We start from the raw sequence: 130,338 nt of genomic DNA, 5'->3' as shown, positions 1-130,338 counted from the left end.
GGGCTGCCTTCCCAACCAGGTTTCTGGAATGATTCAGCTCAGGGAATAAACAAAATGGAGTTTCCTCCCTGGGGAGAGGCATGAGCAGCAGGTGAGCAGTGAGAATACCAGCAACCTGCTGTCACAACCCAAGACTGTCATTACCTCACACCACATGTAATTAAAGCCACAAATCAGTCACACTGAATTCGTCTGTTCAGTCCTCATTCACTTGCTTTTAGTGGAGGGGAGTAATTGGAAAGCAGCTGAAATCATGGCATTGGGTCACCTAACTACACATGGGTTTCAGCTGTGAAGTTTGATTTCAGCTTTGTATTCTTCAAACTTAAAATCAAAAACCTCTGTCAGACCCTTTCCAGTTTTTTGTGCCTATTTCTTCTGTTGCAAAGACTTGTTTGAAATTACTGATAAATCAGGAAATGTTTGAGTATCTGAGCAGAACAGAAATCCAGGTGAATTTTGTGTATATATACATTTCTAAATGTTCCATTAAAGTCATTAATATTGCTGTACTAAATGCAATAGTTTTGAGAATCCAGAGATTCACTTCATGTAAAAAGATTGAACAAGCCTGGGACTGATGATGAAAGTGCTGATGGAACTAATGCACTCTTAAAAAGATAAACCTTGCCTTCTGTATTAATTTGATCTGAGCTGTTGTAGAGCAATCACAGCTCTCAGATTGCTTTATACTCCAGTAAGTTAGACTTAAGTGCTTTGTGAGAGAATTAAGAGATATGAAAAGCATCATTCAAAATTTCTAAGAGCTGTTAGGAGTGGAAATCAGCTACAGAAAGTACTGTCATTTTATTGCACATATATACACATGTGCATGTAGAACTACTTATTTACTCATTAATTAATGAGATTTTTGTATCTCCCATCCATTGTAGCTCTTTTGCTGTAATCCCCTAATCCAAAATTAGGGTGGCTATACATCCCATTTCAAACATTAACAGGACGTGGGCATTATGTTCTAATTCTTCGTATTTCAAATGTTCATAAATTATTAAAATAGGAGATTTAACTGACTATGCTGTAGAGAAATCATATTTTATCTAAGCTCAGACTGGCTTTTTTTTAGCAATACTGTTTATTTCAATACCTGATAAATCCAAATACCTTGCCAATGAACACATAATAAAAAGCTATTTTTTCTGTTGAAAATTTAATTGAAGGTTATCCCAAGTAATAATGAGAGCCCATAGTAGCACTGGCATTACATCAAACAGTGCTGGTGCATTACAAAGGCACGTCTGTACTGCTCACGATCAGAGTAAAGATTAAGTGATACAAAGAACAGGCTGGGGCTTTTAATAAATTCTGGCAACAAGGTTACAACTCTGGACAGGGGCCAGGAATGCAGTTTTCATGTGCAATCAAGGGTATAGCTTAAAACAGAGAAGGAATCAAATCCTCCTTTGGAGCCAGGGCTGGAGAGGGGACAAGCCAGCAGGTGGCCACAGTGGAACCCAGGAGCCAGGACTGGGACAGTTGCACACCATACTCCAATTAATTTTCATATATATTTTAATGCTAGTGATTAAAAGCACAGCTGTCCTCTGCACTGCCCAAAGACAGCTGGGTTTGCCTTCCCAGATTAAGTAAAGCCAGTCAGTGTCCAGAGCCCACTGAGAGCACTGCCCATTGATGTCAGTGCCTGGCTCAGCCCCGCTCCCACAGCACCCACTGGGAGCAGCGGGACTCCAGTGGGACACCAGCATGGCAAGGGCAATCCAGAGCCTTTGTCAGGCAGCCCGGGCTGGGGAGGCTGTGCCTGACCTCTCACCACAGGGCACAGCTCTCCCGTTGTGTAGGTGGGTCAGGAGTGGCAGCAAGCTGAGCAGGAGCTGTGAATGGAGCAGAACACATCGTACCCAACGTGGCCTTTGAGGAGCACCTGCAATCTCAGCACACAGCTAAAAGGATGCCCTCGCACAAATAATGCTCTACCTTAAGCAAAGAAGTTGTGTTTATATCAGAAAGGGTCACAGGGGTCTTGCAATATGAATCTTCATTGGAAGCGATGTCAGATGTTTCTGATGCAACTGTGTAAAAACTGTAAGGGCATGAGATTAGCAATTTCACAGGGAAAGAACCAATTTCATGCTCTTCTCTATATTTTCTAGCTCTTACCATCCTGCACGGTGAAACCCTAGACAGTAAACAGCAATACAGTTGAGCAATATTAGAATATCCTTCCAACACTGAAAAGGGTATGTCACATATGTTAGCAAAATGTGTAATAATGCCATACAAATATCAAGCACGTCAACATTATTAATCAGCTGCCACCATAAGACCAATAGTGTAATAAACAGTTCTAGAACTGGTAATTTCCATGCAGGTATCCAAACCAGTTAGGTTTTTCCCAAAGGTTCAGAGTGCCAGGCTATCATCAACCAAAATCAGGTGAAGAGATTCTTGTAGAAACAAGACATGGTATTTAGTATTTCAGTTCTAAAACAATTAGTTGAACTTCAAAGTAATTTAATGTTATTACCTTAATACTTTTGGTTTTGTTCTTTTAAGTGGGATAATTTTCTTGTACTTTTTAATTTTACTAATATAAATAATGTGTCTACTTAATTTTCCCATGTCTTATAGAAAAGAGTGTATATGGAGTTTGTATCAGCTTTTAAAACAAAAATTGTCTAAAAGAGGAATCTAGGAACTCTCTCTTCTATGTAGGTGCATTTCAGTGCTCAAAAAAGAATACCCAGGTTGATGACAGTATCACTTACTAGTTTTACCTCCATTGGCAACATGTTCAGACTGAGATAAGAATCAGAGCATTTCACACCCATGAGTGGTTTTCTTCAGAGGGGAATGAGCTTCTCAAGATAATCCAGATAGGGCTGCAGTGAGGGTCAGGGTTTCAGCACTGGATTTTGGAGGCAAGCAAATTCAGCCACTAAAACACTTTGTTCTCTTCTAGTTTTTACATCAGTGTTTGTACAGACCAGTTATCAGAAGTGGGGTTCCAGGTGCCACGGGGGAAGCAGCCGTGACACAGCCCTTCCTGCAGGATTTGGGATCTGGCTATAAACTTGCAGCACGTTGCAGCAGAGGATACCTGGGAAGCAGTGATCATGCTGTACCACAGAATTTAACCCAGGCACTGAGAATGAGGGCCCGTTCCAATCCCAAAGCAATCAGCTAATGAACTCTGATTTGTTTATTATAAAATGGTTAGTCCTTTGTCAACCTGTTCCCTGTTTGCCTTCCCACTGTCTTGGCTTCTAGACCATGTCTAGACTACTGGGCCAGGTTAAAAGGGTTCAGGACAATTTTCCCTTTTGTATTTTTCACATTCTTCACGCAAATTGTTGCACCATCAGCGCCTGTAAGCAGAATCCTCTTGAGTTGATTATTCATTGGCAGTAACTTCTCCCAACGTCACTACAGGCTTTCAAGACTGAATGCCTCTCTGATGTGCTTCATGCCCACAGGGTTTGTGACATTGCTCTGAGGTCCATGATACCTAAGGGTTCTGTTTACTTCAGCAGTGCACATTTCTCAATAGTTCCTAGGGCATCTGCACTGCTATCTATCTGGGCATGAGAAAATTTGCTGTGCTTTGTGTTGTCTGAAGACAACACACCCAGAAAGGCAAAAAGAACATTCCTGTGAGGTTTACAGGGGGACCCTGAGTCTGCAGGTCAAACAAAAAAGAAACCCACATGGTCTTCCAGTCAAGATGCAGAAATTTCAGCTGACCTGCTGGTGACTCCTCACTATGGTCTCATGTAAAAGTAAAACAAGCTTCACACATGAGACAGGATAACACACTGTCTAGTGGGAAAGTGAAATCTCAAGTTTTCCTGCTTACTTTGAGATCTTTACCCTGGTACCACATGTTTTCAAAGAAAGAGAAATTGCTACAGACCAATGCAATTCAGTCTTCCCTGATTCAGAGCAGATCTGAATTGGCTGCATCAGATATATTTAAGAATGAAGGGAAAAGACAAATTGGACTTATTTCTATAGTGCTTCTTGGGATGGATGCCTCAAAGTCTAGACACATTTGAATCCAGAATTCAAGGACAGCAGCCAGAATCCACCACTCAAGACAGTGGAGATTATGGACATATCTACATTTTGGTTCAGCTTCAGGTTGTACATTTGAACTGAATCTCCCAAGCACAGCAGCAAGAATTAGTTAAAGGTATGATTCCTGATGAGCAAAACCTATAAAACTGAAGGAATTGATTCCTAGGTACAGCTTCACTTCTCACATAGGAATAACAGAACATAAGACTAACCATAGAGACATTTCTTCCATAGTTGTTTGGATTCAGTGAGAGCTGTGGATCACACAGTGCCCAACACCTGTATGACTTTCAGCACACCTTGACTCCTGAAAAAATGGCAACAGCTATTTCTTTGTGACGCTGTGTGCTTCCTCTCTCCTGCTCATTGTTTCCAGCTGAAATGTCATCTTTCTTTACTTCTCCCCAACTTCCCCCTGTGCTGTGCCCAGCCTATAGAGGCCCTACACCGCATATACAGGACAGGCTGCAGCTCAAAGGCTGAAAGTTGCTAAAGCGCTTATGCAAGTTAATTACTGTGCCTGTTTAATGCCAGGTAATGCAGATTAGTGCTGTCAGCCACTGTTGGGACAGCAGTTGATGTAACAGGGGGGAAACCACCCTCCTCAAGGGTGAGGAGATGCTGACCAGTGCTGGGAACAGAAACCTCTTGTGCTGTTCCCCAGCTGCTGTCAGGATGGAGGAGTTGGGCACAAAAGCTGCATGTGAAAAGTTTAGAAAGGGTATCACCCCTCTCATTTCAAGAGGAAATCGTCAGCTCTGACCCCATGCCCCACTTCTGCACCTTCTGATGATGAAAATTGTAAGTTCCAGAGGACACATGCACAAAAAACATCCTTACATCAAGACATGAGCCACGGTGAGCTCAAGCCACTAGACCCTACTACATATCAAACACAAAGTCCTAATACATGTTTCCTTCAAAATTAACATCAAGAGGTCACACAAGACCATCCAGTTTGAAAGGCCCTACTGACCCTCCAGGCAGCAGAGGGTGGAGGGAGGCCTTCCTGGGAACTTCCACTCCTCTCAACTTGAGTCCCATCTAATAGGATTAACGTACAGCCATTACTCAGGTGAAATGCCCTTTGGCAGCAAGGTGTGTTTACATAGGGCTGGCTTATTCCCCGAAAGAGTGCAAACACACTGTGTTCAGATGGCTCACCCCAAAAATTATTGGCATGCTGAATCGCAGGATTTCAGTTTTTCCTGTTCTAAAGAGTGAAATAATGGGTTGTCTTGATTTGTAAGACATAGCCAGGAGTACAGCATTTCACATGACAACCGTTGGTAACCCAGCTACATCCATTTTCTCAACCCAGGCATTATGTGACAGTTAAGCAAATATTTTCCACCTCAGCAGGTTTTATGGTCGAATAATAGACTTTTCTCTTTCTGGCTCATGGCTGATAAAACTTGGACTGATGGAAGTAATAATAACAGAGTATGTGATAAGGTGGTCTGCCACTGGCTGAGAGTCAGGGCACAGGACACTAAACTTCCTTTAAAAGCCCTTTTTTCCCACATTACTGATAGATGCAGTAAAATTCAATCGTTTTTCAAAGAGTATCACATCAATCCTTTGTTTACATTAGCAATCTAAGTAATTTGTATTATGAAAATTAGATTTTGCAAGCAAAAGAGATGAGAGAGTAAAAGATCAAACATTTCTTTCACAGATTTTTTTTCTTTTTCGTTGAAGATCAAAAAACAGCTATATATTTCAACAGCTCCCAGAGTAGCAAGGATTGTGTTACTCGTTCTCTGCCGTCCTTCCTCCTCGGGAATTAAAATGTCAGGCTACCCAGTCATAGGTAGACAGAATTGTTTTCAGGTGAGACAGTGAAGCGGAAGGAAAAGAGGCAGCGAATGAAGGCATTGGAGCAGCAATGGAACTCAGCACGGAGCAGGAACACGCCAGGCCGGGAGCAGAGCCCGCGTTCGGCTGCACAAAGGCTGAGCGAGCAGGGCCACAGCCCCGCGGGGCAGCGGGAGCAGGAGGAATTCATTCATTTATTCATTCAGTCATTCATCTCCTCCGCGGGCCTCTCACCCCGCTCGGGGGAACAGGCACGCACTCAAGCCCCCGCTGCAGGGCCCGGCTTCGTCCCTCCGCGTGAGCCTGAGCGACAGCGAGCCCAAATCCTGAGCCCAGGGACGCCAGATCACGAGCAGCGCGCCCTCTCCAGTCCCCCGAGCCGAGACTGCCTGTCCCCCATCCCGGCCCGCCCTTCATCCCGGCCCGCCCTTCATCCCGGCCCGTCTTCTATCCCGGCCCCGAGCTCCGCTCCCCGGGCCCGGCTGCGGGCAGCCCCGGCGCTCCCCTCAGCGGGACCGCGGCACCACAGCGCCGCCTGGCGGCCGCCGCGCTCCCTGCGCCCCGCGCAGCTCGGTCCGTGCGCCCGCGCGGCTCGGTCCGTGCTCCCCGCGCGGCTCCGCCCGTGCTCCCCGCGCAGCTCCGCCCGTGCTCCCCGCGCAGCTCGGTCCGTGCGCCCCGCGCAGCTCCGCCCGTGCTCCCCGCGCAGCTCGGTCCGTGCTCCCCGCGCAGCTCCGCCCGTGCTCCCCGCGCAGCTCGGTCCCACCCCGCGCAGCCCAGCGTTCCCTACGTTTTTAAGCTTTAAAAGCCAGTGTTGTGACACTTACCAGAAACACCACTGAAATGAGAAATAGCGTAAATTTTAGCAATAAATCAGTGTCCTGGCTTCTGTTTTAACGTGGACCTCCGTGTGTTTTCAAGCACATACATATCTGTGTTATTACAGGTAAGACTTAGTCCTAAACAATTTCCCTTGGAAAACACTCTAATTTCCCCTCTTTAGAAGACAGTCTGTTCTGCAAACAGGAAGAATGCCAGATTTCCAGGTAACACACCTCTGCCATAGGATTAAATCCAGCTTGCTGACTGCAGAAGGAAAGGCGAGCCCACTGTTGATTATTGCTAGCCAAGAAAAGCTCCCAGCCGACGTGACAGGCTCTTGGGCTGCTCATTACATTTCATCACAGCCATTACAAAAACAATGGGACACTATTTGTGCCAGTGGGAAATCCAACTGAAAACAAATTGGACAAACTGTTTTACAACAGCTTTAGTTATAACTACTGTCCAAGATGGAAAAGGACCCAGGCTAGATGTCCACCAAATTGGGCAAAAAGTATTTCTTGATCCCAGAATGCTTTAAGGGAGTCTCTTCCTTTGTGCACTGGAAAAAGTTTTTCCCCTAGCTTGTGCTATTTGTGAAACTTAATGCTAGGGTATGAAAAAAACCAACCATAAAGGATATGGTTCCTCGGTTCCTCACTTATGGTTCTTAGTTACTTTTTAAATGGATATGGTTTTCCAGGATATGACTACATTAAGCAAATATTTTTCCTCCTTTTTTTTTTTTATCTTTTTTTTTTTCCTTTCTTCTCCTCATCCTTTTCTGCAGCTCTATTCTGTCAAACTGGGAAAATACAAGGGAATTCTGGGATCTGCACTGTAAGCACTGCTCGAGCAGTTCAGCTGACGTGGAATTGATACCAACCTTAAGAAATCTCAGCTGAAACACCAAATATCCCTCGGGGCACCCAGCTGCCTTCAGAATCCACTACCTGGCTGAGGAGGTCACATCTCCTGCCTCTCACAAGCAGTGGTGACGAGGGTAAGTGTTGCTGCAGCACCTTGGGAAGCATGAATGTCCAGTTCCTCTCCCTTCCTTGTTTTTCTCCATTTCTTGCTTTACAGGTATAACTTGCTTCTTTTTTTGTATTTCAGCAAAACCAGGATGTGATGTTGATCCATTGATGAACCATGACACATCTCCATTCACACATGTGCACAAACATAATGGGCTACTTCAAAACAATCCACGGCCACTTTTAACCCATTTTCCTCCTCATACTCTTCTGAGATGCAAGGTGGCATCATTCCATAAACAAAAGTATTAAGCTAGTAACAAAATACAATTAGCCTTTGCCAGTCTTTGGAATTGATACTTGTCACTACAGCTGTTAGTGCTGCATTAAGCTGCCATACTTTAAAAAGAAACAAACAAATCCCATTAAATACATCACTGTTGTCAGGTGGGTGGTTTTCCTCTTCCCAACAGACAAATGTAACTAATTTTTTACTCCAAGCAGCTGTTTAGCTCCCCAGTTCCTAGAGTGAAGCAGAGCCTCTGCAGGGTTTGTTCTTCTCTCTAGGGTACTAAGATTTGGATTCCTTCATGCAACTTTCACTTAAAATTCAAACATTTCTTCAAACTGAAGTGGAATTAAACTCCAAAAGCTGTTATTTCACCAGTTCCTCAGAAGATTGCCCACCCTGCCATGCCCAGCATCCCTGCTGTGCTCCCTTGGCACTGATTGAGGACTGCTGCAGCCCAGCCCTCCCCTGCTGTGGGTCACTTCTTCCTTACACCCTTTGGAACTCCATCAGCAGCCTGGCTTCTGGTTCTCCTCAGGAGACTGCAGCAAGCAATCCATCCAGAGATCTGTGTGATACGAGCCCAGCCTGACAGCCAGGCTAATGTGGCCCCTCGAGTTCAGCCAGGACCCTCACCAAACAGCAGCAAATTACAGTATCTGGATTTCAGTCAACACAATCCCACTTTGGTACAAACCTTTATTATGTCACACCTCCTTGCCACAGCTATCATTGAAACAACTGACATTCATATTTTACAGGTACCATAAAAAGTTACAAAGTGTGAACTATGCTGTGTAGTTCACAAAGTAAAAATAATCGAGGACTGACTTTCTGTCAATGGATTTTGGCACAGAGGTGTTCACTCACACGAGGGAACAGGCAGGAACTGCATCCTGAGTGTCAGGGAGGCAGTGTTGGCACTTAGAGGCACAGCTTCTGCTGATGGATGGCTGCCTTCCCTGGGATTACCTGTGCCATTAAAAGGCACAAAGAGAAACCCCCCAAAGCAGGCCCCAGGCAGTGTGGCATCCCCCCAGGAATGTGCGTGCTGCCCAGTTCTTCCAGTTGCAGCTGGGGGAGGATGTGTCACCATTCCTGCCAGCTCCTTGCTCTTGCTTTGCCCAGCATGAAATGCCACTGGAAACTCTTGCTCCAACCAACAGGCAGGCTCCCCGTGCCTGCAGCAGTGCTGGGATTGGTGCCTGTGGTAGCCAAAACAGGTCTGTGGCTACCAGGGCTCTGCCCTTTAGCTCAGGATTGCAATGCTGCTTAACAGATCCACACACTATCACAGAGGTAAATATTTTAGATGACATAATGTCTATCATGTTTAGAGACAGAAGTTCTATTATAAAATAGTCCTGGGTACACTAGACAATTGGCTAATAAAAGGTAGTTTGGAAGGACCACCATAAGCAATATGCAGTTGTAACTGAGCAATGGTTAATATTGAGGTTGTTTGGAGATTTTGTTGGTTTGCTATTTTTTGCTGGGTTTTCTAGTTTCTGGGTTTTTTTACCAACTCCATTGTTACAAAACAATTTCAACACCAGTAGCCATAGCAACACAATCCCTTACTTGCTCTACCTGAGCCAGCTAGAAATGAACACAGATAATTTCCTCATGGAATTCAGAGGAAAGCCTGTCTATAGGATACCCTTTGGTACCAGATATTTTGGACCAGATATTGTCCCAAAATCAGTATCCGCATATTCCCTAGAAGTTTTGGTTAATTTAATTTAAAAAAAAAGTTATTTTCCATCTTCAACCTAATGCTAATTTTTTTTAAATTTACAGCCTGATCTTCTGTATCATTAAGGTAATAGAAAAAGAACAGACTGGGAACGGGAGGAAATATCTCATTAGAGCAGATGATCTAGGAGAGAACAATCTGACATAGATTCCAAATTCTTCTTTCATGAATAAGCCTCACTACTCATCAGGGCAGGCAATAAAGAGTCAAATCCAAAGGAAATTTCACATAGCTGGTTAAGAAAAAGCAACTGCTCAAGGATCTTCACTGTACAATCCTCAGGACCCTTAGACATCTTCCCAGGTAACAAACCTGCCATGTCTGACCTCCCTAGAAACATGCCCTTTTCAGAACTGAAACAGTCCTGACCTTAGGCTGGTGTCAAACATGCACAGCCACACTGCTTCCTCTTTCCAACCCCTGCTCTTAACCCCATTTTTGCTGAAGGATGAGCCACCACTCAGTATTTTCCATGCACAGACACCAGAGATCTCAACCCAGGGAAAGGTGGGCAGAAATTGAAGAAGCAAGATCACACCACAATGATCATCAGTGACCAGCAAAGGCGTGGGAAGGGAGGGCAAGCACACCTGGCACCAAGAAAGCTCAGGTAGAGGTGAATTGTGGGCACACTGGCAGCAGTCTGTCAGGGAAGGGGGCTTGTTCAGGCACTGCAGATTCCAGCCCTGGTTCCCAGAATGATTGTGTCATTGTAGAGAAAATGAGAGCACGATGCAGTGTTGGCTCAGTGTTGTTTACATCCGGATGACAAATCGGCATTAGAAGGAAGAGCCCTCTTAAGGAAACCAGTTTGTTGCTGGAGGGTTTTTGGAGCACAAATCTGCTCTGTCTGGCAAATACTTGTTTGGCTTTGGGGTGCTGGTTCAGAGTTCACTCCATGTAAGTAACTTCCACCTTAAACACCTTCATTTTGCTGAGATATTTTCTTTCCAGAGCTCTACCTTGTTGTAAAAGCCCAGCTATGTTTCTTCTAAGAGCCTCCAGCCCATCGAATACACAATGCGTCCAGTGCTGCTGTTCCTGGAGCTCAGTGCTCAACTGAGCCAACTGAAGATGACCAGGCTGCCTGGCAAGCCCATGCATGACCTGTCGGAGTACTGATATAATATTTAGGCACCAAAACTGCTTAAAGTGGAGCAAAGTCATCACTAACATCAGATATGCAAAGTAGGCAGACAGAAAGCATGTACAAATAGAAGAATTGGTCTCATAAAAATTCAGTAATATATTACATTCTTTCCATACATACACAATAATCTCCAAGACCTAGGCATTTTCACTGAAAAATAGTTTGGCTAAGATTTTTTTCTTTTCTTTTCTGAAGTGGATATCCACATTTAGGATAAACATTTTCTCAAATTCAGGCACCTTCTTTATATACATTGCATCCTCTTAACCTGCTGCACCCTAGAGCTATGCTCACACTGCCTTGGCACTGCAGCTGTGTCACCCTGCAGCACCAGCTTAACACACCTGTCAGTGGGCAAAAAAGGCATTATCAAGAACACCTTCCTTGGTGAAATTTCAGAACTGACTGAACAAATTTGGTTCCCTTTTCTTCTGTGCAAGTGCTTGACAGAGGATCATTTTTAATTTGCACAGAACGAAGAGTTCACATGATTCCCTCACTTCTGTTCTGTGCCTGCCATCTCTTCTGAGGCTGAAACTACCAAAGCTGCTTCATCTTCCAACTTATGATCCAAAGCAAAGATTGTCCAGAAAAGTCACATCATTCAGTGCTTCCCACCCCCCAGCACACACATGCACACAGAAATATCAACACACTGTTCTCCAAACAAGTTTTGCTCTGCTCCATGACTCGGACAAACCATTTTTACCAATATCCTATTCAGGGCTGAAGGCTCCTATTTGTTCTTGAATTCTCATGTTAGTGGTTTACAGCAGCCATCTGCTGAAAACATACACCTTCACTCCTGTGGAAGAGCAGCGGGGTTTCTGACATTCAGAGAACAATCTGATGCCATGTTTGACAAATGCTGGTAAATCTCTCACTCTCTAATCAAAGACTTCTTGGGTTTATACTTCTGCTGCTGATCTCATGCTGTGGCAATTTCCTGTGCTCAAGCTGTGGGTAGGTACCATGGTGGTAAGAACATCTGAGTGGAGTCTCTCACTCGCATTTCTGGCACACATGAACCTAAAAGGACAACTGAAAACAGCACTGGCTTTGAGGCTTACACCCCAGTGATCCTCCCCCCACCGCCCAAGAATAAGATAAAAATCAATAAATCATCTAATAATCCCTTCTTAAAAGTATTCCTTACATAAGGACAATTACAGATTGCAAAATATGGATTGCAAGAAAGACATCTTTCAGTAGACACTGTTTCTTTGCATGAGATTCAGAATAACAAATTGTAATTTGCTACTCGAAGATGAGAGATTTATGTGCAGGGATGCCATAATTGCTTTTGTGTTCTTCAAATAATTTCTTTAGTTTCTGTAGATACAATGCATGTAGCTGATCAATGTCTTCAGTGGTGGGGTTCAAGTTCTGTTTTACAGGGATGGGGCTTCCCACTGTAAATCAAACACAACAGCATTAGCTTCATTGACATCTCTTTTTAAGCAGAATTGCTGTTCCTTCTGCAAGAGCTCCACCACAATTCCCATCCAGATGGCAGAATCACAGTACCATTTTCTTGGGGCCTGATCCTGCCTTTCACAAGCCTGAGTTCTGGGGCTGGTTATTCACTTCCTTTTGCTCAAGTTCAGGTAAAATGAATTTAATCTGCCCCCAACATTTCAGTTTGGCAGCAAAAGAGCAAATAAGAAGAGCGATAAGCACGAACTTGAAGGAACAGTTTACACTTCAAGACACAGTGCTATGGCTTATGTGCTGCCTATAAGTTCAACACAGTATTTAAAAATATATACTTTCTTACTATCTTCTGCTCTGATCTGAATAGTAACACTTCTCAGTGTGAGGGACACACTTAAGAGGACAGTGGTGCCCTGACCACACATTCATATGAACAGGACTGAAGGAATAATTACCTTCCAATTTAGTCAAAATGGATATCATGTTGTTGGTGACCTCAGCCTAGGGAGGCTAAACCCCCTAAACACTGTGAGGTATTTCTGAACCATCCATTGTCCACAAACATCACTGGAACCAAAATGTTCTCCAGGCACTGTGCAAAGTCTGTTACCTGCTCCATGGGAGGTGACTCCATGGAATTCCAGAGGGCAGCCTTGCCTTCCACAAAAAGCCATGGCTAAAAAGTGGATTGCTAAGAGAAGCTTCCCATGATCTCAGTCTTTCCTGTGTTGTTTAATCACTAGATTTTGACAGCTGCTCTTGCATTGGAAGGGCCAAGACCTTAACAGACCCAACTGGGACTACAGAGGAAGTCTAGAAAAACAGAGAGCTAAAAGCATCCCCAGGAGTTTTCCAAAGGCACCTGAAAATTCCTTTTAACACATGTTGCTGCTTCAGATTGGATGGTGATGAGTAAAGGGAAGCTTAGCCAGAACCACAAAGAGCTGAGCCTGCATTTTCCTGCTGCAGCTCCAGCTGCCATCAGCTCTCAGGCCCTGAGTGGTGCTGAAACTCAGACTTCACATAGCTGGGGTGGGAACCCAGCCCTGGATTGAGCAATACCTAGAGGGGTGTGAAATCGATATAAATACAATACAGGATTTCCAGAGGCAGGACTGGAAACAGCTAGCAGCCCCCAAGTCCTTCTGCAACAGTCTGTGCTCCCAAGAGTGAAGATTTCTTGTGGAATTGAAACTACACTCATCTCTCTAATATTATGTGCAGCTTTAAGGAACTTGCTTAATTTGATATTTTAGAGTTGTTTCTATTTCTGACAAAAAAGTAAAGGAAAAACAAAAGTACTTCACTCATCAAGCCCAAAACACTCAAACTTCACAGATCTTGGCTTAGCTGAATGGCTCTTGGATCCATGGCTTCTGAACCAGGACTGAAATCAGCCGTAGCTGGCCACATTGGCAGTACAGTTCATCACCTCAGGTGAGCTCACTGTGCCTCTGCAGCTCTCAGGAGCTGAGTCAATGCTTTCAAAGCCATGCTGACCGTACCAAGACACCCCACACACTTCCAAGGACACAGGGACGTTGTGATAGTTCTCAAACACCAAAGAGACATCAAAGAACATGAGGTCCTTTACATCATGAGATCTTACAAGTTCTGTTGCAAGTCTCTGATCTTGCTAATTTTGTAGCACTCCTGTGCTTTTGTCATGATGAAGAAATGCCTCAATGACTAAGGCATTTTAAGCTTCAGAACAGTCCTGGTATCATCAACCCCCCCATAAAAAAAAAAGAAGCAGATTATAGATCTCATCCAATACATCTCATTCCAAAGCTTTTTGGCTTTAAAATAAGTGACATATTAGATGCACAGCAATCAATTATTTTTGAAACAGATTTATAAATTTACAGATATTAGCAGCACACTGATGAATTTCTAAACATTTGCAAACATGTTATAAAAGGTGCAGGGAACTTACCAACTGTATGAATAGGTTGCCTGTAAGGTATTAAGCCAAAACTGTATTGGAATACTCCTCTAGCATGAAATAGTGGTAAAGCAAAGCCCATTATCTTTTGCAACTTCTCCTGTACATTCCTGAGCCATGAACCTTTGGGGTTTGCAACTTGCTTGAATAGTTCATTTTCACCAAAGGAAAAGACTGGGACCAAATGAGCCCTGTAAAACAAAGAGGACACTGAGAATTCTACATCAGCCTGCACTTGCACTTCAGTTCACATCAGCAGCATGGAAACATTTCACAATAACCAGCACAGAGAGTTTCAGCAGCTTTGGATTTCATCAGCAGCAGGCATTCAACTCCTCTCATGTGCAGCAGCTTTTTGGATGCCTTGGCTGGTTGGTGTTTAAAAAATCAAGTGATTGGCACACAGCTAGCATCTTGCTTTTGGCAGTATTTAGTTGGTTGGTACCTATTGCAATTTGTGACTCTTTGAAATTATGAAAATGAGTAATTGCATATATCATAAATATGCCTCTATCCACCACTATTTCAGCAAGTCCACCTGTGCTCCACTACATTTTTTCCTTGGCAAGCAAAGAAGCCTCATTGCTAACCTTATAATGCTCCCAGCTGGGTGGCATCAAAACCAGATTTTGGCTTTCCCTTGTCTTTTGACCAGAGTAATGTGTGCCCTTGATTTCAGCACAAAAACCGTGACAAAACCCAGACACCCTCACAGGCATGAGTGCAATGCCAAATTCCTCCTCTGCTGTCCAATTCCCAGTGAAACCCTGCTTCCTTTGGACTCCTTTGAAAACAGTAGCCTTAATCCATTATTACCAGAGGTCACATTTTACCCACAGAAATTACATGAACCCACTTTGGCTCTTGCACAGCCTAATGAATTCTCATTCAGTTATGAATTGGCCTGGGAAGAAAGGCACTGACTAGCTCCTGGACAAACTACTTGAGTGGATAGAATCTGTGCAGCTGTCTCCAGCAGGTAAACCCATCATTGTATTTAAAACCTTGCTGCAGTATGGTTTCTGATTAATGCTTAGTTTCATTAACTATTCTACAGAGTTTAGAGGAAAAAAAGCAGGCTAATCCTAAGCAGTCTCTGAAGGATTCAGGGATGTTTTATTTTCTTTACTTAAATCTTAGTTTGTATCTTAGCTCTATTCTTTCCCCCAGTACCTTTGAGAAAAACCTTACTGTAAAATAGCAGTATTGCTAGAACATTGTCAGAATTAATTTCTGCTGAACTGTGAATGCTTGAGGAGGATGCACTGAGGACAGAGCTGGCTGGAAAGCACTGTGGACAGTCAAAATCCACCTGTACAGTAAAAAACAACAGCTTCAACAGCTTCTTTAGCCTGGGGACTCACACAGACGATCATTCCTACATATTATTCTGACTTGTGTCTGCTCAAAGTTTCCTTCTTCAGAGGATTTATCACTCTACCACCTGTAAAAGAATGCCTAGTACTTACTGTGGCTGTGTAAACACTCCACTTTTTACTACAACACTAAGACAAACAGGAACATCTTGTGGTGCAATAGCTGTGGTGCCCTGACACTGTGGGATTTGTTTTAATCTAGTGAAGGCTTTTGCAAGATGCTATGTAGGAGGCTGAGACAGAGAAATAAGTAACTTATGATTGCAAAATTAAAGATAAGTTATCTGATTCATCATTTGTCTTGTGTCTTTAGGATTTCTTCACTTCATAGCAGGTATTTGTGCTACCTTGGACCAAAATGTCCATTGCAGAAGTGCAGAGGACTTTTGCTGACATATTCAGGCCACATTTGACAAGCTCCTAGCTGAGGAACACAGCTTCTCTGTGCTGGCAGCACAGAGCCAGGGCCAGAGAGCACAACCCTTGCCTCTTCCTTCCTGTGTTGGTATTTGCTGCTGCAGATCATGAGCACCAGGAATGTGTGCAGGCACTGAATCTTCTCACCTGCATCCCACAAGCCTCTCTTGCCCTTTCATTTCCACTTGAGTTGGAAATTTTCTTCCCATTTTGTTAATTGTTAAAAACAAGACATCACAATCAGAAGCAATTCTGGATGCTGGGTCTTTGGGCATGAGCTCTGTCAGGCTCACATTGTCCCACAGCCCTGCTGGACATGTGAGAGCTCAGAATTCCTATGTTTCACACAGAAGCAGGGTTTTGTGCTGCTGTTTGTAGGAATGACTTGGAGCCTGCTGGTTACAGTGACCATGTGAGTTGTAGCCCTTGGCCACTCAGAAATAGGCACTGCCACCCAGAGGAGGGCTCCAGACAGCCATGACCCTTTCAGAAAGATGAGGACCATCACTGGAATCTAAGTAAGTGAAGGGCTAAAGGGGCCATTCCTGTGTTTTGTAAGTGTCCCACTCTTGCTGTTTGGTGTTGGAGATACTTTTGGAATCAATGTCATGAGAGGCACCGGTGTATCTGATTTCTCAATCCCAAACCAATTTAGATGAGAGATAACCACCACCAACCTTTCTGATATGACAGACCAGACATCTATCAACATACTCAGAAAAAAAAGGTACCTAAATATTTTTCTAATCTTTATGGTTAAATATGAGCTAGTGATTGTTGAGGATCCTACTGAGTTAATCAACAGTTGAGCAAAAATTGAGTGAAGACTCATTTAGGCAGAAACTACTAATTCAAATACACAGTAATTTTTTCTGGTTGCAAATTAGACTAGAAAGATACATTCTATTGGCAAACAAATTATTTATGAGAATCCTAGTGATAGGTGTAAGAAACACCCAGTTTCTAGTCTTTTGCACTCTGTAAAAGCAGAGAGCTCCTCAGAGACCACCTTTTCTCCAGTTAATAGCTTTAAAAAGCTCCCTACAGGTTTCTCAAGACTAGTATTTTTTTTCATTGCTTCACATGTCAATGTATAATCCTGGGAGCTGTTCAGAAAGTGTAGTCAGAACAGATCACTGGTTTCAATATTTCTAATACACAAGCCATCTAGACCAGTCCAGAACAAACACAATATCTTATACTGTGTAAACCACTCAAAAGATATTTATATCAACTCTGCTTAATTACACCCTGATGGCTGCATGATAGTAAAAAGTTATCTAGTTTTTCCTGGAGATTTTCACCAAAAATTCCCAGGAATTTACTTTTGCAAATGGCAATCTTCAAAAGAAAAATCTTTCGAATAATAGTGAAAACAAATCTTCCTACACCATAATTTTCAGTGATTTAATGAAACAGGGCCTGGCTATCCAATTTGTTTGTTTGCTTAAAATTATAAGAAAATTTTACCTTAATATATCTTCAATTTACCGAGCAGAAAGCAGAATGTTTGCCCTACTCAGCAAAACCAGCCAAGATTTACTAATATCATTTCATAATTCTTACTCTTAGCTAGTGCAAGAAACAACTGAAATAAAACAAGATATGCTAATAACACCCACTGTTATAAATTATGAAAGTCAAAGGGAGTTTTCAACACTCCCAGACTGGATCTAGGTGGACAGACTGGCTCTTTTACCAGATATCTGCATGTTCTTAGACAACTTAGACTCTTTAAAATTCTCCAATTTGATATAATATTAACCATATTTAAGAATCAGTCTGCATTCAAAGCATGCTTCATGGAAGACCTACCCATGTTTCAGGGCCATTTTAATAAAGCCCTTCCTCTTGAGGATGTTTAAGGTCAGACTTCCAGGATGTGCATTCAGAGATTCCTCGGCTCCTCCAATCACAATGACAGATGCATGGCCACCTCCTTTATTGTTCAGCACATGTGAGACACTTTCCTTGGATGCAGAAACCATTCCTTCAGGAGGAAACATTTTAAGAGTGACACTGGATCTTCATGTACAAGTACAGTGACATTTAAGAATATTTTTCAATATATAAATGATGTTTCAAAATTCTAACAGCACAGAACAGATTTCAAAGGTTTGGGTTCAACCTCCTCATTCTGCAACAGATTTGGTTTTGGGCACATACTTTGATGTCACACTGATGAGTTAAATGCTGTTGCCTATTGCAAGAGTTTGGAGTTCTTCAGGGTGTGCTCTTCTGGCAACTTAACTCCCCTCAGAGAGACTCTGTGCCAAGAACAGGAGATGAATGGCAGCAGCTACTGCTGAGAGGCAGCAGCTAAAGCTGAACAGCAGGTGCACATAAACAGGCACAGAGGGTCAACAGAATGTATAGAGGACTTCATACACTTGGAGCTACAGTGCCAAGCAAACCTCTCCATTCTTTTCAAAGCTATAAAGCAGCTGCATCTAAGGCAATTGCATGACAGAATTAGAAGAAGCAGAAAATACTCACTTCTACCATTCCTAATAACTGCATCAGCTCATTCTCTAGTAACCAGGTCCAGGCACTCATCAATGAATAGGCTAAAACATCAGATTATATGAAGCTTTTCTGGTACTCCTACTGATTCTGATACTTCTAATCAAAGGCACACTGCTGTACAAGACTTGAACATCTCCTTAGGTCTTGCTCTGGACTTTGTGCTTTGAAAAATCCTTCCTCCAACAGATATGCACCTAATCTTTCAAAGGTTCCTTTTCCTTCTAGCCCTGAGTTTTATTTCAAAGGCTTGCAGTGGTTCCATTTACCCAGAAGCTGTATTTAAATACACTGTGTTGAATTCATATACTCCAAGTGACAATTTTGAGTTCAAGTATAGTTTATGTTGTTGGTTTTACAAAGCTGGTATCAAAATGCACTTTTGGACGTCCTGCTCCCTACCTGGTCTTTTTTCCAACAGGGACATTACAATGTGGATTGTAAAAATTTTGCAATAGAGGGAAGATGACTGTGATCTACTTTTAAGAGCTGGCCACCAAGAGGAACAGCTTGCAACTAGAGCAAGTCCAGACCTCAACAAAAAGCTACATCTATTTGCCACATATGCCTTCCCATTCACTGTTACTCTGAAAATGCAGCTCACTGGGATTCACAGATAATTCAGGTGATGCTCATTCATGTCAGCATGCATTTTCCCTGGAAAGGAAAGCAGGAGCTGCTGCCTTTCCCCAGGACAGTCCTGCTGAAGCTGAGCTGTCAGCCTGCACACAGGGCACTGCTCTGTGCTCACACCACAGCCCAGGAGTGCCACAGCCGTGCTGCCACAGACAACTGCACGTTTGGAGATGGGCAGAAAAACACTGGGACATGAAACACTGTGCCAGGAGCATGGCTTTCAGGATATGGAAGATTTTGCAAGTGTTTTATGATTTGACTGGTGACCTGTATTACACCAAAGGTCCCCTCTCATTTATCAGCTGCATACCTGTGAAAACTGAGCTCCAATGCTGGCTGTTCTTTAGTGTGCTTTTTACTGCAGTTATTTTCCATTCTGCAGGTAAATATTTGTTCCCATGGGTCAAAATGCCAAAAACATGTAAATCTGACTTCCAGACAGTATTTAAAATTGCAATGTTCTACCATTGCAAATCCCTCAGTTAGCAAGCCTTAAAGAACGCCCTCAGAAATGACATTTGCATAGAAAGGCATTCTCTGATATGTTGAAGTATACATAGATAAGTAATTCTGATATTAATCTGGGCAATATCCTAGGCATGTTTCTGTAAATGGAGCAGTGGAACAGCTTCTCTGAGATTGCAGGCTCTGTGTTGCAGTCACGAATAAGGTTAGATCTCTATCTCCTGAACTTAGTCTTGTGCATCAGAGCATGCTTAAATGCTGTAGTTGAGTGAATTTAAGTAAAATAACTCCTATATTAAACCACTGGGGGGTGAAGCACTAATCCTTATTTAATTCTTCTCATTTTCCTGTTTGCCCAACTTGATTGCTTGTTATTTTTATATTTTATTACTGTAGTACCAGTCATGAATGTTACCCCTTTATGACAAATGCTTCTCAGAACAGAGAAAAAAGATCCCTCTCTCTAGAGTTTACATCTCAATTAAAACTACACAAATTTGCAACATGGGGTTTCAATCAGGAGCAGGTAATTAAGTTATGGGTATAAAGATATTTGTAATGTGTAAGACTAAGTCCTTCATGCAAGAGATTATCCTGAATTTGTTTTGTAAGTGCCTGCTAATGACTGAATAAAATTATAAATTATTATGCCCTTCTCTTCTTGTATATAATGGATACTCAGGACTGCTGTCTGATAGTTCAAAGGAAAATCAGCATCTTCTTTTCAGAAAGAAAAAACAACTCAGTGATATAGTTTACAAAACTATTAATTAAAACTTCCAAATTTTCCCACAACAGTTCATCATAATATAGAGGTTAAACACTTATCCTTCTGAAATTACTTACCATATATAAGTAGAGGAATAGACTCTACATTCATAACAGAGGCTAAAATACAGAGCAACAGCTGAGGCATTCTGCTTTTACCTACCAGCACTCATTATGTATTCTCTGAAGAAGGGACAGCCAAACCAGATGGGCATGATATGAAGATATGGAGTAAGCCCAGGAAATAAATTTTTGAAAGGAGGATCGGTGCAAAAGTTTCCAAAGGCTCCAGCTACCAGGACCCCATGAGGGTGAAAGCCAAGTAAGTAGTTGTGATTTGGGTTCAGTTCTGAAGTTTTTATAAGCTGAAAAATGGAGTCAGTGGTGAGCATTATAATATTTACCTCGAAAACAACAGCTATGGAGATTGCACATTGACAGGATATAGAATCAATGACAATGAATTTCCTCCTGAGCACTTAAAGCTAATGTCCTGCTTTACAGATAAACAAAGCTTAAATAGATGTGTCAGGACACCATGTCTAGCATTTACTGCACTGAAGCACTATCTTATCACACAACAGTCCAACTAGAAAACCAGGCTCTGTCCCCTTTTGTCACTAAATCTCAGATTTTCCATGTTTTAAAAAGAAGTTAAGTTCACCCTGGAGCGAGTATCAGAATTTTTAGCAAAGGTGAGTCCTAGATGTTTGCCCATGCTTATGGCTATGCAAGCTGTTTGTGAGAAAGCTTTTACTCACATGAATGGGAAAGTATTCCCTGAAGTACTTCCAGACAGCCCAGCCTCTGACCCACTGGGACCGCCTGCCCCCTGCACATGGTGTTTCCCAGTCCAGGTAGAGCCACAGCAGGTACAGAACAGCAAGGAACCAGAAGTTGCCCAGGATCAGGATCACGAAGAATCCACAGCAAAACTCTGCTACAAGAGACAAAAAGTGAAAGCATAGCAAGTATTAATCACATCTGTGTCCTTTTAAGACCCTGAATGCCCAACCCTGATATGTTTTTTACAGATTTACTCAAAATGCACACAAATTGAACTCAGCTTATTCCACATTGTGTTGTTACAGTGAGGGTGAAACATCACAAGGGTGATCACCTCAGTCTATGAATTGTCCCTCTACAGCACAACTGGATCTTTGGTAGAGAGCATCTGGTTTACCTAAGGCAAAATAAAAGGAGACAGCAAGAGCTAACAAGGATGTAATGCTTCAGGGAGTGACAGGAAAGCCGGGGAAGGAAAGAAGGGAAAGGGAGCCATAGCAACATCTATTTTCTAATTACAGGGATGTTGGGCAGTCATTTTCTATTCTCTTTCTCAGCTTCTCTACCTATAATATGGGGGGGTGGTAGTTCTACTCCCAGCCCAAAGTGCCAAGGAGATGCACTAGACAAGACCAAAACACGAAAAGGTTTCTTCAGCCATTAAATGTGTCAGTCAAAGGCGAAGTTCAGTGCTGCTCTGGGGAAACAACAGCAGGTAAGTCCCGATAAACGAACTACATTCATTTAAGAATTGTAACATCCTGCTACAATAGTGATACATAAGAATTGCATTGTACACAATTCAAAGAGCAAGAAAAAGTTGTTTGGTTAAATATAATGTGTTTCTTGGGGCTCAACCTTGAAGTAATTACTCAGGGAAATCCTATGGAAACTTTTTCTTTGTGGAACTTGCAGAATTGTAGTCTTGCAGTGTGTTGAGCAGCCCTGAGATGTCTGAGGAGTAGGAGCTGCAGCTCTGTGCCCTGTGGTACCCCTGCAGCCTGCTGCTCTGCCACCTCCTGAACAAACCCCATCACGCTCATGGATCAGATGCTGAGCTCCAGGAAGGAAGGAAGCCAGGCTTTAGCATCATAAATACATACAATGGCAAGCAAAACAGAATGTAGCTCTCACTGGAAGACTCAATGGGCAGAGGTGCAGGAACCCAGTGTTTTTCAGAGATATTTTACAATGCAGAAGCAGTCTTTATGTCTCACAATTGACTGGCTTTCATGAGGACAATATTCTGTGAAGTCCTAGAAGTTACACCAGTGTAACAGACTGATCTAAATATACACTAAATAGAGCAGATTTTTAAAGGAACAACAGAAGTAATTCAGGCAATAATTTGGCTCACAAAATGTAAAGTATCACCAGACCTGAAAACTTTTGAGTAAGCAGACGAACCAAGAGTATAACCCATTCATCCTAGTTCAGATCACCTTCATTCAGGAGAGGTATTACTTGGGTGTTGAAGAGTCAGCAGATTCCCTAGACTATGCAGGTTTTGAGATGAGATCTCAACTTGGTCTACAGGCAGACTTGCATTTCCTCCAAACTGAATATTTAGTTTTTCTAAACTTCAACCAACTTGTTCCTGTGTCTAGCTTGACCGTGCCTTCAGAAGAGAATTGGATATCTTGTCTAAAAAGGAATGAACATTCACGTTTCCAGCAGGAATATGAGCAGAAAAATTAGGAATTGCATTTGCTTTGAGGGAGAAGGAAATGACTATAAACCAAAGCAGGAGCAGGAAAAAAACCTACCATTTTCAAGGATACTCCATTCTTTAGCTCATTGCTGAAGTTTACGGCTTCCTCTTCAAGCAAACAACCCCAGTCTTGCACAGAAAAGCACTTGAATAAGAGCTCTTGAAAAACACCACAGCTAACTGAGGCCCACAGTCCCCCAAAGTCAATGTGGAAAACTCACAAGAACTGAAACAAGTTCTAAGGAACATCATTAATGTAGTACAAGTAACACAGGGGAAATATGACACTCAATTTCACAGGGAATCCCACACTAGCATCACTCCAAAATAGAGCACAGAAATCTACTGAGGAAAAGTCATTGCCTGTTCCTTGAAGAAGAGAGCCAAAAACTATAGAATGCTAGGAATGCTAATCTGGACAGGATGTCAAGATTCTTAGTTTAAGTTTGAGCAAGTATGAGAAGCTTTTTCTAGCTGCTATAAATCAATTAATTTTTTTATGCAAAAATTAGTATTTTTATTTCCTACCCTTCCTTTCAAAAGCACTTTTGACTTAATGCAGAATCAATCACATGGCTTTTTTAACACAGAATCACATGGCTTTTCACTATCGGTTTGCTAGCAAACAGCTGGAAACTGCTTTGTAGCCAAGCATGCTTGCTGTGGAGCTAATTACATCAGCAGTGAGCAGACTCAGATGGCTGTTCTTAATCCTATGCAGACAAACATACACCAGATCAACAAGCTCACTGCTTTGCTTTAGCTAGGACACATTCCTGAGTGCACTGCAAGGTGTGAGGAGGTAAGCAAGCTGTTAGCACTTCCTAAGGGGAGCTCAGCATCTTCTAGGACAAAGTTGATTGCTACATTCCCAATGAGACATGTGAGGCAAATTCCTTTTACCAAACCTCCTCATTATTGCAACGAATTAGCAGCCTGCAAGATGAGCTAAACACTGATGACTCAAAACCAATGAGCCTATAAACACAAACCTGATGTTTTCCCCTTCAGACAAGACAGTGAGTAAATAAGTAGCAACCATTTTAACTAAATTCACAAACAAATTTCAGGCAAAAGGCAAATAACTTGGAATTTGTCACTCTACTACATCATTGTGTCCTTGGATATTAGTTACAGTGTACATTCCAAGTGTAATTTTTTGGTTGAACTTGAATTAGAGTTTGAAAAATATCTATCATACATTGGATTTTGGGGGTGGGTGAGGGGGAAGGAGGAAATATAGATTAAAAGACAAATCACTGCCATGGAATTCTGAACATTTGGTTTGTGGACCAACGTTGGTGTGTCACTTCTCCATTTCCCATTTAAACACATGGATACTCATCTTTTGCAACAAATGGATGAAAACCACTCTGAGAAGCATTAGCTATCAGCACTGGCAGCCATCCTGCCCAATAATATTTGTACACCTGATTCTTCAATCATTAATCAGGCTCTGAGTTTGCAATTGGCAGCACCAAATTTATAAACTACTTAAACACCAGAGATGTTTAAGCGGGAAAGCAGCACAGGTTAAATCTGGAAACTGGAAGCTTCAAATGCATTTGGAGTTACTAAGGCATCAAAACTTGGATTAATACCTGTTGTGAAAGCCACCAAATGCAAGACTGTCCCTAGAGGAGAAGGCTCCCATTCTGCTCAGAGCAGTGATGGACAGCATGGCTGGGCAGTGCAGGTGTGTCCCTGCTGCCAGGGGTGCTGCTCTCGCCCCAAGCAGCACCACAGCTCTCTGCAGCGTTCCGAAAACCATGCAAAGGAGCTCACTCCAAAACCTCAGGACTGCCCAGCAACTCAGGACAGCTCTGAACTCCGAGCCAGTTCCTTCCATGTCCCACATACAATTAGGAAAGCTTTCTCTAAACACATTATGCTGCTCTTAAATAAGCTGGAGACGTTCAGAGTTCAGCAATTTGAACCTCATCCCACCAAGGATGTGGTAAAAAAAACATCTTTATCTCCCTGGCATCCTAGCAAATACACAGGTGGGGAAATGATTCTTAGTATTGCCCCTCCCTGGGCTCTATGAGTACATGTGTGTACATACACACAGCAAGGTGAAAAGCACATTTCTTATGTCTGTGGACACTGGGGGGAAAAAAGCACACAAAACCAAAAATTACATTCTTCAACAACCATGTTGATGTATCTGCAACAACAGTGGTTTTCTCATCCTTAGTTTTCAGAGCAGCAATGTCTGAGCTGGGTTGGGAACAGAACTTTGGAGGGAACACAAAAGAATTGTGCCGTGATGTTTTCATCCGTAATGAACATTTGCTCCTCTCTATTATCCCTCAAGCTACCACTGACCAGTTGATTTTAGCATTAAAATAAATTATTTTCCCCATTTGTGGGATACTTTCATGCAGGAAAAAAAAATACTTAGCCCTAATTGCTGAAAATACTCTCTAATTTATTTATATACATATAATGAAGAAAATGACAGAAACACACATGAAGGAACAACTACAGCAAATGGACTCCAGTATTCCTGACAAAGTAACACCTGAGACAAAAGGCAACACCTGAGAATAGGCAGGCTGCCAAGGCAACAGTAAGCAAGCTCATGCCTCTGCAGAGCATTGCTCTTCAGCTTTTAAATAGAAAGCATCTTTTAAAGAAATGTGGAGACATAATGTTAGCACTGTCCTATTTAAAGCCCACTACTCTGAGCAATTCTGTCAATGTACAGTTTTCCACAAGTAACACAGGAACCCAGTGACACTTTTTATCCATGGCAGATATCTAACTGCACTGGAAAACTGTTGGCTTCCCCAGGAATTTGGTAGCCGTGTCCAGAACTGAGGTGGCTGGGCAGCCAGTGTTTATTGGATATGGATCAGTCTCCTGTGAGGGCCTTTGTCAGGTTATTGGTTACAGTTGGGAGCCACAAAGATATCTGAGCATTCCTACAAGGAAGCTGTATCTCAGCAGTGCTGTGATAGCAAACACAATCCCTCTAGAGACTTGTTTATGCTGAAATTTGGTTCCAAGTTCCTAAGACCTTCCACTGGTAAATACTGATAAATAAGAGATACAGAGCATTACACACAACTGACTTGGAGGTAGAGTGCCCTAGATACCATAAATCCCCAAGTTACTAATTGCCAAATCCCAAGACAGCATGCCAAATTTAGTCTGCCTATTTCCCATTTCTTTTCTTTCTCCTGTCATTTCACTGTCACTCATGTTCACATAGAGGTTGTCCTTGGGTCTCTGGCCTGACACAGCTGAGACATTTTTATTATTATTTTTGAGAGATACAAACAAATACAGAGACACATGGTTAAATTCCCTCCCTAAGATGGAGGTAAGAGGCAGCATTCCTAGAAATACTAGTCAGCAAGTACCCTACTATTCTCTGTGATCACACTTCAGTCCTACCCATAGGCCACAATAAAGTTCACAAAGAGATGAGTACAGTGACAAAAACAAGTAGCAATACCAGCCAGCTTGCTAGGAAAGGCTCATGGAGGTTAGCAGAGTTTTCTTAAGCATCAGAAGAGTTCTTTTTTAAAAAGACTTCAAGGAAGAACAAAACCATACTAGTTATCCAGCTATAGCTGATGAATTAAATCAGCACCAGATAACAAACCATCATGGCACATTTGCAGAAAAGGTTAATATTTGCTTTAGCACATTGCACTGACACCTTCTTTCTCAACACAGAAACCACTTATTATTCCAGCAGCAATCTCTCACTCTGGGCAAATGTTTCATTATTTCTATTCTTTTGGGGAAGCCAGATCCACAACTCAAAACTGTTTCCAGCAAGTTCAATTAACAGACTGCTTCATCCTACATGCACAGAAGTTTAATCACTAGTGAACAGGATGTAGTTTCATATATACCAATGTCTTCAGCATATTATTTTGTGGTTTTGTGCATATTAAAGTATACCTTATATACTAATTTTGCATTATTAATGGGTGTGCAAATAAATACAGGGGTGCCTCCAATTTAGCAATTACTTCCTAAATCCCCAGTGAGGGACCAGGGACACTGCTGAACCCCAAAACTGGGCCTTAGAAGATGCACCATTCTCCCCCACCATCACCTTTTCTCAGAGAAATACCCTGGTATCCCTGCTGGAGAGTTAAACTCTCATTTCCCTCTCTCATTGTCTGGCCCAAGACACCACCACTCCACCCAAGTTGCTCAGTTTTGCATTTGATTTTGTATATGCTCAAACTCCACTGTCCGTTTTAGAAGTTACTGAGAGCACATAGCTCACCAACTCACCTTCTGGCTTTACTATGTCAAAAACCCTGTCATTTGATTTGTGTACATTAGAAAGGAAAACAAAAAGCTAAAGGACAGGGAAAGCAGCATTTCAACCAAATCTGACTGATTTTTCTTTGTTTTAATGGTTTTGCCTTTAAATGAACCCTTTGATCTCCCTCCTACCTGGGTGCTACTCGCCTCCTGACACAAACTGAACCTCACTGACAGATGTGCAGTACTGATGCACACAGCTCACACACACCAAGGATAAATGCCCAACTGCTGTGTGAGAAACAAAAAACTTACACTTGTTCCCAATAGGAAGATATCAGACATACTGGTAAATGCAGTAAAATTAATCCAAAGTTGTTTAGAAAAATATTTCCAAGTTAAAAACAAATATTTCCTGCAAACACCAGGCACCATTGCATCCATCAACAATGATAATTTCTTTAGAGCACAGGCACAAGGAACCTATGAGACAAAAATGGGGGTTATGTAACCTCTGTTTTGTCAGTCCAGCAGCCCTTCCAGGCGTGGAGATTTTATTTCTGCAGGTGGCTTTGTGCCTGGGGTTGGGTTGGACAGTGGCACAGAGGGACCAAGAGCAGCCAGCACACAGCCAGCACACAGCCTCACAGGCAGACATGGTGTGGGTGTTGCACGAGCTCAGAACAGGGCCAGACCTGCCCCAGGACCATCAGCCCCTGGCCAAGCAAGCTAATCTCTAATAACTGCAATTACCGGCATAAAACTACTGCCTGTAAAAATTGTCTGGTCTGGCCTTTTATCCAAAGTAGATACTACCACATTGCAAAACTTCATGTATTTGCTGTTTCAGCAGTGAAACACTAGTGGCTTAACATTACACTTCAGCCTGAAGCTGTTTTGGATTTGTGCTTAATACAGTGAGAAATAGCAGGATTTTAGCATTTGCCAGTTTTCAGTTTTAACAGCTCTAGTTTTCTGGACGCAAGACTGATAATACTTGTCTTTCAAAAGACAGAAGCCCAATTAAAACACTTTTTCATGGAAGTTATACGCAAACCTTTCTGGTCTGCTGCGCTTGGAGAACATAAGCTAGAGAACCACATGGCATTTTCAGCCAGCACACGGTGGGAATCTGTTAATGGGCATTTGTCTCATCTAACCCAGAAACTCTTACATACACATCCAGTATTGCAGAACTTATTTTTGCTTCTGGTGTCATGCCCCTGGATAATGAACAGGCAAATCACTGTTACAATGAAAACTTGTCTTTTCCCTTTGAGGGTGAACTTTGGCAGCTTGCAGCACAGAACAAGGAAGCATGGGAACTTACAGCCAGAATTTTAAAGAGGTTCCTTTTGTATATAATTAAATTCTGCACACATCTGTACAGCTTTTTTGAGACAGAGACATGTTTACTTTGCCTACACTGCACAGCAGAAGCAATGGATCTGTAGTGCAGATCCAGCCCAAGCTGCTACACTGCACGAAGAAGTAGAACTTTGCTTGTATCAGGCTGCTTCTGCTATTTTTTTCAGTATTTGTAGACTGATTCACTCTTTCTGTAGTGGGGATGAGATTTAGGCTTCAACAACTATTGCACATCTGTATTTCAGACCAGCTTGTGAGCCACACGAGCCACAAAACTAAGAGGTTTCTATCCAAGTCCCATTGTGAATTCTAAGTTGTAATAGGCTCACGTTCCCCTTACAGCTCACTCAATGTGTGAAATTACTTTTTCACACCTTACTACCCAGGTTTGAAGCATATCATTGACCAATGTAGCTTTTGTCATTCAGGGCGTTAATTTTCAGAGTTATCTTGCTTCATCAATTAGTCCTATAGTTCATTTTACTAATCTATGGCATGTTACAACATACCTAGATGGACAACTTTAGCAGCTAAGCCAGTGTCCCATTTATTCACTGCTCTAAACAGAATCCCTCTATCTATATCATGAATCATTAGTTGTCATAGGGCATTACTTGTTCAAGTTTTCACATGCAGATATATAACACAAGACAATCAAGATCATGCTTGGCATAAACTAGTTCCAGCCACACACAAACCCCCAAAGAACACCTAAACCTCCAGCCTATTCTGTGATGAGTGCACACAGTATTTCACTTGTCCTGAGGCATCCCCTCCCTGATTTGAAAGTGTCACAATTGAATCCAAAGCTTACAAAGACTGTTCAGAAAAAAAAAAAAAAAAAGAAAAAAAAGAAAGGCTAAAAAATCCAGACATAGGGGTAGTCCAGAACATCAGAAACCAGCCCATTTCTCGCTGCTTTAAGTCATTTAGGATTCATCCACCTGAATTTTCCTGCAGCTAAGGGAAACTTTTTGGCCAGATTACTGGCTGCCATATCACTGAAAGTGTCCGCCTACGAAATGACAAAGTCACCATGGTCAGCTCTAAAGATAAACATCCACATGGTGCACAAACAGATAATTATTATTAGAATCAAATTGTTAATCAAGCATTCTTGCAAATCCATTTTTTCATGATCACATGAACTGACCATAGTCAACATAACCAGCCATAAAACCATTTCCAAATTGATTTCCTTGATGTTCCCAGGCAGTGCCAGCTGCAGATGACAGCTCCCTACTTTGCCAGCTAAACTACAGGGAGGGGATTTTCTGCATCCCAATCACTTCTAGTAAGCACAGGAACATGTGATTTTCTGCAGCAGCATTGCTACATTATGGGGGTGGGGGGAATCTTTTCTTCCACTGCCCCCAACTTCCACTGCTTTATGAGACTGAAATAATGCCTAGACCTAATTCAATAACAGAAAATTAAAAGTACAGACTACTTACAATGTAGCCACAGACAAACTGTTTATCGTTTAACTACATATAATTTAGAGGTAACAGAATCATCCGCTGATTAATCTGTGAAGATACTTCATACCCTCCATACTTCCCCCAAATCTTTCATGTGCAGGTTAACAACCTAAAAAAAAAATAAATCTGAAAGACATCAGACCATCTGAAGGATAATGTATCTGCAAGACACACAAGGAAGATATGTGCACACTCCTTTCCTCCTTGTAAATCCTAGAACATAGACGATCATTAAGCATTTCCAGTAACACACAGGTGGCTCTGTACCTCAGAACAGACCATTCAATAACCACTTCCCAATTTTTACAGTCCACGGATAGACTTAAGGCTTATCTTACCTTGTCAAGTGATTCATTTCATCATGTTCGAGATACCTACCCATGTGAATACAATTGCTGCTGTGAATAGGGGTTTAGTGATAGATGTCTATTAGGATATTAGAAACATTAATTATAAAGGAACAATCAGTGGAAAAAGATTACCACTTTGTTGCTAAAGAATTAGCAACACTTTCTTAAAGCCGGTGAGGATATTTTTCATCTATTTACAGAAGTGTCTGCATTTGAGCCAACTCACCAGCAATGCCCATTTTCATAACCTTGTTAAATGAGAACTTTATTGAACTACAGCATATAAAGTTATTTTACGAGATTACGAATGAAAACATCACCAGTCATGTACCAAACTTTATGCTCATGTTCGATAAAGAAATTGCTGTCAGAAACCTACTGGGCGTCTCAATGAGGAGCCACAGACACTAGCTTTTTAGGATCATGTGTGAAGAAGAACTCATCGAAAGAAACAGACCCACAAAAAAAGGAAAAGCCATCCAAAGCTTTCAGGAAAGAAAGAAGTGCGATGCTCTTGCCCGCCCGAGGGTCGCCGGGGAGCCGCTCGTCCCCGGCCGCTCCTGCAGCCACGTGGAGCCACGGGCTGGCACCGAGCGATGCCCACGGGGAACGCTGGCCACGGAAAAAGCCGCTTCTCGCCTTTTCTCTCTGGGGCAGGGGCAGGAAGGAGGAAGGCTGTTACCCAGCAGGAGGAAGGAGAATATCCACTGCAGCACGGCGACTGTCTGGATCCTCCTCTTTAGGGGAATATTGATGGGGGCAAACTCGACCTTCATGATGACGGAGAGCAGCGCGGGAGGCACGGACCTGCCGGCTCCGGCTCCAGCCCCAGTCCCAGCCGCAGCCGCAGCTCCAGCCGCCGCACCTGCCCGCTGCGCGCCGCTCTGCCGCGGCCCCGCCGTGCAGGACGCGCCCCTCCCGCCGCCGGCGCTGCCCACGGCCGCGGGTCCGGCAGGCGGGGACCGGGAGGCGGTGCCGCCCGCCCCGGCCGCGGGAAACCGGATCCAGGAGCAGGAGCAGGAGCAGGAGCGGGCACAGCCCGGGCGCGGCTGCGGGGGCTGGCGGCTGCGACACCCCCTCCTCCCACGGGCGGCCGGCGCCGCTCCCCCCGCCCGCTGAGGCTCCGCATGAGCGGCACCGGGCGGAGGCACCGGGGCTCTGTCGGAGCGAGCCCCGCCCGCGGACCCAGGTGCATCCGCACACCCAGCACCTGCGCTGCCCTGGCGGGCCCGGCTTTTCCCCTGGGAGCGGCCGGAGAGCCGGCACTCCGGGCGTGCTTAAGGCTCTTACCCTTAAAGAGCTTACGGAGCTGACCCAGAACTTAGAGTTCCTGCAGTACTTGGCGTCAAGCGTTTCGTTTTTAATTAAACCAGCACACGCACAGCCTCCGCCCGCCCGCAGCGCTGTCTGTGACAGGGATCGTCAAAATAAACTTGGGAGTGAAAAAGAAACCACCCTCCGAAACTTGCACAGCACTGTCCCAGCTGACCTCCCCTTCTCCATGGGGACAGCGGCACCGCCAGGATTCACCATCCCCGCGGTGACAGGGACAGTGCTCGGACCTGCGGTGCCCACTCAATGACGGGACAGCGGCACTGCTGGGATTCACCATCCCCGCGGTGACAGGGACAGCGCTGGGAGCTGTGGTGCCAACCCGGGGACGGGACAGCAGCACCGCCGGGATTCACCATCCCCACGGTGACAGGGGCAGTGCTGGGACCTGTGGTGCCCACCCAAGGACGGGACAGCGGCACCGCCGCCACCCGCGGTCCCTCACGGGCCGCCCGTCCCGCCCAGCGCCGGTGACAGCGCGGGGTCCCGGTGCGGGCTGATGTCACCGCCGTAGGTGCCCGCCGCGCTGCCGGGCCGGGAGCACCGCCCGCCTGTTCCCGGGCGCAGGCCAGGATCGGAGCAGCCCCCGGGCCGGGGTGCGGTGTCAGGGCACGGGCAGCGCGGTGCTGGGCGGGCGCGGGCCGGGGTCTGAGGGCGGCCCGCGGGCAGCGCGGCGGGAGCGCGGCGGGGCCTGGCGGGAGCGCGGCGCAGGCGCAGCGCGGGCCCGGGCCGCCATGCCGACCGTCAGCGTGAAGCGGGAGCTGCTGTTCCGGGCGCTGGGCAGGAGCTACAGTGAGTGCTCGCCATCCCCGCCGTGCTGCGGGACGCGCCCGCCCGGCACCGCGGCCCCCGGGCTGCGATCGCCACGGCGCCCCCGCCGCTGCCGGCCCCGGCCAGGACGCGCTCGGTGCCGGCGGCCGCGCCCTCCGCGCCCTGCGTGTCCCGGGGCCGCGCTGGGGCTCTCGGGGAAGCTCAGAACTCGGAGCGCCGCTGGCTCTCCTGCCGCCTGCTCCTCGCCAGCCCTCGGCACGCCAGGCACGGCCGTGTGTTATCCTGCCCCCTCTGCCCATTGCCCCGACACGCGCTGCTTTGAGCCCGCATCTCGGGAAACCGCGACCACGCGTGTCCACATGGCGGCTTCTGGCCGCAGTTTCACTGTCTGCTCTGGGATCTGGTTAAACGAAGGAGAGATAAGAGGGGGAGCAGGCAAAGCGAGCAGTGAATAGCGTGGCTCAGGAAGCAGATTTAAGATGCTCGGCTGAGGAGCATTCGGGACATCGGTGGTTTAGAGCAGACGGGAGCTGTGGCTCGGCAGACAGCCCGGTGCGGATCTGCACGGTCAGCTCCGGGGTGTTACTCACTTGTACAGCGCACTTGATGCAACCTCTGTAGAACACCCGGACTGATCACAGTAGGAGCACTCGGCAGAAGCTGCCCAGTTATTCCCTTCTCCTTTCATTATCTATCTGTTCAGGCCAGAGTTGCTCTGACAGACTTGGCTGAGGAGCTGAGCTCCAAAGATCAGAAGCCCTCCCTTGTGACTCTCCAAATACCATGTCAATAAATCGAATATGTGCTAAAGAAGCTGCTACTCAGATGCAAATATAAGGAAAATTCCTTCAATTACTTTTATTTTTTTTAATAGCATTTGCTATCTTGTTTGAAAACATTCCAAACACACACAAAAATTAGGTCTGAGGTCTGCCTATTAACCAAAATTCACCATCTTCCTTCACAGCGGATGAAGAATTTGATGAGCTTTGCTTTGAGTTTGGTTTGGAGCTTGATGAAATTGTAAGTAATGTACTTATTTGTTGCTTTTTCAGTAGATGTAACATATTGACAGCACTGCTTTTTGGTAGAAGTTTGTATAGCATTTTTTTCAGTATATCCCCTGGTACAGGGTTGTAATGGATTGTATTAACAAAGATGTTTTGAATCTGGAAAAAAACCCTTAGACTTACAAAAGTTACTGCTTTGGAAGCAAGAGACTCCAAGATTTTGCAATACTTTCTGGAGCTCAGCACTCTGTGCTGCTTGATCTTGTCTCAGGCACTATTTTATTTAGTAGCATAAATATGGCCACAGGGCATGCATTGATCATATTTTACAAGATCTGTTTGGCTTTGTTTGATACACAGTCATCTGTGCAATATCCACAAAAAAATTATTTGTCCTGGACATTGTTACTTGAGTTGTAACTGATTTACATTTTAAATTTTGATAAAGGTTCTGTACTTGTGGAGATTCGCTAGTCCTGACAACTCGATCCATGCAAATCTTGTTCAAGTAGACCTGTTTTGGTTGTGCCATTTAATTTTAATTTATTGGCCTTTTAATGATGTTTATGAAAAGACATCTGAACATTGTATGTTATGCTTTATTTCAGAATAAATTTGATTATGACAAGTCATTTGCCAATCTATTGCCAGAAGTGAGGTCTCAGATCTCTACTGGGATCTGACAGCCTGAAAGTTCTTGCTTCTATAATCTTTTTCTTAAAATTTTAATCCTGGATTTTTCTTGTGGTACACTGCTCTACAGTTTTTGAATTTGAGGTTTTATGTAATTTCTTGTATTTGGTGTGCCCATTTGCCATATAAATGCAAATTAGAGTGTTAAACTTAATACAGTTTCTCCTCTCACTATCATTCTACCATCAATGTTAAGATGCAACGGGTTAAAACCGCATTTTTGCTTGGTTTCAGACGTCTGAGAAGGACATTATAAGTAAAGAAAAAGGCGAAGAAAAGGCAAAAGGGGCGTCTGATGTCGTTCTCTATAAAATTGATGTCCCTGCCAACCGCTATGATCTGCTGTGCCTGGAAGGCTTGGTCCGAGGACTGCAGGTCTTTAAGGAAAGGTAGGGCAGAGCTGTGAGATTTCTGTGCTGTTTGTTACTTGTTGAAATATGGGTCCATTTCTGGTCAGTAAACAGAACTTCCTGCTTGCTTGGATTTTGAGTATGGTTACACGTGTAGGTCAGATTCATCAGATGTTCCTCTGGAGGGGATCTATTGCATAACTTAAACAGACTAGACTAGAATGGTACTGTACTTTGTTCTACAAAGTTTTCAATTGCTGTTCCATTTGAGATTTATCCTCTGTAAAGAACTTCTGCAGAGAAACTTCTTTGTGATCCTTTGTAGTAAATACCAAAACAAATAATTTATTTCCCTTTTCTGCAAGAACTTTACCTGAGTTCATCCTTTCTAGTTCAGTAATCTGTTTACCATCCCATAAAAAACAAGTTTTGCTCAGTTAGCTAATTACTTGCCAAGAAATGTTATCAAGAAAGTTTTCTACAATATAATTGCTGCTACATTTCTAGTTTGCTGCATTTCAGCTACAGACTTACTTCTGTTTTTGTTTTAGGATAAATCTCCCTAGGTTCGAAAAGATAATACCAGCTGAGGGTGAAGGTCAGAGGCTGATTGTCACTGAACAGGTAAAAAGGTTTACTGCACCTTTGTAAATGCATTGAGAGTTGCTGAAGCAGCAAGATCCGTATCAGTATGATTTTGTAAGAGCAGTGAGACTGGAAATCTTATTTGCAGAACAGGAGCTGAAGAAATATAAATGTCTCTACTCGGTGTTGTCTAGTCTTAGGAATGAGGAGGGGGAGGAAAAACAGACAAATTGTTTTGGGTGAACCTAGTAGCAGATCAAATCAAAGTTTCAGATGGAGCTCATATCAAAGTTTCAGAGCTCTCTTGAAGTCTGCATGCTGCTGTTGTGAATTGCAGACTGCCCAGATCCGGCCTCACGCTGTAGCCGCCGTCCTCCGAAATATAACTTTTACCAAGGACCGCTACGACAGCTTCATCGACCTCCAAGAGAAACTACACCAAAATATTTGCAGGTTAGTGCTTAGATTTAAAGTAGTGTATAGTGTCTGTGTGCATGATTTTATCCCTATTGCATAGAGGTGTTATGGTTATGCCAAGGAAAATCTTCTATAGGAGTTCTCTTGATCCTTTGCATTTCCTTACCTGTTCTTGTCTGCTGCCAGTATTGTTCAACATAAATAGCTGTTCATTTCATTCATGAGTTGAGACAGAAGTGTGTAGCAACATTCCCTCTGAAGTTGCCTTGACAGTTGTGTTGTTATTCATAATAATATTTATTAAAATGTTATTAATCAAGTAATTTCTGGGCTTCTCAAAATTATCCTTCGGCTTTCTCAGTAAGCTCTGTGAACAGCAGAGCATCATACTCTAAAAAGCTCCCAAGTATTACTAGTAAAAATATTATTTTGCCTTCTTTATTTCTAGGAAAAGAGCATTAGTAGCAATAGGTACCCATGACTTGGACACCATCACTGGTCCATTTACTTTTACAGCCAAAGCACCTTCTGAAATTAAATTTAAACCCTTGAATCAATCCAAGGAGTACACAGCCTCACAAATTATGGATCTGTATAGGGTAAGTGGAATTTTTCAGACTTGTTGCTCTAAATGAGGAAGATAAATTTCCAAGGCTAAATATCTCTCATATCCTTGTTATTCAAAGTTATAAGTAAAACACAGTTATCTTCTGTAGCTTAACAGCCAGTGAACATTCTGTATTTTGCTTGTCATGAGCAATGCATGATAATATTTTATCGTCTCTGAAAGATATGTTGTATTTTGGGACTAAGAGCAACTCTTAGAATGGGTTTGGTAGAAAACTTTGGGTTTATCCACATGAAGATTTGTTTTCATGATGGTCTTAATAATACTGTAAAAGCTTGTTTATTTATCTACATATAAATATTTGGTGTACAAGTGTAGGAAAAGTTTTGGGTAGTTATTACAAGATTTTTTAAAGTTACCTTAATTTGTCCTTCATTTCAGTTTACTTGTGGAATATGTTAGATTATTTACCCAACTGCATATTAGGGAAGCATATCTGTGTAAAAGGCTCAAGTTAAGTCTGACACTGCTCTTGCCTCAGCATCCTGATGAAACCAGGCAAATGCTAGGAAAGTTCCTATTAAGTCTGATTTTACAATGTTTATGTGGGCCAGTTCTAATGTCAGCATTTGAAAATTATACTATTTATCACTGTCATTGCAGTGTACACTCTGCTGGAACACATACTGGCCACAGAGACAAATCCTCAAGTATCTGTGACTAAGGAGTAAGAGAGCTCAGAAACAAGAGAGACTAAAAGGAAATTGGGTTGTGGCACAGCCCATACTTATGTCATTAGAACAAATGTAAATTTTGATTCAAATTTAGATATAAATGTGTCGGTATCCAACAATTTATAACCAAAAGTATTGCAGTACTAATTTTTATCACTTTTAAGAAGAGTTCCTGTAGACTAAGGATATTTGGCAGTGGTTGCTGTGGTGAACAAGGGTAGCATGGCCTACACGTGTTTGAGAGAATCTTTAAATAATCTTCAGCACTTCTGAAGAAAACCAAAGATCCAGTTCTGTCATTTCAAACTTTTCCTGCTGCTGGGAGAAAACATCCTTTGCTAGTAAAGTACTTTACTCTAACCCAATCCTTCCCACCTTCAAAATTCCCCTTAATCACTCACCAAAGCATTGTGGCTCTGTGGAAGTTCACCTGTGAGCTGAAGTGCAATTCAGGCTGTGCTTTGTTTCTCCAGACTGACAGCCACCTTCGGCACTATCTGCACCTGATTGAAAACAAGCCACGTTATCCTGTCATTTATGACAGCAATGGGGTTGTTCTGTCCATGCCACCAATCATCAACGGTAAGATTAATTTGTGACTGCTTTATACTGCTGTTTTGTCTGTGAATTAGTGTCTGACAGAAGCACTGATGTGTTGTAGGGATTATTATGTTTTCTTAAAATTGTTTCACTTACAATTTCATAAAATCTTTTTTTCTTCTTTCAGTTTAAAGGTAGTAAAATTTTTTGCTCCCTCCCTAGGCTGCTAGTGTTCCTTTTTCTCATCTTCATCAGAAGGGTGTAAAAGTCCTACTACAAACCTCTGCACTGAGCTTCTCATACTCTTCCCCAACTCAATAAAGCTCCTTGTGGCCGGAACTTTCCTTAGGAAAGCATTTGTTCAGCTAAAAGAAGCCGGCAAGAAATTATTTTTTAAACTGGTAACTGTAACTGGTAACTGCAACTTAGTACTCCATTTTATGAGGTCACAGCAGGGAGCCTACCAGCTATGGAAACTAGTTTTTATGGATCCAAGTGCTGTCCCACTGAGTGATTTCAGGAGACTTTAATTGCTTAAAGAGAATGAATTAGTTTAGACTTTTGGCATTGTTTCTAGACATTGGTTTCCTGTGAATGCAGAAAAACCATGGGTGATTTTTGAGAACAAGGTTTGCTGAAGCCATTTAATGGTATGACAAGAATTACTCCTTAAAGAAAGATAATTCAGTATACCTACACACTGAAATATAGGTCAGGAATCAGTAAATTTGCCTACACTGACCAATACATCTGCAGTGATAACCTCTTTGGATATGTGCTTCCTAATAGACCTTATCCAGCTAACCCAAATCTTCTTAAAAGGCGGCTCAAACTCTCTGGCAGGGACTGGTAACAGTAACTATTCTGAAGATTCTGTGCCTTGTCCTTCTTTGTTAGGCTCATTCAGCTTGGGGGTGTTCCATTTATAAGCACTTCATATTGTTTATCTTTCATCAATTAAAAACGTTGAACTAAATTTAACACCTGCCACTGCTTTAGGGAACAGTATCTGAGAGAGACTTCCAGGTCAGAGGTGCTTTTTAAACAGATAATGCAGTGTAAACATCTGTATTGGTTGTTTGGATTATCTACAAGCACTGATGTGAAGGTTTGTATTTGCTTTGAAGTGAGTCCAGAGATGCTGAAAACATTCCACCTGCAAAGAGATACAGCACAGATGTAAGGGAGTACAAGATCCCTCAGTCCTAAGATCTCTGGTGCACCTAACTTCCAGTCTGGCTGGGACCTTATTTCTCAGATAGGAAACTAAAACAGAGAAGCTAAGTCAGAATCAAACAAAGGAAGCAGGAATTCTCATGTACATCCGAAGGCTTTCTTTGGCTGTGGTGGAGTGCATCTGCATCAATGAATGGTGCAAGGAATGGCAAGAAGGACAAAGAGGCTGGATTTGGCATGATCCCACACGGTTCTAGGACTGTGTGTGCACATTCCTGCATGGTTCCCAGCCATGGAATTCACTCCAGGTGTGCACTGCCCATCTGTACCTAACAGGCAGAATGAGATCTCTGTACAGCTGCTCCAGATTGCTTGTGGCTTACTAACAGACCCCACTTTTGCAGGGAACCAGCTACTGGGGGCCTTTACAGCCAGTTTGCAAAAAGAGACACTTCAGGTACTTCTTCCAGACAAGAAAATTTTTGAGTGTGACAGGAATATACTTAGGTGCACACATCATAACTCCCAGTATAGGCAAAGCAAATTCATGCTTAGAAGGGACCCATGCTAGACCTAAGTCACTACTGTAGAGCAGCTTATAAGGTATCAACAGTGTCAGGAGACCAAAGAATGGCTATTGATAATCATTAGTCTGCATCACTTTTTGAAGACCATTTCAGTTGTTCCTGTCCAAGGAAATGACATAGATCACAAATGTGATTCAATGTGAGACTAAACCCAGGGAAGATGGGATGCCGTGGCAGTGCAGAGCCCTTTGCTAACAGCAGATGGCCACTGTTCTGTTAGCTGCCTTTTCCAGCTGAGTGCCAGGATACCTGTAGATCATCCCTGTGTCTTGAGTGTAAAGCATAACCCACTCAGTGTGTCTGATCTGCCTTTTTCCTTTTATTTGATTCATAAATTCAAAAATAAAAACAGCTGCTATTCTGCCAACAGCTGTGAATGTTGGTGCAGTAGAGAATAGCTTTTTTAAGCTGTGGAAAATGACAATGATCTTTCTGACACAAAATGAATCAGTACCAGTGCTATTGCAATAAAACTAATATTTCTTAACATGTTCTTGTTTTCACATGTTTTAGGTGATCATACAAAAATAAGCCTAAAAACCAGAAATGTGTTTATTGAATGTACAGGCACAGATATTACAAAGGTAAATTAATCTTTCCTGCTTTTGATATGCTTTAATATAATTGTTTTCCCTTTGGATAATAGAGCTCCAATATAAAGACCCACTACAACAACAAGGCATTTACTGTATGGAGCCAACATTCCAATACAAAAGACTGTAGAATTCCCTGGAAACAGATAGCATTGTGTTTTCACTGAATTTTGATTTTACTGTATCTTTATGTTGACACTAAGTGTTCAGCTTGTATGAGAAAATAATTCAAGTAAATTAGAGACTGTTTGTTCTTTTTGAGCACTTTTTCTAAATCTGAAAGGCTTGGAAAAGAATAAAATTTACTAAGACTTCCTGTTTTGGCAGAATACTCTTTGTAAAGATTCATTTTGTCTCCTACTGAAAATTTGGGCTGAGGGAAGAAAGACAAGGATTTTTCTCCTTAGTTATCTTTATCAAGCAGGGATGCCATGCAAATAATTGTTAAATTCAAGTGTTTCCATATGCAAATTCTGTAACTCAAAGCTGAAGCATGAAAGCCAAAGAGTTATAATTGCCTTGTATAATTGTTCTTGAATATAGGCTGTGCATTCATTGATAGTTTCCCTGAAGTGTGTAACTTCATGCTTAAGAGTAAAACTGCTTTTAACTTACCCTACTACAAAATAGTATGTTAACAACACAAATAAATTTGCATGTTGAGGAGTGGCTTTTAAGCAGACTAATAAATAACTGTTTCTTGCTACTGCTTGTCTTGATAGTAAAAATAGATATGTTGTTCTGTTTAAGCAAAGAAAATTACACTGTCAGGCATCAAAAACACCCCTTTGTGGATTGAGAAGTTCATCTGAATCTCATTATAACGTTCCGTTATACTAATCTCTTGAAATATTAATTGTAAAACAAACAAAAAATTGCAGATGAGATTATTCAATAATGTATTGCTAAACAATGCAGTCCTTCAGCCTCTCCATTCTCACTTGAACTTCAGTGAAATGACTAATTAGACAGAAGGTTAGGAAGACCCAGCTCCAAATGGTAATAAAAAACCCTGAGTTTCTAAATAACAGAGTTTAGAAAAGATACACAAAGGCTCCAGAACCTTGAAAACCAAAGATTTGCAAGCTTTTGCACGAATGTCTGCAGCAGAAGGAAAATATTTTTTACAATTCAGTCTAGTATTCTAGGCTGCTAGGAAATTATAATAGAATAAAGAGGGTGTAAGACGAGATATTTTCTCTGTTTTTTGTTAAAATATTTTGTCTACATCAACAGAAGTAGCTAACAGATTTCAATGTGATTATTATGTTTGTTTTGTAGGCAAAAATTGTTCTTGATATTATGGTCACGATGTTCAGTGAATATTGTGAGAAGCCATTCACGTGAGTATAAATCTGCAAGGAGAGAGACATGACATTTGGGCCATGTGTTAAAAACAGTTGTTACTCATATTTTTCTGTCTCTCTCAGTGTTGAAGCAGTAGAAGTGGTTCATCCCAATGGGAAGACCCACATCTATCCGGTAAGCACAGCACTAGGAGATCTCTGTGTCCTTAGGGAGAGGGCTTCATTGACACAAACTCTGCTAAGAGTGACATTGCTTGTTTTTCCTACAGTGGCAGCATGTGCTGGTTCTGAGGTGTGGTGTAAAATCCCAGCTTGGCACTTTCTCTGTATTAGTGAGTTAGAACCTCCTCTAACCCCATGAAAAATAACTCCTGCTTCTTGTCTAGGAAAGTCATTCTGAAGCTCCATTGAATTATGATGAGGTTAAAAATACACTGTTATGGTTTAGAGTACCTGTGATAGGAACTTTTTCAGAACAAATCAAAGGTCATCATCTGTATCTAAAGCTTTTAAAACCTACATGTTCCAAATCAGGAAAATGAATGCAGGAAGAGGTCCTTCAGCCTATGGACAACTGAAACCAGCCTCAGCATAATGTACTTATCAGATCTGGAAGCTTTAATGCCCTTCAGTTAAAATAAGCTTGTAACACAGCATTTTTCAGTCTTTCACTTTACAGACACCAAGTATGTAAAGGTCTAAAAGGCAGAATGTTGACTTCAAGTTCAGTTCAGAGCCCCAGACAGACCTCTTCACATTAATGGAGTCTTACGTTTTTATTCTCTTAATAGGTATAAAGAAAGCAATTCCTCCTGTTTCCTGAAAGTAACTGAAGACAGATCTGGTTGAGTTCATAAAATCAGATATACCGAGGGAGTACAAACTGTTTAGAGGGAAAGAAACTTAGTTTTGCTGAGAGGTTTTCTAGTGTCATTTTAGCTTTTTCTTTTCACAATGTCAGTTTTAATCACCAAAGGAAAGATGTAGAATTGTGAAAAGATACCAAACAAGACAGAAATCTCTGCAGAAACCAAAGCAGCTTTGCTGGATAAAACAGAGAAAAAAATCCCCAAGTTTCAGATGCTATGGTTTTTAAGGATTTATGTATAAAGTTTAGAAACACATGAAATATATAAATACATACAAAATAACTTTCTTAACTATGTTGCACATTTGCTAAGTAAAATACTAGTAGGTATTTGCTGCCAATAAAGAAATAGAAAGTTTTCCTTCCTTTTCCTCCTAGAAGTCATTTGATCTGTACAAGACCATGAGATCTCATGCATGACCATTCTGTGCTTTAGGGCTTTGACTTAGGATGAACTGCTCACCAGAAACTTTCAGTGACTCTGTTACTTGCTTATATCAGAAATTATCAGAAGTTTCAATAACAGAGATTTCATGCTGTATTCACCCTTCCAGCTTAACCAAGAACAGCTTTTGCATCACCAGAGTATATTTTCAACAATCCTGTTAACTTCAGAATGCTAAATGTAGACTAATATTCCATATTTGTCTTCTATGGGTGTCATTTTAGTATGGCAATTAGAAGCTAGATTAATGAGATAGAATGCTCTTAGGTAGAAATGGCAGGCCCTGTGTGTGCTTAAAATCTTTGTCTTTCTTTTTAGGAGCTGGCTTATCGAACAGAGAAGGTGAAACCTGAATACATTAACAAGAAAGTAGGAATCAGGTGTGTTACTGCAAATGAAAACACAGCTTTTATTAACCATGACAGAGGTACTAGAAGACATTGATTATTGCATTGCTTTAAAAATGTTTAGACTATGTGATTTTTTTTTTTAATTTATCAGAAATGTTATCTTGGGTAATTAGACTGACTCTGTAACAGAGTCCCCTGCTTTCAGAGAAAGTGAATAATTCTTTATGGCTTCACACAACTGTTATGAAGTTAAGGAAAATGACCATCTCATGAGTGAGATTCTGAGCTGGTTTTCTTTGAATGCTAAGTCTTTGTACAGTCCATAAAGCACTTGCAGATTCTTCAGGATATGAGGCAATGCAGAAAAAACACTGATTACTTTACAAAACCGGTCAATATTGTGCAAAATCCATAAATTACCACTCTCTTGTTTTGTTTCAGTGAAACTCCATCAAGCCTGGCAAAGCTGCTGACTAGGATGTGTTTGAAGTCACACGTCACAGGGAATGGGAACCATCTAGAGATTGAAATCCCTCCTACCAGAGCAGACATTATCCATGCCTGTGATATCGTAGAAGATGCAGCAATAGCTTATGGTTATAACAACATTCAGATGGTGATTCCGAAAACGTACACCATAGCTAATCAAGTAAGATTGCCCCTTCAAATGAATGCTCTGTTGTCAGTAAATGACTGCTGCATGCCAGAAGGGCTTTGGGGAAAACAGAACCTAGGAATTAAATATTTTGACATGCTTTGCCTTGAGAAGTATTTACCATGGATGGGATACAAAACAGATGCCCCACTGATTTGAATAAGTCTAAGACCAGTGGTTGCTGGTACTTGAAAAAAGACAGGGTTTAAGTAGGGAGCCCGTATTAAATCTCTAATTGGGAGATTCATTTCCTCAGGCAAGCCTAAAGGCAGCTGGCTAATGCTTTCAAAAATTTTAAGCACACAAGCATAGTCCGTCCCTAGTGAATTCACCATCATGTAACAGGCAGAATCACCTCGGGAAAGAATAGCAAAATGCTTTTAGATGGAAGCTGAAAACTGTTCTGTTTCATTTTAGCTCCCCCTCAATAAGCTCACAGAACTTCTGAGACTGGACTTGGCAGCTGCTGGATTCACTGAAGCACTCACTTTTGCCCTGGTATATTACATTGATTTCATATTTTTCTGAATCGCATGTTTGAACAGTGATGCAATCAAAACTGCAGAGGGTGGTCTGAGGATATGTTGTTGTATAAATGTACCAGTATTATCCAGTACTGTTTTGGCAGCTGATTGTTTACAAGGGCTTTGGAATCACAGTATAATTTTTGATGAGTTTGTAGGTCAGAGAAATTAAATGAGTCACTGTTAATGTGGTATGTAGTTCTAAGTATAGAGAGGGAAACAGCTGCTGAAGGACTGGTTTTAGTTTAACTTGATAGGATGAAATTGTAAGACAGCAAATCTCTCTAAAGATTTTGATGACCAGATTTAAATTCATCATAATTCAATAATCTGGAAAAACAACATGAAAATTTAGTACTTTCTGGTCAATGTTCCTACAGTGTATTGAGATTTTCCTGTTTCTATATGCTTCTTTAGTATTGTCACTTGCCTATGATTCCTTGCATTAGATAATTCAGTCTGCAAAGAGCTTATTTTAAGAATATCCATTAAAAAGTTACAATACATGGACACTAAGGGGACATCCTTTGTGAGTTTCACCACAGGTAGGGTTTTGAATATAGATAACAAATAGGTATATGGTATATAGGTTACAAATATAGATTAAAAATATAGAATTGTTATCACTGGTTCTAGGTATTATTTCTCATAGCCTTGGCAGTAGTCTGGCTGAGAATTAGGACTCTAATTAGTTAGTACTCCCTGGTACTAACTGATGCCATAATTTGTACTATGGAAATTATACAGCAGGATTGTTGGGCTAAAATGGAATGTACAGTAGGAAGCAACATCTTTGTCATGGCCACTTGCTCATACCCCTTAGTTGTGAACTGGATCAGAGAACCTGATCTACTATTAAAAACCAAAAAGTTAAATATGCTCCCATGCCATCCAAATGTATATGGTAATTGTCCATATATGGAGACTGGCATAGGCAGCTATTGAAAATTTACATTTAAAAAAATCCTTTCTGTTGCAAGATCTGCTCAAAGCCTTTGCCTGAATGTCCAGTTTGTGCACATTTTAACACATAGGGAGCTACCATCACATGTGCTGTTAAAATCTCTGTGGAATTTCTCAACTTCTTCCTTAACTAAAACTTACTAGGTGGCCCAAGGTATAAATCCTTGAAAGTACACAACCTCTTAAGAGTGATATGCTCACAGATTATTTTTTACTAATTTACTCAAATATTTTAAGACGCAGCATTTCAGGCTCCTAAAACATTTCTGCTAGTTGAAAAGTTCAGGTATTGCAACCAGATTTGGTCATTTGAATGGACTGAATAAAATTTTAACACCTTCAGATTTCACAGAGCTTCAAAAGCAAAATCTGATCTCATTCTGAAAAATATATTCCAGTTTTAATATTTGGTTATTCACTCATTTAAGTAACCAGGACAGTAAGTCGTATTGCTTCCTGCAGTGCTAATATCTGACAGAGGTCAGCCCTGTGGTTACTGCCATGTTGAGGAACAGTTTATATAGTCAAGCTTTTAAAGTTTTTCTTTATTCATTAATATTATTATCCAAAATTAGTATTTCCTAATTCATTATCCATTTTTTAGTGCTGCACTTTTGCTTGGTTATTTGAGTACATGCTTCTTTTTTTTTTTCCAGCACCAAATAGGTAATATGTCTGCAACATTTAATATATTACATTTCTACAACTGAGAACCTTTATGAACTGCAACAGCAGAATTTTTGAAGGTCATGCAGTGTGTCATGGTGTCACATTTCATATTTGTATTTCTGCTGTGGCAGGATGAAACTCACAGTCTGCTGTGTCCCTAACACTTTATTAAAATACCAGCGTGAAGCTTATGATAATTTTGATATAATTTATGCTGCAACATTCTGTACCCCAGTTATATGACAAACACTGCTTATGTGTTTGTGCTCAATCTGTTTCTTGGTTAGAGAAACCAAGAAACAATGTTACTTGTGCACAGTAACATTGCCTTCTGTGAGGAGCTACAGTTTAGCCAGAATGCATGTAGTTAAATCACAGTAACATTCTGTAGTTTAGATACACATCTGAAAACTGTTAACACAGTTCTCTCCTCCTAAGTTCAGCATTCCTTGTGTTATTTGGGATCTTTTAAAATTATTATTCAATAATCCACTTTTTCAGATGGTATCATCTGCTCATTTTTCTCACAGTTGGTTTATCAACACACTTTGTGAGTGCTGCCAGCACAAAGGGAACACTCTGGGAGACTGCAGTACTCAAGCAAATCCTCAATTACATGCCTAGTCTGCTCTTGGTTTCTTTATTACTCTAATAAAGCTATAAATTCTGGATATCTGAAGTGTAAATCTTAGAAGTAGCATCTATTGCAGTATGTGCAGAGACATTGGCTGAGCCTGAAAAAGTGAGTGAATTTTGTTTTACTGACTAGCTTAAAAATACATCTTTAGAATACAGGCTTTACAAACACCTCAGCCCCAAAAATTGAACAAACTACAAGAATCTTATGCAGCTCTGAAAATTGAAGGCTTGGCCATATGAGCTGTTTTTCGTAGACAGTACTGAACTTTATGTAAGTGTCCCTCAAGGGATTGTTTTACTTTGTGTGAAGGAACAGATACCTGTCCCTCTGCAAGTGCTATTTTCATTATAAAATACTTTACCCACTGCAAGGCAGGGTGCAGAATCTGAGCCTGTTTTTAAAATAAATGACAACAATCCACGAGAGAAGCCTAAATAAAAACCCTGCTTTTTTTAAACCTAGCTTTACTTTATTTAATAATTAACACTTGTAAATAAACCAGTTTGCCTACCTAGTCTTAAGGCTGGGACTTAATTTCTATGATGAGTGTTAGGTGTGAGAGCACATATTATGGGGCAGTGCTATAATTCCATTGTTCATTCTTGATATCAAATTTCATCATTGGCCTACTGTCTATTTTAACTACTTGACCTTGATAGTTTTTTGTCTCATTTTCAGTGTTCTCAAGAAGATATTGCAGATAAACTTGGCACGGACATCTCTGCAACAAATGCTGTGATCATAGCAAACCCCAAAACGGCAGAATTTCAGGTGAGACCATTTGCATTTTGAAAACAATATTGTTATGGATTCTGTATTTTAAAAAGGACAGAAAGGAAACTACAGGAAATAAAATTTATAAACTCTAAGCTACATTTCCTGCATTAAAGAGCTTGTGTATACTTATGTGCTGAAGGTGTCATCTTCTGTTACTCCACTGAGAAATCTCTCTTCCTGTGTGAAATATTATCAGCTTTTCAAGAAAGCAAAGTACCATGCTCTGTGTGGTATAATGTAGCAAAACTGAGCCCTCTTATTGCAGAAAATCCCAGATGGATCAGCTCCCTCACCTAGAAAACCTATTCAGCATAGAAGGAACTATTAGACTTGACAATCTCTAAACTTCTTGAGCTTTGGGTTGGTTTTTTTTTAAATATTGATCATTATTACTCTTGGTTTGGTTTTGTTTTTTTAGTCTGTGATGCTCTTGAAGTATTTTAATACTCCTTTCTAGATCCTTTGATTTTAGCTAGAGCAGGAAGTGAGAGCTCAAGTATGGTATTGTCAACAATTCTGAAAATACCAAGAGAGTATATTCATAGGTTTTATATTTCCTTTCAAGAGTGTTGGTTTTTTTAAGATGGTTTCTTTAGTTTACAAGGAGCATAAATTTGGAGGCCCCTTTTTTTTCTTTCTAGCCTAAGAAATACAAAGGTAAACTCACTTTAGAAAGGTTTTGAAAAGTTTCAGGCGTCTGAGCTATTAATATTTTGTGATTTGTGGTTTTTTTTTCCCTTAAGACCTTCAGTGCACCCAATTTCTCTGAATTTCTGAAATACCTTCCTAGATTTTTTCTCTAATATTGATGACAGTCTTCTGCTGCTCTGAGATTCAAGAACAGAATTTTTTGCACCTTTTATTTGGTACCACAAATAAGCAGTCATGCAAGACACTGTTGGAACCTGTTTAGACCATTACCACCTATTCACTTCTACCATTTAGTATGGTGATTACAGTGAGCAATATAAAATGTACCCCAACAAACAATAAAGTGTGAACAAAAAGAGAAAGCATGGCAGCTCCTTTAGCCAGATACAATTTCAGACTCCTGCAAGACTGCAGGCCTTTGCAATAGCAGTGCTGCTGAGCAGGGTTACTATTGGATGGATAATTCCTTGTGGGAAAAAAGAGCTTTAATCTTTTAAAATCAGTAGGCCTTGCTGAAAACTGGGAAGGACTGCTCTTTGTGATGCACTATAAACTTTCAGCTTTAGATGGTAGCTGGGATGAGATTCTCAGGATGACTCTCCCAATCCCCTGTCCTCTGGCAGCAAGGGAAGGGCAGGATGATGCCAGGGTCCATCCTACACTGAGTGTGCAGCTGGAGCTCCTCATTGGTTAGGAAAGGTAGGATAAATAGACAGAAATGCTGCATGAACAAGCATAAGAAGGAACTGTGGCTGAGCACATGGGGACTTTGAACCTGCAGTCAAGGAGCAGTCATTGCCACCCCTCTTATATTAGCTTTACTGGATCAGACTCTTCAAGTCTGACAAATAAAAAAGGTGCAATCAGAGGAAGTATTTGAATGGAGAGCACAGGAAATGTTACTGTTCTTACAGATACATTCACAGGCATGATTTTTCTCTTGCTTGGTTCTTTGAACACATTTTCTGTAGATTTCAGGTCTCCAGGACTGAATATTACATAGCATTTTCCTATAGTGTAAAGATAACATTTTAGATAACACTTGATATTTCTAAAACTGCACTTACAATTTGCATTTTGTAAAAGTGAGAATAAATTTATGGTACTTTTTTTCACTTCCTATATTTTTTCTCTACCCTGCACTGCAATTCAGCCACCTGTGAAATGGTACCAGTTCTAAGCTCACATATAAACTCCTTGAGAAAATGCAGTATATAGAACATGGAGAGAATGTACATTTCTCAGTTTAATAATTCTAAATCAAAGTTGCTTAAACATGAGAGGCAAGTGCAGTATTTGCACTTGACTACTTTTAAATTCTTGTTACAAATGGACAAAACAAAAAAACTGAAGAAAACAAGATATTTTGGAAGGTATTTGACTTGCAGTCTCTCTGTTTGTCCTGCAGGTGGCACGTACAACCCTCCTTCCTGGGCTGCTGAAAACTATTGCTGCCAACAGAAAGATGCCCTTGCCTCTCAAACTCTTTGAGATTTCTGACATTGTAGTAAAAGATCCTAATGCAGGTAAGAACAAAAGGTCCCTCAGAATCTTTGATAATGGAAATACATTTACATACCAAATTATAACAGTGAGTAAATCTGTATTTCCTTTAAAATAGGCTTTTCCATAGTAATGGGCATTCCATACTGCAATAGGGTTTTGTACTAACATGCACAGCACAAGATTTAAGAGCTTGGTTTACAGGCTGGATTTTAGAGTGGCTGTTCATTTTAGATGCTCTCTCAAAAGTGCTGGGGAATACACTGCAGCTATTTTTAGGCATCTAAATATTCCTTAAAATCTGTCACAGATACTGAAAAACAGCAAGCATAAACACAGGACAATTTTGCACCAATAAATAATCTGCTCTAAATTGCTTGTATCAATGTGCCTGGTTTTGTGCTCTTAATCTAGTGTGTTTTTGTATTCTGATCAGAAATATAATATATTCTTACCAGGGATGTCTCTCATGAGAGAAACTACCTGCTGGTAGTGCTAGCAAGTGGCACAAACCCTAGAAAGCAGGAGTACCAAAGGCATGCTGCTGTTACAGTTCTGGAGCCTGTTTAGACCACTGCAGTCTCAGTGATGTGCAGGGCTGTGCCAGCTGGAAAGCAGAATGTCTCAAGCCCAGGAAGAGCAGGTTTTATTTATAGGAGATTCCAAATTATTTTCTGGGAAGCTGATAACTGATATGAAGAATGAGATTGGTACAGAAGTACAGGGTAGAGAATGGAGCAAGTGTGTGTAAAAAACTGAATCCATAAATAAAAAGCTCCACAGTATAAAATTTTCTCTCTCATTAGTAAAATATTACCCTTATCTTTCCACTTCATGTAGCTATGCTAAGAAAGCATGGCTGCCTTGGAATTGTTCTGTAGCTTTAATTGTTGTACATGAAACAAAGCAGCTCGTTCACTTCCCAGAAGCTTCAGTGAAATCCTTCCTGTGTTTTGGGGCCTCTTTGCTCTGGTTTCATTGTATATGATCAAAATTTCAAATTATCTTTGTTTGGAAAAATGTGTCACAGTAAAATGAACTGTAAAAACATTTTTTAATGTTAAAAACTTGGCTAAATTTTACTGATTCATGTCTTTCTCTCTGGTATATTGAGAGAAAAGGAATGCCCAACCTACAACTTCTGGGAGGAGCTGAATGGAGTTTTGCCTCAGTAAAGAGGCTGACATTACTTTAAATTCAGTGGTAGCAATTGTTCTGTTGTTTCATTATCTGGTTTCAGATTTTAGTGGTTGTGTTTAAAGTATCTGGGATCTGCAAAACAAAGGTTTATATAAGGCCTAAACAAAATGGCAAGTAAATTGCTTTGGTGATGAATTTAATTAGTAGATTACCTTTTTTTCTTTTTGAAGGAAAAAAGAGCCTTGCCAAGCAAAACAAGCACTTTTAGCAAACCATGTAGGCTCTTTTTTATTAAATGCAGACAATTTGGTGGTGCAGTTCATTCCTTGTTGGGCATGCAGTTAGCTAGAAGGCAAAAAACGTGGGACAGATGGCAGACTAGCACCAGCGTTCTTCAGAACCAAGAGTGGGGCTGTTGATCTTGGACTAAGGAGCACATTTACTCTGGCATTATAAAGGTTTTGAGTTCAATTGTTACTTTCATTTCATGTTTCTGAAGTGCAGCCTTTGAAAGCTTTCATTTATGTGGATGGCTGCTTAACAGTTTTATAAAGAATGATTTTGTGGTGTACTTCATTTTGATGGGAATCATTGCAATAGACAAAGACTTCTGAGGCAGCAGCTTTGTGCTGGCTGCTCTTGGGCAGCCCTCTCATGGACTGAGCCCTTACAGACTGTGAAACCTGAAATGAGTTTTAGTGTTGTTTAGTGTTTATAATCACTACTGTCTTCCCCAAATTGACTTCCAAATGAAACTTGACTAATAAACAGTTTGGAAGGGAAGAGGGAGTGGAAAAAGGCAACTGCAAACATTGAAAGATGTGGGGTTGTCCTCTCACATATGGAATGAGATTTCCTGCACAAGGCTTATGTCATCAGACTGACTTAATTTAATTTTATTATTTCATGATTTTGGCATGCAGAATTTCCAATTAATAGTTTCAAAAGTATGGGTCAAAAGAGTACTGACATTAACTGTATTTGAAATGGCATCTTGCAGTCATCCATGTGTGAATGAACCTAGGTCTTCTAAACACACTGGGTTTTAATAAAGCACCTTCTTTCACAGAGCTTGTGCTTACCAGGGTGAACTGGACAGATTTCTCTTCAGACTTACCTGACAAAGTTTTGGTGTGTTAAATTAGCAAAACGTGTGGCAGATTTAATACAACTAAATCAACCAAATCTGAGCAAAAATGTTCTTTCTCAGGGCAGAAGGAAACGTGCTGATTCTGAATATGTTGCACACCATTTGTGTGGGTAATTTGTATCACTAGGTAATCACTTCTGTAGGACAGTTACACTACTTTAGGGTATAAATCAGTACCTTTACCATCAGGCCTAAGAGAGAACACCCTTTCACCACAACAAAAGAAATGAATCCATTAGAAAATCACCTCTGACCAGTGATCTGGGAGAGTCTGGCAAGCTTATGGTAGCACACATTTAGTACAATTTACATCATCTGTGAATACAGCTGCTGTCACCTTTTGAATCATATTTCCAACTGTCTGGAAGTGTTGGTTTTCTGCAGAAAAGAGTTTGGGAGGCTAAAAGACAAGTTTGCATGAGCAGGTGTCCCTTTTCAGATCACCAGGTCACTTTTCTGAAGCAGCTCTAATTTGAAAGGGAACAGTGAACAGATAAAACACTGCTTTATCTTCTCTGCTCTCTTTTGGCTCACATATTCCTAAGCAGCTGCCCATCCTTTGGATTGTTTTTCAGCAGCATCCCCAGGAAGTGCTTTGAAGTCTCAGAAATATATACATACATACATACATATATTTATGTGTAATTTGGCTTGACATACTTGGCAAGCTGACTTGAAAAATAGAAATGTTTCATGGCATGACATGAGAGCTCTAAGTGACTTAGAAAGAACTGAAGCATTTCTAACATCTGCCAGCTTTTGCCTACAATTCCCAATATCTTTTTTTCCTTCCTATTTCCTGTAGTGAATGAACTTCCTCTGTTGTGATAGAACTCTGTAAAGGAGTAAGTTTTCTAACTTGAAAAAAACCACCTTTCCTTTACCAAAGATTCCTAAAATTGAAAACATGAGGGATAAAAAATGTTGTGTATGTTTATTTCTGATGCTTTAGTTAATAACTCTGGTCTGAAGGCACCATTGACTATCTTAATCATAATGAAATTAAAATTCAGATAGATAGTTGTCACAAAATCTGCTACCATAATGAATAATTTAAAAAAAAGGAAAATCTTCTACTGAACTTCTAGCCCAAAGAACATGCTGTCTTAGGGAAGGGAAAATAGTTTTTTTCTATTCTGTTGCTCAGTATAACATGAAAATAAATTGTTGACCATCTCTGACTGCAGTACTTGTTGGTATCTCATTAGAGCTGGGAAACAGAGACACATGTGACACACAGAGCAGCCAGAGTGCTCAGACCCAAAAACAGACACTGCATTTATTGATATTTTTCTCTGTAGCCTTTACTTTCCTATGTTGCCATTTTAACTTCAGGATTGGATTCTTTAACACTGCACATTATTATAATGACAGGAAAAAAATGCTGAGTGACAAATTGCAGACTTAGTGCCACAGTAAGTTCAGCTTTCAGTGACTGGTGAGAGAACTTGCAGCTGTGGTACCAAGTAGCTGCCCTAGAAGTTTTGAATGACTTCTGGCTCAAAAAGGATGAACTTTCATCTTGTGTGTAGGCTCTGCTCCTGTGTTTTTCTGTTTTAACTTCTGTATTTGTGGTCACTTGATAAATGCTTTCCTGTTTAGCTCCTGTCAGATTTTTTGTCACTGAATGTTTATTTGGAGTACATAAACAAGACATAAATTTCATTTAATCTCTGATTTCTCATATGATAGATATTAATGCCCTGGCTGTAACTCCAGCTTGTCAGGGCAGAAGCAGGAGAGCTTCTGAGGTAGAAATGGATAATGCTGCCAGAGGGCTCCCCTGCTCTATGGCCAGGAGTATTTCAGGGACTTCCCAGCATAAATGTAATTCTTTGTAGTAAGAAGCAGTGGATTTATCAGCTATGGACTGATAAATTTATCTGCCTCCTCAGAGCTGTGTAAACTCCTGGCATCCACAAAAGCCTGTGGTAAAGAATTTTCACTGCTTAACTCTATGCTACCTGAAAAAGCCATTCCTTTTCTTGTTTCTTTGAGCTTGGTTCCTGTTGACTTGATCAAAATGCTGAAACCCACAATGAGTAAAACCTCTAAAGCCCCCCTAGTCCCAGACAGGGTGCATTGCAGTGGGGTAGCCTCAAGGTACAAGTACAACAACATGCTGCTACATACTCATGCTGAAATTAAAAAAAAAAAAGGGAAACATACTTTGCTGAAATCACTAATGTCAGAAGGCATAAGGCAGGGGTTTGACTGGAGTTGTCCAAAGTGGGAGAGCCTTATGTCACTGTCTTGGATTTGTGCAGTAGCACATATTTCATAATCACTTGGTTTCAGGGATGTCCAAGATGATCCCAGAAAGCATCAGTTGTGATTTGGGAACCTCTGTGAATTAAGATCTTTTCACAGATCACCATGCTAACATTATTACACTCATTTCAGGTTGTGGGCTGGTTGTTTTGTGCTGGTAGTTGTTCTACAGCCAATTCTATAAATATTTAGCTTTCCCACCAGCATCACAAGCTTCTCCATGCCTACTGGCTATTTGCATTTTGGCTTGTCTATTTTAAATTTCTTTAACACTTAGCTTTACACTTGGTACCTGTCATCGCATACAAGATACTTGAATATAAAAATCTTTCCTGCTTGAGGCCTAGAGCACTTTAAATCTTTCTTTATATTTCTGACTGTGAGAGTCCAGTGGGGAAAGAAATAGTGTTATTTCCTCAACCTATATTTCAGGCCTGTCAGAGAAGCCATTTTATACACTTATTTCTCCTTTCAGCCACAAGTACCTCACAGGGCAGCAGAAGAAAAGTGATGCAAAAGGGAAGGTGAGTTAAAAGTGTGATAAAGTTTCCCAGGTAACATAATTGCTTCCTTCTTCTGCAGATGTGGGAGCAAAAAACTACAGACATCTATGTGCTATTTATTATAACAAAAGCCCAGGCTTTGAGATCATCCATGGTTTGCTGGACAGGGTCATGCAGGTCCTGGATGTACCACCAAATGAAGAGAATGGCTACACCATCAAGGCAGCTGAAGGTAAGGAAGAAAGAATTACAGTGTACAGCAGAGGTTGTTCTGGAACTTAAATGTTCCCCTGCAATCTGAGGAGAATTTTTGGTTGTTCTCAGCAGTAGAGACTAAGGATTAATATCATTATATATGCTGTCATACTGCAGCATGATGGAATGATAGTGAAAAGGCATTGCCTGCATTCACTGATTGTGAAATGGGATTGCTGTTCTTCTGTGAGCTGTCCTGAATAATGTAGTTTGTGAGTTCACAGCTTTTTAAGGGAACTTAAATTATAGCATATGCCCTGAGCTTCATGGACTGTTTAAAACAATTTAATTTGCTGATGGCAAGGGTACATAGGAATTTGCTGAACTGATGAATATGCCAGACACCCGCTGTATCCTCCTTGGCTAACAGAGCCTGGAAAAGGCCACTTCTTCCACCTTAACTTTTGATCTCTAGCTTTATCTATAGCTTTTTTTTTAATAGGTACCTTTTATTTATATGTTCATGTGAAGCTACATGCCTTATATATCTTTCATTCAAAGAGCTGCTGTCTTTGAGACTGACCCTGCTGCTTAGATAGTTGTATAACAGCCCTCTCCCTTCTCCATACAGGGTGAGCTGCACATGAATTAAAAATAACATCCTTAAGTGCAGAATCTCCTCTGTGTATGTGCCTGTACATGTAAGAGAGAAAGCAAGCAGGTTGACCTGATTCCTTAATTGCAAGAAATACAGGTTGATGGAAGAGAGCAGCACCAGGAACTCATCTATTCTGCTACCTAAAATGGCAGCATAGAAAGCACAGAATAAAAAAGCATGGCCACAGGGATGGCAGCTGTGGTTCTACTTATGTGTCATGCAGTGATGTTCAGAGGTATGAGACACTGACTCAGCTTGAAGTGCTTTAATTCTGCACTTGCTGGAACAGTGGCCCTGACACAGGGTCCCTGGCAACCTGACCCAACTCTCCTGTTCATGGAACTTAGATGAAAATTTGTTTGGTGTCTCCCTGTTCTGCAGTGTGCTGCCAATATACCAAGCAGAACACTTGAGCTAAGTAGTCTCCTGGCACTTCAGTGCACACTTATGTCAGACATACTGATGCTTTTTTCCAGAAAGTACTATTTTGCTCAGTGTTACTTAGGCAGACTCTCAGGGGTTTGTTAAAATATTGTTACTAGGATTCCCAGGTTAATCAGAAGAATGTTTAATACAATTGTACTTCTGGTTCTAATTCTATCAAGCACAGAACATGTAATAGCAAAGCCTCTTGTTTGGAAGGGGGATGTGGTAGTGGGGAGTGAGGAAGAGCCTCTGGGAGTTGGGTAATCAGCTGCCACTGAAGTCAAACTGAAATGTTCTATTCCTATTCAAAACTCTGCTGTAGCAGGTTTTTGAATAGACAGATCCAGAGTTTACTTCAGTACTGAAAAACATTTGCAAGTGTTTTATATCCTGTGTTGTAACATGACAGCTAATTTCAAGAAGTTGGAAAGAGACCTCAAAAATAATCCTAACACAGGGAAGAAGTTATTTCTAGATATTAGTGCTGCTCAGTATTCCTGATGCTGTGAGACTTACAATGCTCACTCAAAATCCCTGCATTCCCATGACATTACTCCACAGCACATTTAGTGCAGAGGGTGGATTATGCCTTGTCATGTGCAATATATTACAAGCAGTTTGTTGCTCTTGGTTATAGCCAAAAAAAGAAAAAAATGTGTCTACTACTTTCTGTTTCACCAGTGATTCAGAAACTCTCCTGGGATGGCACATGGATTCCTTGCAGTTATCTTGACATTGGAATTTAACCTTGCTATCAATGCAGATGGTTGATACTCTAGTGCCATAGGAAATGCAGTGTCACTGCACCAACTTAGCTTGAGACCTTCACTGCAGAGATGGTTGGAATCAGAGTAACTTGGAGAATTTTGTTTGGGTTTTTTAGTGGTTGGTTTGCTTATTTGTTTGTTATTTTGGGGGTTTTAAGTTGCTTCACAGTTTGTCAATTAAGCATGTGTGAGGGAGATGCCAGCAGAAGATGGAGTAAGGTAACTGCTCAGTGTAAGATAACCTGTAACATCTTAAAGAGACCTCAGGATACTGAAATAATTCATAAGAACAGTACCAGTTACTTCAGAGGTTTGAAATCAGGACATTGCACATGGCACAGATTTTTAGAGGCATCTGCACGAAGCTGTTTTATTGCCTGTGCCAAATTACAAATTTGTACAGCAGGAAGTGGGTTTATCCTAGGCCCCTGATTTAGAGAGATTTAGGAGGTATTGTCTCTGTCCATAATCTGAAACAAAGCTTGAGACCAGTAAGCAACACAGTGCAAAAGTAGGGTTTAGGCCAGCTGTTTTTACTCTGTAACTGATTAAAATAGTTCCACTGGTTATTGTAAAACAATAATCATTGATTATTTTAAAAAAATAATAAAGTCTAGCTTTAAATGAGCTGCAGACAATAGAGATGTGTTGGGCACACTCTGACACTTGCCCAAATTCCCTCTGGAGAATGACATGCCTGTGCTATGGTCCTGCTTGGTCCATATGTGCAAATGATGGTTATTTGAGCTCCTTCTGTTCTGCCAACACCTAAGTGCCCTGTGATTTGACCTTAAGGTCAGAGTGGTTTTGCCTTTCTAGCAACACCTGGGGAAAAAGTACAGATGCTAGAAAATATGGGTGAAATTGTGATGTTCCCCTGGCCTTTGCACTGTGCTTTGGTGTAATCTGAGCTAGGTAATAAATGGAGAAGAGCTGTTCAGAGCAGCCTTAAGGAAGAGAGGCTTTTGAGTGACTGAATTTGAAGACTTCAACATACATTTGACACTCAATACTTTCCACTTTCTTAAAACTTACTAATGGAACTTTTTCTTGCTGTCACTAAACATACAAAATTAAAGTTTTAAAGACAGAGGTCTGAAATGCTCCCCATTGCTTTAAAATGCACAGAATTACCTTTTTGACAGTGAATCCTACTGGCCTAGAAAAGCATTCTGGTTTTTCTCTTTGTTTTATGGCACAGGCATCCATAATCAAATATAGATGGAAAAGATACGATCATTCCTCAAATTGTATGTTCTCCACAATTAAAAAAAGCATTCAAGTCTTGAGAGTTAACCATACTATTAATAAAATATAAAGATCAGTATGGATGTGTTTGGTTAGAGGGTAAACAACTTCTAAAGTATAAAAATACAGGTGAAAAGACACAACAAATTTAGTTATATGTTTTCAGGTAATTTCATAAAATTAATTTTTAGTTCACTTTCATTGATTTCAGTTCCCTTGAACTGAAAACTAGACATTATTATTATATTGGAAGATAATCTTAATTTCAAGTTTTAATCAGGAATGGATGTCTTTCCTGCAGTATTTTAGTGATCTTCTGCTTTTGCATGACCATCTGAGATGACAATTTTTTTCCAGAAATCAGGACAACAATCACAGGAGGTGATGCTAATCATGGGGTTTGGATCCATAGTAAAGCCTTACTTAGGCTGAAAAGAATAAAGAAGGGCTTAGGAAATCCTGACAGTGGATTATATATCACAGCCTTCAAAGGAGTGGTGTGAAGTGGAAGGTGTAATTATCTTCACTCCTAATGTAGCATTTAAGAGTCCCTTATTTAAGGGAGAAGCCCCTGGTTTTGCAGTACCTTTCACTTTGCACATGGCATTTAACTGAGCATAAACTATTTGAAAAGGAAATATCCCTGTTTTATCAAAATGAAACAACTTGACAGGTTCACAGAAAATGGCAGAGAATCTGTGCATGGCTACTGCTCATGGCCCTGTCTGCCCCACTGTCCTCTATGACAAAATTGAAACAACAATCTCATGAAAACAAGCAACCCCTAAAGAGAGTCAGCTTGTGACATGAGCTTCCTTCTACAGTACTGATTCTCAGGGATTTCAGCTGACTCCTGAATTTATTAATGTACTTTTTATAAACTAAATGTTCATGCCATTCATTCTTTTAAGGTAATGATCAGCTTAGCAAAGCTGGGAGGTCAGCCTGTTTGTGTTCAACGTGAATATGTACATGATAAATTCATACTAACTCTTGCTTCATTCACTAACTGAGAGTTGTCTTCAAAAAAAAAAAACCCAACAAAAACAGAAGTCACACTCCCTTCTTTTTACTGCCCTTATTTAATTAAATGAAAGGTGTAGTAAAGTGTAGAAAATTTTAATTCCACAGTAAATCATAGTAATAGCTTCCCATTTAATAAGGTTCAGCTGTGAAATTAGAGGTGTAATAGTTACCTCCATAACTAAGAACATCAATAAACATTGGCTTTTATAGTAATAATTACACAATAAACAACTTTGAAAGGAAGATTTAGACCATGAACCTCAATTCACAAGACAAGAGGAGGGAAATCTGGGACTAATTCCAAGTTAGAGGTATGGATTTGAACTGCAGCATCTATCTCAGTGATCAGCTTAAATTGGGAGACTGAACTATATGCAGATTTGTAGTGCTCATATTGAGCTTGGCATTATTAATACCTGCCTTATTTTAAGAAATTGTAGCTTGCTCTTAATGGCAGTGCTGGCCTTTCAGCTGCCTGTCTTGGCAGCCACTGCATTGGTCACAAATGTCAATAATTGTCTATTTACTCAGAGATAGCTAAAGGAAATGTGCCAATTTTACCAGGCCTTGAAATATCATTTCTGACATACTGGGAACTATCAGACAACTCCAAATCCCCTTAACTGGCATTTTTGTATGTGCCATTGCATAGTCTTTCAAATTACAAGTTTGGTAGATGATCACATTTTTTGAAAACATCTATTCTTAATAAAACACATCAGCTGGTAATTCACGGTATTCCACTCCTGGTAGTCTCACTTTTGCCAATTCCCCACAATTTTTTTTTATTACAGAGAATCAACTTAGATCATCCATCCTGAAATACAGGCACCACATTAACATTTTTCTAGTACTGGTGAATTCCCAGTATTGTAACTCCAATTGTAATTGCCAGTATTGTGACAGGAGCAGGCAGGATATTTGCTCTGAGAATTGCACCACAAGTCTGATTCCTGAGACTCCTGGTGTCTTAGAAACAGCCTAAGCCTGGTAGATGTAACCAGACACATTCTTCACTTGCTCAATGGGCTGGACAACACCTTACTCTACTCAACAATATCTCCCCTCCACCCCAGATGAAAACATTTATTAAAAACTTAATACACTTCTGTCTCTTTAGCCAGTCTTGTAGGTAGAATACTTTCACTTACTAGAATATTGGAAGCAAATTGTTAGAGTCTCTAAAGTCTTTTTAAAATGCTGTCTTTACTGCAGCTAGTAATTAATCTTTCCTAATTTTTTCAGTTCCTTGATGAATTTCAGCCACTGATATCAATCATATTTTCTGAAATGCAAATTATTTCTTATTTTTGTCTCAAAGGAACTTTAAGGATTAAACTCTAAGGACTTTTGACTGCATTCACTTCAGCACAAAATATGGGTAGGGTTTTGGCCAAAAACATTCCTCTTTTTTATTGTGAAACTGTTAGTACTCATTTATCAAATAAATTGTTCTTGAAGTTCTTCCACTCCTGTCTCTCCTTAGTCCTTTCCCTGCCTTCCACACAGTTTAATGAATTAGTAGTGATAGCTAAGAACAGGTGCTTTTTTGTTTAACCTGACCAATTTTAGTGCTTTTAAATGTATTCCCCTAATTCTGCAAGATGATCATTAAAATGGCTTAATTATAAATCATCTTGCAAACTTGAATGTTTGTCACTAGTTCTTGTTGCTTTTCCAATGTTGGCCACTACTTTGATATCTAATTAATTTCTCATCCTTTTCTCTTTAACAGATTTTTCTGTAGCATCAAGGGAACTTAGTTACATGAAGAATGACAGGTCTAACAAGTCAAAATTGCATTAAATTATCTAGTAAAGTGGGTGTGGCTGCTCACTTAATGTCCCTTTACTTGTCTGTTGTCTCCTTTCTGTAATACAGGTCTTGAGATCTATAGGAACTAAATTCCTGTAAATTTGCCAAGCTTATTTCTGTTCTATCAAGTGTCTTCCCACTATGGTGTTAATGCCTCAAATTTGATTTTAACTCCATTAATACCCAAGAAGGTACCCAGGAAAGATATGAAATGGGAGGGTTGACTATATTACAGATGTAGCCAAGTGTACAGTATTTGGAGTATCTCCAGATAAACCTGGTTAGCAAAATTTGGCAGCACACTCTGGCACTGGTGATGCAGGTAGGCTAAACAGCACAGAATTTGTTGCAAAACTCAAAGTTTTATTTTAGAAATAGGTCTCATTTCATTAGCTTTGTGTTACACTGCTGATTTTTAGTATGAAAAAGAAGCTCCATTCCTGTGGTCATTTCAGCTCTTCTCTGAAACTTGAATGTTCCTTCTCAATACCCTTCAAGTATCAACTCTTATCCCCAAAAAGTGTGTGAGTTAAAGTACATCATTTTAGCACAGCATGGGGTAACAAAAGGTTTGACAGGCTTAGACTTCTTTGTCTCTTAAACTTTCATCACCAAATAATGTTTGACACTTCCCCCACACACACACATATGAAAGTCAATTAGAGAGCAAAGAAAGTGTTAGTTTCTCAAATCCAGACAATTATTTTTGAAGAGAAACTCCTTTTAATTGACTGATTTAGAAGTATGCATCCTATAGTGGGAGGGATAAAGGAAATCTATGGCAACTGCAAAAATTGAGGAAATGAGGAAGGCATCAAGTCAATTTGAAAAGAAGTACAACCTATCTTCAAGTGTCAAGCTGTCTTCTAGTGCCTATTTTTGCAAGTATCAACTATTAAAGATTACAATATTTTTCTTCCCATTGCATTTTATTCTGACAGATTAGGCATGCTCCAAGGAGTAGTAGCATTTCTCCTGACAGTTAAGGGTTTTCATTTCCTATCAGTTTTTGAAAAAAACCCCACATCTAAATCACTGGCATTTGTGATTGTTGAACTCAAGATGTCAATGTCTTATCCCTGGAAACTCTTTGCTCTTCTGCTGTTCCTTTACTGGAGGGGCCTCTTCAGACTTTAATTCCTTTGGTTTTGCCCCCCAAAGGCAACTATCTTTTTCAATCACACATTATAACAAGTCTTAACAGGTAAGTCTTCCTTGAATTAAGAATTTTAAATGTCTGGCACAGCTTTGCATTGTATAATTATAGATTTAGGTAATTTCCAACTTTTTACATTTTTAAATAGAAAATTATTGCTTAGTCATCAACTATATTTTCAATATTGCAAAGCCTTCTTTATTAAAAAAAAATGCTTCATCCAAGGCAGCAGCAATAGCACAGCTCCTTTCTCAGGGGGCAGGGGCAGTTCTGGCTTCTCTGAAGAAATGCTACATTTGCCTGTCCCATAGCTCTATCTTTCAATTCCATTCTCATCTGCTCAGCCTGCTGGGGCTGGAGGCAAACTGAGTGTGCATCTCCTTTCATTTTCACTGCCATACTGATGTGAATGCCACCAAATGTGAGCATGCCAATTTTATACTTTATAGTTTAGCAGCTCTCCAGTCTGGTGTGATTTTTCAACTTTAATATGAAGGCAGAGGGCTGGTGCTTCAAATTTCATCTTACTTTTTTTCCTTTTTATTTCTGCAATAACATTTTAAACATGAATGTGCAAGATATTGGCTCAAACATTGAGATCAGTGTGAATGCAATCTCCAAAGATACCTGTTGCCCATGGTGGAGGAGGTGACTTTATCTTTGCTTGTGATGCATGTGTTAGAAAAGAGCAGATACACAGATATGCTGAGCTCACTCAGCTCAGGCATTTCTATTCCTGCTGGAGCCACTGTGAGCTTCAGCCACAAGGTATTGCTTTGCAACATAAACCTTGGTTGCTAAAACTAAGGGATGAACAGTTCCAGTGACTGCTGAGATTAGTTGTTTAATGATGTATTATTCCATGCCAGTTTGTCACATCATTTCCTGAAGGGCATGAAATGGGGGAGCTGTGAAAGCACAGCATCAGGTGGCTCTTGGGTATCTCAGGCAGGTCACTGGGAGAGGACATGAGTGATTAAACAACATGCAAACCAAATGTGACACACTAAAGTAGACTTGCAGACTGGCTTAGTGCTGGTTCTTGTTATTCTCTAGTGCCTCTATGAAAGCAGAGCCTAACAAGCTAAAACCTGCTGCCTTGCTGAGCACAGAGTATGTTATACCCCCTGCCAGAAAGCATATGGTTTATTGTTTCCTAGTTTTTGACAGATTTTGTTGTTTGCAAGGACAAATCATTCATTTAGATATCCAAAGAGCAATGAAAACACCCACAGAACACCAATAAATTAAATTTTTTAATGTTCAAAGCTTTGTGTTCTCTAACTTCAGTGAAATAGTAAGACTTTTAAAAAAAGTGAGCTTTTTTGGGGGATTAGGAATTCCTTCGTTTTATAGACAAAATAGCTGTGACATAATATCAGCTTAGGTTTGTGACTTTTAGACAAAGTATAATGTTTCAAATAAATCTGGATAAGTCAGATAAACCAGCCTAATAGCAAAGATTAGCTGTGTAATGGTAACTCTCCACTGGAGTTGCTTTGCAGAGTTGCTGTTTCTCACAACTGCCCCACAAAAGCAAATTTTTGAGCTTTATACACAAATACTGATTTCTAGAGAAATACATGGGATTTCATAGATTTTTTCCTAGTTTTCCTGCATTCAGTATTTAATAAGAGAACCTCAAATACCTGCATTCCTTAGCCTCAACACCCACCCATGTATTACCTTCCATTAGGAAACAAAATTATCTGGGTAAAATCACTGTAAGTGTCTGAGGTTGCTGTAATCCTGAGATTGAGACAGGTGAATAAAGATGTGCCTCAAACCTACTGCGTTCTTGAACCACTTTCTGACATCCAGCAACACCAAACAACCTCTGTTAAAGCTCCTGGGGCACTCCACAGCAAGAATGAAATACAAATCCAGCTTATAGTGTTGTATATGAGAGTTCTTCTGAGATAGAAGAGTTTTCCTCACACCCTTCCTGAAATACAACTTAATAGAAACTCAGCCACTGAGTTGTAATAGGAAAAGGTGATTTACTGACCACTGCAAATCTGTGGATGATTCTCCATGTTCCCAGCCTTACTGTCTGCACAAGGACTCTAATATTCAATTCTATTTTTGGAAATCCAGTGTAGCAGTCCAGGTAAATAATTGATTGTCACTTTACCCTCTTCTGCTATGCCCTGTATGAAGAGGCTTTTGGAAAAACAGAGGAAGAGATCAGAATGAAAGATGCCCTTTAGACAAGGACATATTCATTGATTCTGTGACTTTTGTCAAGTGTTAATTATTTTCTTGAGAGGGGTAATTTAGCCACATACCTTAAATTTAATAGTACTAATTTGAATTTCCTGGTGTGTCACTACAGTTAGGTATAATGTGGGGAAATGGCAGTCATTCTGGCACAGCTTTAGTCAGAACTGACAAGTCAAGAGATTAAAGTTGACAAATATCCCACTGATCCCAAAGTATGTGTTTTCTGGGCTTGAGAGCATAAGGAAGAAGTGCTGACAGTGTGCAACTTATGAGAACAGTTGGTCTCTCAGTATGTTACAGAAATCATGCAAGATTTGAGCTATCTGTGGTTTTAAGAGTTATCTGAAGGTAAATCATCCCATGACAAGATCCGATTTTGAGGTTGCCATTGGTTTGCATAAGGCTCTGGGAGCCTGTCTGTGCTGTGTGTATGGGCAGAAAGAGGGGCTGCCCTTCAACACACTGCCTGGGCTCAAAGTGCCCTCTGACTCTGCATTTGATTTGCATTTTCTGCCAAAAAAAGAAATCGGTCGAAAATGTGAAGAACTCGATCCTAAACCCAACATTAGCCTTACAAAAGTAAATTCTATCTGGTGTAGCACAGGCAAAAAGGGCTCACTTCCCCAGGTGAGTCAGGATGAGGTAGTGAAAGGGCAGCTGGAGTCACTGAAGGGAGGAGAATTAAGATGAAAGGCTACTGAGGCCAGAGAAGCTCTGCTCTGTTACCTTCTTAAGCTTCAGCTTCCAGTGTTCCTTCAAATTACAGCAACAAATAAGCAGGTTTGAAGGCTTAGTGCAACTGCAGGCCTATAATACAACTTTAATCTATTTCTTTTTGAAAGGAAGGGAGAGTAAGGTAGAGAAAAGAAACTGTGCAAGGTGTTTGACAACAAAGAGTGCAGGGAACTCAGAGCTCTTTGAGAGTCAATTAGCCAGAAAATGTGCTAAAGACTACATGCTCTGTTGGATTATTGGCCAAAGAATTACCCCAAAGCAATCAAAGTGGCCCTGTTGCCTGAACACAGAAAGGCAATTACAGATTTTGAGGACATGCTACAGAAGCTTTAATTAAAGGTATTACTTCTACATCACTGAACATCAGAAATTAAATTCTTACTTGCAGCCACGAGAAGCAGCTTTTGTCTTTGCCTTGCGTGTAGTGTGTCAGTGTAAGACAGGGCTGGCTTTGGCATCCCTTCTTTAGGAACAGCTATTGGATTTCACCCCACCCCTTCTCCTAACTACCACTTACACACCTGACATTAAGAGGTGGATTTCCACTGCCAGACCTTCAGGCTTGCTCTGGCATTGTCTGGGTCTCTATCAGCAAGGACAATACAATCTCTGACTAGATTTCAAGGTGAAGTTTATTTGTGTGCAGAGCAGAAAGGATTTACTATGTCAAGAGAAATAAATCTATTATCCCTAAAACAGAAGGTGCAGTGAACTAAAACTTTTAAGTGAATTTTGACTCTCAATGTAGTTGATGGTACAACCAACCAGTTGGACTTACAGGAGCAGCAGCAGCAAACTTGCACGAGCAGCAAATACAATCTCTTCCTAGCAGATAAAGGCCTCCAGGTGCCTCCCTGACTAGGGACAGTTTCTTTGGGAAGACTATGCTCCTCACAACCATGCTATTCTTGAATGATACTGCACAGACAGACAGGACACACTATGGTGAAGCCCTGCTCAAAAGCTACTGATCACAGCTACCAGTAATTCTGGAAAGACTAATTTTGACATCAAGGCTTTACTGAAGCTTAAGAGCACTGGGCTTCAGCTTCTAGGATGCCTTCCACAAACGTGGCAACAGCATGTGCACTTTTATCAATTTCCACGTGTGCAAGTACCCTCAGCACATCTTTCATACAGCCTTGTCTCACACTTTTACTCTGCTTCAAGAGCTGAAGTGACATAACACTGCCCAGTCCATAGCACAAACTTTGCTAGAAATCCTAGCCACCATTGCTATTTACTTGATAATACCAGAAACACACAAATTAGAATGAAAAAAGTCCTTACCTTTGTTTCCTGGTTTGCTGCCCTGCTCCAGAGGTTTCTCAGGTCCTCCTGCAGCCTGTATCTCACCCCAGCACAGCAGGCTCCTCTAGCTCAGGTCTCCTTTTGTACTTGTGGTTGGTCCCTCAATCAAAGCTCTCCCCCACCTGCAAATGCTTGTTTCTCTTTCCCTCAGGTTTTTCACATTACTTCTGAGGTTTCTTTTCCTTCTGTGCTTCCCTTTCAATGTCTGATTTTTTTTTAACCTGGAATTTACATTTGCTCCAAATTCTGGTTCTGTGGCAGAGGCACATGGAGCAACCACCTGGTTCAGTGCCTGAGCCAACCTCCTTCCCTTACCACCTGTGTGGTCAAAGAGGACTTACTAAGATGAGGAAGGCTTTAGATCCTCCCTGTGGGATGCAGTCTGGAGGCCCTTTTGGCAGGCAGGAATATACTTTGAAGCATTCTGTAGTGCAGCCAATTACCATAATAATAGTTCCATTATTAAACAGAGTTCATAAACTCTCTGTAAACCTGTTTCTCAGCTCATGTTTCTTTGGTGCAAGAGCCATGTGTTGGCTGGACAGATGGGGACTCTAAAGTTTTTAACAGGTTCTTTCATTTTTATTTGCTTATTGTCTGATCTTTTCCAGCCACAGAATTGTGCCCTGTAATTGCCATGTCTGCAGAGCATGGGGCACACTGGTGACTGCCCTGTGAAGCAGCCAGAATTTCAGGGTCAGCTTAACTAGAAATTGAGATGTCATTTGAAGGTCCCGTTTCCTGCACTTTGGGGACCTAAGTGTTCCCCCTTAATATTAATTATATATTTCCCTCTTCACTGCAAGGAAGTGCAAAGAAAAGTAACATCATGGTCCAGCATCAGTTGCTACATGAGATGGAAAATTCTGCTTAGTGTCTAACCCCTAGCCTGGAGCAGCGTATTCAGAACTCACTGGGACTAGGAGACCAACAGCTGGTGATGGGTAGCAGAGCATTTGTTGTGTATGAAAACAGCATTATTTCACACAATGGGAAGTGGCACAGATCTGGAAAACTGCCCTTGTTAGGTTGACTGAATACAGTATTATTTTAGACCCCATCAGATATCTATAACAAGTTTAAAAACAGTTAAGTCTCATGACATAGCTGGGTCTAAGATGTGCAGGAAGATAAAATAACTTTCCCAAGACTACACAGAAGGAAGCTCAGAAGAACAGACAAGTCAGACTCACAGCTTTTTAACTGACCCTATTGTCAAAGCTCTTTTTTTGCTACAGATTTATAGTGGGGTACCATGCCAACATTATGAACTTCTGCTTGGTTCTTGCCCTTGTGCCAGTTCAAGCTTACAGTCAAGTGTCTAAAAGAAAGTCTCTGTGTGCTGCTCACATCTTTGGTACAATACCAGCTTTATTTACAGAGAGGAAAGCCTTTACCACTAAGAAAAGGCAACTTTATTTTTAGGTTATGTTTTCACCCACAATCTGCACAGTGATCTGTATGTGTGACATTTGACTCTTTTCTAAATTTGTTTCATCTTGTTTTGAATAGTACAGCTTGGCTGTGGCAAGTGTGTCTCTGGCTGGAGTCACGTGCCAGTAGCATCCAGGGTGAGGTAATTTCACTGTTCTACATCCAGTGTAAGTTGTTAGTTTGTGCTTGTAGCTAAGACTGGAACTGGATAATTTAAAAGATTCTACTTCCAAGTGTTTTTAAGACAGCCTTTAAGCAATGTTACTGTGGTCATTTACTACTGTGGTCAGATTTCACAAGGGAGCCAAAACTGAAGTGGACACTGAAGTTAATTTGCACTTGCAGCAACTCGGGCAAGAAAAAGACCTAATTGCTGTTCTTGTTGCTGCAAGTTACAACTACAAACCTCATAGGAGACACTTCTTAAATTAACTATTTCCACTGTGGAGCTAACAGAGAATAGCTCTGGGCTTGACCACTAGTGGACAGAGTATCATGAAAATGTTCCTGAGGTTTGAGGTTCATTTGGACATTACTGCCTTTTTAGGTAGCTTCTTGTACACACATTAAAATGTCCTGGGCTGATCCTGAGCCTTAAGTAGCATTTGGTGCAACCAGAGAGGAAGTTGCTGTCAGGAAATTCTTGTGATCCTTTTGCAGAATACACTGAAGGCAGCAGCATTAAATCAAGGTGGAGGAGCTTTCTGAGGATTCAGAATCTTAAGGATTCAGTGGCCTTGTTTCATCCTCTCCCCTTTCCCCCTTTGATGTCACAGCATTGCCTGCAGCACTGCTCATGGGATGTCCCACACACTGTGCCTTGCTTCCACACACTCGTTCAGAAAGAGGTGCTGTCAGAAGGAGGAGGTGGCTGGTCTGTTACGGGTTTGTCTTTAGAAGAACTATCAGATAAAAATCCACTCACCTCAGGACAGAAGCCAAAAAAAGCAAGTTTAGTTGCAGCAGACAAGCTAGAACATAGTGCTGGTAGAGCCACCACACATGGGGAAGCTCCCAGGTAGAAAAGTCTTTCCATGAAAAAGTCTGCACAGCTGCTTTAAGTTCTTTCTTCATGGCAAATTTAACTACTTTTTTAGGAAAAAGACTTCCATGTAACATTTAAAAATTGAGACTTGGTTTGAGGTAAGAGGAAGATGATCTTTGACTTTCTATGAGTGCTCATTGTTTCACAGTTTTATGGTGTATAGGAAACTACTTTAAAAGTTCTTCTCCAGATGACAAATACAGGTTGTTTTTAATTATGTGACAGGCAATCAAGGGTGACATGCCTACTTACGCTTTAGATGACAGCAAGCTTTATTTCTTTAAACAGACTAAGGTGGGAGACATTCAGATGTTAAATAGCCTAAAGGCTGCAAAAGTTCTTCATTTCAGTAGCCCTCTGACTCAACTGTGCTAATTTCTATTGCAGGAGGAACTTAGTCAAAACAATTGGAGTGTGAAAAATGCCCACGCTTTGGGCTTTACATTTTATTTTTAACTCAGTGTTTTCTCCTTCTCTATCAATCATGACCAGTCTTAATGCAAGAATGTGAGAGCCCCTTCTGAGCATCTCAGCACAGAGAACCGTTTAATACTGAGAGCTTTGTTCTGCACGTTAAATGCCTATTGACTCCTCCAGCCCAAAGAAATATTGATTTTTCTCTCACTTTCTTTACAGGCACTGCTTTCTTTCCTGGTCGCTGTGCTGAGGTCTTTGTCAAAGGTCAAAGCATTGGGAAACTTGGAGTCGTACACCCTGATGTTATCACCAAGTTTGAGCTCACCATGCCTTGCTCTGTCCTAGAGATCAATATTGAGCCCTTCGTGTGAAGATGTGACTTTTATCCTCTGACAGCCGTCCACTGTCACATGCAGCACCCTCTCCTCTTTTGTGGCCTCCCAGGGGACATCCGCTTATGCTTTTATGTTCCAATAAACCAGGAAAACAGATCCTGCCTCCCTGAGTAAATGTGTTCTTTACAGTGCAATCTGGCTGGCTTCTGCAGGGAAGGAATGTGGGATCTCAGGCTAGGCTGTGCCCTCAATGTTTTCAAAGGGCAGGGGGGAGAAAACAAGTTGGGTCAAAGCCCAGTGTTTTACAAGAGAAATGTAATGGCAGAGCACATGATTAGTTTTCAAAATCAGAAATGTTCCACAGACACAGCTTCATACTGTAACTGATTATGGCTGCATAACAGGAATCTCATTCTTTTCTTAGTGCATGAAATAAGATAATTGATTAGAGCAAATGTTGAGTGAATGTGAGCAGAACTAAGGAGTTGAGCTTTTATTCTGTACGGTTGTCATGTGCTCATCAATGGCTGGGGGAGGAAAATAAACTTGTTTCATGAAAACCAGAGCTATTTTGTAAGCAAGATGTGTGTAATATCTGCTTCCCTGCTCCAGACTTAACTGTTGGTCCTTTATCATTCTAAATTCAGAAAGGAGAGGGGGTGGAATTAAATTTTTTTCATTGTTGATGTCAGCCTAGCGGTTTTTGAAGCTCCAAACCAAATGGGGAAGTGCGTTTAAGAGCATATGCCAGTGGTGTTTTGCATGAGTAGCAGAAAACTATCAAAGCCTTTGTCTGCCTGGGGCTGGCATGTTTGTCTGCAGAAGTGAGCGTGGGCCCACTGCGCTCCCAGCCCCACCAGGGCTCTCTGGACCCCAGCTGTGCAGCAGGACCACGCAGCTTTTGGGCAGGGCTGCTTTTCTGGCACTTCTACCCCTGCCAGTACATGAGAACCTCTCATGGGTCAGGCTTTTCCTTCTAGGTGGCTTTCTGGCAGCAGTTGTGTCACAGCTTGGTGCATTGTGCCTCTGTTCCCTCTGAAACTGAGAAGCTCCATGCAGCACAGTGATGCCCAATCCTTCCTTTCTGCAGGAATGTCACCAAGTGGGTGGTCAGCTCAGTACACTGCAGCAGCTCTTGACTGGCAGGCTTGTGGGGCTGGCTGTCCCTCCTTTGCAATATTATAGCCATTGCTAATGCTGCAGGCTAACAACAGCCAGTATTTTGTGTTAGGCCGATGCACTGAGGCTCCTTTCTGTGTGAGAGCCAGGAGGGGCCTGTCCAAGAGTGGACATCTGGGAGTTGCTGGAGAAGGGTGCCCCAGTGACTGCCCCACTGAGCAGAGATGTGCAGTGGTGAGGTAAGCTTGTAGTTTTACGAGCTGCAGAGCCCCCTATCACTGGGCCCACGAGGCCTTTCAATGGCAGCCCCATCAATAATCTCAACAGGTGGGAAGGCAACAGGCAAGGCTTTTTGGTGCAAGTGATAATCCAGTATGAAATATGCACTACAGTTACCCATCTGGAAACCCTGTGGTTCCCCTCAGATGGAAGTGTAGATTTTAATTATCTCTGCATGACAGACGTGAAATGTGAATATAGCTATTGCCATACGTTGCACGACTGACTCCAGTGCCCACGGAGAGTGAGAAAACTGCAGCTCACATTTTAAACCTCCCAGGGGATTAGGCAGCTTGGCATTTGCAGGATCTCTCTCTCTGTGATGCCTACACAACTGTAGCCAGGCAGGCTCGCAGTGTGGGAAGCAATCTGTAATGCAGATGGAAAGTATTAACCCCCCCTTGTTTATTGGTGTGTCATGCACGGGGATTAGGACGACAATAAGGCAGATTTGCATTGCAGCAGAGTGCAAGCATATTTGTGTGCACTAAATATATTTCTCTACACAAGATTTTCGGACTCTTTGGGTGTCCCAATTCTCCTGTGAATTTAGCTGTCCTTTGAATGTAAAGACTAGAGTAAAGTGAGACTAAGGGCTTGAGCTGCAATGGCATGTGTTGTGAGGTTTTTAGGGATCACTTCTTTTTCATGCCATTTGCTCCTGCATTGGCAGCTAAACCACAAGCTTTGTCGCAGGTAAGTACCACTGCTTGCTAAAAGTAGAGGATGAGAATTGAGAGAAAGGTTAAAAGGCTCTTCAGAGTCCCTGACCCCTCCAGTTAACTGTGGTGCCAGCAGCCTTCAATGAAATTCAAGCTCTGCTGTAGTGCTGTGCTCAGGATTAACTGTGATTCCTGATGAGTGGGACACTTCACATAAGTCTTGTGTATTTATTGCAAGGCTTTGTCTTTCATAGCTCCAAAGCAATTATCTGGTATTTACAGCCTGCTCATAGCTGTGTGCAGTACTCGAGGTAGTTATTACACAGCTTCGTGCTGGAGCCAGCCTCTGTGAGCACTGAAATTTGCTTTTACCCTTTGCTGTAGCCATGGCTCTGGCAAAGGAAACCTTTACTGCTGGTGGGAACTTCTGAGCAGTTTTTAAACATCTTTTTAACTTGGGTTTTATTTTTAAAGAAGAGTTAGAAGTGGGATTTTATAACTACTGCTCCTCAATTATGGATTACTGTGGCCTCTCCTGCTCCCTGTGGATACTGGGTCATTGCTGGGGATCTGAACACAAGGAGAAAAGGCTGGAGAGCTGGTCACAGAGAGATCAGACCTGGTTTAGTGTGCTCTCTGGGCTGTTACTGGGTCCCATTCTGCTGGACACAAGTTCTGAGCTCTGGGTTTGTCCTTGCTGTGCGTTGGTGGTGATTTTGCAAAGAGCAGAACCCTGAGGCAGCCTGGCTGCAGCTCCCAGCACAGCCCTGCTGCCTGCAGGTTACCCTTGCTGTTGCACAAGGGTGTTTACATAAAGGTGACACCTGGACTGCTTCCATCTCCAGGCTGGCACTGTGCTTGCCTGAAATTTAAATCAGCCTTGGTTTGGCAGGTGAGTGTGGAACAGGCTGGGCAAAAGCACTGCCAGGAGGCTGCCAGGGGATCATGGCCTGGCACACACGACACCTCTGACCGCCCAGCGACCTTGAAACCCAGCCTGCTGCCAGGGCGGGGTGCCCGTGGGACAGGGGCAGGTGGGGGCACACAGAGACAGCAGGGAAGCTCTGACAGGAGCAGGAAACAGCGAGGGCCCTGCTTTACTCACAGCTCAGCAAATGTGCCAGATCCCACCCAGAGCCCAGCCACAGAGGTACCTGTGCTTTCTAACTTCTCCTCGGAGCACAGTTGAGAAGGGTCAAAACTGAAACTGAGACTCTTTTCTTCTGTTCCCTAAATTATATCAGCTACATCCAGAAAAGCAAGTCATGAGCTTGTTTGCAATTTTGCATAGGAACTTGGATGGATTAGGAGACTGGGGTCATGATAAAGTTACTGCTGGAAGATTAGAGCAGGGAAATTCAGTGCTTGCTGCTTTGGTTCTGAATCCCTGCCAAAAGGTGCAATATCCATTTGACTTCTGACAGTGGCTGGTTCTGCACTGGGGAGCCAGCACACAGAGATGCCCCAGACAGGAGGAAGCCTGGGTCAGTTCCACTGCCCAGAAAGCGATTTGCAAAGCAGGCAGGTCAGGGGAAGCAGCCTCCAGGCAGGACAGAGTGGACTAAGCTCTGGTGAGGTGCCTGCTACATCCCTCCTGACAGCACAACAGAGGCAGCTTAGGTTGTCTTACATCACCCCTCCAGCTGCAGGCAGGCACAGCAGGGAGAGCTGTAGTGCTGGACCAGAACAGACACACAGAGTACTGAGAGCACAGCAGCCCAGGCTGTGATACTCTGAAGTTACCTCCCACTCCATTCACATCAAAACAGTGTTTTACTCTAAAACACAAGTGTGCCTACTCGAGAGGATTCAGCTGGTGCCTTTGTCTTACAAAGGAAAAAGCACTGCCCACCACAAAACCTCACTCTCTCACTCTCTGCCAGCACTCTGGAAATGCAGAGGTGTCTGCCCTGCAGGGGTGAAGAGGTGAGGGGCATTTCCAGGGACAGCAAAGACACGGATTTGCAGTGAGGAGCTGGTGCTTCCAGTTAATGAAATATAGAAAGGGTGATGTGTCTCACCTTGCCAGAAGACCTGCCTCTCCAAGCCTGGCCCTGCAGTTGTGGCTGTGGTCCCTGAGCATCCCAATGAGCATCCCAGTGAGCATCCCAGGAGCACAGCCTCAGCACAGAGCCCAGCTGAAAGCCCTGCCTAGCCCAGCTGGCCCAGGGCTGCTGCAGCAATTTGGCTTTTCCTGATCCGTGGGCACTTGGAGTGACCTCACTTCCAGGCAGGATGTGATGCTGAGAGGAGAATGAGGCCCTACCTGGTTTCAAATACACTTTTTGACCACAAAACCTTGTTAGGCTCCTCACTAATGCAAAATGTTCTGCAGTTCATGGGTTGTCATGCTCTCATTGCACGTGTTAAATTGGCTTCCAGTGAACTGTTTAGTCTGTTAGAAGTAGATTTTGCAGATAAAGGAGATTCCAGTGCCCCCAGCATTGACTACATGCAACTCACTCATTTACATTTGCAGGTGTTGTTACAAATAGTCATTAGACCACTAATCTCTTTTTAAAATATTTTTAAAAAAGCAGGACCCTTCTGGGGGAGCCAAAGCATGGAGCTGGACTGAACAGGAGACAAGGAGCCACAAGCAGGATGGCTTGGGAAGAGAGGTGGGTGCTTGCACTTGGGAAACTCTTCTAGCTGGGACTCATGGCCTTTACATCAGTCATTTACAAGTATCAATAGAGGATGCAAAACAGACAGACACCAAACTCTGCAAAATAGGTTTATTTTAAAATTGGAACCAAATAGAGTTTGCATGTATTGCATGAATCACATGCAGGTGAATACTATAAAAATACCTGTTCAGCATTTATATATAATTTATAAAATCTTGATAGCATAAAATAGCTGCGAATCAGAACAAAATTTTACACATAAAGCTGCATGGATGTCCCTGTCAAACTGAACCTTTCTTGGGAGTAATTCCAATCTCCTGCTTAAATGCTCATCTTGACACACTTGCCTGTGTGTCATGCAGCACTGTTAATACAAGGGGTTTAAAGGTCTTTCCAACCTGATGGCAGCACTTCAGTGGTGTGTGGGAGGGAGAGGGGCTGAGGATGGAGCCCATGGCTGTGGTGGCCAGCACTCACCCAGGGGCAGGTGTGAGTGGCCATGTGCCCTGCTGAAAGGATCACTGGAGCTGTTTGCATGCACCTATAAAGTCCACACTGACATAAAATAGTTTATCCACAGCCTGAGCAAATCTAAAAATGGTTAAAATTTCTGCCTGCATTTCTTCTGGAGATTTGCAACTTGGGTTTAGAGAGGCATAGCTCTTTGATGTGCATGCCTCACACTCCTCAGACAGAACTCCCAGCTACAGATTTGGAATTTATTATGTTTATCCAGGCAGCCAATGGATGGCAAAGCACCTCCTTTCCATTCCTCGGGGTCATTTTTCTCACAGCCAGGAAGACAAGTGGGCATGGTTAGAAAGCTGGGTCTCACTGTGCATTCTGCCAGGCAAGGCACAGGGGCCATGCTTGAAGCTCTGCAGCAATACATTTTCCAGTACATTTTCCAGTACATTTTCCTAGCCAAGCAGACCACATTCACTGCTGTATTTCTCAACAGCTCATTGGTCCAACAGCTGAAATACATTGTTTTAAATAAGCAGCATGAGTTATAGGGATGCCCTTCCTATGGACACACCTCCCTGCTATTCTACAGGTGTACACACAGTGTTACAGGATGGATGGAAGGACAACTGTGATGTGCAGCAGCAGCAGAAAATGATGGCATCTTGTCATTGTCACACGCTGTAGTCACCAGAGTCACTACTCAGTTCCTTCCACAGCGTGGTTTATGGACTCTCCTTGTCAGCTCTGCATGACAGGAAGGGGTTTTCCTTTCCCCAAGGCAGGAGAACTAAATTGGAGTTAAACAGTTTGAACTCAGGCCTCAGTGCTGTGATAATAACTGCTCAGTTGTTTGTAGGCAGAGGATCTTTCAGTGGAGGCTCTGTTGCAAATCACATTCAACATTTTGTGTTAGGTTTTCCTTCTTTTTTACATTTTGGGTTTGGGCTTTTTTTTTAGATTACAATAATGAATAAAACCATCCACACAGAATTAGCCTGGTCTGGCAGTGCCATCAGAAGACACTATGAGCTCTCCCAATGATGGCACTTTGTTCTTGCCTGGTCACTTCTCTCCCCACCCCACTTCTTCCCCGTGCCCCAAACCTGAGCCTTACCTTGGCTTGCTCTGCTGCTTCAGGAGCCAGGCAGAGGCACAGCCCTGCTCCCCAGGAACCCAAACCCCACAGCAAAACAACCATTTCTGCTGCTCTGGCAGGGATTTGGGCTGTGTGCTTGTCATATTTAGCTGCCTGGGCAAAGGGTGTCTGATTAAGGGACACAGTGAGGTCAGTGATTTCTAACCCAAAGTTACCTGTGCACAGCAATTCCTGTGACTTCTCCAGGTCAGATATTTTAGGCCATTGCTTTGTGTGGCAAGGGCATGGTAGTGGCAGGGGGTGGCTATAAGGGTGACTTCTCTCAGAAGGTGCCAAAAGCTTCCCCTGTGTCCAGCAGAACTAATGCCAGCTGGCTTCCAGACAGATCCACTGCTGGCCAAGGCTGAGCCCATCAGTGACAGTAGCAGAATTTCTGGGAAAACAGAATTAAGAGAGGAAAAACCTGCACAACTGAGGCAGACAGAGGAGTGGAGATGTGGGAGAGAAACAACTCTGCAGACACCAAGATCATAGGAGAAAGGAAGAGATGCTCTGGGTGCCAGAGCAGAGACTCCCCTGAGTGAGGCAGCTGTGCCCCTGCAGCCCATGGAGGTCCATGAGGAGCAGAGATCCATCTGCAGCCGCTGGAGAACCCCATGCTGAAGCAGGGGTCCTAAGAAGGGCTTGACAACCAGGCTGAAACAGGCTCCTGGCAGGGCTTTTGATCCCTCAGGAGACCCATGCTGGATGAAGAAGCTCACCCCATGGAAAAATTCACATTGGAGAAGCTTTTGGAGAGCTGTCTTCTGTGGGAGGGAGCCCATGCTGGAGCAGGGGAGGAGTGTGAGGGGTCCTACCCCTAAGGAGGAAGGAGCAGCAGCAGGTGATGAACTGACTGTAACCTCTATTCCCATCCCCCTGTGATGGTGGGCAGCAGGAGATAAAGATTTCAGGAGGGAAGTTGAGCCTAGAAAGAAGGGAGGGGTAGGTGGAAGGTGGTTGTAATGTTTGGTTTTATTTCTTGTTATCCTGCTCTGATTAGTTTGGTAATAAATTAAACTTATTTCCCCAAGTCAAGTCTGTTTTGCCTGTGACAGTAAAACTGCTGAGTGATCTCTCCCTGCCCTTGTCTCGAGCCATGATCCTCTCATTGTAATTTTTCTCCCTGAAGAGAGAGGAGTGTGGAGCAGCTTTGGTGAGCACCTGGCATCCAGCCAGAGCCCAAGCCAGCACAGCAGTGCAGAAAGGCACAAACCCCTTTGTGGTGAGCCCCCAGCCTGGATGATGGTGTCTCTGCAGCAGTGGTGAGCAGAGCTGTGCTCACATCAGTCCCAGCAGCTCGTGCAGCCGTGGCACGATCACGGTGGCCGTGAAGCCAACGCAGGAGTAGGTCACAAACTTATAGGGCACCTCCACCTCCAGGCGCCGGCGGGCTGCCAGGTCCCGCATGGGGAACCGGTACCGATAGCCCAGCATGCCAAGGACCAGGCTCTTCATGGCCCAGCGTGCCAGCAGCACAACTGAGATCCCTGTGAGGAACCTGGCCAGCACAAACACCGCTGTGCTGGTGGTCAGAGGGAAGCCAGGCTGAACTCCTCTGCTGGGGTAGGCTGAAGCAGCGTACTGGTTGTTTAACCAAAATCCCACAGTCGCTCCAGCTGCTGCTCCTAAGATGGTAGTGGTGTCTCCCCTGGTGGGGCTGTAATAGTCTAGTTTGGGGTAGTTGTAACATAAGACAAGAGGCACGACTATGGAAAGCAGGGGGCAGAAGGGGCTGGTTAACAGCAAGTGATCTATGGTGTCCCACACAGGATACAAGAGCACGAGCAGCACGGCCGAGATCAGCGCTCCTCCGATCACATCCTGTAAAGAAATCACATTTAAAAGGCTTTGTGAGGCCCATAAGGCAAACCAGGTATTTGGGTGATGATAAAAGACTGCATTGGTGGGGCCAAGCTGGAGGAACACCCTGAACCCAGTGATGGCATTATCCACGTGCAGGCACAACCTGAAACCTGTGCTGAACAAAACATGGCAGTGCACAAACCCAACCTCACCTATACATATACATGTGTCTGTGGACACACATTCTCCTCCTCACCTGCTCTTGTGTTTTGAGGGCATTCTCCACCCATGCCCTTGGAAAAGGCACGTGCACAACTCCATCCCAGGGAAAACATTGCAGTGAGCAGCCTTCACACAAACCCTTTCCCTCCCCTAACCCGAGGAGCAATTTCATCACATCAGTGTGATTATCCCCAGCTTGCTTTGCATAAAGGGGAGATGCTGTCCTTTGTCAGGGACAGGTTCCCATCCCAGAAACACGAGCTCCAGGAATGGAAAGTGCAGGGACGTGGTGCCTTGGTTTCTGCCAGCAGCGAGGGAGGCACCTCCGGGCAGGGAAACAGCAAGGAGAAATTTGTTGCCCAAGTTTCTGAAATCGAGCTTTCAGTACAGTGCCTGAAGCAAGCATATAGTTAAACCCTAATTTATTAACAGAGGCAATAATGTGTTTCGAGAACTTGATTGTTGTCAGCCACAAAGCTGAGAAAGGAGACAGGAGGCAGCCCCTAACAAAAGCCATCTGTATGAGAGCAGCCAGGTAAAAAGCAATAAAACAAGTTTCCCTGTGCTGTCCTTGCAGTGTCACGTAGAGGCAGCAGTGTTAGTACAGCCACAAAATGCTCTGCAAAAGCTGAAGTTAGTCACAGACAGAAATATCCCCTTCTAAGATTGTATCTTTTCCACGAGTCCTGACAGCTGACTACTACCATGCTTGGTCACAGTCTGAAAATTATTTATGTGAGGTTCACTTTGAGTTAGGCAGGAATGAGGGGAGTTTTTCACAACAGAAATATTTAATGACATTCTGGTAAATGCATTACTCCTGTATGGCTGAACTTCAGCTGTTTACAACTTCCATTAGATTCACAGCACATTTGGTTTTAAACAACTCCTACAGCCATTTTGCATATTCCTAATACAAATTTCCATTCATTCCCTCATCCAAAACATGAAGCTAGCCATGGAAATATACAAACTTGCCTAGTATGTAAAATACCATTATATTACATACCTTTACTTTGCAGTAATTAATGTTTTGATGTCAATTCTTAGATGATACCTTTACACACAAAGCATGTTTTGGCCCAACACTAAACAACTGCCTCAGCACAAAAGAGCTGGGGGCTGCTCTCAGCAGTGATGCTCAGAAATCCCTTCCCCACTCTGCACATCCATTTCCCACACAGATGTTTGTCCACCTCCTGTTAGAAGAAAAAGTCCTCTATACCCCTCTGTGGGTGATCAAGGATCAAAACTCAAAAGCTGTTCACGTGCTTTTCTGTTCCAATTAAAGAAATGTAACCAAATATTAGCATTTCCTCACAAAAGCTTTGCTCAGATTTACCCAGTTGACTCCAGCAGTTCCCAACCCAGTTGCAAACAGTCCCTATTTACAAACCTGATTAAAGTTTTCTGAATGTTGTTATCCTCCCATTCAGCCCCAGTACAGTAACCAGGACCCAGACAATCAGCTCCATCCCTGACCAGTGTCATTGTGGTCTCCAAATTGGGTGCACAAAGCAATCCGTGGGGCTAGGGGGGAGAACTTTTTGCACAGTTCATAAGTAAAATAAAATGTGCATTTTAAAAAAGCAGTGCTTTTTTCATCATTATATTTGTTAATTTTGTGTGTTTTATAATGTGTGTATCAGTACAGTAGTGTATGCATACAATTCATAAGTATACATTACATATTATATATATGTTTATATATTTATGACTCTGTGTATATATATATAGTGGTTTATTCTGTTTTTCCCCCTATCCACCAATATCTGGGCTTCTCATTTTGGGAACTCCTCACCAGAAGCTGCTGGAGAGCTCAGGACATGTGGTGTCTCCCTTCAGTCCTGATGTGAATGGGCAGGGTTGATTTTTTGAACACCCAGAGGAGGTGGGCAAGATCCACTTACATTTAGCAGTGCAGAATTAATGATTTCCCCCTTGCCCGTTAAACTGAGGAGAAGATGGAAAGGGAGGATGGCTGTGATTTCTGAGAACAACTGCTGTGTGCACGGTCCCTGCTGTCCCCCCGAGCAGGACCCGAGCTGTTCCCGGGGTGGAGCAGCTCTCAGCACACCCAGGAAGCACATTCCTGCCTGTCCGCCTGTGTAAACAGATTAGTCTCTCGCCAAGCCCGCAATTATAAAGGAATTTTTAAATAAGGGCAGGCACGGATTTTGCTCAAGGTGCAGTACTAGCAGCAAATTTTAAAACCTCCAGTTGCCCGGCTGGGATGCTCCAGCTCTCTCAGCACAGACCTCCATCTACCTCCCCTAAAGCCCCTCCACTGCCCCTGCTGCTCCCACCCCAAACATCTGCCCTGCTTCCCTGGTATAGCAAAAAGAGCACTACACCTATTCTGGTACACGGTCACTTACTGCCTGGGTTCCCTTACATTCATTTAGTGAGGCACTACTCACACTCCTGAGCTGCACCCCTAAGGACTGTACTGCACAGTGGGTAAAGTACTGCGAGCATGCTGTGTGTTTATCAGCTATAAAATATCTAAGATAACTTCAGTATGAAAAAACCTGAAATACAACCCAGCAAAGGGGCAGGGTGGGAGATTCAGAACATCCCACCCACCCCCATGGGAGGTGCAATCAGAAATAAATGCATTAACACTAAAGGGATATATCTCAGGGGGGAAACCCTTCAGGGTTTTATGATTATAAAAAGTGACCATGCTGGTCAGCTCAGGACATTGTTACTTGTAACTCAGGGCAGGTGCAGTGCCAGCAAGGTTCTCACCACAGCAGCTCTGGCTCTGGAGGGAATGGTTTCACAGATGTGAGACAGGAAAACTTGTTCACTGCATTGAGGCAGGAACCAAAAACTTTAAGATGGAAAGCAAAGTACAATAATTTCACAATTATAAGTCGCACCATTGTGACTAAAATTTTGGTCCAAACCTGGACGTGCAGCTTGTAATCAGGTGCGGCTTGTAATCATGAAATTACTGTAATATTTTCTAAAATACAGCTCTCTGGAGAAAAAAGGCAAACAAACATTACCAGTCATATCATCTCTAATTGCTTTTGGTTTCTCAGAAATAACCCCTAAAAATTTACAGATTCTGCTTCAAAATATGTCCGAATTTTTACTTTTTTTTTTACTTTGCATTTTCCAGGTAACTCCAGCTCCCCTCTTTACCTCAGACTCCATTTAAAGCCTACAAGAGAGGACCCTGTGCATTTCCCTTGTTTTTCCATGCACACGGGACACTCTGATGATGAGGTGGTGATGGGTGGTTGTAACTAAATTACCTGTCATCAGTGTGAGGGCACTGCTGCCACCCCACTCTCTGGCTGGGGATGCTGTCCTGGTAACAGCCCAGCCAGGAGTGTTTATTCCCTTTTCCCTGAGCATAGTATTCATCCTGGTACAGCTGGAAGGATGCAGAGAGCTCCCACACCAGCTGACTGCCTCTCCAGGAGGTCTTTAATGGGAATATCTCTTCTAATGACATCACTGCACTTTCTGATACCACTCCTCATTCAAAAGCAAGGCCAGCAGTGCTGAAATACAAACAGATTTGTAGAGCTGAGACTACAGAAAAGGAGATTCTGCACTGGAGCTGCAGGAAAGCACAGTGCAACTCCCCTTGTCACTCCTCTGGTTCCTCAAACAGGAAAAACTCAATTACACCAAGGCCATGGATATTTGTTACCCTTTCCTTTGCTTTAATAAAATGCTATGACCACTTGATACATTATTATATGCTTTCTATTAAAGCCTCAGTTAAAAACCCAGTGTCCCAGCCAATGGCTTGGCTGGGCATTGCTGTGCCCCAGCCCTGTGACATCCCAGCTCTGAACACAGCTCTGACCCCAGGAACTGTCCCACCAAGGGTCACAAACAGCTCTGAACACAGCTCTGAGCCCAGGAGCTGTCCCCCCAAGGGTCACAAACAGCTCTGAACACAGCTCTGAGCCCAGGAGCTGTCCCCCCAAGGGTCACAAACAGCTCTGAACACAGCTCTGAGCCCAGGAGCTGTCCCCCCAAGGGTCACAAACAGCTCTGAACTGCACTTCTTCCCCAAAGAACTGCAGGTGGGACTGATGCCTTGGGTTTTAGCTTTTATATTTTTCCAGATTCTCTGCTGCTTAGTATGTAACTCTGAAACTTCATATGAGGTGTTAGTAAGTTCTCTTCACAGAGAAGGTAGACAAAACAATTCCTTCCCAGCTGGAGAATCAAGGACAAAGGGTACCCAAAAAAGCATAAACAATGGCCAGGGGGCTGGGACTTCATGGCCTGGGGCTGTGGTTGGACAGTTGACCCCAATATGTAATGAACCAAAACTTATAAAAGTGTAAAGACTCGTGACTGGGATCTATCTGGGATTTGATTTGGGTGTAGCCTCAGCCAGACTCTTGCACTGCTCAGAGTATACTTTCAATAAATACTGATTTTATTCCTTTTGCTCTGTCCAGTCTCTGTTCCAGGTCAGCCTTTCCAGGTATCAGTTCAGCAGTGCCAGTCATTGTGGGTGACAAGAGAGAGGGGTTGCATGAGGAAACTGTGACCATTGGGCCTTTTCCCAGCTCCATCCCCACCAAGGCACGCACAGAATAAAGACCCCAGACAAACACATTTGCCCTTTTGAAAGGCAGCATTGCTCACACTTCAGCTAAGAAGCTTTTTTTAACATTTTATTTTACAGCCTTTTTCTACCATGTCAAAAGCACAAAGGTCTTTTTCTTCTTTACCCTAAAATCCATCTAAATTTAGAGGGGTCTTTCATTAGGATGGGCCAGCAACAGAAGTATGCAAAGAATTTTTACTGATGGACTTAAGGTCAGTAGCTCAGAAAGGGTGTCTGCAGCTTCGATGTAAGATGTTGTTTTGATCCAGTGGGCCTGAAAGGGAATGTCAAGCTATATTTTATAGCTAACCTTAATCTCATGAGGGCTCCCTTTCTTACAGTCATCAAGTCTCATTACAAACATCATTAATACTTAGTGAAAAAGATTCAATTATTTATGCATATGCGACCAACAACTCTAGCCAGAAGGTTTTATCCATGTTTGGGAAGCTCTGACCACCATATATAAGAGATCAATAAAGTTCCTCTTGTCAGGAAAGAAGCAGCTATCACACTGATAATTGTTCCTAACACTGAAATTTGTTCCTAAAGCAGCTCTGATGTCTCTAAGCAACTGTGCCCAGCGAGTCTGTCACATAAAGTCACAGATATATTATAATTATTTGCAGACAAAGTATTTGTGCATCTCAGTCCCTTAAGAATTAGCTTCCTTCCAGCTGAAGACAGGAAACCTGTCATTTCTGCTGCCCTGCCCCCCAGGGCAGCTCACTTGCCATCTGTACCCCCGAGTCACCCAGCTGAATTCCCCCGGCACTGCCAGGGCACTCCTGGCTGACAGCAGCGACACCACTGCACAAAGGGCTGGCTGAGGAGCAGCGCCGCTGGCCCAAGCACATTCCTCCAATTGACATTTGGGAAAGGAGAGCTCTGCTGGAGATGCCTCTGACCTCAGCCGGCTCCGGGCTGTAAACGCCTCCCCTCGGGGCTCTGACTGCAATAGCCCAGGCTTTCCTCACTGCTCTGTGACACACAGCCCCAGAGCCAGTGGCACAGCTCATCTGCCCCCGTGGTGGCATGGCCAAGGCAGGTTATCATCACCTGGGAGTGGGAGATGGGAGCTGCTGCAGGAGGGCAGAGCTGGAGACATCCTTACCAGGACTGTGTGCATCCCTGTGTAGAGCCTGCTCAGACACACCAACGTGGAAAACACAAACGCTGCCGCCAGGCCGAGCTCGAATGGGTACTGTGAAAAGGAAAAAAATTAAATACACCCATTAAACCAAGCAGCTGGACTGACATAAGGGTCTTGTGCTGGGAAGAGGCTCTGTGCTTTCCTCAAGAGATTAATGTGACCTGAGACAAAGGCCCCCCTCAATCGACACACCACCTGCTAGAAGGTCATTTTATCACCTGTGGTGCCTGCTTCTGGAGGATCTGGTCTCACTGTGGAAGTAGATGCTATTTGCAGGATTGTTCCCTACACTATCTGTCTGTAAAAACCATGTCAGTGTTGAAGAGCTTAAGGAACAAGGCACAGCATGTTGTACAAGCCATGCCTGAGGCAGCACTGCAGCCCCAGCTCAGCCAAGGGGATTGTGACAGCTGCAGGGTCTGACCAGAAGTGATCAATAGTCCTCGAGCAGTGGGCTGAGTGGGGAGAATCAATGTCTGGGCTGAAACCACAATCCAGCTATTAGAGCAGTCAGGACTGTTCTTCCCCGTGACACTTAAAGGTTTAATCATCTTCTTATGAAGCTCTTTTTGCTTAATACCCTCTCTGAGTAGCCTAAGAACATGGAAAGAAGCATTTAAATAAATCAACATTTAAAAATTAAAAAACCCACATTTGGCTAAGAGTAAGCTTAACATATTAGCCCTTAATCCACTCATTCAAACCCTGAAACTGAGTGGGTTGCTGGGCTCCTCTCAGTCCATAAGGCACATTTTTCTGTAAAAAATAAACCAACTCAAAATACAAATGAGTGCCATTAATTCATCCAATTTGACACAAAGTCTCCATCTTCTGCCAGAGGCTGACGACTGACACGGGTGACTACAGGTCAACACAAAAATGCTTCTATGGAAATTCTAAGCATAACAGCTCTCTTCTGACCCTTTCCCCTGGCATACTCCAGCCCCCTGAATAGAGAGCTCAGACCCAGCTGCAGATGTCACTCCCAGTTCATAAAACACTATTTTTCCTCATTCCTCTAAGCCTTTGGAGCATTTACACCCACTTGACTCCTCCCTCAGCAGGCAGCCTGGGAGCTAGTCCAGATCAGTAATTGATGATTAGGGCATCTTGAGAAGATAGCAGCATAATGTACTGGGAGATTTTTCCATCTTAATAGAGGCAATTAAACCATTTAATTATTTGACAGCAGCTTTATTGTTTCATGGCAGTTTCCAAGAAGCAGAGGACAGCCTGTGAAGAGCTGCATGTCCCACTGGTCACTGGTGGGCTGAGGGGAAGGTGATGCTGACCAGGTCTTCTTGGCAGCTCTGACACATGGGATGGATCTGGCCTTCCAGGAATGATGAACATGCCCTCTTATAGATCCTTGTCCTCATCCCACTGTCAAGCTGCTCTGACCAGTTACCACCCAGGGAGCAGGAGCCCTCCTGGTCACAAGGGTTTATGCCTTGGGAGCACTGTATTCTTAAATACAGTGCAGCCAGGAAGTTATTATTGCTAGAATACAGGAAACACAGGCTTGGATTCATTAAATGGAACGAAAATAATCATTATGGAGAAATGAGTTTCCAGGAAATAAACGTTTTAGGAAGATGGTGAGGAAAAATGATGAGACTTCCCCAAGCAGCCTACAGCTGCAGTGCAGAGAAGTTGTTGTTACTCCTCTGACAAAGGCAGGCTTTCCAACCGTGCTGTGTGTGCTGTTAGTCTAACACAGGTTAGAGCCAGGGGATTTCCAAGGATGTTTTTCCTTTCATACAGAAAGCACAGAGCTCCTGTGGCTTCCCTGGGAGTCAGCACTGCACCAGCACGGACAAGGAGGGCATGGGGTGAGCACAAAACGCTGGCAGCCAGTGCCTTCCCCTCCATGGTCACCCCACGTGCAAAGACAGAGAACCCAGCAAACCACAGCAGGGCAGTGCAGTCTGCCAGCAGCTCTGAGAGGAGTCCATGCAGAAAAAGGGACATTTCTACTTAATTTCTTTTTGTGTCTGTTATTGACCAGCTACAGCTGAGCACAGGGAAGAACACACATCTGTGAAAATAAATACAGAACTCCTCTGGAAGTAGCAACATCTTTGGATTTGCAAGCTTTATGTGGCTTGCTGGAAGCAGATACGGGCTTTTCTTTTTTTTTAATGCATTTTCTTTTTCTCCTTCTGTTTTCTTTTTGTACCCCTACCTTGTACTGGTTCATGGTTGCGATGAAAAAGGAGAAGGAGATGGCTGTAGCTGCCATGGCGTGGGTGGAAGGCATCCCATACTCTGCATTCGTCCTCATCTCCAGCTTCACGACAGGAGGTGACAGGGGCCGAGGCCACTTCAGGATGTCCTTGGAGACCTGGCCTATGTACATCACTATCTGGGGACAGGAAAGGCACAGGGCTGTCAGCACAGGCACTCCCCATGCAGCCCACCCAAGAACAACCCATATTTCTGCGCTTTTTCCTGCAGAATCCACCCCTCCAAGTGGAGACTTATCCCCTGAATTATTAAAGGGGTTTCCATTAGCTCAGCCAGCAAAGGAAGTGGCGGTTTTGCTGCACTGTGTGGTAACCTGAGCAGAAGGGGGACCAAAAGGAGGGTTGGCTGGTGAGATTCAGCAATACAGGACAGTGTGAGACAGACAGCTGGTTCCCACTCCATGCCAGAGAAGTTTAAGTTTTCTCCCTATCCCTTACAACCTCACTCCTGCAAAGGAAACAGCCATAAGAGAAATTTTCCCACCCCCACCTGTGAATCACTGCCTTGCTCAGCAGTGTCCAGCACCAGCTCCCCCATTCCCAGCAGCTCCCAGCCCACCCCGTGCTGCAGGAGCCCTGCTGGGATGCACCACCAGCTTCTGTGGTTATTAAATGACAGCCTCAGCATCCTCACAGAGGCAGCAGAGGGAAAACTGGACCAGCAACATGAGGGACCAGTTCTCCTGCCCAAGTCCCCAGTAAAAGGTTTTGATTCCTTGCTTGGGACACCAGAGGTTTAAGCCAGGGCTGCATTGATTAGCTCCCAACAGCAACACTACTTTTAGGAGAAATGTCACATTCTCAGGTCAGCAAGGGAAGCAGAGGCAAGGGCAGTGCTATCCAGGATCCCTGAGAGTGCTGCCCATCCAGCCATGCCCAGGGCATCCTTGGCTCCTTAGCACCCTCCTCCCAAAGGCAGCAGGCTCTCAGCATCCACAGTAGGGACATCTGAGTAAAGTCAACCAGGCTGCCCCTGTAGGATGCATTTGCTTTCTCTTGCAGCCTTCCTCCCTTTAGATAATGCAGCCACACACAGGCAGAGGAGGCTCTTTAAAACAAAGCCAAGCAAGTTTTTTTCCTTTTTTTAAAAAATACAATGATCAGGTTAACTGGTGTCTACCATGAAAGCTCAGTTGCTGTGTGAGACAGCTCACTCTTCTCATGCTTCCACCAGCAAAGGAGGGGGGCTTAAAATAACATCCTTCCCCTGCTACTGGTGTTGGCCATATGCTGGAGCAGCAACACAATCACCCACTGCCACATTCGTCACCAGGCACATTGCATCCCTCTCTCTCCCTTCAGCCATTTAAAACGGTTTCACATTGAAAGAAAGAGCAGAATTCAGGATTCACAGGTCAGGACCAGGAAAAAGTCAGTCACATTCCTTCATCCTTCTCTCTACAGAAAGGCACACACCAGAGTTCTAGACCTACAGCCAGCACCAGGGCCTGGAAAAGTGACTGCTGGTGCTTTTACAGCCTTTATCCCTCAGCACTGAATCACATTACTGCCATGTTATCAGCAGCAGGTGGGACACACAGTGCACAGGGAAGAGAGTGAATACCCTACCCCAGAGTGCTCACAGCAAACAGCTCAAGGAACAAGCATCTCTGAAAAACCTACTGTGTGGGTTTATTTAGTTAATGCCATCAGTTTCCAAATGGATGCAGGCACATGTTTGGAAGTTAATTAAATTCCAGGGTTGAAAGAAAAATTACTCTCTCGGGCAGAACATAAAACATTGAGGCTGCCATTTGTGATACCATCTGAGAGGCAAGGTAGGATGAGCCAGTTTATCAGCAGTCCTCCATAATGATGACTTCCACTTGTGGAAGTATTATTAGTACTAGAATGTAAGAGCATTGCAGAAGAGGAAATGAGTCATCTCAAAAATGAAGGCTATGCTAGGACTCCTGTGATGGTGAAAAACAGACTGAATGCTGGGGGTGGGATGGTTGAGTGAAAATACCAGTGAAAAACACCCTCCCCTTCTTGGCAGCCCAGATTAAATTCTGACCCTTCTACTTTTTAGAAACACATTGTATAGATGGTAAGGAGAGGTGAGATGACCTTCACAAAACAGCAGGGGACTCCAGAATAACCTCAGACTAAGCACTGCTCTCTGCAGCACCAGACCTTTGCCTTCAGCTTATCTGGGTACAGCATCGACTTTACACACATTGTGCTGGGTTATGTGGCAGCAGCAGCGCTTGTGGGTGGCTAAAACACCCCCAGCAGCCCAACCGGCCGGGTTCCCGACACAGTGACGGCAGGTGCACGCTGCTAAAGGGCACCCTGCACAGCCAGGGCTGCTCTGTGCCACCTGCCCCTGCTGGCTGCAGGAGCACGGCACTGCCCGGGGAATGCTGGGGACTGCCCAGGGAATGCCAGGCACTGCCCAGGGAATGCCGGGCTGCAGGAGCACGGCACTGCCCGGGGAATGCCAGGCACTGCCCAGGGAATGCCAGGCTGCAGGAGCACGGCACTGCCCAGGGAATGCCAGGCTCTGCCCAGGGAATGCCAGGCTGCAGGAGCACAGCACTGCCCAGGGAATGCCAGGCACTGCCCAGGGAATGCCAGGCTGCAGGAGCATGGCACTGCCCAGGGAATGCCAGGCTCTGCCCAGGGAATGCCAGGCTGCAGGAGCACGGCACTGCCCAGGGAATGCCAGGCTCTGCCCAGGGAATGCCAGGCTGCAGGAGCACGGCACTGCCCAGGGAATGCCAGGCTGCAGGAGCACGGCACTGCCCAGGGAATGCCAGGCACTGCCCAGGGAATGCCAGGCTGCAGGAGTACGGCACTGCCCAGGGAATGCCAGGCTGCAGGAGCACAGCACTGCCCAGGGAATGCCAGGCACTGCCCAGGGAATGCCAGGCTGCAGGAGCACAGCGCTGCCCAGGGAATGCCAGGCTGCAGGAGCACGGCACTGCCCAGGGAATGCCAGGCACTGCCCAGGGAATGCCAGGCTGCAGGAGCACGGCACTGCCCAGGGAATGCCAGGCTGCAGGAGCACAGCACTGCCCAGGGAATGCCAGGCACTGCCCAGGGAATGCCAGGCTGCAGGAGCACGGCACTGCCCAGGGAATGCCAGGCTCTGCCCAGGGAATGCCAGGCTGCAGGAGCACAGCACTGCCCAGGGAATGCCAGGCTCTGCCCAGTCTCTCTCTCACAGCACAGCAAAGCAAACAGAGCTTCTGCCAGCCCTACCTGTCCGAGGCAGGGGGGTGCCCTCCCTGGGGACAGCCCTGTGCCACAGGGCAGGAGCAGCACTAGTGGGACCCATCCAGCAGTGCCCACCTCACCCTTCTCTCACACACATCCATGTCCTCCCAATGCAATGAAAATGACTCTGAATTCTTCCTGGTTAAATCCTTGCAACAAATGTATGCATCAATAAAACAAATAAACAAACGAACAAAAAAACCCCCAAACTGTAAGCAACTTAAACCCAAGACCTTCCTCTCACTCTGGTGCCTCCCACTGCAGCTGGCCTGGGCTGAGGTCAATAGGAACCCTTTACAGTAAGCCAGGGCTCCAGGTGAAGGAAAGGCAAGGCTTTATTGCCACTTTGTGTGAACAGCATTACATTTTACTACACAAAGGCAATTGGCAGTTGCTATAGCAGCAAGACAGCCTCTGTAGTCCTTTTCTGAGAGCTTCCTCTTAATTTGCTCTGAGTCATATACATGGTCTATCTCCAAAAATACTTCTTCACCTGAGCCCTTGCATCAGGATAAACAAGACAAATCCATCTTTGTATTTTAACAGATCTTGCTTTAGTGAACAACTACAGAACCAAATTTGAGCATTATCATCCACACAAGTGTGGATACTCATTCATTTGCTCCAAGACCTGCAGGAGAGCCCTCTGGGGTGAGGGGCTGCTCCTCTCCCTCTGAGCACCATTAAGTGACCTGTTTCCCTGACATTCCCATACCTCTGGTGTGTGAGTCAGCCATCTAAGAGGATGTTTTCCTCACCTGCATGCGTTTTCTGGAATTTGCAATGGTTTCCTCTCACTCCTCACATGCATCACTCCCATGACATAAAGCAAGAGCTCTGGAAGCAGATTTACCACCACAGCACAGGCACTGTGGAGCAGACAGACACAGCTAAGCCAGTTCCCTGAGCAGAGGCATGGCAGCACCGCCACAGAACACAATTTCCCCTGTGGAACATTCCTATGGCAGCTGCCCAGACCCTGAGCCTGGCAGGATGGAGGAAACCTGCTCGGTGCTGCAGGTGTGCTGTGTGTGGACATCCTCCTTCATCCCTGCCCTGCTGCAGCCTCTGCACAGGAGGGACATGCCTGACCCTCCCACTGGCATGTGAAGGTCAGGAGGAGCAATTCCTTTTGCATTCTGTAATATTTCAGCTAACAAAGGGGAACAGATCATATTTGTTTTCAACTTCTGATTTTGCAGCTGTCCTTATCTTCATTATTGATCTATTAAAAGGACAAGACAAAATTCTAGAGAAGACACATGGTCAAAGAGCGTTGGCAATTCTTCCCTAGACTCACAGTGTGACAGCCTGACTTTGAATCTGCTGGTTCAGCTCCAAAATAGAAACTCTATAACCTGGCTGTAGAAACCGTGGCCTGCAGTAATATGTCATCTTCCCAGAAAGGAAATTTACAGTTTGAAAATGATGTTACTTTGGGTTTCTTTCACAAGCACCGTGCACTGATAGGAGTGACCAAGCATATTGAAGAAAAAAAAAAAAAGGATGCACTATTAATAAACATTTGCAGATTAGTCAAGCAGAAGTAAAGACTGTATGTGGTTGCCGAGGCAGGCGTGGCTTTGATTTATAGAAATTCAGCCAAGCAGCCAGCCTGCACTGTTCTGTTCTCAGCATCCCCCAGGTTACATGAGCAGATAAACACTGCAGCAGGAACTGGCTGTGACTGTGTCCCTCCAGCATCACTTGGTTCAGAGTGAAAGAGGAGCAAGGCAAGGAAGAGCAGGTTTTTGTGGAGCTACTCCTCCAACCCCAAGAACTAAGGCTTGGCTTTAGGAGAGCACACCATGAAAGTCACTGAGCAGCACTGCTGGCCCCTTGCCCTGGCAGCAGCCCAGGTGGAGGGAGCCCAGCAGAGAAAGGAGCCCCAGACACTGCAGCCCTGGGGCCCTAAGCCACCCTCAGGCTGTGTCCTGCTCCCATCCCCTCCTGGAGCACCAGGCTGCTCTCCATGTCCCAGCACCAGGGTCCCTCCTCGAGGCACACACCCCTTGTGGCAGAGGGACCTGGCTCTCCTAGAGCTCCAGGACCTGCCATTCCCTGCATGGGTATTGTTCCCTAGAATGGGTATTGTTTCCCAGAAAATACATCAACCGTGTGCTGGCTGCACAGGAACTTCTCACGTTTACCAAGGGTTTGGCCAGGTCAATGGGACATTGGTGGCATTCAGAGGTGGGATGGGCAAACCCTTGGGCACTCCCAGCCACCATGGGAACAGCAAATCCAACAGGCAGCTCTCCAGCCCACCACAGGCAGCACAGCATTCACACCACAGCAAAGGGCAGCAGCAGGCAGGGGGACAGGGAAGACACAGCACAGGCAGCTTCCTAAAATAATTACATATACATATATGTGCATATATACATATACAAATATATATCTATATATATATATAAGGAAGGAGGACTGTCTCAATTCAGGCTTCAGAAACACAAAGCCAGAACAAGGTTAGTAGAACTTCAAGCCTGCAGAAGCACAACCAGCCAACACCCTAACACAGTCACTCTGTCTTTAAAAGAAGCCCTTAGACAAAACCTATAAGGTAGTTGACTATCTTATAATGGCTTAGAAAAGGAAATTTGGCTCTTGGTAGCAGGGAAAAGTACTGTCACATTGATCTAGTTTGTCATCTAACATCTAAAACTGGCAAACTGTTACACCTAGAAGTTCTATTGAAATACAAAAGGTTTCCAATTTAAACTTCACCTTAAATGATTCACAGCTTGTCTCAGTTATGAAAGCCTTATTGGCACTTTTTCTTCAAGGGTGGAGTACAGCTACCAGCTCTTGCAAAATTCCCTTTCAATCAACACTTTATCAACTTGCACACGCCATTTATTTTTGTATTCTGACATGTAGTTACTTATGTGTCTGAATACAGTTTTACGTTTCTTGTGCAGTGCAATATTCGGGGCTTTAAAGAGCTTGGCTTTCAAGTGACTGTGTTTGTCAGCAGTTCCAGGCTTGTTTCAGTGAGTGTTGCAAAGGTGCTAAAACTAACAAACATAAGAATTGTTAATCCCAAAGTTTGCTTTCAAGTGTGTTTTCCATCACTGCACAGCAATATCAGTGGCATCACAATTGCAGGTAAACTCCTGCTGATTAGGAAACGCCTGCTTACCCTGAGAGGGAGTTCAGAGCTCATCACTGCTGAGTAACTGAGGGCTAACAGCCTTTAGAAATCTGTTCCTCTGAAAAGCAGGATGGAAAACTGAACTGCTGTGGGTTCAGACCCAGGACTTTCTCAGAGCTGCTGAAAATGTCCCTGCCCAGCTCTTCCCAGGGAGCCCCGAGGGGCACACCCAGCCTGGCATCACCAAACTCTGCCTTCCTGCAGAGGTGCCACCTGTCCCTGAGTCAGCAGCTTATCACTGTCACATGCCAAAAGCTTCCACACCTGCCCCAACAAGGTCCATGCTGGCCAGCTCTTATTTACATTGCATACATTAAAGTTTTATAGGCTATAAAGAGATGTGGCCTGGGGAAAAAAAACAAAAAACAGAAAAAAGAGATTTCCAGGCATGCTGAATATCAAACTGAAACAGTATTTTTTTTCCAGGTCTCTGCCTTTGAAATTCCATACCAAAATAAAGATTTCAAATCTGAAGCAGTGCAAAAAGTAAAAAAAAAAAAAAACAACAAAACCACAACAACAACAAAAAAACCTCCCAAAAAAAACAAAGTGAGCTTTCATCTCTTGAGCTGAGATGTGCAGTCAATTTAAAGTACATTTGGGGACTGTGTGAAGCTATTTTTCATCTCTGCACTTTGTGGCTGAAATTGCAAGAGACACAGGCATCAAACCCTGGCCTGTGCAGTTTCAAGAGTGTTTACTTCAAATTGCTGGAGAAGAGAAGCAAAGACACCAGAGCACCTTCATTACTGACTCAGCACCTTGCTCAGAGGTTTCATACAGCTATTTCCTCCATCTGTGCACAGAGGCAAAGCTAAAGCCTGCACCACTCTCTGAATCCTGAGGCAGGGCCCCATGGAAGCACAGCATGTTGCTTTGAGCTGCCAAAGCACCTGGATGCAGCAGCAGCCAGCATTTCCCACAGCCAGCCACCTGAACAGAAGAGCACAAGCAGCTGGCTCTGGGGACCAGGGCTGGGGAAGACATTCCAGGGTTCCAAGTCCACTCCTCTGCTGCTGCTGAAATGAACTCTTTATAATTTTTCTTTCTGCCCTTCACCCTTCTAGAGCTGTTTCACAACCTTTGGCTTCAACTGAAATTATTTATGACTACCTTATGCATGTTTCTTCTTGTGACTGTAGTTTTATTTTAAGAAGCTCCTTCCTTCCCATGGTTTTTGCAGCCAGTCCCATTCTCTCTCCAACTTCATTTTGCTGGGGATTTATCTAAGCTTTCAGTCTCTGCCCAGAAAATAGTCTGTTCTTTAATCATCCCTGGCCCTGCTCCAGTTTGAAATTATCTTTCTCAAATGGGGGTGACTGGCTCCACATAAACTATTACAGATAAGATGGCAGGAAGTCTTTGTAAACAGCATTAATGCCACTTTAATTTTTAAGGGAAGAAACTACCCTGACTCATCCCGAGACACCAACATCGTAATTTCCAACTTGCAGCAGAAACTCACAGGTTTGAGTGGGAAACAGCACAAAAAGTACCACCCTCAGCACCTGCTGCTTCTGCAGAGTCACTTCTCCTGGCCAGTGGTGTCACCCTCTGTGTCACCATCATCCCTGCCAGCCCTGCTCCCAATATATTCGTGTGCTTTACCCCAGGCTCTCGAAAAAGCCATTGCTGGTCCACTCTCTCTCCCTGCTGAAGAGCTTCACTAACAACCTCCCCTCATCCTGAGCACCCCTCTAAAAGGGACCTACTCCTACCTTTCCCTTAGGGCTCTCCCTTTGATAGCAGCTCCTTTCCCGGGTGGTGAGGGAATTCTGCAGAACATGCCTGTGTGCTGCAATTGTCCCTTCATGCTCTTCCTAGCCCTCCACTGCTGTTGTCAGAGACCATCAGGCTGCCTGGATTTTTACTGTCCTCTAACACAGTTCTACATCATCATCATGCATTCAGAAGCATTTCTTGAGAACTCCATCACCAAACCCCTCCAATTTAGTCAAAAGCACAGCTTTGTCCCACTGCCACCTTGATGTGTCCCACTCAGCTGAGCCAAATGTCACATCCATGACCAAGGTATCTGAGGCCAGGGTGGACAGGGCTTGGAGCAACCTGGAATAGTGGAAGGTGTCCCTGCCCACAGCAGAGGGGATGGAAGTAAGGGATTTCTGAGGTCCCTTCCAACCCAAGGCATTCTATGATGTTATGACTCTGTTAGACCAACACCAAGAAGAGATCCTCCCAGCTGAGCATGGCACAGCATTAACACATGGCCTGCACAGGCATTTTTAGCCATTTCACAAATTCATATAATTAATGTTTTAAAGATACAGATTGTCACAAACCCATGTATTTTAAACAGTTACCCCCTTTCAGTATAGTAACTCCACAACTCAGTGAGTGAAAAATAATATTAATCATCATAATATCAGATGCTTGGATACTCCAAGTCAGACTACATCTGGCCAATACTCAGATGAGCTCCTTGCAAGGAATATGCAAGGCAAGTCTACAGAAAAACATGTGAAGAACTCCAAAGCCTCAGTTTTTTGAGCAATATGCAAACCCAGAAGGCAGTGACTACCAATTTTCATCTCCTGTGGCACGTTTCCAGAAGCTGTAGGTGTACTCCTGGCCAAAACCCAGCTCTAGTTATACTGTGTCCACCTACTTCTAAATTTCATCTGCAAGTTATTTTTCACATTCTCTTTATAAAATGTATTGACTAAGGTTACTGGCACACAGCAGCTGATGTCTTCTATCCAAGACCAGGTGTATTTGAAGTGTATGGCCCAATTCAAGTTGGTTTTATTATTTCTTATCATATTATTTGGTCAAAAGACAAAATACTATTAACCAGAATTGACTAGATCATGGAGAAGCTTCACTGGAAAAGAATGAACTTGGATATCAGATCTAACTTTTTACCAAGCCTCAGTTTCTCAGATCAGTGTAGATTGATAGCTAAACCTCCAGGTTCTGCCACCTGGCAGAGGTGCTCCCCACCTCTCTTCTCTGCTCTAAAATGGTTTTATTTGGGCAGCAATATCTCATCAATACCAAAAAGAGCAATGACAGTGACAAAACAGCCAGTCGTGGCCTGAAGTGTCTGGTTATCTCCTGTTTTTTCAGTGCTACAATGGAAATGCATTAGTCTGGGTACCCCAAACCCATGCTGAAGCAATGCTCAAGTCAGTTAATTTGTAAATGCTCTCATATTAATAAAAATCAATGCTTTCAAGTCTTAGCCTTCAACAGACAATCTGACCCTTCCTCCCTCAAGTGACTGCAGAAGCACTCTGCTTATTGTTCCACTGCAGCCTGCATATCCATATCCCCTTACCATCAGGCTTATAGTAATTTCAACCAAGCCAGAACTATATGAAATTGCACAGAATAAATGAGAATAAGAGAAAGATTTCCTGAAGTGATGAAAAACAATCCCTGAAATACTATGACACATTGGGAAGTGTTTTCCCAACTGTTCTGTGCAAACTGTACCAAAAGCAGCTCAGTCAGTGATTGTGCTGAAAAAAAAGGTCCAAGATGTAGCAGAGATGAAGAAACCCTGAGTCAGATGATGCCTCTCGCCTCCTCCCTCAGTATTGCAATGCCTTTTCTTCCTAAACATGAGCTACACACAAGTAGTGTTGGTGCTTCTTTTGTTTGAAGGGATTTTGTTTGTTTGAAGGGTTGTTCTTGTTCTTAAATATTCATTTGCTATGGATACAGAATTAAAATTTAAATTAATCACAGGAATACTTACAGACCAGACAATTATCATTCTTCTAGACACAGAGTGATCTATATTCCAGTAGGTAAATGGAAGGAAAGTGATATAAAAAATCTCTTCACCCAAAGCAGCTGAAAACTTGAACAAGTAGTAGTAGAAGTAGTTCTTCACAATATACTTCTGTGTGCAATCCTGGAAATGAGAGAATGTTATCATTTTAGTGAAGTAGGAAAATATAACAAACACTTCAAATACTATAAGTGCTACAGTTCCAAGTCCTTAAACCAAATCCTTTGTTATAAAAAGTGTCACTGAAGTTCAACTTTTATACTAGAATGAAGACTGTAGTGACAGCACAGCTACATTTCCTGCAGAGCAGAAATCTGTTCAGAGTAACTGAGGTAGCAGTCACATGGACAAAGACTTCCAAGAGATAGCATCAGCCTTTCATCAGGTGCATTTCATAAAAGGTATTGACATGCTAAGTTTGAAATTTCTGCACCAGTAGACAAAGCCACCACTGTTTTCACTGGAAATTCATTTTGAAGAGAAAAACTTAAACTGCAATTACTGAACTACTTCATTTAAGATTTGGCTCATTATAGTCCCTGAAATTTGCTGCCAGGTGCTGCTGCCAGCAGCCCTGAGCAGAGCTCTGCCCTGTGCCTCCAGCCCTGTCTGCCAGGGGCAGGATCTCATGGGACCACCCCACACTGATGCCACAGCTGGGAAACCCAGCTCCTCCGTGGGACTGGGCTCAGCAACCACAGCTGCACCAGCACATCCAGGGGAACAAGGCTCTGAGGGGGCAGAGAGGGGAGCTGCACCTCCCAACATCAGATTTGCACCCCAGCACTTTAAGTAACAACCTTGAGGTTGTCTTTTTAAGCATTACTAGTAGATGCATTGCAAACAGCAACACTTTAGCACTTATGTATTCATTTTATTTAGCATGAAATTTCATTCAGTCTCTGGATTTGGCAGCTGGATGATTTCATTAGATGTACCCCACCTAACAGGCTCATTTTCCCTCCTCCAAAATGTGACACCCAGAGCTGGGAAGCCACACAAGAGCACACATTGCCTAGGCCATGACTTTGGCCACTTGTTGAATTGTTTAGAAAAGGTTTGCTGCTGCTGCTGCCATTTGGGACTGGGACAGCACTAAGAGGCCTCACTCTGTTAGCAGGGGCAACAGGCAAGTGAGTCACATTTTGTACGTGCACCTGTCACTTCAGGAAATTAAATAGACAGGAGTTTTGATCTGGGGGAGGAGCAAAGGAGCCAATCTAGTCTCACTCCACCTTCCCCCCAAAACTGAAAATATGTACATTGGCTATGGAAATACAAGATGAAAGAACTTCCTAAAGACAAGAACTGAGAAGGGATGATGAAGGTCTCAGCACAGACAAAGTTAAGATTCAGCTTTGACATAAGCTTGTAAAACTCTCCAAATAGGAAAACTTATTCTTGGAGCTGGCTGTGTAACTAGTTTACTAAAGAGAAACTCTCATCCTATGTGCTAGTGAGAAAACATAAAAATTGTCTAAGGAGTCTAGATATGCACTTGTGACTCATTGCAAAAGCCATTAGAAGTTCCAGTCTCTTCATCTGCTTTTAATGCAGAGATAATGCAAACTGCACAGAGATGACAACAGCAAGATGGAAAGAACTTGCATCCATTCAATTATCATAAAAACCCCACAACTTGAATTTATTTTTGCACCAACAACAGAAAAGATGAGTCAACATTTTCTGAAATGCCAGGGTCAGAGGAGTGTTCCCCATCTATCAGTCACACCGGTCACAGATGAGTTACTGGCATCCCTCTAGAGCAGCTCTGCTGTGGCTGCATGACAGAGCAATCAGTCTGAGTGTTTCAAATCTCTCTGCCACTCAGAAAACACCCCCAGCACAATTAGCAACTCCAATGCTTCTGTCTGAGACCCTGAAACTCTATTTGGTGACACTTAACACAGCCCTACAGAAAGCTCTCTTCTGGCACCACTAACTCCTCACTTCAGCATTAATCTCCAAGGTACTGGGAATTATCTGCTTGTGTGCTTTAGCTCAGAGAGGATCAGGTAATGCTTTTATATTTGCAACCTCATGGGATGAGGGATAAAACTTTCCAATTCCAGTGACTGTTTTGTGGGGAAAAGTATGGTTTATCAGGTTCTAAAAGAAATGTGGAGTAAAATAAATATTTTCAGGCCAAAGGCAGGTCCAAGTCCTTCCACATGGTTCTTAAAAACTTTCTCTTTTTTCTTCCATTCCTTTTCTATCAGAACTCACACACCCACCCACTTGGTTGGGTTTTTAACACTTTTTTTAAACTCTACACCATCAGTTGTGCACAGCCAATGCATGGCAGGGACAAAATAGAGCCTGTGTGTGACACAATGCTGGCAGCCACACATCACACACACAGAGTGCCACAGAACTGCTCCACTTGAGGCTTGGTAGTGCATGGTAAAAAAGTGATGTTTGCACTTGTTGTGATCCCAAAGAGCAGCAAGCCTCCTCCATGCACCTTCAGAATGCAGTCAGCTCACATTTACTATCACACCCACTGTTTCTGCAGAAAGCAGAGTGCAGTGCTTTGTCAAGTGCCTTCCCTTTTTATTCTTGTCCTAACCCCAGTGCAGAAAAATCCATTATTTGTGTTAACATCTTCTAACATTCCCAGAAATTTATTCAATCTCTAATTTTAAGTAACTCCTATCTTTAGGCTTGGTTATTCTTAATGCACTGCAGTGTCCTGATCCCTTCCTCAATGCCTGGAGCCTTTCAGCAGATCATCCTTCCATCCATCTCCATTGCTATTCAGTCTGGATCAAAGAGGTTCTAATGGGCAGCAATTAAGGCTGTAGATAAAGTCAGAATTTTTAGAGCATTTCAGAAGCAAGATGTAATAAGTCTCAACATTCACAGACACATAAGACAGGTAACTTCACAAAAATGACCTGGTCTCATCAACTACAGAATATCTATTTTGGAAAACCTCAAGTGCTCAGACCACAAGAAACTCTCATGGATGTATGAGTCTCCATAAATAAACTAGGCAGCTATTGGCACAGAAAATGGCTATTGCAGGCCATCCCACATTTGCAGTGGGATGGGTCACCCAGGGCAGGTGCTGCCACAGCACCCACCCAACCTCCCTGGAGCATGGGAGCATCCCCAGAACATTCCTACAGGGCCAGCAGAGCAGGGCAAACCAACACCCTGATGGCCCTGGGGATACAGTAGCACACAATGACACAGCACAGGAGGAATCCATCGTTTTAGAAAGGATGTATGTATGCAGTGTTCAGCCTTCAAAGCTGAAGCAAAGGAACAGCAGCTGAGCCACAAACATAATAGATTAAAAATGCATTTTTAGGGAAAAAAAAAAAAAAGCAGCTGTGCAAAGATACTACTCCTTGCAATTCCTCTGGGAGATCTCTTGTCAGAGAGCAAAACAGGCCCCAGCTTTTCCTGCCCTGTCTCCAGAGACAAGCTGTGCAGCATCAGACTTCTGAGGCTGAGTCTGACCCAGAGATCCCATTAGCCAACACTCTGTTCTCAGCTCTCAATTACTTCGGATCTCTCAGAAGATGTACATGTTTAATTGAAGTTCTTGAAGTCCCTTACTCCCCTTCCAACAGAATTGCCTTGCAAAAGATTAGGAGTTTCCCTCCCAAAGTCCCTAATTAACACATTACATACTTTTCACTTCAAGGTTTTTTAATGCAGTAGAAGAAAGGGTTCTAAATTTAGAGAAGTCACCAAAATCAGGCACAAAAAAAAAATTAAAAAATTCCAGACTACATGCTTCTGTACACAAAGACATAAATCAGACAATTCAGCCCCACAGGGCTGTACTGTTTAGAGCAAAACCAGTGGGGAAAAGCCTTTTGTACTGGAGTACTCTGCATAAGCAGTCAGTTTTACATCAATTCATGTTTATTAACTGTACCAAGTTTAAAAAGGAGCCTATCAAGTCACATCAACAACAAAAAAAATAGATGCTGGCAGTAAGATTTTGAAAAATAAGAAAAAGCAAAACCCATGATTATCAAAGGTTTCAGCTCTTCCATCCAACTGCACAGCTGCACGTCAAACACACTGAGTTTCCTGGAGATCCAAGAGGCAGCCAGGAGCAGCCAATTCCACTGCAGCACTTATGCATCCACCTCCCCTGGGAGCAGCAGCACTCAAGCCTTTGCTCCATGAGGAAGGAGTGGGAGGCCAGGGAACAGGGCTGCACCCCCGTGGGAGATGCTGGTGTGGCCATGAGCCCCTGGCTGGGTGCACAGCACCCATGGTAGGGTGAGGGGGAGCCAGCAAAGGAGAATACAGTATGGAAGGGATTGCAGAGATGTCAGGAGACAGCAGGGGCAGAACAAGAACCCACAAAGCACACACCAGGAGCCCTGAGGCATCAAAAATACACCTAACCAAGCTCATACATATGTGCAGCTTCCCACTCTGTTTAAACGCTTTAAAACAAGTAATTAATTTTTTAGTATCTGCAGAACATGAAGCAGACAGTTTTCAATAGCTGCCCAGGTTTACAGAGTGTTGCTGGAGGGACAACCAAAACCTCAGAAAAGTGGAGATGGAGACAAACAGAAATCACAAGAAAGTCCTCCTTAAATGTCATAACCTTTTGTCCAGCTCTGCTGCTGGCAGCAGGTCCTTGTTGACCAGCACACAGAGGGCAGATCCAGCTCCCAGCTGTTGTGCAAGCAAAGACAAGCAGGCACTCCTGGCACAATGAGCAGGGATGTGGCCTGGAACCCTCAGCTGATGCAGAAGCAAGACAATCATTGCACGAGACAGAGCAATGCTCAAGCTTCAAGCCAGAGTCACAGCACTTTCAGTGGTCTCAGGTGAAGAACCAGTGGGCAGCCTAAAAATCAGTCAGAATCCTGGCAGTACTTGGGCAGTATCTTAACTCATTCCAAAAGGCCATTGGACAGAACTCTCAGCAAGGTACACTGGAAGAGCAGTGCTGCACAGCCAGCAGCGCCAGGGATGGCTGGCAGCAGCCAGGCAGAAAAGGGCCATGCTTTGCCAGACCAAGGGCTGAGACCACCCAGAGACAATGGGAAAGGTCCCTGCAGCTCTCCCAGCAATGCTGGACCCCTGGGCACAGGGCTCATCAGTCACCACATCCTACAGCAGTCTGTGTTCACCCAAAGCCTCCCCTTCAGCCTGTACAGGATGGTCAGAGACAGGTACACACCTGCACACCCACACACTGAAGCTGGAATGGGTCCAGAACACAGTTCAGACACTTCAGTATATGTGTGAACATTCCATTTTTTAACCTTCATATTATTTCCCTTCCACTCTGCCTGGTAGTTGGGAGATAGACTGAATTTCAGGTTTTATTTCTGTGTCTAGCTCTAGAAGTAGCATGATCAGCCTCCTTCCTTGTGCTGAAGGGACAACACAGAAGTAGCAGAATCTGCCAAGTCACTTAAATATAAAGAATATCATAAGGCTAGAGTTGACAGAGCATTTGTTTAGGCAATTAATAAGAAGAACCAAGGAAGGAAGAACTGATTATATTGTCTTCCTTAAAGACAAAGAAACCAACCTAAGGATCTTGCAGATAGAAAGGGTGCTGAGGAGATTGCTTGGGAAGGACCATGCCTGCAGTCACTGCAAAGGACAGCCTCACATTTCCTGACAGACAGCCCAAACCAAGGCTGGTCCAGCTTGTCCCCCAAGGATGGATGGCTTACACCCCACCACTCTGGTGGAAGTTTGTCTAACCTGTCCTTACTGAACCTGAGGTGCAAATTCCACTGCTTGCTCCAGGCAATCTCCAAGTGCTTTGCTCTCCTGCCACCCAGCCTGAAATGAAACTTTCTTGCTGAAATTGAAACCTATAGCTATTTTCTTATCTACTGCAGACAAGGAACAAATTGTTTCCTTCCTGTGAAGGCTGACACAGGAGAAGGTTGGTTTAAGCATGCAAAAATGGCATAACTGTCCTCTCTTCGCTCCCTAATCACCTGGTAATTCTTACAGGGGGTACTGAGCATTTTCCAGACACAGCACCTAACATGCCTGTCTTGAATTACAGAGCCCAAAGATCAGATGTGACACTTCAGCAATGCTGAAGGAACAGTCCTGCACAATGCCATTCCATTTGTGGGCAGTTTTCAGAGGTTTGTCACCACTGAACTATGTCAAACCTATGATTTCAAATGACTGTTTTTCCTCCATGAACTCTCTACCACATCTATTGTTCCGTTCCACACTGAGTTTGCACCTGCTTCTCCAATAAGTATCTGCACCTATTGAATAGAAGTCAATTTTCAACCATACCTTCAGCTTGACAGGACTTCTGTTCTCATCCTCCAGCCTAACTGCACCTTCTTCTAAATTCACTCACAGGCATCATGCTTCTCACATCTCCATTTCTAGCCAGTGATTTCCACGTGGCTGTGGAGCCTGTTCTGAAGAGACTCTCATCACTTTCCATCAAAAGGTGTCCACTGTGGCACTCAACCTTGCAGACTGTTTGACTTCCTGTATTCCTTCCTTAGACACCTGGAAAGCTGACATCCACAATTCAGAGAGTCATAGAATAGTTTGGCTTGGAAGGGGACCTCTAAAGACCCTCCAGTCAAACCTCACACCTACCAGCTCATACACTTTGGAGCTTTTGCTTGTTGCTATTGAAAAGGGAAGACAGTCTGACCTTGCTCCACACAGTGGTGTCCTGGGGTCAGAATTATGTTTCATCCCTTTTCTGTATCATTTTGAGGAACTCCAACAGGCCTGCCTTCCCCCATGATCTTTCTGAGCACACACCTTTCCAGCACGGAGGGATCACTGCTGCATTTATTTCCTTGCCTGCTCTTTATGGAAAGCTGTTCCTCCCATGGCCATTCCAGCTGCTGGAGTATCTCCCCAGAAGCCCAGCTCTGTTGTTATGAATCGCTGATGTGTGTCAGCAGCATTTTTCTGCCAAGAAAGCTGCACAACAGCAGCATAAATAGGGCTGTGCACTTCTCCCTGATGAGCTCACCCCCTGCACTCCCTGAGCCCTGCTTTGCCAGGCAGAGGTTGGGCACTGGGACACGGCTCCTTCAGCTGCCCTGACAGAGGTGGGTGAGCTTCTCACACACTTCAGCATCCTCCCACGTTCCAGGAAGAGCTGGCCAATTTGTGCAATATGGAAACAACAGGGCAAGAGAGGCAGGCGAGGGAAGGGCAGAAGAAAAAGAAGATGATACATCTTCCTCCCCATTTTACACTGGAAGGACAGGTTTATTTAATTGCATTTTAATTTACGAGAACTAGACTGCAATTTTGTGGGGTGCAACATAGAGCCTGTCCCTGGAAATGTCTGAGGAAGGCATTTTAAGGATTAGGTAGCACCAGTGTCTGTGGACAGAGGGAGGAAAAGGCAAGTTAAGAAACAGAGAAAGCAAATTTTAGGCAGTTCAGAAAGATGGGGATTCCAGCTTCAAAACAGATATCAGACTCCTCTGGCACTTACTGCACTTCATATTTCCAAAGATGCAGTGTTACTAAAAGATTGTGGGCAGAAGGATGTGCCACAAAGCAGCAGTTTTCCAGCAGCACAGCGTTAGATGGTCACGCTGCCCACACACTCACCATCTCCCTCAAGCACCACCACTCTGAGAGCTGCCTGCCAAAACCAAAGGAGTCAGGGTCACCAGGGCCTGCATGGCTGCTGGAGACCCGAGGTGTTCTGCAGAGACAGGGGAGAAGGAATGGGAAGACTCACTCACTTTTGCCCCAGCACACCAGGTCTGAGGAGATCCTCAAGAGAAACTCAACCTAACCTAATCCAGCCCAACAGAAACTTGCAGGAATGGCAAATGACCATGGAGAACCAAGACTTCACTGTTACATTTCTTTTCAGAGCAAAAAGCTCGTTCTCACCTTTAGATTTTATTTTAGAAATTTAACTATAGCCTGGAAGTTTGACACCACAGATGAATCACTTATTTCTACCCAGCAGCATCATGAATCCAATCAGCTAAATTTTCACAGAGATCAGTTCAGTGGCAGAGGTCTGTTCTGAGAGGCACAGAGCAGCAAGGCTTCTGGAACATAAACATAGTAACACCATACCATTTTCAGACAGCTAAACTATTTTAATCTCTTACAATCAGGCACCAGCACAGGGTGAAGGGAGTTTTTTGCCAGTAGATATTGCCAGGATTTGAGACAAAGAGCAGTATCCTAAGGTAGAGCTTTGGGTTAAGTACATCACATAAATACAAGTGCCTTGTCCATGCACTCCCACAAAGGCACAGAGCCGTGTGAGGAGGAAGGGATGTGTTCAAACTGCAGCTGTGAGAGGCACATGGCAGGACAGCTCAGCAGCCAGCCCACCCTGGGAGGAGAGCTGCAGATAAGATGCTCTTAATTCTCTTGCTGCCTCATTATTAGCTGCAATTAGTGCAGGCCATGCCGATGACAGCTCTGTTTCTGATGGAGAAGCACACAAGATCACCGTGTGGGCTGGTGGTGCCCAGTGCTGCTCCAAGCCTGGATCTCCCACCCCAGAGAATGGGGCACGCTGTGGCTGCAGCCCCCTTGGCACTGCCCCAGCCAGCAGGGCTTGGCACAGCCCTGGAGACACTTTTTGGGAGGTGCCTGCAAGCCTTAGAGCATTTCAGTCAGTCCCAGCTCAAAATTCACCCTGCAGGTGGCACGGCTGTCAGCTGCCCTTCTGAAAGGACTCCCTGCTCCTCCCCACACCTCTCTTTGAGTCTTTTGCTTGCTCTGCCCTTTGCTTCATGCCACAGACCCTGGTGGGTGAGCTGTGTGTTTGCCAGGGAACAGGCTCCTCACTGCTGATACCTCTGGGCTCTTTCCACTGCAAACACCCAGGCTTTGCTCCCGTGGCACAGCTGAGCTGTCTGACTCCTGCCAAGTAAAGTACCCCAACATTCTCACTTCTCAGAGGGAAATGGTATGGGGAACACCAAAGGCACTACACCTCAAACTGGTTGACTTAAGAAAGCAGTCATAATTCCATCCAGTGGAGCAAGTTGCAAAGGGGATAAAACATGGCCTGGCCTGGGGTGATAGCGAGCACTTCCTGTGTGCCAGAACCCACAGGCGCAGGGAACCCTACTAACAGGGGCTTGCAACTGCCAGCTGTCTTCAAAAGGAAGGAATAAACATATCTAGCAATAAATGTTCCAAAATTCAGTTATAAAACAAATCAGCAATTTAGCTGCATATTAAAGCATTCACAGCCCTCTACATCTAGACCAATAGCAGTTTACCTTGGGAAAGTAAGTTACAGGTGCTGCCCAAACTGGACTGATATGAAACCCTTCAAAGAAGGAAAGTGAACAGACACTTCAATATTTTGTTATTTAGACAACACTACCTGTACCCTCTATATACTACCTGTACCCTCTAGATCTCAGATTTACTTTCCATAGCAGTCATTAGCCACCTTCCAATGCCCAGGTGACCCATACACATTCCCTGCAGGACATAAAAAAAGGTAAATTGAAAGAATTGGCCACCCAAAGGAACTTTCCAGAACACATTTTCTCTGGCTTCTTCTCTGTTAAATCTACTCCTGTTCTCCAGAGACCCAAATGAGAAAAACGACAGCATATTAACTTTTATTATTCTGGTTGATATCTGAACTAATGGCCCAAGACATTTAGCAGAATTATAAAGCAGTAAGTGGCTCACCTCCAAGCACTGGAATTAATCCTAGAATCCTGACAGCTCCTCATTATGAGGTCCAGTGGCCTCCAAAAAGATGACTCAGGCTGTGAGCCAGGAAGCACTGAGTCATGAAGCACATCATCATCACCATTGGTGTGAGGAGCTGGGCTGCCAGCACGGCCCCTCGTGTGCCCCTGTGCCAGCCCCCAATCTCAGCAGCAGGCACCACACAGGACATCTATTGCAATCAGCAAGAAATGACAAACTTGTGTTAGCTTCAGGTGTTTCTGCAGCAAGATGAGATGGTAACACACAGCACACACCTGCCTTTGCTCTCCAGAGGGGATGCAAGGCTGCTCCCTGAGGAGAGGCAAAGCCAGAGCTAACAGATTCTCACAGGGGTGCCACACACTACCTGAATCCTGGATGTGACTCTACTGTCACCTTCCAAAGGACCATCACCCAGGGCAGCCAAAACCCTCCTGTGACACCACCTTGTTCATGGAGATGAGCGCTGTCCCTCACTGCTGCTTCAATCCCAAAGCAAGACCTGCACACGTGCAGGATGGTCCAGCTCCCTCGGCAGCCCCGCCAGGCAGGGGAGATCTGCACACTGAGTACAGAGCACGGGAGTGATGCTGGGCAATGTGAGCCTTGTGCTCAGCCCATTGAAACAGGAAACTGGGTTTCATGTTTCCCCAGCTCCCAAAAGTTCAGCTGTATTCTCTAGGGAGACAAATGTTAGTGCTTGAGGCAGAAATGCCTCCCTAGCAGTGCTCGTGGGCTTTTACACAAGGGTTTGCCTCTCCTGCTGAACCTGCCTCAGCTGCCACCAACTTACTGCTGCATGGAAAGGGAAACAACATGAAACAAAGTAAGCCTGAAAAACAATTTAAAAAGAAAAAGCAATATTCTGAGGTGGATGCAAAAATCTATTGCAAGGGACCACCACAGAAGAGAGACCTTGACTGGGGCTCTAGAGCAAGCATGCTTCAAATGACCCATCCCATCACAGCAAAAACAGTGTTTTCATCTATATCCTGCAAGTAACCACATTTTTGGGGACTGCAATGCATCTGAGATGGATGTGCAGTTTGTACCTACCTTCTGTTTCTGTTATCACCTGGCTGTTATCCTGATTATCCTCCTCACCTACGGCATGAACAAGAAGCACTGAACATCACCAGGCAGTTTGTAAACATTGCACCAGTTCAGAGCAGTTCTGACAGTTAAGGAGTAACTACAGTGTAAACATGAACTGTACTCTCTAAGGCAGGAAGACAGATCTCAAAATGATAAAGCATCTGGGAAAGGAAGAATGGAGAAAGACAAACAAATCTCTACAAAGAACTTTGAATAGAGGGCTGTTTTTTTCCTTTGTACCCTTTCATTCAGGCTATCAATTTCAGGAGCAAAAGTCAACCAGGAGATTAGAGATAAGCAAAGCTCCACTTTTAAAATATATGTAAACCTTTATTTGGCCACGCACAGAACACCAACTTCAGGCAGTAAGTTGGTGTTTTTAAGAGCACAGCTTGAGGATTTCCTACAAAGGATCAGGAAAAAAATACCTTTTAGCTGTTCCAGAAATAAATTCTTTGTGAAATGATAGTTTCACAAAAGAGGAAGCAGTACAGAAGAGAAATCAGTATTAGCCAGAGACAGGATAATTACAAGAAGTTGTTCTCTTGCAGTAATAAACCCAGACAGTTTCTCCACTAAAAGCCATAGATTCAGTATCTAGTCCTAGCCAGGACATAAACCATTGTGCATCATACACAGACACCAGAGTTTGCATCTGAGGTATTAAAAAAGTGATTCTAAATGATCTGGTAACCAAGGAACACCAAAAACATGGGCTGGGTCACTGATTCATTATTTAAGAAGCACTTGCAGCCACAGCTGTCACATCTAAGCATTTCATTCCTTGTCTCATCTCATGGCAACTCCTGTGGGGCAGGCAGGACTGATTTACAAAGATTCAGACACACAACCACTGATGCTGCTGCTGGCCACTGTAATCAGGCCTTGTGGCTTTCTTTTTTAAACACATGTTTAATCTCCAGGTTATATGTAAACAAAGACAATGATGAATTGTGAGCAGCACTCCTGGCACAAATGTATGCAATAATTAAAAGCCTCCTTCTTCCAGAGGAAGAGCTGTTCTGTCTTTTTGGCCCCTTTGAGACATCCTCTCTCCTCTCCATGCATCTTCCCCTATCAGCTGTGTCCATCCCCTCCCATCTACCAGCCCTCAGCTCCCTGTCCCCAGAGCCTCTCCAGCTGGGCACATCCAGCCCATGTCAGATGGAGGGGCCCAAGAGCTGGCACTGGAGAAAAGGGGGATGTCCTGGAGACACAGAGCTGTGGCAGTCCCACTGTCTCATTCACATCCTCACTGCATGCAACATGCTCTGTTTTTACAGGTATAACCTAGTGGCTGTCCAAAAACTTACACAGGAGAACCTGAGAACCTTTAAGACAGTTGTGACAGTAAAGACAAAGCAGTGTGAAGGTTACTACCTTACAGAAATCAACTGTCCTCATGACAAGGACCTTGAAACTCCCAAGTTTCAGGAAGGGATGGATGGGCACAGAGCCATACAAGGCTCCAGGAGGAAGATGCAGGAGCAGCATTTTAGCACCTTTCTGTAAACACCTGCAGCTGGCAGCAAGGAAATGCCACTGTCCATAAGAGAATTCATGGCCAAGGAATTTGCTATGTAAATGAGATTCCTAAACCTGGTTATTTGCAGATACATCAGGGCAACCCCAGGTCATTTAGCAACAAAGCAGAGGGTCTGAGCCTTAGCCTAAAGGAGGTCCAGATTCTCTTTTCTCATTTCTTGTCAGGTTGCAGAAGGCCCTCCTTGTAAAAGTGGACTTTTCACTTCCAATTTTGATAAAAAGGAACAGAGAGAGCCTGTCTTTACAATTCATTGAAACACTGTTTAATCTATTACTCCCATCTCGTTTTGTGGGGTGTTTGAACCCAACTTTCATGTTTCAGAAGCAAATGTCATAATTCTGTAGGAATAAACTCTTCTGCTTTTATGTCCAAATTTCATGGAGTCTCACCCAGAATACATTTACCCTTCACATAAAGGTAATTGTGCCTTACTTCAAACCCAAAGCAGTTGCTCAAGGTGAATAGCTGCATTCACAGAGCATTAACTCGGACAGGATTTTAGTGTCAACACTGCAACATGAACTACGTCACTGCTCAAAACAAAGCCGTGATGATAAGTCTTTTAGTGAATAATCTGCTCAGTTTATCCAAAATAGAGCTTACTGTAGTTCAGAACTACACCTAACTGAGAAAGAGTCAAGTGGCAGCTAAAGAAGAATTTTAGATGCTTGAAATGGGAAGCTGAGCACTGGATGTGGCAAAAGGAAGAGTAAAATAGTACAGAAAGGAAGGAGTGGTAGAGTTGTGACATTCATGGCTGGTCCATGAATGGTTTATATTACAGGCAGAGTTTGGAAGCCGATTATCGCACCTGCTTTCCAAAAGGCACGACAAAGCGATCTGCTAATGAATCCAAGTCATTACAGTAAGAGAGAAAGCAGGTCGTCCGACCTGTACACAGGGGTTGCATCATACCCTTCTCTGTTCCCTTCTGATACACAGGGGAATTACAGACCGTGCCGGGAAACCAGCCTGGCCAGCGGGAAGCGCAGGAGCTGAGGCTGTCTCCATCAGCAGCAGGGCTGGGGCGCTCGGAGCGCAGCGCTCGGCAGAGCCGGCTGCGGGCACGGCCGTGCGGAGCGCAGGGACAGCGCGGCAGGTGCGCCCGCACGGACACACCCGCCAGGAGCCGAGCTGCTCCTTCCCACCGCAGCCCGGGGCCAGGCTGGGTGTCCCCCAGCCCTTCTGCAGGCAGTTCCCTTCCGCAGGCTCGCACCCACCGCCCCATCCCGGGGGAGCGCGGAGAGCCCGGACTGCGGCGGGGCCGGGATGCAGCGGGGCTGCGGCATCGCACGGCGCTCCCCGCCCGCAGCCCGAGCCCTCCTCCCCTCCTGCCGGCCCGGGCAGGCGGCTGCATGCGGGGGGACCCTCCCGGGGCGGCTCTGCTGAGTCACAGCCGCCCCCCGCCCTCGCTCACTCATTCACTCACTCACTCATTCACTCACCTGCGGGCCGGGGGCAGCGCGGCCGGAGCCGGCCGGGCAGCGCAGCGCGCCCGCTCCATTGCAGGCACCGCGCTCCCGGGGCCCCTCCGCGGGGTCACCGCTGCCGCCGCGCTCCTCGGCGGCGGGGAAGAGCCCGCAGGAGCGCTGGAAACGCGCCACGGGCTGGGAGCTGCGCAGGGTGCCCAGCAGGCGGGCCATGCTGCCGCCAGCTCCGCGCAGCGCGGCCGCAGCGCGCCCCGCCGGCCGCGGGGCCGCGGGCAGGTGCGAGCGCCCCGCCCCGCACAGGTGCGAGCGCCCCGCCCCTCCCGTACAGGTGTGATGGGATGTCCCGCCCCTCCCGCACAGGTGAGATGTCCCGCACAGGTGCGATGTGATGTCCCGCCCCTCCCGCACAGGTGTGATGTCTCGCACAGGTGTGATGAGATGTCCCGCACAGGTGCGATGAGATGTCCCGCACAGGTGAGATGTCCCGTCCCGCCCCTCCCGCACAGCGGTGCTGCCCCGCCCGGGAGCGCCCCTTGCCGGCCGGGCCCGCCCATCCCGCACAGGTGAGATGTCCCGCACAGGTGTGATGAGATGTCCCGCACAGGTGTGATGAGATGTCCCGCACAGGTGTGATGTCCCGCACAGGTGTGATGAGATGTCCCGCACAGGTGTGATGAGATGTCCCGCACAGGTGTGATGTCCCGTCCCGCCCCTCCTGCACAGCGGTGCTGCCCCGCCCGGGAGCGCCCCTTGCCGGCCGGGCCCTGCGCTTCCCCTCCCCGGTTCCCAACCCCGCGAGGACAGGACATTCCGTTTGTTTTTTTAGTGTTTTTCCTGTCAGGATGTTCTTCCTGCTGTCTTCTTAACGTGAAGCGAGAATGCCCTGAATCACAGCAAGATCTTTGGGAAAAACACTTAGGTGTGGATGCCATGCTGCATGGGCTCATCTTCCATCAATTCATCTCACAGGGGAAAAATACAGCCTGAGCTGTGCCAGTTTCACTTTGTCCACTTTGGAATCAGCTTTTATTTCTTTTCCCAAATATTTGCACGCCTGCATTGTATATATCACATGTATACGTACACCTATAAGGATACATCTCTAAATATTTTCTCCATTAAATACACCTATGGAGTTTCCTGCACAAAAAAAGAGGAGTTATCACTTAGAAGACATCCTCTTCAAGTTCTCAGGCTGCAAACCTTGCCACAGGTGATCCCTGCTGATTTCTACTTCTGAAACATTTAGCACCTCAGTTCCATCAATGCTTTTTTTTTTTTTAAGAACAGCCCATTTCTATTCACAGAAATATATTTTGTACAAGCATTGCTCAATCATAATTTGCTCAACATAGACTCGTTAAAGTTTGTTGCTTTTTTTCATTCTCAAATACCCCAAATTATGCAAGATTGCATTAAGCCTTTTTTTTTCCAGAGTGCTTGGAAACCAAAGCCATGTTCCTTTGCTTTTTAGCAAGTCAGTGCGTTCCCATGGCACAGTCTGTGCTGTCTGTGGGAGATGCTCACTCAGGCCCCACGAGTGCCTGCTCTCAGTGTAGCAGAGTCATCTCATCACCCAAACTGGGCTGGGGCCAGGCCAGCCCATGGGCACACGGCCTCTGTGAGGAATCCCAGGCATCCCTTCATCACCCCATCCACACTCCAGCACAGACTCCATAGATCTCATCGAATTGTTTGTGTGATTCATTTTCTCTCATCTTCTCCAGACGCAACCTTCTGTCAGTAGAGGTTTGCCCAGCCTCCAGGTGCCATCACGTGTGGGTGCTTTCCTCACTGCTGCAGTGTGCACACACAGCCCTGGCCATGATGACAGGGCTCCCCTGCCAGCAGAACCTGCTCACAGGGACTGAGGAGGGAGGCAGCCTGTGCAGGTTATGTGTTTGTACTCTTCTGCTGGGGGGAATTATTTATTGTTTGCCTCTGGGTCTGTTTTTCAATAGCTGTAAAATTTAAAAGGTGCACTCATAAGTATCTGGGAAATATTTGTCTTCTTTTTCCTGCTCCTTGGATATGCGAAAAATCTACAGGCATGGAATTTTAATTAAAAATTGCATTTATATTGTTTATTCCTTCTACATAGACTGACTTCAGTAAGGCTGAATGCATCCAAATCATAGTCCCTTCATGGTTATTTTCACTGAAAGAATCTTCCTAACTATTTCATTCTTATTTTGTCCACCTATGTGTCATCATGTAAAAAAATCTGTAACATGTTAATTTGAAGGGTAGAATTACACCCCTGCAGCTGGGAACCTTGCCACTGATGCCAGTGGGATAGGATCTCATCCAGGGACACTGTGGAAAGCAGGAAGGAAAGTGCATGGCTGGGGCCAGCACTTGGTGGGTATCTTAAAACATCTCTTTGTTAACCACAAGTCAATATTTATCTGATCTGCCTACATAGTTATGTCATTATAATGCTTCCCAGGTATTAAAATAGAACTGAGTGTTCACAGCCAGCTTCTCCCTAATTCCTCTTCAGGTGCACACGTAGGTTAGTGGGTGTGTGTCTCAGAGAGGATGTCAGCATCCAGCTGAGGAGAATTCAGGTTTCATTAATCAAACTTACTCTAAACTTAATCGAGAGAAAAAAGAAGAGGGAGATTTCTACTTATTTTTAATTTTAATATGCCTTATCCATGTCTTGGAATCAACATAAGTGATTACAAGTACTACATGAGCTGATAATGGAAGTCTGTGACCTTTTTTTTGCTGTGGAACGTGAAGGGATTTTCGGGAGTTATGTTCCTCATATAGACTGAAGTCTGGAGTGAAGGAAACTTTTCAGGTCCAGTTTCATAGAATTATAGAATATCCTGGCTTGGAAGGGACTCAGAGGGATCATTAAGTCCAGCTCCTGGTCCTGCAGAGGACAGCCCCACGAGTCACACCTTGTGCCTGAGAGCAGTGTCCAAAGGTTCCTGAGCTCTGCAGGCTGGCGCTGTGCCCACGTCCCGGGGGAGCCTGTTCAGTGCCCAGCAGCCCTGGGGGAGACACCTTTTCCTGATGGGCACCTAACCCTGACTCAGCCTCCTGCTGCTGCTTCAGGTCCTGCCACTGGCACAGAGGGCAGAGATCAGTGCCTGCCCCTCCCCTTCATGAGAAGCTGAAGGTTGTGCTGAGGTTTCCTCTCAGTCTCTTCTTGGCTGAATAAGCCAAGTGACCTCAGCTGTTTCTCACATGGCTTCCCTGCTAGACCATTCACCATCTTTGTAAGTTTAGACACAAAGGAAACTCCTTAGCAGCTTTTGGACATTTTCTTAGGAAGATAATGATCAGTCTAATCAAACTGCCTCTAACACCTCTCCTCAACCAATTTTTTAACCAGCTAGCAAATACAAACCAAATCCATCTCAGGAGCAGAGGTTTCCCCAGATTTGTGCTCCTGTGGCTTTAGGGGAAAATGGCAGTGCAGCAGAGACACAGCTTGAGCTGCCTGATGACCCCAGGCAGGATACCCTTATCTCCTGGCCTCTTGTCTATCCAGCACTGAACAGATGGGGACACAGCTGCAGGATACAGCAGCTTGGTTGGGGGACCAGGAAGAGGGAAAGAGAGATGCTTCCAGGAGGGAACAGAGGGTCACAGGAAGGACCACAGCACAGGAGTGAAAGGTGTTTGGGCCGTGGACAGGATGGAGGATTTGAGGAGAGAAGCAAGGGCAGAGGACTGAAAATGTCTAGTAATGTGAAAATGTAAAAATCTGTAGGAACCTTATTTTACCATTTCTACTGCTCACAGAATGACTTGTTTACTCCTGCTCAAAGCAAGAATCTGACTCAATCATCTTCTATTCCCTTTATGAAACAATGTTCTAATGGCCTTTTCCAGAGACTTACCTCCCATTACTCCTGATGGGCAAGAAAATACTGAGGATTCGGCCCCTTGAAGGACTTGCAGAAAAAAGAACTCCCCAGATTTAACAATTTAAAAAAAAAATCAAGAACTGTCCCAAACTTTGTGTGGCCCATAGAGATTTCCAGAGATTGAGAAAGGCAACTTCCTGTAAAACCAGTGGAACCAATTTTACTGCAAAAGACTAGATGAGTAGAATTCTGAGAGTGTTTAAAAGAAGTTATTTATAAACTGTCCAGTAGCAAAAAAAAGCTTTTAAAGCTTTATCTAGTGAAACTGCCTCATCCAGAGCCAAAATATCTCACTAATAGCTGGTCAGTATTTAGCTACATTTTCACAAGGGAAGAAAATCACCCCTGGGCTGAGGAAAAGCATGAAAGATGAGAATACAAAGGATTACTTTTGAGAAAGCTGAGAATAGTGCCTTGTGCTGAAGGCATTTCCTTAACAACAACGGGTGTCATTGTCATGATGGTGGATAATTTTGCCTTCAGCATCAACAAAGTTAAGAGTGAAGTACAAATTCCAGGGCTGGGGGTGGATGATGATGCTAGGAGAGCACAGCTCAGCTTTCAGATGTCAGCCCGAGTTTGCAATCCTGACAGCCAGATAAGCCTTGTTTTCCTTCATAAGCTGAGGGAATGGGTCTGGAGGAGCAAAATACAGCACAGCTTTTACTGTCACTCTACTGACAGCAGCCACGTTTCACTGTGGAAGATCACACTCAGAGTTACCTCAGCTGAGACACCTCTGAGGAGGCTGTGGCTTATTAGTTACAAACACAAGTGTCAGAACTGTGGTTTTCCAAACAAAACACCACTGAAGTGACAGGAACATGAACAAGATGAAGCCCCTGCTAAAAGTGCTGCAGCAGGTGGAGAGGCAGTGCACGATGAGGTGTCTCTGGCAGCAGGGAGAGGCCCCAGCAGTCTGGTACCTGCAGGGGTGGTGACAATTTGGCAGGGCAGAGACACAAACATCACTGGGACCTGGGACCACTGAACCTGGCAGTGAGGTGTGGGCTGTGCCAGAGGGAGGGGTGGCACTCAGAAATCCTAGGCACAGAGATCCTTTGGCCTTGAACTGAAGACAGGAATCCCCCAACTCATCGAGTACCACAGCATCGTATTTAAACAGGTTTGAGCAAATTTTCTCTTCAGCTTCATCACACTTGTTTTCATTTCCTCAGCCATTTTCTCGACATACTTAGAGCCCAACTCTTACTTTCATCTTCCTTCACCATTTTTTGGCAATTTGCATTTTTTACTCTTTATATTGAGAGAGAAACCATTAAAATGTGCATGCTTTAATACCACAAGTTACAAGTACTCTTTTTATAAGACTTTTGTTTTTTCATTATATTTAGTTGACAAGCTACCAAACACATTATTTTGGATCTGAGACTTTCAGTACTGAATGTCAGACCCAACCACCCACTAACCTTGCAGGCAACAAAATGGAGCTTTCTCAGATCAGCTGGAAGAACTGAAGATTTTGAAATATGGTGAAGAGATGGAAAAAAATCTGTAGAAAGTGTCCTTGGAAACCAACATGAGAGACTATGGTTTCCACAGCATCTGAGTTTTTTGTTTTTGATTCAGTGTCTATCAAAGGTCAAATAAAATCCAGTTTGAAGAAATGTTTTTAGAAAGAAAAAATTGCAGGAAAGGTCAATAAAGAATTTCAACAGGAGTCTGCACAGCTGTAATGGGTCTCAAGTCTGTGTATTTTGTAGGCCTTTTCTAAGAGAAAATTTTTATATGCCAATATCTTCATTACTTTAGCTGAGTGATAAAAAATGGAGCCTGTGATACCTCTGCAGCCTTCAATGCACTGAACACACAGAAATTATCATTGCACAGATGGTCAGAAAATGTAAAGCTCCAGCACACTGTGTGTGTGAAATACATCAGTCCTTTGGGCTCCCAACTGCTCAAGTTCTACAACTTTAGGCATGGAGGAAAATGGAACTGTAGGGCCATTTGTTAATAATTCTCACATAATTTTATTATAATATCTTTATTTTATATATATGTGACTATATTTTCAGTTTTAGAGAAAGTAAGTACAAAAACAATGAAAGCAGCTCCAAAAACTGCAAGAAAGGGAATGTGCTGAAGCTGTGGCTGCTGTCTTGGGTAGAAATAATTAACTTTTCTGTTTGCAGTGTAAGTAACCAGATAATTCCATGTAATTGCTTATGATTAGCATTGCTTGAAATGGTATTGCTAATTTCCAGTGAAGATTAGCATGTTATTTAAATAATTATTCTGCACCATATCAGTTGGACACTTCAATTGCATGTATATCTACTGTGAAATTCCTAGAGGTGTTCAGAATGTTTCTGGTTATTTTTGTCTATGCCAGACCCTTGCTATTGCAGTGCTTTAGGAAACAGCAGCAGCAGAAGAATTAATAATGTTGTATTGAAATGTTGAACTTAACCTCTAAGAATTTTTGAAAACCTAACTATAATAAGAACTGACCTGTCTGATTATCTTATTTAAAATACCATATACCAGCTCTCTGGAAAAAAAAATCTGATTTCATCAACACCAGTCTAGGCTTAAAATGGTAAAAACTTCACTTTCTCTGGGCTGAGTGTTGCCTCAATGGAGTTGAAGCTGTGGAAAGGCTTTTAGTGGGTTTTTTGCAGCAGCTCCCATGCTGCTGTCTGGTGATCTCTGCTTACAGCACTCAGTGCCTGCACTGAAAGGATGGCACAAAAACAAAGGAATTCAGCAGGTTCGGTGAATCATTCCTGTGAAAGGGCCTGGGAGGGTCTTTGCTAAGGGTGAGCAGCTCCTGATCCTCACAACCAGCTCCCCTGGAAATGGTCAGGCTGGTAGTACACTTTGCTGAAGAGACACCAGCACTGCTGGAAGGGCAGAGCTGAGCAAACATCCTTCCCCTTTGCTGGCTTTATTCTGAGACATCTCCTGGCATGGGCTCTTCAATGGATCCTCATCCAGCAAGTGTAAAAATGGAGACAAGGTTACAGTTCTCGAGCAATTATTATCAAATACAGAGTAATACTCTACTTTTTAAGCTGCCTTTTCCTTCAGGAAAGCCATTATTCTGGAAAAGTCAGCTTTGCTCTGAGCCCACATGCACAGCAGGAAGCCTGAGCACAGTCAGCTGCTAAAGGGCAGCTCACAGAACTGAACAAAAACTGTGGGAAAGGAGCTGCTGATTTTAATCCTGCCCCTTTTCTGGGGCACAAGTATTTGATACTCACCAGTGCAGGGGAGCAGAGGTTTATCTTGCCCTGCCAGAGACCACTTCCAAATGCCCTCTGCACACAGCATGTTCTCCATGGTTCTTCCTCACGTTCAGAGCAGAAGAGGGATGTGAAAGCCAGGTACCTCTGCCCTGCCCCTTGACAGCTTCTCCTTTGTGGCACCTTACCTGCATGCCCCAAACTTGCTGGCATCATCCCTAAAGCTGCAGCTTTATGTCCTCCAAATGTTTATCCCTGCGTTACGGCAGCGTGAGTCACTGCTGCCAAACACTGGTTTGGAACACGAGAGACAGAGGGTTCTTTCCTTTTGTCTAAAATCTATTTGCAGTGGGCACTGCCAGGGCAGGTCAACCTGGCCAGCAGGATTGTTTGGTCCCTGCAGATACTCAGTCAACAAAAAGCATCCTGTGAAGGGCAACAGAGGCCTCTGCCAGGAGCTGCTCATCTCTTAAATTATTTTTTTCAGGCAATTTATGATTTTCAGCAAAAAGTCTGTTCAGGAGTGAACAGTCCAGAGAAAAAAGGGTGGAAGTGGAAAATGAGCAAATAAATGGATTGAGATTTGTGCAGTCAGTTCATAGGTTTATCTTTAGTTCATATATTTATTTTGTTTGCATGCTTAAACTTGGAATAACTAATGCCTTTTAAACCGCTAAAAAATATATGCTCAGTCAATTCATTCAACCATGAACAGCTTTGAAATTTTCTACTTTTTATTCTATGCCACCCACATTACAGATGTCATCCAAAAAAACATAAATAGCTCTTGGATTTTTCTGCTTTATTTCTACTATTTACATGACAAATCTTAATGTCATTGATCCTATTTTAAAGACAGCAAAAAATCCCACATCCATATGTCAATGCTTTAACATTGATTGACTGGCAGCAAACCAAAAAGCATACACATGTACATTTTTAAGGTAGATAGAAACAACCATTAGGAAGTCTGACAGCATTTACCTTGATTCATTAAAAATAATACAAGTTATCCACTTCAAATGGGGAAGCTGTGAAATTACCCGTACACAGCAGTGGGAAAAACCTTTAATAACCTGTGAATTAGCCCTGATTCTAGAAACTACTACTCAGCTGCTCTGGCAGCAGGGACCCTGCTATTCTGCTATTCTTACACGTGGATGAATGGAGCTGACTGTTCCTTTCAGGTGTCACCAGTGTGTTCCCAGAGCCTGAGCCTGTCCTGCTCTTCCTTTCTCAAACCCTTAAGAACTTGACCATCTTTGGGCCAGTGGAAGGAAAAAATGAAAAGGGGCTCGTATGGAAGCCAGAAATACAGGGCAAAGCTCCATTTAGAGACCTCCCTGTGGAGACATCACTGAATTTGGGGCAGCAGATAGAGCAGGGGGCTTGCCTGGGCAGCTCCCTCCTCCCTCTTCAGAACAGAACCATAAATGATCCTTCACCTCTAATAACTTACAGTAGGAGTGATTTTCTACTATACCTCATTCCAGACCAAACAATTTGCTGTTGAAATGCATTTAAATATCACCAAATGGCGGGCTGGGGGCGGGGTGAAATGTTGAACTCTTTTTTTTTTTGCAGGAGAGAAACATGGCCATACTTTGAATCTCCCTTTAATGCAAACTCATGTAGGGTTATATTAACATTATTTTCAGCTATCTTGGTAAAATATTTCCTCTGCATCAAGCTTTTGAATGTCAGATGCCATCTGAGAGGTGTTCAACCACACCTGAGAGAAGCTGCTGCACCCTCTGACTGGGAGGGTGAATGTTAGGGCAGCATTTACTGTGGCTCCTGCACACACACTGTGCAAGCCAACAAGACTTGAGACATCCAGTGATTGTTTCGGAGAAGGCATCCATGCCCACCCCCTTATCTCTCTATTTATTTGTGCTCTGTTGGGGAATATGCAGTTTTGAAAAGCAATGGCAGCACACGGAATTTTTAACTATGTTATCCATCTGGCTGGCAGTTTTCCTGGCAATGGCTGAAGAGAAAGTCAGGCTTCAACTCCCTTTCTTAGTGGTTATGAGGTCTCTTGCAGTACAAGAGTTGAGAGAAGTTGCATTCCTTCGGAGCTTTCTTACATTAGCATCTACAAACCCAAACCAAAAATCTTAACTCAGTGTTCAAGCTTCCTGCAGAATTAATATGGAAACTTGGGATAAACTTCTAAAATCTTATTTGAAGCCTTAGGCAGTCAAAAAGACAAGACAACTTAAATAAACCAAAAATATTGATCTAAATGCATTGGGTAAAAAATGTTTCTCTGAGATAAGGGGATAAGGTTTTTCAGTCCAGAGACCTGGAGTGGTCCAAAGAAAATTTCTTTCAAATATGGTATTTTTCTGTCTTCACAAAAACCAGATCTATACAGTCAGTATAGACCAACATACATCTCCTAAAATGAGATATATGTTGATTTCTAGCATGAAGAACGAATTGCTTCTTCTGTTGTTGATAAAATCATCCAAAGGTCTCTTTAGAAGTCCCTGCCAAACTAAGCTTGTTTTTTACTGATTTTATAATCTGCATATGAAAGACTTCATCTGGAATGGAACCTCAGCCAGGATCCTGATTATATTCCCTCAGGTCTAAAAGTAGAAAACTTGTGCATGCAGGGCCTGATTCTATACTCACCAAGGAAGGTACAACTAGAACAACTGCAATGAATCCAGTGGAGTTCTTCCAAACTGGCATTTACTGTGTGTCCACAAATTCAGTCCACATATTTGTAAGGAAAACAGTTGTGAATAAGAAATGGCAATTTAATCAATTTTCAGTTATTCTTACTCATAAAATTCAGAAATCATACACTCTTCAATTAATGTAATTTAGATTTTAAATTGGGATGAAGGAATCTTTTTTTTGACTCAGCTAGGATGGCATTTTTAGCTAATTGAAGGGTTTTTTCTCCATAGGTTACCTCCTGAGTTCTCACGCCCATCAGAAAGACATCCCAGTTGTTAGCTGGTTTTGTTATAAAATATTTCATATCTAATCAACACACTGGAATCAAGCTTCTCAGCTTCCTTACCAATCCTATGAAAAGGAGTGGGCCAGCAGCAGGGACAATAGAGCAGGAGTATGCCAATTAACAAATCAGATTTACGGTCACCCCGGGCAGGGCGAGCTCCGAGGCTGGCAGCACCCCCTTGGCAGTGTCCATCCCTCTAGTGCTGAGATCCCTGCACTGTGTCTGAGCCACCTGGCTGGTTCAGCAGAGCCAGTTCACCTGCTCCTGCACCCCCTGTAAGCCAGCTCCCCCGGAGGCTGTGCAGCCCTGCTCTGCTGGGTTTCCTTCACACACAACATCCCCCCAGTCCCTGCTCCTCCTTGCTCTTGCCTGAACGTTTCCTTCCCAGAGGAGAGGCACCAGAGCACACACAGTGCTCAGCACGTGGGTGATACAGCAACAAAACAATGCTTTCTATTGTCATCCAGAATTGTTCTTAATTCAGCCCTAACACTCGATATTTGCTTTTCTGACTAATGCCTCTTTCAAAGACTTCTCCAAGGTTGCAAAAAAATGCGGGTAGGTTTTAGGCTCATGTCAAGTTATGTTTAGATTTGCTATTTCTTGTGAGAAGGTGTCAAAGTTTATTTTAAAGCCACAAAAAAACAAACCCCAACAAAACCAACTCCTGTGTGTTCACTTCAGCTCAAAACAAACAAACTATAATTTTAATATCCGCACATATGCAATAGTATGAATGCAAAATAAATTCCTGAATTCTTCACCTGTTTCTCATTTGGAATTGATTCAAGCACATATACATAATATTGTGGTTTGAGCAATAGTAGCTGTTTCCAAGCTGTCTTAAAAAAAAAGTCCCTGTCATTTTCAAGGACAAAAACTTGGCCACTTTAAAGCTGATGACAAAAATTCTTAACCAGCTTCACTGGCTCAGGATTTCAGTTCAGAGATAACCATCCATCCCTATTTTAACTCAAGGTTACCAGTGATACCCTGAAATAAAAGCAGTAACTGGAATGTGTGCTGTGTCTTCTAAACAGAGCTCCCAAAGGACAAAGTAATCTCTTAAAGTGATCCCACAGACTATGTCATTGCAATGCAAGGACAATTTGGGCAGCAAAAAGTAACTGTCCAAGAGCTAATAGCCATGCTGGCATTCACTAATTACTCTAATCACAATTAATAATAATTATTAATCTTGTTTTCATAAATTTTCCTACCCAGCTGCTTTACTGTGGCCGACATAACCTTAATTTTGAGCCCCAAGGTGCCACTGAGACACAGCAGCTCCACATCCGAAAATGCCCTGCTCCACAGAAATCTCTCTCCTTGCAGAGGCTGCTGCTCCAAGCAAGCCCAAACAGGCTCTGCCAGCCCCACACTGACACCTGATTCAGCACCCAGTGTTGGATTAAATATTCACTATTACTCTGAAGTGCAGAAAACACAGTGCTGGCTAAAACAAAGGACTTCCCTCAGGTTTTCCCTCTTTTTCTCTTTTTAGCCTGGTCCTTTTTGAAAAAACCCCAACAGTTAAAGCCAAGAAATTCCTGGATTCTCAATTCAGTTATATCATCCCTACAGGGTTTGAAGAAGGGCCATTAGCTTAGGAGAAGGTAAATTTTATACAAATACATTTGATCCAAAAGCTGCAGCTAACCTGGAAGACTGCAGCAATTTAAATATTGTTTTCTAAAAGATCAATAAAATCCCTGCAAACACCCAGGGCAGAGCTGCCCTAACACAATTTCTGCTCCAAGGAGCCATGAATAACGTGTCACACCACAGGAGATGGGGAGTCCTTTGGTGTGTGTCACTGCTCTGCAGCCTGAGGGACCAAGGGTGCACAGCTCTGGAGCCCACACCATCCAACACAGTATTCCCATGGGAATATCAAAGCTAGGTGTGCACAGGAGCACCAGAGTCACCTCTGCCCAAACTGCAGAGCCAGCCCATATCTGCCACCAGCTTGAACACTTCTGAGCTGGGTTTCCTATGGACAGCACATCTGGGGGATCTCTTTGTGCTGTTCAAGCCTAGCTATTCTAGGAGATGCACACACAGGACATGCCCTCACAATTTCAAATGGTTCCTCATAATTTCTTAGCAAAAGCTTGTAATGCAGTTACCTATTTGAGATGTGCTGAAAACACATTATGGAAAAGAAATGGATGGGAACAACGAGAATTATTCCCATCAGAAATTATGCATCACCCCCAGGTTTAAGCCTCACCTTTTCGTTGCCAATGAACCTGTTGCACAATTTGGCATCAGACTGATGCCAGCGAGGGTGTGTCTGTGCTTGGGGCTGCAGGTCAGCACTGAGTGAGGAGAAGAAGCTGAAAGCTTAACCCAGGAGAAAAGAGAAAGCACAGACCTCATAAGCAGAGCTGAATGGTCAGCAAAGGTCTGTCCTTCACACATCTCTCATTTCCTGAGGCAACTGAATTAGGACAGTATTTAGCAGATAACACACACGAAAGGCTTTTCTGGGGGGAGAGTGGTGTCAAAAATTGTATTCCTGTATCTACTTCTACATCTTTCTTATCATATACATTAAGAGATTAACATATTTTTATATGGCTGTGGCTGGTGTAGAATTGCTCATAATTGTAATCCATTTTCTCTGTTTCAGCTCTCTGAAACGGCCTGCAAATATTATTGAAAATGAATGTTCCTTTCAGTACTGAATGCAATAGACCAACATGCAATAGCTTTTACAGAAGTTCCAATACAGAAAAGGTAAAAAAGCACTTTAATTATAAATTATTCAGAAATACTTTATATGAAATAAAATGTCAACGTGAAGCAAGCACAAGATGATGCAGCATCCTATTGTGCAATGATAGGGCATAAAAATAAGACATAGGTTTTGCCATCCATCAAAAGTGAAAAACACACCTATTGTATAAGAACACAGATCTTCTGGGGAATTAAACTAGCTTAACATGACATTATTGCTGCAGGGGTGTATGTCAATATATCCCTTATGAAAAAACAGGAAGATTCTTCTATGAGGTTTTGGGCTTGACTCATCAATGAGTTAATTTATACTGGTACAACTCTTCTAAGACCAAGTCCTGAACCAGCATGAAACTGGCACACTGCACAGGATAAATCAGGCCCAATATTTAACACACTAAAAATCAATTCTTACCAGCTGCAGAATGATTAAGTGGAAAAATGTGTATTTTGTAAGGGTTGTTTGCCACTTTTGCTCTGAATTTCTACGACAACTTGTGCTGAATAACATCCAAAGTCTCCTGTAGTGTTTCAAACAAAAGTCAGCCCTCAGAATCAGCTCAGCTGAATTCTGCGATTTTCTTACAATTGTTAATATGTTTTCCACTAAAAAACAGTTCCTACAAACTGACAATCCAAATAATAAATGTTCATTGCCATTAAAGTACTAAAAGAGAGAATACATCTGGATCTTCAGAAGTAAGGTAACTTTTCCAAAGATCTGAAGAAATATTTCATCTCTTCAATCCCTGCCTAGCAAGTCTTTAAATTCAGCATAGAGGTGTTTTCCAGTACTCATGGTCCAGCTCCTCTGCTTGTGAAGAATCACAGGGTCAATCCCCAGAAGGATCCAGGTAAGAAGCCACCTTTAATTCCAGCCTGGGCACCCTCCCTGTGCAGACTGAGGAGGCAGCACAGCACCACATCAGAGGGAGCAGATGTGGCACAAACCCCTGCCTGGTGAGCCCAGAGAGCCACGCTGGGACAAGGGCAAGGCTGCCTGGGATACAGCTGATCCCTCAGCTTGTCACAGCAGGCTTTCCTGTCACAGCCTGGCTCTGGGCTCTACCGTGCCATGACACAACTGTAGCACACACGACAGGACGCTGGACTGCGACAGAAGGGCTGAAATCATTCATGGCTTTGTTCCATAGTAAGGTAAATGTACGTAAATCAACCACGCTGTGCTCCCACCTCATTTCCTCTCCTGACCACACAGCCTCTGGCACTTTCCCTCACCCTGGCTGCAGACCTCATGCACCCAGGCAACAACCTGCTTCCCTGAGCTTTCCAGCAGAAAAACTCATTTAAAAAGTTTAAAGTGTTCAGCTGGATTGTCTCCAAGAACAGACTGGATGTGTCATCACATGAGTTCCTGTGCTAGCAGAAGGGTAAGGACAGAACCTGCAAATGCCACTAGAGACACAAAGAGGTGAAGAGGAGTTGTGCTGCCCCAGAGCAAAGCAGCATCTCACCAGGAGTGAGGCACCTTACATATTGTGCTAAATAATGTTCTCTAGGGACTGCGCAGCACGGGATAACCTCACTTGTGTGGGACTGAGTTACCCAGCATTGAGCTCACAGGGGTAACTGAACAAGGAAGGTGCTGTGACTACTCACCAGTTTTTCTCATTCTTAGTTTTAGCAAAGAAAAGAGTAAATTTAATCCTCCTTTTGCATTTAGCTGTTTTTAATGATTATTATTTTTTCAGTTATGCTCAACTTCCCCATCTATTCTGTGTAGTTTTCATGCCAGAATTACAGGAAGCTTTCCCAAGGCTGACTTTCATACACTTATTAGATGGAGTTTCAGTTGACCTCAAGGCAGATACACATCAGATAAGAAAACTCAACACAAAAGGCAGGGGTGAAGCAGTTTGAACCAGAAATGCAGCTGATGTATCTGGACCTTATTAAAGCATTTGATACAGTGCCTCAAAAAAAAAAAACTTGAAATATTAATTCATATTTGTGTGAATCTGAGGACTTTCACGTGTTTTGAAAATTGTTGGAAGTTGTAGGGTTATGAAAGTAGCAGTGATATTAAAGAAAAGGGTGGTGCCTGGATAATCTGGCATCTTTTAACAGTCAACTAATTAAATAGGAAGATTATGCTAATGGGGAAAGAGTAGCAAGCAAAAAAAAAACCCCAAACCAAAACAAAACAAAATAAAATCCACACAAAAGCCCAAAACCAAAATAGACAAACTATCAGAAACATACATTTTAGAATATAACAATGCCTGAGTAAATAAAATGAAATTTCATTTTTAAAAAGGAAGCTACCAGAGTTAGATGAAAAGTTCAAATTCACCAGGCAGATTAGCTCTGAGGTTGTAAGCCAGTGTGGGTTTTTTAAAAAGGGTAATTTTTGACTCCACAGCCAAGTAGCTGCACACTATGGACAGTGACAGCAAAAGTCACCTTCTTTTTTTTTTTAGAGACACAATCAACATTTTAAAAGGATTTTAAAACATCTCTTAGGATAAAATATGAAAACAACGTCTCTCTGTGCAGAGAACATTCCTCTTTTTTGCTGTTTGACTTTAGCCCATGAGTTCAGTTTATGCTAAGCTAAGCTATGTTCCCTCTTTTGCTAGGACAATCATCAGATCTGTCATCACAGTTTACAAATATGTTGCTTTTCTTTCCAACAAGTCAGTCTTTCTAAACAACGGTTCCCCCACTTTATTTGGCTCTTCAAGAATGCTCAGAGCTAAGTCCTAGCACAGACAGCACTGAGGAGAGAGCTTTCCTCAGCCTTTGCTCTAAGCATGCCTGACCCAGCATGTCCCACGGCAGCGGAGGGGAGAAGGCACCCGAGATGACACAGCTCTCAGTGCAGAGGTGATAAGGCCAAGATGCAGCTTTAGCAACACAGCAATGTACCTGAAACACAGGCCTTGCTTGCCTAGAGCTATCCCCAGAACTACAGACAGCAATAATCACTGTTACGGCCTCTGCTACACCTGAAGATAAAAGAGTTTCTCCAGAGTTCCCTGCTGAGACAGTGCAGACGTTGGTGTAGTGAAATCTGTCAGGTTGTTCAACACAAGACATTACCAGCTAGGGACATCTCACTGTTTGGATGGTTTTTCATCAAACTGGGCAAAAGTTCTCAATCGTATAGTGATGTCAGGATGTAAATAATAACAGCAGCAGCTCCTTCCGCTTTCAGCTTCCGGAATAAAATACCTCTTATTTCTCAGCGTGCATAATGAATGAGAATCACGGTGCACAAAATGTTCTTTCCGAAAAGTAGTAAAACGTCAGTTAGCCTGTGAGCTGCGGTGTATGAAAGAGATGTCACTCTGCCTTCCCGTGTTAACCCTTCATGTGCCGCGCTCGTGCCTAACGAGTGCCATGTCATTGTAACTGCTGGTCCCAAAGCATACTGGCAGTGGGGAATCCTCGTCAGCTGCTAAAATCAACAGAACGCTTTAAAAAAAATGCACTCCAGGATTAAAAGGCCGCCCGGCAGCCAGGCGTGCTCCCCGCAGCGCTGCAGGGCGGAGTGACTGCGGGAGAGCACCGAGCCCCGCCGGGTCGTGCTGCGGGGGCGGCTCCCGCCGGCGAGCCAGCAGCGAGGCGCTGGGAACCGGCACCGCGGCTCTGCGGCGTGCCGTGCCGAGCCGTGCCGTGCCGTGCCGTGCCGAGCCCCGCCGCACCGCACGCCAGGCGGGCAGGAGCGAGGCCCCGCAGCCGCCGCCGCGCACCGGCGGCCGCTCCCGGGGGCGGGCGGCGCCGATCCCGCCCCCCGCCCGCGGCAGCCGCCAGCAGCCCCCGGCAGCCGCCAGCGCGGCGGGGACGCAGCAGCGGCCGCGGCCCTCCCTCCGTCCCCCGCCCTCCCCGGGCCGCCGCAGCCCGCGGGCGCGGCCGGAGGCGGCGGGGTCGCGGCTGCCCCGGCTCCCGCCCGCCTGCCAGGCGCGGGGCGGCCCCGCACCCCCCGCCTTTCCGCGGCTCTCCGTCCCCCTCCGGCGAGATGTTATGGCCGAGCCGGCGCAGACGGGCGGCGTAGGGCAGGGCGGGCGGCGGGAAGATGAGGCGGCGGCGGTGGCGGCGCCGGCGGCGGCCGCCGCCCCCAGCTCGGAGGACTACGAGTGCAAGATCTGCTACAACTACTTCGACCTGGAGCGGCGGGCGCCCAAGCTGCTGGAGTGCTTGCACACCTTCTGCCAGGAGTGCCTGAGCCAGCTGCACCTGCGCGCCGCGCAGCATCCCCCCGCCGCCGGCGCCGAGCCGGGCCCGGGGCGCTCGCCCGGCGGCTCGCTGGCCTGCCCGCTCTGCCGCCACCGCACGGCGCTGCCCGACCACCGCGTCCACGGCCTCCCGGTCAACACCAAGCTGGCCGCCGCCTGCCCGCCGCAGCTGCGGGCCCGCGACCCGGTGCCGCAGGACCGCCTGCCGCCGCTGCCGCCCCGCCGCCCGCCCCGCGCCCGGGAGGCGGCGGCCGCCCTGGCCCCGCCGCCCTCCGCCCCCGCCGGGCCGCGCTCCTCGGGCGGCGGCTACGAGAGCTGCCAGAGCTGCAAGCGGGCGGCGCTGAGCGCCGGCTGCGTGTGCGTCGTCGTCTCCTTCCTCTCCATGGTGGTGCTGCTCTTCACCGGCCTCATCTTCGTCAACCAGTACGGCGGGGACGCCGCGCCCGGCGCCGCGGCATCGCCCTCGCCGGTGGGGCCCATCTGCCTGTCGGTCGCCAGCATCCTCGCCCTCTTCTCCGTCGTCGTCACATGGCTCATCTGCTGGCTCAAGTACCGGCCCGAGGCGGCCACCGGCGGGGCCACGGCCAACGGCTCGGCACGGGGCCGGGCCGCCCGCAGGAGCGACACGTAGCCTCGGCCGGGCGGAGCGGGACCGGGCCGGGCGGTGCGGGGACAGCCGCTATCGAGCCCCGGGCGGTGCGGGGACAGCCGCTGCGGAGCCCCAGCCGTGCGGGGACAGCCGCTGCGGAGCCCCGGGCGGTGCGGGGACAGCCGCTGCGGAGCCCCAGCCGTGCGGGGACAGCCGCTGCGGAGCCCCGGGCGGTGCGGGGACAGCCGCTGCGGAGCCCCAGCCGTGCGGGGACAGCCGCTGCGGAGCCCCAGCCGTGCGGGGACAGCCCCTGCGGAGCCCCAGCCGTGCGGGGACAGCCGCTGCGGAGCCCCAGCCGTGCGGGGACAGCCCCTGCGGAGCCCCAGCCGTGCGGGGACAGCCGCTGCGGAGCCCCAGCTGTGCGGGGACAGCCGCTGCGGAGCCCCGGGCGGGCGGTGAGCCCCGAGCGGCGGCAGGGGAGCGCACGGGTGGTGCGGGATGAGTGGTGCCAGCCCTGCCACGGCCGCTCTCCCCACGCCCGGGCCGAAGCTGCGATGCCACTGCGGCACTGGCACAGCCCGAGGCGGCGGGGATGGGCTGCAGGGTGACCCGGCGAGGGGTCACGGAGGGTTCGGAGGGAGGGCAGGGCGCGCCGTGCCGGCAGAGGTGGCTCCATGGGGAGCTGGAGCTTGGGATGTGCGCGGTCCCCGCCTCGGGTGCTGAGCTCCTGATGCAGAAGGACACAACCGCGATTAAAGAAAACTGGCTTACTGTTGCCCCCACCTGGAAGATAATTTGAGAGGTTCACTGTGGTTAGGAGCAGGACAGGAACACGGTATTAAATGCGCTTTGTTTTTTTCCCTTTTATGACGTTAACAAGTTAACATATAGAGGAAGCTGTAACAGAAGTGTATTATCTTAACAGAGACTGAGCCAAAGTTTCCTACAGTGTACTGAGTATGGTTTCATTTTAATTTTATTAGAAGGCTGTTGAGCCCTCTGATGGTTGCTTAAAATAAGCTGTATTAATTAATTCTTTGAAATTCTAATTTAATGTGGGAGACTGAACATTAGTAGTGACATTAAACTCTTAAAACAATTTATGGACGATTATTTAATTAATGGAGCTCTGAAACAGAGCTAAGAGACTCCTGTCATAGGGATTAATATTTCACTGGCCACTGATTTCAAGTTTTCTGCAGTGAGAGGAGCCCACATTAAAGTATGGACTTTCAGCATCACTGCAAAAGTGGAATGCGGTAGTGTAATTTGTGATTGAAAATTCGGTCGAGGTAGCTGTAGTAAGATGGTGGTTTTCCCTCTTGGTAAGTTTATCCTCTGTGTTGGGAGTTTCTTTAACAGACAGCAGAAAATGGTTTTGTTCTGTGAGAATGAAACATAAGAGGTGTCTTTGAAATGTGACAAGATGTTCATGATAAGAAATGGAAAAACATTGCCATACAGCTGGTTTTGTAGTATATTAAGGAGAGCACTCTATATAGATACTGTTCTATGTTGCAGGATAATTCATTTGGTGCCTGAATTTTTTAAACTTAATTAGTTGTTATAATCTATTCTATCGGGAATAAGATAATGCTGCTTATTCCGTGTTTCTACACAGTACTGTAATGGAATGAGGTAATTATTTTCGTGCTTAACAATTCAAGAATTTTAAAAGTGATCTTTTAGTATGTGTATTTTGCAAGCTGTCTGCATGATATTCTGACAAGTATCCTCTTAATAGACCTTTACTTGACCACTTCTGTTTATCACAAGTGCAAAGAAATCGACTCCGTAGAAATGTAAAGACAGCAGGTGAAGATGTGTGATGTGTTTTATGACTGCACAAGTGATGTGTGCTGTGCAATGTCTTGATTATCACAAATGTGTGAAAAACAACCCCCTGACACCCAGGAGCCCCACAAACCGAGCGGTATTTGTACAGACTCTGATGATGGACGCAGTTTGTGGATACATTAGATGATTTTTGTGTCACTTATGTCTATTGAAAAAGATCCGCACCAGCCTTTTAAAGTTGTATATCATGATATAAAGGCCCTGAGGAGATAAATTATTGGGATCAACTCTGGTGGCTCTGACCGAGATTTGTGTACTTAGACCAGTGTTTTCCAACTTGGAGTTGCTTGTTAGCTGGCTAAAAGATTATGCCTCCTAAAATCAGGCCTGACCGTAAGCCCCTGTTGACTTCAGCAGTAGTTGTAGATGTTCTGCACCAAAGAAAATCACGAGACTTTTTTTTAAGCATCTAAATGAGAATTTAGGTGCTTGACTTCAGGTACAAATATTTGAAAATTTGGGCCTTAACCTCTCTGTTCTTCAGTTAATGCATCTGTAAAGTTTGATAATAGCATTGACCTACCTCACAGGCAAGATGTGAGGCTTTATTTATTAATGTTTTTAAGCAATTGGAGATCCTTGAAGAGGAGGTGCTATAGCAGTGAAAGTATTATTGTAAATGATACTGTAGTAGGAATAAATATATGTAAATTAATGGACATAAACAGCAGCAATGTTTTCTAAGAAAAATAAATATATAAAATATGTACATGTGTACATCATATGCACCAATACATGATTTACCTTTTTGTGCTTCTCCTGCAAATGCAGTGTGTGTATCTGCATTTCTGTTCAGCCAGGTAAGCTCCAGCACTGTGCAGTTCAGGTGAGCCCAGCCAGCTGTGACTGCTCCAGCTCCATCTCCTAGACATCCAGAGGTAGTTCTGAGTGCTCCTGGAGCTCAGCTGTAGCTCCCTGCACAGTTCTTTCCTTTACTTTGCCTTAGTCCTGCAGGCTTTGGCTGCGGGGAGCTGCTGAAGAGTGCCAGAGGTGCTGCCAGCCCTCTGGGCACACCAGTGAGCTCCCTGCCGTGGGGGAATGTGTGTAGGAGCTGCTGGCCCAAGCTGTTGTGGAGCTGAAATACTGATTGCAGTAAGAAGTGTATGCTCCATCTTTTTTTCTTTACTTTCCACGTCATAGTTTTATTCTTGCCTTTTCTCTGTAAGCAGTATTTACCATTTTTACAAAACCAGTGGTTTCAACTGGGATCCATGGACTACTAAAAGAGCTGCAAAAGGTAAGTTAAAAAAGCAATTGATCATCAGAAACTTAAATCTGTTGTATGAGGGTCAACTTTAAAGCATTTAGCGGTTGGCACATTACAAAAAGTTTAAGATCACAGGCCTAAACAGGATTTTCAGGCTTATTCACATTGAATGATCATGTTACGATCCAAGTTCTTACCCATATATTTGAAAATATCAGAACCAAATTAAATGGACAGTCTGATCTTCTGCCAAATCCTTCTCTCCGCTTACACAAATTTTGTGAAACTCCACTGGCTTCAGGAGTGTTATTCTGGATCCACATCACAGTACCAGTCAGAAAAAAATCATGCATTATATACATCTCTGGGTACTGTAGAATCCCAGTATTATATTTGTATTTTGGGTTCCTTTGAGTGTACAGATTGCTTGTCCAAAGCCAAACTTTGCTCAAGTTTCAGTAAAAAAAAAAAGTTAAGTAAAAATATAGAAAGATAAAATCTGAGTGGCTGGTGGTGTTTTATTATTGTAGCTATTTCAGTCACAACACTTGTGTGTTCTGGTTGTTTCAAACCGCACAGAGCTA

At 43.9% G+C, this 130,338-nt stretch overlaps 3 protein-coding genes across 3 annotated transcripts; 1 reads left to right on the top strand and 2 right to left on the bottom strand.

Moving 5' to 3' along the window:
* Positions 1-9,697: 9,697 nt before the first annotated feature.
* On the bottom strand, positions 9,698-31,181 carry LOC117000911 (2-acylglycerol O-acyltransferase 1-like). Its single transcript, XM_033068993.1, has 6 exons — positions 31,038-31,181; positions 21,188-21,366; positions 20,590-20,791; positions 17,850-18,024; positions 14,233-14,432; positions 9,698-12,274 (listed from the first exon to the last, which is right to left on the bottom strand). Exons 1-6 carry the CDS (start codon positions 31,129-31,131, stop codon positions 12,120-12,122), a joined length of 1,005 nt encoding a protein of 334 aa, XP_032924884.1. The 5' UTR covers positions 31,132-31,181; the 3' UTR covers positions 9,698-12,119.
* A 1,215-nt stretch (positions 31,182-32,396) lies between these two features.
* On the top strand, positions 32,397-69,074 carry LOC117000994 (phenylalanine--tRNA ligase beta subunit-like). Its single transcript, XM_033069125.1, has 17 exons — positions 32,397-32,479; positions 33,426-33,481; positions 34,396-34,550; positions 35,063-35,135; positions 35,434-35,549; positions 35,962-36,112; positions 37,289-37,397; positions 39,632-39,702; positions 40,993-41,054; positions 41,142-41,193; positions 42,650-42,711; positions 43,123-43,330; positions 43,754-43,834; positions 46,811-46,903; positions 48,969-49,086; positions 54,207-54,359; positions 68,803-69,074. Exons 1-17 carry the CDS (start codon positions 32,422-32,424, stop codon positions 68,952-68,954), a joined length of 1,770 nt encoding a protein of 589 aa, XP_032925016.1. The 5' UTR covers positions 32,397-32,421; the 3' UTR covers positions 68,955-69,074.
* A 4,628-nt stretch (positions 69,075-73,702) lies between these two features.
* Positions 73,703-109,297, bottom strand: LOC117001064 (sphingosine-1-phosphate phosphatase 2-like). The gene is made up of 5 exons (XM_033069235.1): positions 109,100-109,297; positions 95,324-95,482; positions 85,166-85,345; positions 82,942-83,031; positions 73,703-77,035 (listed from the first exon to the last, which is right to left on the bottom strand). The coding sequence occupies exons 1-5, from the start codon at positions 109,295-109,297 to the stop codon at positions 76,493-76,495; spliced, it is 1,170 nt and encodes a 389-aa protein (XP_032925126.1). The 3' UTR covers positions 73,703-76,492.
* Positions 109,298-130,338: the final 21,041 nt, after the last annotated feature.

The sequence above is a fragment of the Catharus ustulatus genome, chromosome 10 (assembly GCF_009819885.2).
Source record: "Catharus ustulatus isolate bCatUst1 chromosome 10, bCatUst1.pri.v2, whole genome shotgun sequence".
NCBI lineage: Eukaryota > Metazoa > Chordata > Aves > Passeriformes > Turdidae > Catharus > Catharus ustulatus.
The sequence above is the reverse complement of the archived record's forward strand: the minus strand, read 5'-3'. Positions and strand labels throughout refer to the sequence as shown.

Coding starts and splice junctions, on each gene's coding strand:
- LOC117000911 (XM_033068993.1), bottom strand. CDS start 31,131: ATGAAGGTCGAGTTTGCCCCCATCAATATTCCCCTAAAGAGGAGGATC. Junction 20,792..21,187: donor GGGAATACTTTCCCATTCAT/GTGAGTAAAAGC, acceptor TCCATTTTTCAG/CTTATAAAAACTTCAGAACT. Junction 12,275..14,232: donor GCAACCTATTCATACAGTTG/GTAAGTTCCCTG, acceptor TTTGATTTACAG/TGGGAAGCCCCATCCCTGTA.
- LOC117000994 (XM_033069125.1), top strand. CDS start 32,422: ATGCCGACCGTCAGCGTGAAGCGGGAGCTGCTGTTCCGGGCGCTGGGC. Junction 35,136..35,433: donor GGCTGATTGTCACTGAACAG/GTAAAAAGGTTT, acceptor TGTGAATTGCAG/ACTGCCCAGATCCGGCCTCA. Junction 54,360..68,802: donor CACCATCAAGGCAGCTGAAG/GTAAGGAAGAAA, acceptor CTTTCTTTACAG/GCACTGCTTTCTTTCCTGGT.
- LOC117001064 (XM_033069235.1), bottom strand. CDS start 109,297: ATGGCCCGCCTGCTGGGCACCCTGCGCAGCTCCCAGCCCGTGGCGCGT. Junction 95,483..109,099: donor GCGCTGCCCCCGGCCCGCAG/GTGAGTGAATGA, acceptor TCTCATTTCCAG/GATTGCACACAGAAGTATAT. Junction 85,346..95,323: donor GAATGATAATTGTCTGGTCT/GTAAGTATTCCT, acceptor TCCTGTCCCCAG/ATAGTGATGTACATAGGCCA.